The 141,298-nt window shown below is 44.2% G+C and overlaps 6 protein-coding genes across 10 annotated transcripts; 3 read left to right on the forward strand and 3 right to left on the reverse strand.

Annotated features, from left to right (window-relative positions):
- Positions 1 to 3,270: 3,270 nt before the first annotated feature.
- Positions 3,271 to 57,457, reverse strand: GSR (glutathione-disulfide reductase). Its single transcript, XM_033230206.1, has 13 exons — positions 56,994 to 57,457; positions 37,567 to 37,593; positions 35,010 to 35,098; positions 32,805 to 32,874; positions 27,277 to 27,424; positions 24,587 to 24,641; positions 23,129 to 23,228; positions 19,299 to 19,385; positions 14,805 to 14,963; positions 9,886 to 9,997; positions 7,147 to 7,278; positions 6,104 to 6,237; positions 3,271 to 4,873 (listed from the first exon to the last, which is right to left on the reverse strand). Exons 1-13 carry the CDS (start codon positions 57,297 to 57,299, stop codon positions 4,724 to 4,726), a joined length of 1,569 nt encoding a protein of 522 aa, XP_033086097.1. The 5' UTR covers positions 57,300 to 57,457; the 3' UTR covers positions 3,271 to 4,723.
- On the forward strand, positions 34,490 to 34,931 carry LOC117094515 (40S ribosomal protein S26-like). Its single transcript, XM_033230220.1, has one exon. It carries the CDS (start codon positions 34,527 to 34,529, stop codon positions 34,872 to 34,874), a length of 348 nt encoding a protein of 115 aa, XP_033086111.1. The 5' UTR covers positions 34,490 to 34,526; the 3' UTR covers positions 34,875 to 34,931.
- Positions 41,367 to 43,256, reverse strand: LOC117094518 (transcription initiation factor TFIID subunit 11-like). Its single transcript, XM_033230235.1, has 2 exons — positions 42,276 to 43,256; positions 41,367 to 41,981 (listed from the first exon to the last, which is right to left on the reverse strand). The coding sequence occupies exons 1-2, from the start codon at positions 42,576 to 42,578 to the stop codon at positions 41,655 to 41,657; spliced, it is 630 nt and encodes a 209-aa protein (XP_033086126.1). The 5' UTR covers positions 42,579 to 43,256; the 3' UTR covers positions 41,367 to 41,654.
- Positions 57,458 to 67,443: 9,986 nt separating the features above from the next.
- Positions 67,444 to 92,104, forward strand: UBXN8 (UBX domain protein 8). Of its 5 annotated transcripts, none has more exons than XM_033230281.1 (8): positions 67,444 to 68,517; positions 75,553 to 75,675; positions 77,192 to 77,262; positions 78,810 to 78,932; positions 80,595 to 80,717; positions 84,303 to 84,341; positions 86,636 to 86,710; positions 91,164 to 92,104. In XM_033230281.1, exons 1-8 carry the CDS (start codon positions 68,430 to 68,432, stop codon positions 91,329 to 91,331), a joined length of 810 nt encoding a protein of 269 aa, XP_033086172.1. In that variant the 5' UTR covers positions 67,444 to 68,429; the 3' UTR covers positions 91,332 to 92,104. The 5 variants fall into 5 exon arrangements, with proteins under 5 accessions (XP_033086172.1, XP_033086182.1, XP_033086155.1 ...); XM_033230264.1 differs by having other exon boundaries at positions 68,415 to 68,700; XM_033230299.1 differs by lacking the exon at positions 67,444 to 68,517 and adding an exon at positions 74,867 to 75,016.
- On the forward strand, positions 86,750 to 87,849 carry LOC117094521 (60S acidic ribosomal protein P0-like). Its single transcript, XM_033230250.1, has one exon. It carries the CDS (start codon positions 86,819 to 86,821, stop codon positions 87,773 to 87,775), a length of 957 nt encoding a protein of 318 aa, XP_033086141.1. The 5' UTR covers positions 86,750 to 86,818; the 3' UTR covers positions 87,776 to 87,849.
- A 19,086-nt stretch (positions 92,105 to 111,190) lies between the features above and the next one.
- On the reverse strand, positions 111,191 to 139,468 carry PPP2CB (protein phosphatase 2 catalytic subunit beta). Its single transcript, XM_033230311.1, has 7 exons — positions 138,922 to 139,468; positions 126,161 to 126,370; positions 124,195 to 124,368; positions 120,789 to 120,878; positions 120,514 to 120,675; positions 117,414 to 117,532; positions 111,191 to 111,882 (listed from the first exon to the last, which is right to left on the reverse strand). Exons 1-7 carry the CDS (start codon positions 139,021 to 139,023, stop codon positions 111,810 to 111,812), a joined length of 930 nt encoding a protein of 309 aa, XP_033086202.1. The 5' UTR covers positions 139,024 to 139,468; the 3' UTR covers positions 111,191 to 111,809.
- Between the last annotated feature and the right edge of the window lie 1,830 nt (positions 139,469 to 141,298).

Here is a 141,298-nt window from a genome sequence, read left to right on the forward strand (position 1 = left end):
CAACCTCCACTTCCCAGATTCAAGCAATTTTCCTGCCTCAACCTCCTGAGTAGCTGGTATTACAGGTGGTTGCCACCATACCTGACTAATTTTGTATATTTTTAGTAGAGCCAGGGTTTCGCCATGTCGTTCAGGTTGGTCTCAAACTCCTGACCTCAGGTGATTCGCCCGCCTCAGCCTCCCAAAGTGCTGGGATTATAGGCATGAGCCACTGCACCCAGCCAACAGGGGCGAATTCTTTACTATTCCTTTCCACCTAGAGGTGAAGTTCAATTCACTTCCTCCTGAATCTGAGCTGGCCTTAGTGACTTGCTTAACCAATATTATGTAGCAGAAGTGATGTTCTAGAACTTCCAAGCTTAGGTCATAAGGCTTGTAGCATCTGCCCGGGATTCTCAGAACACTTTGACAGCCAAAAGGTTCCACTTAAGTCCACTGCCCTGAGACCGCCATGCTGAAGAGGCAACACGTAGGCATGGCTTTCCCTCATCTCTGCCTTTGTGTCAGACATTTGAATAATTCTCTTTTGGACTCGACCAGCCCATTTGCCAGTTGAATATCACCAAATAACCCCTGCCAACACCAACAGAAGAACCAGCCACTGAGCCTAGCCCCAATTACTGATCCACAAATCATGAGATTTAAGATGGTCTCTATTATAAGATAGTTTGTTATACAGCAATTTTTTTTAAGACAGAGTTTCACTCTTGTAGCCCAGGCTGGAATGCAATGGGCCATCTCTGCTCACTGCAACCTCCACCTCCCAGATTCCAGTGATTCTCATGCCTCAGCCCCCCGAATAGCTGGGATTACAGGCACACACCACCATGCCTGGCTAATTTTTGTATTTTTAGTAGAGATGGGATTTCACCATGTTGGTCAGGCTGGTCTTGAACTCCTGACGTCAGGTGATCTGCCTGCCTCAGCCTCCCAAAGTGCTGGTACTACAGGCGTGAGCCACCATGCCCACCCAGCAATACAATCATTTATCCAATCCTTCCTTCACTGTACTTTCTACCTGCTCTGGCCTTTTCCTCTACAGCCCCCACATTTCAAATCTCACCTAACCTCCTTTGTGAACCCTTTCTCGCTTTTCCCAGCAACAGTGCACTTCTGGTCCTCTGAACCTGTATCCTTTTACCTCTCTAATAATGTGTAATGAGGGTGGCAATCTCCTATTTGTTTAGGACAGTACTAATCTGTACCAATTGTGTAAATTGTCAGTGACACCCCTTTCACTCTTGAAAGTGTGCCATTTTAGTCAATAAATCATATAGTCATCCTGTACTTAATTGCTTTATTTGTATAGAAATGCTCTCTCATTCTAGATTATAAGATTACTTGAAAGCAAGTAACATGTCTTTCCTTCGGTAAACATCTACTGTGCAACTACAATGTGGTCCATATTATACAACGTGCTGCTTTGTATTTTTTTTTTTTTTTTTTTTAAGACAGAGTCTGGCTGGAGTGCAGTAGTGCCATCTTGGCTCACTGTAACCTCCACCTTCGAGGTTCAAGTGGTTATCCTATCTCAGCCTCCCGAGTAGCTGGGTGGCACCAGCCACCACGCCTGGCTATTTTTTGTATTTTTAGTAGAGATGGGGTTTCATCATGTTGGCCAGGCTGGTCTCGAACCTGTGACCTCAGGTGATCCACCGTCTTGGCCTCCCAAAGTCCTGGGATTATAGGTATGAGCCACTGTATCTTTACATTTCTTGGCGCTTTCAGTAATAGAGGTTGTTAAGCCACAACACCTCAAGGGCTGGGCCAGTTCAAGGACCCATGAGAAAGCAGACAGGAACTCAGATAAGGGTACTGTACTTTCTTTTTGGTTTACTATGGAACCAGCACACAGGCAACAGAAAGGATAAACGTGAGATTAAGAACACATGATGTTAAAATAGAGCTGGCTACTAGGGCCTCCCATTTCCCTGACAGAGGCACATCTTAAGGTTGGGGCCTGTGCAGAGTGAGAAACCCACCAGCAGAATGGAGCCTAGAACCTTGGTCCACTGTCTTTTAGGCTAGGGGAAGAGGGGAGAAGTGGCTACATTTGTCCACGCCCAAATTTGGGGATCCTATTTTCTTATCCCACCATAAATACATATAACTTCCTTGCTAATACCGTATTTTTCTTTCATTGACATTGGGCCTACTTAAGAAGTCAGTGCAGGCTGGATGTGGTGGGTCACGCTAACAACTGTAAACTATTGCAATTAATTGAAAGGCAAATTCTTTGGAGATTCATGTTTGTATCTCCACAGTGCCTAATGTACTGCTAGATACCAGTGTTATTTAACCAAGATAAATAGGCCGGGTGCAGTGGTTCATGCCTGTAATCCCAGCACTTTGGGAGGCTGAGGTGGGCAGATCACCTAAGGTCAGGAGTTCAAGACCAGCCTGGCCAACATGGTGAAACCCCATCTCTACTAACAGTACAAAAATCAGCCAGGTGTGGTGGTGTGTGCCTGTAGTCCCAGCTACCCGGGAGGCTGAGGCAGGAGAATCGCTTGAACCTGGGAGGCGGAGGCTGCAGTGAGCCGAGATGATGCCACTGCACTCCAGCCTGGGCAACAGAGCCAGGCTTGGTCTCAAAAAAAAAAAAAAAAAGTGCAGTAACTGGCCATCACTAACCAGAAAGACAATCAGTAAAAGCTTAACAGAACACACAGTAAAGAATTCAGTGGGCCCGGCGTGGTGGCTCACACCTGTAATCGCAGCACTTTGGGAGGCCAAGGAGGGCAGAGCACAAGGTCAACAGATCAAGACCAGCCTGGCCAACATGGTGAAACCCCATCTCTACTAAAAATACAAAAATTAGCTGGGTGTGGTGGCATGCGCCTGTAGTACCAGCTACTCAGTAGACTGATGCAGGAGAACTGCTTGAACCTGGGAGATGGAGGCTGCAGTGACCTGAGATCGCACCACTACACTCCAGCCTGGCAACAAAGGGAGACCCTGTCTCAAAAAAAAAAAAAAAAAAAAGAATTCAGTAACACTGGATGACTAATGAAAATCATGGAAAAATTTAACTAGCCGGTAAAACCTAATAGAAATAAAGTGTTAAAGACCTAAATGATTTCTAGGCTTTTCTTCCAACTCAACCATTGATCTGCTAAATGTTTTGTTTATACCTTTGATCTTTATTTTTATACAAGAACTCTCTTTTCACCCCCGTAAGCACAGGCAACTGATTCTCCAATGTGAAATATCCTTAAAAAATAAACCAATTTCCTGTGTACCAGTTAAAGCTCACAGTAACAAATTTTATAAGAAGAAAAAGCTGTTAATTTTATGTTCAAATTTTTGGAAGATTTTCAGAAAAAAATGACAAGAACACATACAAATAGTGAAATTATTCATTGAACTATAAACACCGAGAGAGGAAGGGACTTTTGAAGTATTTTAATCCACCTCCTTCTGAAAGTAGGAATCACTTCTAAATGCCTCTTATATCTGTTTTCAAGGTAGGTTTTTCCAGGAGGGTCCCAGCCTCCTCAAATCTTTCCCAAGTTTGATGTACTTCATCTCATAAAAACAATGCATACTTTTTTTTTTTTTTTGAGACAGGGTCTTGCTCTGTTGTCCAAGATTGAGTGCAGTGGCATGATCAGGACTCACTGTAGCCTCACCTCACCCAAGCTCAAGTGATCCTCTCACCTCAGCCTCCCAAGTAGCTGGGACTACAGGTGCACACCACCACACTCGGGTAATTTTTTTTACTTTCTGTAGAGATGCGGTCTTGCTATGCTATGCATGCTGGCCTCAAACTCGTGGGCTCAAGTGATCCTCCTGTCTTGGCCTCCCAAAGTGCTAGAATTATAGGCCTGAGCCACTGGGCCTGACCATAAACCATTTTTAATGATTAAAAAAAAAAAAAGAAAAAAGAAAATAAGGCAGGCTGGCTTCTCACATTACATACCTTTAGAAAAAGGTCACATCCTTGAAGCAGCTTTGTTATATGCAGAGCACAGTACTGGTTTCAAAAAACATATAAAGATTCTGTGCACTGGTATTGTTTACATATGAAGAATTGCCATCAACTTCTATGAAAATTAGCAGGTCGGCACAGTGGCTCATGCCTATAATCCCAGCACCTCAGGAGGCCGAGGTGGGCAGATCACGTGAGGCCGGGAGTTCGAGACCAGCCTGACCAACATGGAGAAACCCCATCTCTACTAAAAATACAAAATTAGTCGGGCGTGATGGTGCATGCCTGTAATCCCAGCTATTCAGGAGGCTGAGGCAGGAGAATCGCTTGAACCTGGGAGGCAGAGGTTGTGGTGAGTCGAGGTAGTGCCACTGCACTCCAGCCTGGGCAATGAGAACAAAACTCTGTCTCAAAAAAAAAAAAAAAAAAAAAAAAAATTAGCAAGTTCTATTCATTCAAGTACATTAAGTTAATTGTACTTCACAAAGTTTTATATTTGGGATGAGGCTAAAACAGAAAAAAAAAAACACTAGCACAGAGCTGTTAATAAAAAAAAAAACTTGAAAATATTAATTATTGTGAGATGTGATCAAATGAAAATCAATCCTGGATAACATTATAAATCTCTAACTCCATAAATAAGTTCTACTATGTACTAAAAATTTCCACTATCAGAAGATCCTGATTAAAATAAAGAAATACATAAAACTGAAACAGTAAGTCAATGTGATTGTTTGTTTCATTTCAGAAGATCTATGGGTCCTGCTGCCAGCCACACGCGTCTCCAGGTTCTCAACGAAGTGTGACTAGCTCTTCTGAAGAGGTAGGGTGAATGGCGACTGTGTTGTCAAAGTCCGCCTTCGTTGCTCCCATCTTCACTGCAACGGCAAAACCTTGCAGCATTTCATCACATCCAAGTCCCTGCATATGGATCCCAACCACCTGGGAAAAAAAGAGAAACATCTTCTTTTCTTTTTTCTTTTTTTTTTTTTGAGACAGAGTTTCGCTCTTGTTGCCCAGGTTAGAGTGCAATGGCATGATCTCGGCTCACTGCAACCTTCACCTCCTGGGTTCAAGCGCTTCTCCTGCCTCAGCCTCCTGAGTAGCTGGGATTACAGGCATGCACCACCACACCCAGCTAATTTTGTAATTTTAGCAGAGATGGGATTTCACCATGTTGGCCAGGCTGGTCTTGAACTCCCGGGCTCAAGTGATCCACCCACCTCAGCCTCCCAAAGTGCTGGGATTACAGGCGTGAGTCACATTGTCTGACTGATATTGTGATCTTAATTGATCTTAATTGAACCTGTAAAGAGCCTCTGGTGATGGCCGGCTCTTCATATGATTCCTCTCCATATCGCAGTTCTTAGTCTTGAGAAGAATGGACTAATAATGTTTGTCAACTAAATGAATGATAACTGGTATGAAGAAATAACTAAGAAGGAGCCTTCATGATTCAATATCCAGAAATCATAGGCTACTGAGGAATGTTCATGACACCACCATGCCCAGCTAATTTTTGTATTTTTAGTAGAGACAGGGTTTCACCATGTTGCCCAGGCTAGTCTCAAACTCCTGAGCTCAGGCAATCCGCCTACCTCGGCCTCCCAAAGTGTTAGGATTACAGGCATGAACCATAGCGCCTGGTTTCTCCTCTTATTTTTTTTATTATTTTTTTTTGAGATAGAGTCTTGCTTTGTCGCCTAGGCTGGAGTGCAGTGGCATGATCTTGGCTCGCTGCAACCTCCGCCTCCCAGGTTTAAGTGATTCTCCTGCCTCAGCCTCCCGAGTAGCTGGGATTACAGGCGCCTACCACCACACCAGGCTAATTTTTCTATTTTTAGTAGAGATGAGGTTTCACCACGTTGGTCAGGCTAGTCTCAAACTCCTAGACCTCAGGTGATCCACCCACCTCGGCCTCCCAGTGTGCTGAGATTATAGGTGTGAGCCACCATGCCCAGCATCATTCTTATGTTTTAAAAGGAGTGGAACCTCCTTCTAGATGAAATATTATGAAGAACCCCAAAATACATATAAGACAGATCAAAGTGGGCCTGCCCAGTTGAATCAGAAGGCTTACCGGCTTGGTCTCCCTCCTTTCCACTCCTGCAAAATACTGCCATCCCTGTCCATTTTGCAGAGCACTATTTAGTTTGCTGGATTTTTCCTTACCTTTTCTTCCTTGTTAGCACAGACCATTTTCATCACACATTTTGTTTTCCTTTTGGTAACTGCGTGATACATCGGGGTAAAGCTGGTTGAATAGATCTTCACATTTTCTTCTCCATATTTATGAATGGCCTCATCTACAATGCACATTAAAAAAAAGCATCTATCAGAAAACTAAATAATTACGCTGAACTATCAAAGAGGGAGATGGCCAGAAATAACATAACCTGAACCAAACCACGAGGAAATATCAAACCACACCAAAATGAGAGGCATTCTACAAAATAAATGTCAGTGTCACATAAGACAAAAGAAAGGCTGAGGAATTTTGCCTCTAGATGAAAAGAAAGGCCGGGCACAGTGGTTTGTGCCTGTAATCCCTGCACTTTGAGAGACGGAGGCAGGCAGATCGCTTGAGCCTAGGAGATTGAGAACAGCCTGGGCAACACAGTGAAACCCTGTCTCTATAAAAAATTAGCCAGGCATGGTGGTGGTGCAGGTCTGGTAGTCCCAGCTATTTGGAGGCTGAGGCCAAAGAATTGCTTGCACCCAGAGGCAGAGGTTGCAGTGAGCCGAGGTGTGCCAATGCACTCCAACCTGGGTGACAGCGGGAGAGCTTGTCTCAAAAAAAGAAAAAGAAAAGAAAATGATACTCGGTTTACGTAAGGGCCAGTTCTTAGGAAAGATATATTTGTGTGTATGTGATGTGTGTGTGTGTAGAGTGAAAAAAATGAAAAAGCAAAAATATTAAGGTTAGAGAGGAGTCCTTTGTACTATTTTTAGAGCTTTCCTTTAAATTTAAAATTAGTTCAAACAAAAAAGCTAGAAAAAAAAGATCAAAGAGATAGGGTGGTGTGAAGGAAAGATACTGTACACTCGAAGTAGTAGTAGGTGAAAAAACTGGAACTATGACAAGAGAGGAACCAAAAAGCAACGTAATCTGGGACTGAGCTAGGTTTCATCAGCTGACAGAGACCTAATTTCAAGTTGGGGGCAGGGGAAAGAGGAAGGAAACTACAAATTACCTTCAGTTTTTAAATACCTACCTTCCGTGAGTCCCACTGTCCCAATAGGGGGGTGGCTGAAGACCACAGTTGGGATGTTGTTATAATCTAATTTGGAATCTTCCTTATGTTCAAAAAGTCGATGGGCAAGTTTTCGGCCAGCAGCTATTGCAACTATGGAGATATTTTAAAATCAGTGTTTATCTTACTGTCTATTTTAATATAGCTAAATTGTTCCACTAGCCATTTATCCATCTAGCTTAATGCCCTAGTTCTGACAGTTTCACGCCATTGTTCATTACACTATCTAGATTACAGTGAAGACATACATGCCTCAGCCAACAACTCAAAATGACTGGCTTATGAGAATTCTATACATTCTATTACAGGTTGAGCATCTCTAATCCAGAAATTCAAAATCCAAAATCTAAAATGTTTGAGCACCATGATGCCACAAATGGAAAATTCCACACCTGACCTCATGTGAAGGGTTGCAGTCAAAAACGCAAAATTATGTCTCATGCACACAATTATTTAAAATATCGTATAAAACTACCTTCCGACTATGCGTATAAGGTGTATGTAAAACAGATGAATTCCGTGTTTTGACTTGGGTAGCATCTGCAAAATATCTCATTATGTATATGCAAATATTCTAAAATTTGAAATTGAAAACACTTCTGGTCCCAAGCATTTCAGATAAGGGATGCTCAACCTGTCTGGCCCCACTCCCAAAAGACACATTCACAAGTTCTCACTTACCTGGCAGTGAATCTACTAATTAAGATATTAGTTTTTCAATACAATATTTATGGAACAAACTATATTAGTTTTGAGCATCTTTAGTTCTATTTTATAACCGTATTAACTTGACAGTAATTAGTTTTGTTTTGTTTTATTTGAGACGGAGTTTTGCTCTTGTTACCCAGGCTGGAGTGCAATGCCGTGATGTCGGCTCACCACAATTTCCACCTCCCAGCTTCAAGCGATTCTCCTGCCTTAGCCTCCCAAGTAGCTGGGATTACAGGCATGCACCACCACGCCCGGCTAATCTTGTATTTTTAGTAGAGACAGGGTTTCACCGTGTTAGGCAGGCTGGTCTCAAACTCCCGACCTCAGGTGATCCGCCCACCTTGGCTTCTCAAAGTGCTGGGATTACAGGTGTGAGCCACTGCACCTGGCAACAGTAATTTTCTTTTTTTACTTAAAAGTTTATTCTTGGCTGGGTGCAGTGGCTCATGCCTGTAACCCCAGCATTTTGCAGGGCTGAGGTCAGGAATTCCAAACGAGCCTGGCCAACATGGTGAAACCCCATCGCTATTAGAAATACAAAAATTATCCAGGTGTGGTGGTGTGTGCCTGTAGTCCCAGCTACTTGGGAAGCTGAGGCAGGAGAATCACTTCAACCGGGAGGCAGAGGTTGCAGTGAGCTAAGATTGCGCCATTGCACTCCCATAGTGCTGGGATTACAAGCGTGAGCCACTGTGCCTGCATCTTTTATTATTATTATTATTATTTTTAGACGGAGTCTCACTCTGTTGCCAGGCTGGAGAGCAGTGCGCCATCTTGGCTCACTGCAACCTCTGCCTCCCGGATTGAAGCAATTCTCGTGCCTCAGCCTCCTGAGTAGCTGGGACTACAGGCGTGAGCCACCACGCCCAGCTAATTTTTGTATTTTGAATAGAAAAGAGGTTTCACCATGTTGGCCAGGATGGTCTCAATCTCTTGACCTCGTGATCCGCCTGCCTCGGCCTCATGAAGTGCTGAGATTACAGGCATGAGCCACCGTACCCGGCCAAATCTTTATTTTTTTTAATAGAGACAACATCTCACTATGTTGCCCAGCCTGGTCTCAAACTACTAGACTCAAGCGATCCTCCTCCTTCAGCCTCCCAAAGTGCTGGGAGCCACCACACCCAGCCAAGAGCAAGAACTTTCTAAAGGAACTAAAAGGGTTTGAGTGTGTGACTGGCATAGGTTTCATATCCTGATATAAGGCCCTGGGACATACTGGAATCACTGATGAGGTTCCAGAAGGGTACAGATTAATAGTAGATCAAGGGGCATCATTAATGGATAGAGACGGGACAGAGCTTGAAATGGTGCTTGGAAGCGGGTTGAGGTATGGGATGCGGGAGAGAAGGAAATCAGTCTTCGTTGCATCAAGACCAGTCATACAAGAATGACAATCTAGGCTGTGTGCGGTGGCTCATGCCTGTAATCCTAACATTCTGGGAGGCTGAGGCAGGCGGACTGCTTAAGCCCAGGGGTTCAAGACAACATGGTAAAACCCTGTCTCTACAAAAAATGCGCCTGTGATCCCAGCTACTTGGGAGCCTGAGGTGGGAGGATCACCTGAGTCCAGGAAGGTTGAAACTGCAGTGAGCCCGTGATCACGCCACTGCACTCCAGCCTGGGTAACAGAGTGAGACTCTGTCTCCAAAAAAACAAGAAAAAAGGCAATCTAAATTACTTCTTCCAAATGCCACTTCCTTCCACTGCCACCAAGCACAAGTCTGCTCCTAACTTAAGAGAGTTCCGCAAAGGGTCATCATATTGTCTGCATGAAAATTTCAGTCTCTGCTAAGCATTTTAAGTCTTTTATTCAGATAATGTTAGGTATCCAACCAATATCTATTTCAACACACTGTACCATTTTGACAACGTAAAGACACTCATCCTTTTAACTTTGCTTAAGCAGACTGCAGAATTGACAGATTTGAGCTGGATGGATCAGGTAACACACAGACCCTCCCTCATCAAGAAGGCAAGAGACCTTACCTGGAGTAAGAAGAGCTTTTCCACATACATCCCCAACTGCATAGATGCCTTTTACGTTGGTATTCTGGAATTCATCTACTATGATATGACCCTTGTCATCAGTTTGAATTCCCTAAAATTACAAAGAGACATCATGTAAACACTTGGCCCACCTACAAAAACAGGTAGATCAAACCTCTGGATCTCCCTCCCTCATTTCACATGGGAACTGCAGCCAGAATCTCCAAGAAACCATGAGACTCAGCTGCAACATGGAAGGCATTTACAGCTGGCAAGTTTCAGGCGGGGTACAGTGGGCCCACACCTGTAATCCCAGCACTTTGAGAAGCTGAGGAGGGAGGATCTCTTAAGCCCAGGAGTTTGAGATCAGCTTGGGCAACATAGTGAGACCCTGCCTCTATTAAAAACTTAAAAATTAGAAAAAAAAAGTTGTCAAGTTTCATGTCTTTCTTAATGGACAAGGTAGTATTTTATCCACTTTTGAGGTGTTTTAATGGGATTTGACACTGCAATGTACAATTCAACTGGCCAGGTAGACATGAAGAGGAATCACTTAACTATCAGGTGTGCCACTTGGAATCCCTCTGGAGTCCAGCTTTTCAACTTGTCCCATGGAAGCACTGCTCCTGAGGCACACTGACTTAAGCAGTCACCAAAAGCATATTTGTATGTTTATTTAGTTTTTTTTAGAGACAGGTTCTCACTCTGTTACCCAGGCTGGAGTGCAGTGGTGTGATCATGGCTCATTGCAATCTTGACCTCCTGGGCTTAAGCAATCCTCCTGCTGCCTTAGCCTCCCGAGTAGCTAGGACTAGAGGCATGTGCCACCACCTGGATAATTTTTTAACATTTATTTATTGATTATGAGATGGAGTCTCGCTCTGTCGCCCAGGCTGGAGTGCAGTGGCACAATCTCGGCTCACTGCAAGCTCCGCCTCCCCAGTTCACGCCATTCTCCTGCCTCAGCCTCCCAAGTAGCTGGGACTACAGGTGCCCGCCACCACGCCCGGCTAATTGTTTTGCATTTTTAGTAGAGACAGGGTTTCACCATGTTAGCCAGGATGGTCTCGATCTCCTGACCTCATAATCCACCAGCCTCAACCTCCCAGAGTGCTGTGATTACAGGTGTGAGCCACCACGCCTGGTCTTTTAAACATTTTTTTATAGAATAGGTCTTGCTGTTTCCCAGGCTGACCTCAAACTTCTGGTCTCAAGTGATCCTCACGCCTAGATCTCCCAAAGCACTGGGATTACAGGTGTGAGCCACCATGCTGGGCCAAAAGCACATCTCTATGAAGCTTACCATTGTATCTTTAAAAATCCAAGCAACTTTTGCATTCTACTCTAAAACATACTGATGTTTTTTCCAGACTCCCAGAATAAAAGCAAAAACAAAACAAAACAAAAACCACATACTGATGTTTCCCTTAACCAAAAATCTTTCCCTACATGGAGTCAAATTTTTGCTTAAGAAGATGTGTAATGCTTATCATGTGGCTTTGCAAATCCTAAGCACATGTGAGAAATAGAGATATGGCAGAAGTAGGAAGTAAGTAGCCATAGAGCCTAAGAGTACAACCAGCCGGGTGCAGTGGTTCACGCCTGTAAATCTCAGCACTTTGGGAGGCCGAGGTGAGCAGATCACCTGAGGTCAGGAGTTCGAGACCAGCCTGGCCAACATGGTGAAACCCTGTCTCTACTAAAAATACAAAAAATTAGCCGGGCATGGTGGTGCATGCCCACCTACTTGGGAAGTCCCAGCTACTTGGGAAGCTGAGGCAGGAGAATCACTTGAACCCAGGAGGCAGAGACTGCAGTGAGCTGAGATGGCGCCACTGCACTCCAGCCTGGGCAACAGAACAAGACTTTGCCTAAAAAAAAAAAAAAAAAAAGTACAACCTTTGGTACAGACAGACCAAAATTCAAATCCTAGCTCTGCAACTATGAGACCTTGTATAACCTCCTGTTTATCAACAAATACTTGAGCTTCTATTACAAATGAGACTTTGACTTCATCACTGACAATACAGACATTCTCCCTACATTACAGAGTTTACAGCCCGGTCACTTATCTAGTATCTCTGTGCTCCTGGCTTCCTTATACCTTGCTGGTTGCTGGCAAGATTAAATTAGATTAGTAACATGTTGATAAGACCTAGCACATAGTAATCACTCAGTTTGCATTATATAAATATATCTTAATGTCAAATGAGACTGAACCTTTTTTTTTGCCTCATTCTTCAAAAATTTAGCAAATATAGGCTGGGTGCAACGGTTCATGCTTGTGATCCCAGCACTTTGGGAAGCCGAGGTGGGAGGATCGTTTGAGCCCAGGAGTTCAAAATTAGCCTGGGCAATACAGCGAGACCTTGTGTCTACAAAAATTTTTTTCAAAAATTAGCCAGGTGTGGTGGACGAAGGTAGAAGGATCACTTGAACCCAGGAGTTTGATGCTGCGAGGCTGCAGTGAGCCACGATGGCACCACTGTACTCCAGCCTAGGTGACAGAGCAAGACCCTGTGACAAAAAAAAAAAAAGTTAGCAAATGTAGTTGAAAACTGGACCTACCAGTGCTTATATCTGTACAATGGCAAAATGTCTCTTGAAAAGCGGAATGAGTAGTTTTTTGTTGTTGTTTTCTTTTGGTTTTTTTCTTTTTTTTTTTTTTTGAGATGGAGTTTTGCTTTTGTCGCCAGGGCTGGAGTACAATAGTGTGATCTCGGCTCACTGCAACCTCCACCTTCTGGGTTCAAGTGATTCTCCTGCCTCAGCCTCCCAAGTAGCTGGGATTACAGGCATGCATCACCATGCCTGGTTAATTTTTATATTATTAGTAGAGATGGCATTTCACTGTGTTGCCCAGGCTGGTCTTGAACTCCTGACCTCAGGTGATCCACCCATGTCAGCCTCCCAAAAAGCTGGGATTACAGGCATGAGCCACTACACCTGGCCGACGAGTTTTGTTAATATGAAAATAGGCAACTAGTTTTCCTGTCATTGAACAAGATTACAAACAATCAAAACATCTCCCTGAATATTTTCTAAGGTAACATGCAGAAAAACGACTTTTTACAGAAACAAAAAGGAATCCACATTACAACAGAAATTTAGTATTAGAACGTAAATCAAAATGGTATACACTGCTCAAGCAGCTCTATCAAATACATACACTGAGGCTGGGTGCAGTGGCTCACGCCTATAATCCCAGCACCTTGCGAGGCCACGGTGGGCATATCATCTGAGGTCAGGAGTTCGAGACTAGCCTGGCCAACATGGTGAAACCCTGTCTCTACTAAAAAAAAAACAAAATTTCAACGGGAGTGGCGATGCACGCCTGTAATCCCAGCTACTTGGGAGGCTGAGGTAGGTGAATTGCTAGAACCCAGGAGGCGGAGGTTGCAGTGAGCTGAGATCATAACACTATACTCCAGCCTCGGCAACACAGCAAGACTCTGTCTCAAAAAAATAAAACAAAACAAAATAAATATATGCACCTCAAACATAAAATATTCTATTATTACTAACAGAGTAGTATAGCATATCAGAAAAATCATCATCATTATCAACAGCAGGTGAACACTCACTGTGTTCATAACGTGAGCTAGGGTCTCAATTATAAATTGCTTTGCATGCGCTTTTTCATTGACTCTTCTCTATAAACCAGTGAGGCAAGGACTTTTTTCATTCCCATTGTGAATATGAACCACTTGAAGCACAGAAATTAAGCTGCTTGCTCAAAGCCATGCAACTGTTATGTCGCAAGAACTAAGGTTCAAATTCGGGTCAAACTCTGGGAACCACTCCCCAAGCTTCCACTCGAGATTTTACTTCAACATTTAAAAGAACAAGTAAAAATGCCAACTGTCCACAAATATAGACAGTGTGGGTAGAGCCAAGAGAGACAGTTTCGTATCTGTTACCATCCCTGTGTACAATGTACAAGATAGTTACCCACCCAGCAATCTGGATTACCTACTGCAGAGGCTAAGAGATCAGCACAGGACTTGAAAGAGACATTCACATAGCAAAAACAAAGTCTGTAAGAGGGAGGCCAGTAGGAAACTAGGTTAGAGGTGGCAGGCTGGCTGGGCATGGAGGCTCATGTTTATCATTCCAGCACTTTGGGAGGCCCAGGTGGAAGGATCACTTGAGGCCAGGAGTTGAAGAGCAGCCTGGGCAGGATAGTGAGACTCCATCTCTACAAAAAACTTAAAAATTAGGCAGGTGTGGTGGCACACTCCTGTAGCTCCAGCTACTTGGGATGCTGAGGCAGAAGGATCAGTTAATCCCAGGAGTTCAAGACTGCAGTGAGCTATGATCATGCCACTGTACACTAGCCTGGGTGACAAAGCAAGACCCTGTCTCAAAAGAAAAGAAAAGAAAACAGAAAAGAAAAAGGCCAGATGTGGCAGCACATGCCTATAGTCCCAGCACTTTGGGAGGCTGAGATGGGCGAATCGCTTGAGCCGAGGAGACCAGCCTGGGCAACATGGTAAAACCTCATCTCTAAAAAAAATAAAAAATAAATAAATTAGCTGGGCATTGTGGCACACATGTAGTCGCACCTACTCCAGAGGCTGAAGTGGCTGGATCACTTGAGCCCAGGAGGTTGAGACTGCGGTGAGCTTTGATCACACCACTGAACTCCAGCCTGGGTGACAGAGCAAGACCTTGTCTCAAAACAAAAACAAAAACAAAAAACAAAACCAGAAAAGAAAGGAAAAGGAAAGAAAAGAAAACTCTTTTTTTTTTTAATTTCAAAGGAAGAAGCAATGAAATTTGATCACAAACTGAATACATGGAAAAAAGAGAAAAGAATCCAATGGAATCCACCCAAGTTTTGGGTGTCTGGGGGGAAAATAAAACCATAGGACTCCTAGTAGATTCACGAATGTTTTGGGTAGACCAAGCCAGCTTACCAGTTTGTCTAAACTCAGGCCCTTGGAATTTGGGTTCCGCCCAATGGCCCAGAGCAGGCAGTCAACATCTGGAATCGTGGTCATGACAGGTAGGCTACCAGGAACTGCAGTAACCATGCTGACTTCCAAGCCTGATGAAGTCTTTTTAACTTCCTTGACCTATTGGCAAATAAAATGTGTTACACGTGTGTGGAGGCTGGGTGAGGACAGGGGAAGAAGGAAAGCAAATACTGAGGAAACTAGAATTTTTAGCATTAAAGAAAATTCCCACTGAATCCCACATACGAACATAGACATATACTTTTACCCAAAGACCACCAACACTAGAACTCCCTTAAACCAAGCCTGTTCCCTGGATTGACCCAAATCTTCTAGTCAGAGGTTGGGAATGTCAGGTCATGACACCATTGTAATGCCTCACTTTAAAAACAAGTATTTTAAAATGTACTTCTGGAAAACTGTAATAACATTTTTTTTTTTTTTGAGACGGAGTCTCGCTCTGTTACCCAGGCTGGAGTGCAGTGGCGCGGTCTTGGCTCACTGCAAGCTCTGCCTACCGGGTTCACACCATTCTCCTGCCTCAGCCTCCTGAGTAGCTGGGACCACAGGCGCCCGCCACCACACCCGGCTAATTTTCTCTGTTTTTAGTAGAGACGGGGTTTCACTGTGTTAGCCAGGATGGTCTCCATCTCCTGACCTCATGATCCACCCACCTCGGCCTCCCAAAGTGCTGGGATTACAGGCGTGAGCCACCGTGCCTGGCCCTGTAGTAACATTTTAAGTGGTAAACCTAAGCATAGTGCTTTGAAAGTGGGCCATTGCAGCATCACTAGGAAACTTTTCCAAACTGCACAATTAGTGCCTCTCCCTGGATATATATATATGTGTATGTATATAAAATAAATATGCATATATGCATATATAATATATATTTATAAATAAAATATACATATAAAAATATATTTCATTAAAATGTAAATATATAAATACATATTTATATATAAATAAAATATAAATATATAAATTATATATAAATAAAATATATAATGTATTTATGTATTTATTTATTTTTCTTTAAGAGACTTGCTCTGTTGCCCAGGCTGGAGTGCAGTGGCAAGATCAGCCTCCTGGGCTCAGGCTCTCCTCCCACTTCAGCCTCCTGGGTAGCTGGGACAACAGGCATGTGCTACCTCATCTGGCAAATTTTTTTTTTTTTTTTTTTTGAGATGGAGTCTCGCTCTGTCGCCCAAGCTGGAGTGCAGTGGCCGGATCTCAGCTCACTGCAAGCTCCGCCTCCCGGGTTTACGCCATTCTGCCTCAGCCTCCGCAGTAGCTGGGACTACAGGCGCCCGCCACCTCGCCCGGCTACATTTTTGTATTTTTTTAGTAGAGACGGGGTTTCACCGTGTTAGCCAGGATGGTCTCGATCTCCTGACCTCGTGATCCGCCCGTCTCGGCCTCCCAAAGTGCTGGGATTACAGGCTTGAGCCACCGCGCCCGGCCCATCTGGCTAATTTTTATAATTTTTCATAGAGATGGCCTCTTGTTATGTTGCCCAGGCTGGTCTCTAACTCATGGCCTCAACTGATTCTCCTCCTGCCTTGGCCTTGCAAGTGCTGGGATTACAGATGTGAGCCACTGTGCGCGGATCCCTATATATTCTTAAGTGGAATAAAGGGAGGTAAGACTTGGGCTGGGAGAGTGGAGAAAATAAATAGTCTACTGAAGGTCCTAAGATGGTTATGATGGTAGCCTCCACCACCAGCCCAGCATTTTTACATTCACAATTTTATTTGATGTGGTCTATACTGAAAAGGTGAGGTTGTGTGGGGGAAGGGAAGATCATTTTTAAAAGGCTAATTCTCTAGGAAAATTCTGCCTGAAATTCAAGTGATTGCTTGAGGAATAAAGCACTTTGTAATTCTATCTACAAAATTCAAAGGTTATGATTTAAAATTAGATTCCAGGCTGGGCATGGTGGCTCACACCTGTAATCCCAACACTTTGGGAGGCTGAGGCTAGAGGATCACTTGAGCTCAAGAGTTTGAGAACAGCCTGGGCAACATAGCGAGACTCCATCTCTATAATTTTTTTTTTTTAATTACCCAGGCATAGTGGCATGCACCTGTAGTCCCAGCTGCTCAGGAAGCTAGGTGGGAGGATCGCTTGAGCCCAGGAGTTAGAGACTGCAGTGAGCAATGATCGTGGAACTGCACTACAGCCTGGGCAACACAGCAAGACCTTGTGTTAAGAAAAATAATTTTAAAAATGAAAGATAGAGGCCGGGCACGGTGGCTCATGCCTGTAATCCCAGCACTTTGGGAGGCTGAGGTGGGCAGATCGCTTGAGGCCAGGAGTTCAAGACCAGCCTGCTAACATGGTGGAACCCCATCTCTACTAAAACAAAATACAAAAATTAGTTGGGCATGGTGGCAGGTGCCTGTATTCCCAGCTTAGGCAGGAGAATCACTTAAACCTGGGAGGTGGAGGTTGCAGTGAGCTGTGACTGTGCTACTGCACTCCAGCCTGGGTGACAGAGCGAGACCCTGTCTCAAAAACAAAAGAAAACAAAACAAAAAACCAAAAAAGATAGGCTGGGCAGGCCGGGCGCGGTGGCTCAAGCCTGTAATCCCAGCACTTTGGGAGGCCGAGACGGGCGAATCACGAGGTCAGGAGATCGAGACCATCCTGGCTAATACGGTGAAACCCCATCTCTACTTAAAAATACAAAAAACTAGCCGGGCGACGAGGTGGGCGCCTGTAGTCCCAGCTACTCGGGAGGCTGAGGCAGGAGAATGGCGTAAACCCGGGAGGCGGAGCTTGCAGTGAGCTGAGATCCGGCCACTGCACTCCAGTCTGGGTGGCAGAGCAAGACTCCGTCTCAAAAAAAAAAAAAAAAAAAAAAAAAGATAGGCTGGGCACAGTGGCTCACGCCTGTGCTCCCTGGGAGGCTGAGATGAGCGGATCACTTGAGGTCAGGAGTTGCAGACCAGCCTGGCCAAAATGGCGAAACCCCGTCTCTACGAAAAATACAAAAATTAGTCAGGCATGGTGGTGCATGACTGTAATCCCAGCTACTCAGGAGGCTGAGGCAGGAGAATCCCTTGAGCCTAGGAGGCAGAGGTTGCAGTGAGACGAGATGGCACCACTGCACTCCAGCCTGGGCAACAGAGTGAAATTCTATCTCAAAAAAAATAGAGAAAAATTAGATTCCATATTATTTCCTAAAAAATAAGTATAAATCTAAAAAAAATAAGGATGTATAATAAGGCATCTGAGCACAAAAATCAAAGTTTTAAAATCCAAATTTTAAAAAATCAGAGGCTTGGTGTGATGGGTCATGCCTGTAATCCTAACACTTTGGGAGGCCAAGGTGGGCAGATCGCTTCAGCTCAGGAGTTCAAGCCCAGCCTGGCCAACGTGGCAAAACCCTATCTCTACAAAAAATACAAAAAAATTAGCCAGGCGTGGTGGCATGTGCCTGTAGTCCCAGCTACTTGGTGGGGGCAGAGATGGAAGGATTGCTTGAGCCTAGGAGGTTGAGGATGCAGTGAGTTGAGATTGCACCACTGCACTCCAGCCTGGGTGACAAAGTGAGACATTGCCTCAACAACAACAACAACAACAACAAAAATCAAAGTTCATCTAAATTCAATTGCCAGGTTTCTAATATTTTACCCTTGACTTCAATGCTGTAATGTAAAATACGGTTTTTTTTTGTTTGTTTGTTTGTTTTTTGAGATGGAGTCTCACTCTTGTTGCCCAGGCTAGAGTGCAATGGGGCAATCTCAGCTCACCGCAACCTCCACCTACTGTGTTCAAGTGATGCTCCTGCCTCAGCCTCCTGAGTAGCTTGGATTACAGGCATGTGTCACCACGCCCAGCTAATTTCGTAGTTTTAGTAGAGATGGGGGTTTCTCCATGTTGGTCAGGCTGGTCTCGAACTCCTGACCTCAGGTGATCCGCCCGCCTCGGCCTCCCAAAGTGCTGGGATTACAGGTGTGAGCCAACGCACCCAGCTGGTTTATTTTGTTTTTTGTTTTTTTGACATGGAGTCTCACTGTTGTCGCCCAGGCTGCAGTGCAGTGGCACAATCTTGGCTCACTGCAACCTCTGCCTTCCGGGTTCAAGCAATTCTCCTGCCTCAGCCTCCAGAGTAGCTGCGATTACAGGTGCACAACACCATGCCCGGCTAATTTTTGTACTTTTAGTAGAGACAGGGTTTCAACATGTTGGCCAGGCTGGTCTTGAAGTCCTGACTTCAAGTGATCCGCCCACCTCAGCCTCCCAAAGTGCTGGGATTACAAGCATGAGCCACCGTGCCTGGCCAAAATACAGCTTCTTAGGAGGAAGGAAATAATCGGGAGTACTCTAGAGGGGGATATATGGACCGGGGTAGACAGAGTGTTTGTGTTTTAAACTAACTGGGCGAAGCCACAGGCAGAAAGTGTGATTGACTGGGGACCATGTGCGTGCCTGGGCTCGGCACCGTACCTGGGAGAACTTCAGCACCTCCACGCCAGCGTTCTCCAGCTCCTCCGTGCAGTTGGTGCTGATCATTGAATCAAAGCTTCTAAGTACCTGCGTATCAACATAGGGATGGGTAATGGGAGAGGAAGAAAACTTGAGCAAAGACACGACAAACTTAGCAGGGAAACTTCAGCATATCTCTCCCCTAATTATTTCCTCCTTATTTATGTCAATATTGGGAGTGGAGTATTAATAAATTCCCTACTATCCTACGTCACCACCACCATCACGCAACACATACGACTTCACGAACTCCTGTCTTACAGTTAAATGGACAGTCATTGTCCACTGTCTTCTTGCAAAGCTTGCTTCTCTTTTCCTTAAGTCCAGGGAACAGAAATTCTCTTTCCACCTTTCGTATCTCAAGGTCTGCTTTCTCTCTGATATGACTGAAGGGAAGGTTCACTAGCAAAATCTTGTCTAGCCATAAATCTCAACAGGTTGGCTTTGAAGATATATCTATGATCATCCACATGTGGAGTTCAGGTGGGAGGTCATAAGTTCTTCACAGAGTAGTTCTTTTCCTTTTCTTTTTCTTTCTTTCTTTCTTTTTTTTTTTTTTGAGAGGGAGTCTTGCTCTGCCACCCAGACTAGAATGCAGGGGTACCATCTCAGCTCACTGTAACCTCCACCTCCCGGGTTCAAGCAATTCTCCTGCTTCATCCTTCCAAGGAGCTGGGATTACAAGCGCCTGACACCATGCCTGGCTAATTTTTGTATATTTTTGGTAGAGACAGGGTTTCACCATGTTGGCCAGGTTGGCCTCAAACTCCTGACCTCAGGTGATAATGCACACCTCGGCTTCCCAAAGTGCTGGGATTATAGGCATGAGCCACCATGCCCGGCCAGAGTAGCTCTAAAATGGAGTTAACAACGGGACAGGAAAAAGGAGAATGAACTTGGTGCATGCGGGATGGGAGAGGGCAGGAAGCCCAAGTAGGATGTGGCTCTCTGCGAAGTAACCAATATGACGGATGCAGGAATTGCCCCCTCTATTGACAGAGTGCTGCAGTTTATTTACATATTTACATATAAATTCAAGCTACGGACTCCTCTGCCTTTCCCCATCCTTCTAATTTGCTGGATGTATTCTAGCAAAATAATACTTCCCTGTGAAAAAATTTTTCAGGACCTAAACCTCGTGGAGCTAATTATATAACCAGTTTCAAAGTCACAGAGAAAGTTCCTTGAAGTACATACTGCCTAGGATTCTCAGAATCCCTGTCTCCCTCCATCTGCTCACATAAGAATTAGAATCAGGCCAGGTGCCGTGACTTATGCCTGTAATCCCAGCACTTTGGGAGGCCGAGATGGGCGGATCACGAGGTGAGCATCCTGCCTTGGCCTTGCAAGTGCTGGGATTACAGGTGTGAGCCATTGTGCCTGGGATCCCTGTATATTCTTAAGTGGAATGAAGGGAGGTAAGACTTGAGTTGGGAGAGTGGAGAAAATAGTCTACTGAAGGTCCTAAGATGGTTATGATGGTAGCCTCCACCATCAGTCCAGCATTTTTACTGGTCTTGAGCTTAAAAGACCATCCTGGCTAACAGGGTGAAACCCCATCTCTACTAAAAATACAACAAATTAGCCAGGCATGGTGGCGGGTGCCTGTAGTCCCAGCTACTCAGGAGGCTAAGGCAGGAGAATGGTGTGAACCCAGGAGGCGGAGCTTGCAGTGAGCTGAGATCGCATCATTGCACTCCAGCCTGGGCAACAGAGCGAGACGCCATCTCAAAAAAAAAAAAAAGAAAAAAGAATTAGAATCATAGCATCTTGGTAGTTAGGGATCTGATAAATTCTGTCCCTGCAGAACTAGGTCCCAAAGGCATTATGTGGCTTACCTAAGTCAAGTTTGTTAGGAATAGTCAGCTGCCCAGGCTAGAGTGCAATGATCTTTGCTGACTGCAGCCTTGACCTCCTGGATTCAAGTGATTCTCCTACCTCAGCCTCCCAAGTAGCTGGAACTACAGGCGTATACCACTAAGCCTTGCTAATTTTTTAATTTTTTGTAGTAGAGATGGGGTCTCACTATGCTGCCCAGGTTGGTCTTGAACTCCTCCCTGCTACTTGGGAACCGGAGGCAGGAGGATAGCTTGAGGCCAGGAGTTCGAGACCAGCCTGGGCAACACAGTAAGACCTCATCTCTAAAAGTAGATAAAAAATTAGTCAGGTGGCACATGCCTGTAATTCCAAGCACTTTGGGAGTCCGAGGTGGGCAGATCACTTGAGCTCAGGGATCTGAGACCAGCCTGGGCAACATGGCAAAACCTTGCAGGGTGTGGTGGCATGCTCCTGTAGTCCTAGCTATTTGGGAGGCTGGGGTGGGAAGATCGCTTGAGCCCAGAAGGCTGAGGCTGCAATGAGCCATGATGCGCCACTGCACTCCAGCCTGGGCAACACAGTGAGACCCTGTCTCAAAAAAAAAAAAAAAAATTAGTCAGGGCATGTTGGCCCACACCTGTAGCCTCAGCTTCTTGGAAGGCTGAGGCAGGAAAATCCTATGAGCTCAGAAGGCTGCAGTGAGCTATGATCACGCCACTGTACTGCAGACTGGGTGACAGAGCAAGACTGTCTCTAAAAAAAAAAAAAAAAAGAAGTTCAAGTGTATGATCTACAAGATTGCCTTTAATGCAAGCTCATTCAATCTGCAGCAGCCTGCAGGCCAGAGTGTAGACCAAGATGACTCTGAATGTGGCCCAACACAAATCTGTACACTTTCTTAAACTGCTATGAGATTTTTTTTGCAGGTTTTTTTTTTTTGAGACACAGTCTTGCTCTGTTGCCCAGGTTGGAGTACAGTGGTGCGATCTCGGCTCACTCATTATAGTTACCTGCCACCTGGATAATTTTTGGATTTTTAGTAGAGATGGGGTTTCACCACGTTAGCCAGGCTGGTCTCCAACTACTGACCTCAAGTGATCCGCCTGCCTTGGCCTCCCAAAGTGCTGGAAATTAGAGGCATGAGCCACTGTGCCCAGCTTGCAATTTATTTTATTATTAGCTCATCAGCCATTGTTTGTGTCAGTATATTTTATATGTAGCCCAAGACAATTCTACTTCTTCCATTGTGGCTCAGGGAAGCTAAAAGATTGGACACCCCTGCTTTAATGCAAAGAATTTAGTAAATTGTTTGGAATGAGTGGCAACCAATCTAACATTACTTGATCATATAAAATTGATTTCCAGAAATTAATAAATTAACCTGGCAGGGCTCAGTGGCTCACGCCTGTAATCCCAGCACTTTGGGAGGCTGAGGTGAGCAGATCACGAGGTCAGGAAATTGAGACCATCCTGGTAAACACGGTGAAACTCTGTCTCTACTAAAAATACAAAAATTAGCCAGGCATGGTGGTGGACACCTGTAATCTCAGCTACTTGGGAGGCCGAGGCATGAGAATCACCTGAGCCCAGGAGGCAGAGGTTGCAGTGAGCCGAGATGGTGTCACTGTACTCCAGCCTGGGCAACAGAGTGAGACTCTAATTAATTTTAAAAAAAATTAACCTAACAGTCTGTTTAATTTAGCTAATAGTTATGTTTAGGCCCCCATGTCTCCCTATGAGGGCATCTCATGATGAAATTACCAGCCAATTTGACCAACTCAAAATTATCATCATCAACCAACAACTGGGAGAGATATTGGCCAAATTCAGGTAACTTGGATACAGCACCATGTGAAACCAACCAACTGACCCCCACCTGTTTTGCACCCTAGTATTTAATGACAACATAAGAAAAAATTCTTCATTTTTTAAATTAACATCAAGAAAAGGGAAAAGGAAAAGGTGGAATTTACCTTATCATGCCGTATCATGAGTGATGTCTTAGAACCCAGGGCTGAGAGGATCCCTGCTATCTCCACAGCAATATAACCTGCACCAACAATGACGCTGCGGCTGAGATGCAAGCACAGGGTTAGTACTTTTAAATAAACTAATTTTGGAATAATTTTACATTTACAGAAAAGTTGCAGAGATAGTGCAGAGATTTCCCTCATTATACCCCTTGATCAGTTTTCCCTAAAGTTAACATTTTACTTAACTAGGGTACCTTTGTCAAAATAAGAAACTGACATTGGTATATTACTAATGACTAAACCCTAGACTGCAGATTTTCACCACTTTTTCCCTGTTTTTTTGAGACAGGGTCTCACTCTGTCACCTAGGCTGGAGTGTAGTGGTGTGAACACAACTCACTGCAGCCTCAACCTCCAGGACTCAAGCGATCCTCCAGCCTCAGCCTCCCGAGTAGCTGGGACTACAGATATGCATTGCCACACCCAGCTAATTTATATATATATATATATTTTTTTTTTTTTTTAAATAGAGACAGAGTCTTACCATGTTGCCCAGGCTAGTCTCAGCTCCTGGGCTCAAACAATGCTCTGGCCTTGGCCTCCCAAAGTGTCGGCATTATAGGTGTAAACCACCTTGCCCAGTCCAGCTTTTCTATTAATCTCTTTTTTTCTGTTCCAAGATCCAATCCTGGATACCACCACAACTTTAAGTAGAAAATATCCCTTTGGGCCTGCCCAACATAGTGAGACCCCATCTCTACAAAAACGTAAAAGTAAGGCCAGGCACGGTGGCTCATGCCTGTAATCCTAGCACTTTGGGAGGCTGAGATGGGTGGATCACCTGGGTCAGGAGTCCGAGACCAGCCTGGCCAACATGGTGAAACCCTGTCTCTACTAAAAATATAAAACGTTAGCCAGGCACAGTGGCGGGCGCCTGTAATCCCAGCTACTTGGGAGGCTGAGGCAGGATAATCACTTGCCCTCGGGAGACAGAGGATGTAGTAAGCCAAGATTGCACCAATGCACTCCAGCTTGGGCAACAGAGCAAGGCTCTGTCTCAAAAAAAAAAAAAAAAAAACACCTTAAAAGTAAAAATAAAAATTAGCCAAGTATGAAAGTGCGTGTCTGTGGTCTCAGTTACTTGGGAGGTTGAGGCAGGAGGATAACTTGTGTCTGGGAGATGGAGGATGCCGTATCAAGCTGAAGAAAGAAGACAGTTTTAGGACTCTGTTATGCAGTCTTCAAATTACTCTGCATTTGACTTTGGCCTCTGATTGAAAGCATGAAAGATTTGAGGGATCTACTGAAGAGTTCTAGGAATGAGATATACAAGGTCATGGTAAGAGGACGGAATTCAGGAAAGGCCTACATTAAATGCTTGGGAGGAGAGGACGAAGAAAAGCCATCAGGAGACACTAAGGAAGAATGAGTCACTGAAGTCAGGTCAGGTCAGCTTACCTAGGCAATTCTTCCAGTTGAAAAAATCCATCGCTGGTTATTCCTAAGCCGGCACCTATGTAGAAAAAGGCAACATAGATCACACAAGACTGCTCTTTCTCTTGCAAAATAATCACAACATTTTATGCAAAAGCCAAACACTTTCACAGCCAACATAGTCTCCGTTTTGACAAGTTTTGTTAAAGCCTCTGCTTGGAAAGCTGCCAACCAAATCCTCCCTAAGTCAACATTTTTATTTTCTCTCTAGAAACAGAAGCCATGATGGCTAAATAACTTTTACATTTCTCTGAAGAATGAGGATCTCAGCAGTCATGAACAGACTCTGCTGGATCTGTTCACCCTCCCACCCCAAGGGTAGGAGGAACCCTGGGGCTTAGCTCATTACAGGCGTGAGCCACCGTTCCTGCCTGAAAAGACACATTTCTATGTAGTTCAAAATCTATGTGGCCTGGCCAACGTGGTGAGACCCCGTCTCTACTAAAAATACAAAAATTAAAAATTAGCTGGGCGTGGTGGCACACACCTGTAGTCCCAGCTACTCGGGAGGCTGAGGCAGGAGAATCACTTGAACCTGGGAGGCAGAGGTTGCAGTGAGCCGAGATGGTGCCACTGCACTCCAGCCTGGGAACAGGGCAAGATTTCGTCTCAAAAAAAAAAAAAAAAAAAAAAAGATGTGACCCTTTCCTCTCTCCTTATTCTTTCAAAGGTTTCAACCTATATGGTATATACATTGAATTACAAGAGGTACAACCCATATAGTGAAATAAACATGTAGTGAAAAGGAGATTGAAACCTTTGGATATAGGATAGCAGGTCCTATCTTGCAGGACTTCCAAATGCATTATTCCAGGTTTGACTTTCTTCTCAGGTTGCAGTTCCATGTTTCTAATTATCTCGCCACACAATTTTACATTGGCTTCAAACTTAGTCTATTTAGAACTGAACCTTAATTTTATTTTCCAACCTGTATCTCTCTCCAGTTTACCACTTCAGTTACCACCTGCCCCCAATAATGCAGACAAAGCCTTCAGCTGTCAACTGCTGATTCATTCTCTCAGTAGGCCCCCTACCCTCATTTCTCATCAGTTATTAAATATATTAGGCTGGGTGCAGTGGCTCACACCTGTAATCCCAGCACTTTGGGAGGCCGAGGTGGGCGGATCACTTCAGGTCACGAGTTTGAGATCAGCCTGGACAATGTGGCAAAACCCCACCTCTACTAAAAATACAAAAAAAATTAGCTGGACATGATGACACATGCCTGTAATACCAGCTACTAAGGCTGAGGCAAGAGAATCACTTAAACCCAGGAGGCAGAGGTTCCAGATGAGTGGAGATTGTGCCACTGCACTCCAGCCTGGGTGGCAGAGCTAGACTCTGTCTCAAAAAAAAAAAAAAATTCACGCTGATAATGGATCTTATGAAGCCAATCCATGGAGAACTCAAAAGATGTATAAACTATATTCACCATCCACAAAGTCCTTACAATCTAGCTGGGAAGAAAGAAAGAGATCACTTGAGCAATCTCCCATCTAAATCTCCTGGTCAAGGCCTTAGTGAGCTGTGACTGCAGCACTGCACTCCAGCCTGGACAACAGAGCAAGTAACCCTGTCTCAAAAAAACAAAGTAATATAAAATAAAATAATACGCTGGGCACAGTGGCTCACGCCTGTAATCCCAGCACTCTGGGAGGCTGAGGTGGGTGGATCACTTGAGGTCAGGAGTTTAAGACCCACATGACCAACATGGTGAAACTCTGTCTCTACTAAAATACATAAATTAGCTGGGCATGGTGGTGGATACCTGTAATCCCAGCTACTCGGGAGGCTGAGGCAGGAGAATGGCACGAACCTGGGAGGTGGAAGTTGCAGTGAGCCTAGATTGTGCCACTGCACTCCAGCCTTGGTGACAAAGCCAGGCTCTGTCTCAAAATAAATAAATAAATAAATAAATAATAAAATGCAAAAGCAGTTATGACCATCTCTGAGATTCCTTACAGCTTTAATCTTCTATCATTCCCTACTTAAAAGAGAAAATATGCATATAAAATCTTACTTAGCTACTTAAGCTACATCCTTAGAAGATTTCTCTCTCTGGAACAAAACAATAAATTATCACGTGTCTTATAAATAACAACCCATCTGACAAACTGAGGCTGGAAACAATGTATGCTAAGCTGAGAAGGAAAGAATGGGGCTTTCATTGATTTCTCTCCCTCTGTTACCTACAATATGTCTGAGCCTGGGGCCAAATGAAATCTCTTGGCCGGGCATGGCCAATCCCAGCACTTTGGGAGGCCAAGGTGGACAGATCATCTGAGGTGAGGAGTTCAAGACCAGCCTGGCCAACATGATGAAACCCCGTCTCTACTAAAAATACCAAAATTAGCCAGGTGTGGTGGTGGCGTGCCTATAGTCCCAGCTACTCGGGAGGCTGAGGCAGGAGAATCGCTTGAACCCAGGAGGTGGAGGTAGCAGTGAGCCAAGATCGTGCCACTGCACTGCAGCCTGGGTGACTGCATCATAAGCTACCACTAGGCCAACTGGAGTTAGGTTCTGCAGAGACCTTTTCCCATGGCCTGGCTCCAAAGAGAGAATTGGTTTAGGCAGATCCCCTGGCATGGCTTGTCAGGTTGAAAGCAACGGTAAACTCCTGACTGCTGTTAATGAGTACCTGCTGTATGACTCACCCGGGATCTGGCTCTCATGAGGGATGGAGGGCACACCACCTGTGGCGATCAGGATGTGAGGGGCGGTGTACTTTTTCCCACTGACCTCTATCGTGGGCTTGGGATCACTCGTGAATGCTGCATGGCCACGGATGATTTCTATATGGGACTAGAAAAGGAACCATGACATTAGCCTGTTCTTAGAATAAAAACAAAGACACCTGCTGCAACTTATAAGAACTTTCATTTATCTACTAAACATTTTGATTCTTGGTTTGCTGATGCCAACACAATTCTCCATTGTTCAAGTTTCTGTAGAACTCCTAACTGGCAACCTACACTTAGGAAAGGGGTTGCCATTAGATGCTGGAAGTATATAGTAAGATGAAATAGGATGGGCACAGTGGCTTACACCTGTAATCCTAGCACTTTGGGAGGCAGAGGTGGGTGGATAGCTTGAGCTCAGGAATTTGAGACCAGCCTGAGAAACATGTCAAAACCCAGTCTCTACTAAAAATACAAAAACTAGCCAGGCATGGTGCTGCACACCTGTAGTCCCAGCTCTTTGAGGGGCTGAGGCAGGAGGATTGCTTGCATCTGGGAGGTTGAGGCTGCAGTGAGCTGAGATGGCGCCACTGCATTCCAGCCTGGATGACAAAGTGAAAAGGAGGAGGAGGAGGAGAAGGAAGAAGAAGAAGGAAGGAGGGAAGAGGAGGAGGGGAAGGAAGAAGGAGAAGGAGGAGGAGGAAAAAGGGGAGGAGGAGAAGGAGGAGGAGGAGGAGGAAGAAAGAAGTTAGAAGAAAGAAATTAGGAGAAAGAAGGAGGAGGAAAAGAGGAAGAAAAGGAGGAGGAGGAGGAGGAGAAGTGGAGATTGAGGAGGGAGGAGGAGGAGAGGGGAAAAGGAGGGGGAGGAGGAGGAGAGGGGAAAAGGAGGGGGAGGAGGAGGAGGGAGGAAGTGAAGGGCGGAGGAGAAGAAGGAGGGGGAGGAGGAGGAGGAGGAGAAAGAAAAAAGAAGAAGAAATACAAGTGCTACCTTGGGCCGAAACCCAGACAAAAAAGTATATACGAGGCACCCCCGTAAGAAAGATGACATCTTTGCCCCCAAGAATTGAAGGTGCAAGTTCCTTATGTGCAATGTGAACACATTACAGAATGGTGTGTCTGGGCTGGGCGTGGTGGCTCACACCTGTAATTCCAGCACTTTGGGAGGCCGAGGCAGGCGGATCACCCGAGGTCGGGAGTTCAAGACCAGCCTGACCAACAAGGAGAAACCCTGTCTCTACTAAAAATATAAAAATTAGCCAGGAGTGGTGGCGAGCACCTGTAATTCCAACTGCTCAGGAGGCTGAGGCACGAGAATCCCTCGAACCTGGGAGGCAGAGGTTGCAGTGAGCCGAGATTGCGCCACTGCACTCCAGCCTGGGCGACAGAGCCAAGACTCTCTCTCAAAAAGACTGGTGTGTCTGGAGGAGAGACAGAAGGCTGAGAAAGATAACAGGATAAAGCTGAAATGAGCAGACGCAAGACCAAGACAGGAATACTCTGGCCAAGGGAGGGAAACACAATGCTTGTGCTTTCGTAAAATGGGAAAAATACCACAAAAGTACATGACACGGAAGTTCTATGCTGGAGATGGGGAGAACTCAGACTCTTACTTTTGGATGTGCTCTTACTGGAATCCTCTGCACCAAGGCCTTCACTTAGGGGGTGCTGGCATGCTTCTGCCAGCCACGATATATGCAGGGGCATGCAAACATGGTCAACTTATAAGAATAATGGAACCATGTAAGCATGATTACAAAGTGGAATGCTTTAACATTTTGGAACATGCTTGATTCTGAATTGAGTTATCTTCTCCTTTCCCTGCACCCTCCAGGCCTGTTCCTGCAGGTGCCAGGCTTAATCAAGCTGAATCAAGGTCAAAGTCAAAACCCACAGGCCTCCAGAACACCATTCCCTCAGGTCGTAATGACGTCCTCTGCAATGCTAGACAAAAAGGAGTGTGGCCCACATGGCAATAGGACAGACACTAGTTCAGAGGAAGAAGCAGTGAGATTTTTACTTTCATTTTCTAGGACATTAAATAGAAAGTTTCCTTTGCAATACAGAACTTCTGGGTCAACTGTAAGTAATTCCTTCCCCATAAGATCACCATAAGCTATAGCACACACCAAGATTTCGAAGTATTACAAAATGCTGGTTCCTGAATAATTTTCCTATCTCTTTTGCAAAAGTATTTCAGCTAGCTCCATTTAAAAAAAAAAAAAAAAAAGGTCAGATGCAGTGGTTTATGCCTATAATCCCCATACTGTGGGAGGACAAGGCAGAAGGGTTGCTTGAGACCATGAGTTCAAGATCAGTGTGGGCAACATAGCAAGACCTCACCTCTACAAAAAAAATAAAAAGTAAAAAAAATTTTTAGTGATGGGAGTCTTGCACTTTCGCCCAGCCTGGAGTGCAGTGGCACAATCTCAGCTCACTGCAAGCTCCGCCTCCAGGGTTCACGCCATTCTCCTTCCTCAGCCTTGTGAGTAGGTGGGACTACATGCCACCACACCCAGCTAATTTTTGTCTGTTTAGTAGAGATGGGGTTTCACCATGTTAGCCAGAATGGTCTCGATCTCCTGACCTCATGATCCGCTCGCCTCAGCCTCCCAAACTGCTGTGACTACAGGCGTGAGCCACCACGCCCAGCCTCTACAAAAATGTTTTAAAGTAGTAGGGTATGGTGGGACAGTGCTTATAGTCCAAGCTACTCAGGCGGCTGAGGTGGGAGGATTGCTTGAGCCTGGGAGGTTAAGGCTACAGTAAGCTGTCATCATGCCAGTGCCCTCCAGTCTGGGCAAGAGAGTGAGATCCTGACTTCAAAAAAATAATTAAAACAAAATAAAAAATTTGGGGCCGGGCGCATTGGCTCAAGCCTGTAATCCCAGCACTTTGGGAGGTTGAGACGGGCAGATCACGAGGTCAGGAGATCGAGACCATCCTGGCTAACATGGTGAAACCCCGTCTCTACTAAAAAATACAAAAAAAAAAAAAAACTAGCCGGGCGAGGTGGTGGGCGCCTATAGTCCCAGCTACTTGGGAGGCTGAGGCAGGAGAATGGCGTAAACCCGGGAGGCGGAGCTTGCAGTGAGCTGAGATCCGGCCACTGCACTCCAGCCTGGGCGACAGAGCGAGACTCCATCTCAAAAAATAAAAATAAACAAAAAATAAGTAAATAAATAAAAAATAAAAAACTTGGTGTGTTTTACTACTGCCAGTGTTACCCTATACTCAGTCTTAAAATCTCCTGTGCATAAGGACTGCAGGCCTCTAAATATTTTTCCCCCTGGATTGCGGATCAGGTTGGAAAAGATCACCCTCCAAAAAATAAACCCAATGAATAAGAATATAAAACTGCATACAGTTAGCTACCTATGAAGCTTGTCCTAAAAATTGGTTTATAAATATGCTGCTACTGAGATCACAGTGGCCCAATTATCATCAAGAATCTACTGATCTAAGCCAGGTGTAGTGGCTGATGCCTATAATCCCAGCATGTCGGAAGGCCAAGGCAGGAGGATCACTTGAGCCTGGGAGGTCCAGGCTGTAATGAGCTGAGATCATGCCACTGCACTCCAGCCTGGGCAACAGAGCAAAACTCTGTCTCAAAAAACAAAAAAAGGTTCTGATCTAAATATAACCTAAGAGGGCCAAGGCTGGTTGCTCAGCCCTGTCATCCCAGCACTTTGGGAGGCTGATGCAGGCGGATCACTCAAGGTTAGGAGTTCGAGACCAGCTGGCCAACATGGTGAAACCCTATCTCTACTAAAAATACAAAAAAAAATTAGGCAGGTATGGGGACACATGCCTGTAGTCCCAGCTACTCGGGAGGCTGAGGCACAAGAATTGCTTGAACCTGGGCGGCAGAGGTCGCAGTGAGCTGAAATCACACAACTGCATTCCAGCCTGGGGGAGAGAGCAAGATTCTGTTTCACAAACAAACAAACAAACAAACAAAACCTAAGAAATCTTAGAAACAGCAAAGTGAGACCACAAAGACAAATGAAGGGTGGTGGAAAGATACTGTCAAGAAAAAGGAGAGTTAAGTAATGCACAGGTTGTGAATGTCACCCACATGGTCCTGGTGGGAAAGGTGTCACATCCCAGCACTAGGGGGGAACCATCAGGATAGTGAAGGATGACATACAGTTGCTAGAGGCAAACACACCTCTGTCCAGTTTTCTTGATCAGATGTCATTCAAAAAAACAACCTTCTGAATCCTAATTTGGTCTCTTAAGAAGGTCTTACTCTAGGCAAATAAACAATGGCAGGTTTGGCCGGGCACAGTAGCTCATGCCTGTAACCTCAGCACTTTGGGAGGCCGAGGTGGGCAGATCACTTGAGATCAGGAGTTCGAGACCCCTGGCCAACATGATGAAATCCTGTTTCTATTAAAAATACAAAAACTAGCTAGGCGTGGTGGTGCATGCCTGTAATCCCAGCTACTTGGGAGGCTGAGGCAGGAGAATTGCTTGAACCTGGCGGGAGGCAGAGGTTGCACTGAGCTGAGATTGTGCTCTTGCATTCCAGCCTGGATGACTAGAGAAACTCTCTCAAAAAACAAACAAACAAACAAACAAAAAAACACACAATGGCAGGTTTTCAGCTAGATGGCACTCCTCTTTTTAATTAATAAACTGCCACACTGGTGCACAAAGTCTCTCGTATGTGACTTCTGAATCTAAGTGCCAGGCCAGATCTACTCAAGGTGCAGCCATTAGGTGAGGCCTGGTCTACCAGCTCTGGCACACACCACCCTCTCTCTGCAGAAGAGACTGGCCAGCTGGGTCAGAGGCTTCTGCTCTGACAGGTCAATTTCAATAAGAGAAAAAGTAAGAGGCCAGGCACAGTGGCTCATGCCTATACTCCCAACACTTTGGGAGGCTAAGGCAGGAGTTTAAAGACCAGCCTAGGCAAGATAGTAAGAAATCTCTACAAAATATTTTAAAAATTAGCCAGGTGTGGTGGTGCATGCCTATAGTCCTAGCTACTAAGGAGACGGGAGGAGCCCAGGATTTGGAGGCTGCAGTGAGCTATGATTGCACCACTGTACTCCAACCTGGGGACAGATAGAGACTTGGTCATTAAAAATAAAATAGGGCCAGGTGCGGTGGCTCACGCCTATAATCTCAGCACTTTGAGAGGACAAGGTGGGCAGATCACCTAAGGTCAGGAATTCAAGACCAGCCTGGCCAACATGATGAAACCCTGTCTCTATTAAAAAATACAAAAATTAACTGGGCATGGTGGCACACCATGTAGCCTGTAGACCCAGCTACTCAGGAGGCTGAGGCAGAAGAATTGCTTGAACTCAGGAGGCGGAGGTTGCAGTGAGCCGAGATCACGCCACTGCACTCCAGCCTGGGCAACAAAGCAAGACTCCGTCTCCAAAAAAAATAATAATAATAAAAATAAATAAACAGAGCTACAGTCTGGCAAGACTTAGCTGAGTACTCAAGAAGGGAACAGCTTTTTCTCAAAGTTAAAAACCCAGCATACACACCTTGGTGAGATTGTTTTGATAGATGGTGTTCAGGCGGCTCACATAGGCATCCCGCTTTTCCTTAATAACACTGCAATGAAACCCAAGTCAGTACTCAGAAACAGGATCTTCCCCTTCCAGTTAGTAACTAAGGCATCTGTCCCTGAACACCCGAGCAGAGAATCACTGACTGTCAACAGGAACCACAGTGAGTGAATGTCTCTGAAGACAGTCATCCCTTCCCTGTTTCATTCTGCTGCCCCATGTGTTAAAAGCCTCTGTGCCACTCAGTGGAGAACGCACTCAGCTGGCATCGTCTTTCTGCACAGAAGACAAGAAGAAATGTTTTGGCACAGTCCCTAGAACACGGTGTGCGTAGGATGTGGTGGGTACTTAATAAATACCTGTTACATAAATTTGCTAAATTTCTTCAAAACTGTTATGGCTTCAAAAGATGTACAGCAGTTCCTTAAATAGTTAACACAAAACTGCCATATGAACCAGCAATTCCACTTCTAAGTACAGACCCAAAAGAAACTGGAAGCAGAGACCCGAACAGATAGATACCTTTACAGGAATGTTCAGAGCAGCATTGTTCATAATAACCAAAAGGGAAAACAGGCTGGGCGCAGTGGCTCACGCCTGTAATCTCAGCACTTTGGGAGGCTGAGGTGGGTGGATCACGAGGTTAGGAGATCGAGACCATCCTGGCTAACACGGTGAAACCCTGTCTCTACTAAAAAAAAATACAAAAAATTAGCCGGGCATGGTGGCGGGCGCCTGTAGTCCCAGGTACTCAAGAGGCTGAGGCAGGAGAATGGCGTGAACCCGGAAGGTGGAGCTTGCAGTGCGCCGAGATTGCGCCACTGCACTCCAGCCTGGGCAACAGAGCGAGACTCCGTCTCAAAAAAAATAAAAGGTAAAAACAACCCAAAAATTCACTAACGAATGAATGGATAAACAAAATGTGGTTTTATCCATATGATGAAATCTTAATCTGCCTTTAAAAGGAATGAAGGCTGGGCACAGTGGCTCACACTTGAAATCCCAGCAAATTGGGAGGCTGAGGTGGGAGGATCACTTCAGCTCAGCAGTTCAAGACTAGCCTGGGCAACACAGTGAGACCTCATCTCTACTAAAAATAAAAATAAAAAAAAATAGGCAGGCATGGTGGCACATGCCTGTAGTTCCAGCTACTCAGGAGGCTGAAGTGGGAGGATAGCTTGAGCCCAGGAGCTCAAGATTGCAGTGAGCTATGATCGTACCATTGCATTCCAGTGTGGGCAACAGAGCAAGACCCTGTCTTAACAACAACAACAACAAAAAGCAATGAAGTTCTGATACATACGACAACAGGGACAAACCATGAAAACAAACTAGACATAAAGGAACAAATATTATATGATTCCACTTATATGAATTTCCTAGAATTGGCAAATTCATAGAGACAGAAAGCAGAATAGAGGTTCCCAGGGGCCAGCAGGAGAAGAGAATGAGGGGTTATTGTTTAATGGAATAGAGTTTCTGTTTGGGATGGCAGGAAAGTTCTGGAAGTGGTAATAGTGGTGATGACTGTACACCTATGTGAATGTGCTTAATGGCACTCAATTGTATACTTAAAAATGGCTAAACTGTAAATCTCATACTGTGAATATTTACCACAATTCCTCTTCCATCCCTAAAAAAGTTTACGGCTCACTTAGTTATGAAAGAAAACTATGGTCTTCGGTCTGTACATCCAAGATGACAAAGAAAAGAAGGAACAACGGTCATGCCAAAAAGGACCGCAGCCATGTGCAGCCTATCCGCTGCACGAACTGTGCCCGATGCGTGCCCAAGGACAAGGCCATTAAGAAATTCGTCATTCAAAACATAGTGGAGGCCGCAGCAGTCAGGGACATTTCTGAAGAGAGCATCTTCGATGCCTGTGTGCTTCCCAAGCTGTTTGTGAAGCTGCATTACTGTGTGAGTCGTGCAATTCACAGCAAAGTAGTCAGGAATCGATCTCATGAAGCCCGCAAGGACCGAACACCCCCTCCCCGATTTAGACCTGCGGGTGCTGCCCCACGTCCCCCACCAAAGCCCATGTAAGGAGCTGAGTCCTTAAAGACTGAGACAGACTATTCTCTGGAGAAAAATAAAATGGAAGTTGTACTTAAAAAAAAAAAAAAAAGAAAGAAAAATATCTATACTTGGAAACTGAACCCTCTTAATGTTGACACTTACCGCCAATTGAATTTACCCTCACAACTTGGAAAGCCATAATCAGCATGATCGTGCATGAATTCGGAGTGGACAGCTGTGTTCCACATTACCTGTAAAAAAAAAAAAAAAAAAAAAAGGATAAAAAACAGCAGTAAATGAGTCCTGAGGGAAAAAAGAAATCATGAATGAATGGTAACTAGGTAACAGCAGATAAAATACTGCCCTTTAAATTAAAAGCAAATCTGGGTAGGTGCGGTGGCTCACACCTGCAGTCCCAGCACTTTGGGGAGGCCGAGGCAGGTGGATTACTTGAGGTCAAGAGTTTGGGCCAGGCGCAGCAGCTCACGGCTATAATCCCAGCACTTTGGGAGGCCAAGGTGGGCAGATCACGAGGTCAGGAGTTCGAGACCAGCCTGGCCAACATGATGAAACCCCGTCTCAACTACAGATACAAAAAAAATTAGCCAGGCGTGGTGGCACACGCCTGTAATCCCAGCTACTCAGGAGGCTGAGGCAGGAGAATCTCTTGAACCTGGGAGGTGGAGGTTGCAGTGAGCTGAGATTGTGCCATTGCACTCCAGCCTGGGCGACAGGGCAAGACTATCTCAAAAAAAAAAAAAAAAAAAAAAGAGAGAGTTTGGGACCAGCCTGGCCAACATGGCAAAACCCCATCTCTATTAAAAATACAAAAATTAGCTGGGCATGGTGGCACACGCCTGTAGTCCCAGCTACTTGGAAGAATGAGGCAGGAGAATCGCTTGAACCACGAGGGCAGAGGTTGTAGTGAGCCAAGATCACACCACTGCACTCCAGCCTGAGTGACAGAGAGAGACTGTCTCAAAAAATAAAAAAATAAATAATAATAATAAATAAAATCTACTATACCTTGCTAACTTAAAACTTTTTTTTTTAAAGAGATAAGGGGAAAGATATTAAAAACAGACTAAAAAGAAAAAAAAACAAGGCCGGGTATAGTGGCTCATGCCTATAATCCCAACACTTTGGAAGTCTGAAGGAGGTGGATCACTCGAGGTCAGGAGTTTGAGACCATCCTGGCTAACATGGTGAAACCCCATTTCTAATAAAAATACAAAAAAAAAAAAAAAAAATTAGCCAGGCATGGTGGTGCGTGCCTGTAGTCCCAGCTACTCGTGAGGCTGAGGCAGGAGAATCACTTGAACCTGGGAGGTGGAGGTTGCAGTGAGCTGAAATCACATCACTGCATTCTGGCCTGGGCAACAGTGAGACTCCGTCTCAAAAAAAATAAAATAAACAAACAAACAAGAAGAAACAAAAACATATATAAATGAACATACATAAATGTCTACCACATGTGATAGAAGGAATAAGTAAATATGAGAATAAAACATTACAAAATCAGTTTACTGTACAGTATTAGCCTAGCGGTATATTTTTTAAAAAATAAACTTGCACCAATCAACACGAAATTTACTATCATAACTGGTTTAAACTACATAAAACCACCTTATAATGAATTTATATAATTCATACAGTCATAATTGCATGGTTCCAAGTAGAAGAGATTCCAAAATGTATGACTAATAGGAAAGGAAACAGTTAAGGGAAAACGTACCAGAGAAAAAAAGTCTTCCTAACACAGAAAGAAAACCATCACCTACACCACGGAACAGATTTCAAAAAAGCTTTTTGGAATTAAACTCAGGTGTGCATCACTGATGAGATTAAGAGATTTGCTTAATAATACCAAAAAGATGACAAGTTAAAATGGAATGCCATTAATAAAGGTGGTAAGCTTGAGATTACAACATACGTTGAAAGTTCATTCAAATGAGTGGCATTCTTTGCAAGTATAAGCAAGAGGCAGCTTTAGAAATAAGAGCTGCTGTTTTGTGCTCTTTGTCAAGGGTAAAAAAATGAAATCATTCAATGTGACCCGCACCACAGATATTAATACCAAAAAAATCACCAACACGATACAGAAAATCCATGAATCCACAGAACTTAAGAAGATTCCATTCAACAGTTTGGTTTGCTGGCTGGGTCTTCCTGCCGAGAAAAAACTACCCTGTGGTGTAGATGACCAAACTAAATTACTAGGCTGTGGCCCAGGCCTGTAATCCCAGCGTTTTGGGAGGCCACGGTGGGTGGATCACCTGAAGTCAGGAGCTCGAGATCGGCCTGGCCAACACGGTGAAACCCCATCTCTACTAAAAATACAAAAATCAGCCGAGTGCTGTGGCGCGCGCCTGTCATCCCAGCTACTTGCAAGGCTGAGGAAAGGGAATCACTTGAACTCAGGAGGCAGAGGTTGCCGTGAGCCGAGGTCGCGCCACTGTACTCCAGCCTGGGCGACAAGAGTGAAACTCCGTCTCAAAAAAATAATAATAATAAAAATAAAAAGTAATTAAAAATAAACAAAAAATTTTAAACACAAATCAAACAAAAACAATCCTATTGCTTAAGCCACTTTTAGTGGGGTCTAGGGTTTTTTTTGCAGAATGAATTTTAACGGATACATTTGGAAACATTCTTATTCAGATTATGATTTACCAAATAGAAAAAGGATTGTAAAGGGAAAGAGAAATAAAAATTCTACCTTTTTGGGTACACATCCAACATTCACCTGGAAAAAAAAAAAGAGAGACAGACTTTAACAATATTGAATTCAAACCACCAAACAAATCTGCAAGAAATGCACACTAAGCATCAAGTGAGGAGGCTTCCTTAGGTTCTAAGTCACAGTGTACTAAATTCTAGTTACTTTCTCTGTTAAAAAAAGATAAGAACATTATTTTCCTTCTGTGATGAGGGAGAGAAGTTTATTCATCAGCATTTTCTCAAGGAAAGCAGACAGAGAAAGGACAATCAGTCCATCCTGAGCATCTGTCTAAGAGGACTTCTGGGGACAGTACTGCAGAATACATGGATAAACACCCAAGATGGGCCAGGCGTGGTAGTTCACACCTGTAATTCCAGCACTTTGGGAGCTGAGGCAGTTGGATTGCTTAAGCCCATGAATTCAAGATCAGCCTGGGCAACAAGCGAGACCACATCCCTACAAAAAAAATTAGCTGAGTGTGGTGGTGCACGCCTGTGGTCCCAGCTATTCAGGAGGCTGAGGTGGGAGGACCACTTGAGCCCAGGAGGACAAGGCTGCAGTGAGCCACAATCATGATCGTGCCACTGCACTCCTGCCTAGGTGACAGTGCGAGACCCTGCCTCAAAAAAGAAATACTCACCAAAAGCACAAAAATTTAAAGTACAAGGCATGGAACTTGGGATGTTGATTAACCATTAGTAAAGAAACTTGAGAAAACCTAAATAAATATTAGATCTCATAAAATGACTTTGATTTATAACCACTTGGCATTTGGCCTAAAGAAGTAACCAAAATGTAGAAAAGTAAAATGCACAAATGCACAGATTATCATGTTATGTACAAATACGTATTTGGTTACAATCATTTCCATTTCACTGCTAGTTAATATATAGAAAAATACTTATGGAATAAAAGTAGAAAAAGCAAGACCAGAAAACTACTTTTTTTTTTTTTTTGAGACAGAGTCTCGCTTTGTTGTCTAGGCTGGAGTGCAATGGTGCGATCACAGCTCACTGCAACCTCTACCTCCCGGATTCAGGCGATTCTCCTGCCTCAGCCTCCCAAATAGCTGGGACTGTAGATGTGCACCACCACGTCCAGCTAATTTTTGTATTTCCAGTAGAGATGGGGTTTTGCCATGTTGGCCATGCTGGTCTCGAACTCCTGACCTTAGGTGATCCACCTGCCTCAGCCTCCCAAAGTGCCAGGATTACAGGCATGAGCCACTGCACCCAGTCAGAAAACTGCATTATTTTGTTTGTTTGGGTTTTTTTTGAGACTGAGTCTCACTATATGGCGCAGGCTGGAATATAGTGGCAAGATCTCAGCTTACTGCAACCTCTGCCTCCCGGGTTCAAGCGATTCTCATGCCTCAGCCTCCCGAGTAGCTGGGATTACAGGTGCCTGCCATCCTGCCTGGCTAATGTTTGTATTTTTACTAGAGATGGAGTTTCACCTTGTTGGCCAGGCTGGTCTCAAACTCCTGACCTCAAGTGATTTACCCACCGTGGCCTCCCAAAGTGCTGGGATTACAGGCATGAGCCACCACACCCAGCCGAAAGCTATATTTTTTAAAAGTAAAGATAACAGATAATTTAAATAATGAAATATTTTTCATCTGTCAGATTGGCAAAAATGTTAAAGGTTGATTATAACTAGTGTTAGCAAACACATCCTGATTGGCCCAGGATTGCCTTTCCTCAGCCTCGCAAGTAGCTGGGATGACAGGCGCGCACCACAGCACTCGGCTGATTTTTGTATTTTTAGTAGAGATGGGGTTTCACCGTGTTGGCCAGGCTGATCTCGAGCTCCTGACTTCAGGTGATCCACCCACTGTGGCCTCCCAAAACGCTGGGATTACAGGCCTGAGCCACCGAGACTGGCCACGGCCTAGTCTAAAATTCTACTTTTAGAGTAACCTAGAAAAGTAGTCACATATTATGCTCCTGTGTCCAAAGATGCATTCAGGGATATTCCCTGAAGCTTGGTGATAATGGGTAACTATAGACACATTAAATATCCATCAGCAGGGAAGTATCAAATAAATTGTTATACATTGAGTCTGTGGAATATTCTGCAGCCATTTAAAAAGGGCAAGGTAGATTTCTATGCACTATATGGAAACAGTCCTAACATATACTGTTATGCATCAAAAGAAAGTTGCCGAACAGTAGTTATGCCATGACCCAATTCGTATTTATATGTAGTATGTGTATGTGTATATATATATATATATATGGGTGTAAACACAATTTGGCTATACTCCAAGCAATCAACAGTGTTTCTCTGGAGAGGGAGAAAACTTTCACATTTTGTTCTATATTCTTTTTTTTTTTTTGAGACAGTCTTGCTCTGTCACTCAGGCTGGAGTGCAATGGCACAATCTCAGCTCACTGCAACCTCTGCTCCCCAGGATCAAACAATCCCCCCTCCTCAGCCCCCGAGTAGCTGGGACCACAGGCGTTCACCACTATGCCTGGTATGTTTAGTAGAGACAGGGTCTCACCACGTTGCCCAGGCTTGTCTTAAACTCCTGAGCTCAAGTGATCCACCCGCCTTGGCATCCCAAAGTGCTGGGATTACAGGCATGAGCCACTGTGCCTGGATATACTTAAAAAAAAAAAAAAAAAAATTTTTTCTAAAAATACAGAGACAGGGTCTCACTATGTTGCCCAAGCTGGTCTCAAACTTCTGGGTTCAAGCAATCCTCCTAACTCGTCCTCCCAAAGGGTTGAGATTACAGGTGTGAGCCACCATACATGGCCTATATATGCTTTTTATTTTATAAATAAAAATTAAAACTACTTTACAAAAATAGAGACAAGGTCTCAGTATATTGCCCAGGCTAATCTTGAACTCCCGAGATCAAGTGATTCTCCCGCGTCAGCCTTCCAAAGTGCTGGGATTATAGGCATGAGCCACCGCGCTTGGCCTGTATATGCTTTTGGAAAACAGTTTAATGATCACTCACCAAAATTCACAAGAGAATCTTAGATGTTTACAAGCAGCAATTATTCCACTATTCCTGCCAGCACCGCATCCTTCATGGCAGAGTGTCACAAGTAAAAGTTTCTGGCTGTTTCATAGAGGATCACAAGTAAAAGTTTCTGGTTGTTTCCTCTACTTAAAACCAGATATAAGAAACAACCTAAGTCTTAGCAACTTTAGGCTTCAATATAAAATCACGAAAGCTCTCGGCACTTTAGGAGGCTGAGGCAGGAGGACTGCTTGAAGCCAGGAGTTCATGACCAGCCTGGGCAACAAAGCAAGACCCCATCTCCATAAAAAATAAAAAGAAGTTGGCCGGGCGCGGTGGCTCAAGCCTGTAATCCCAGCACTTTGGGAGGCCAAGACGGGCGGATCACGAGGTCAGGAGATCGAGACCATCCTGGCTAATACGATGAAACCCTGTCTCTACTTAAAAATACAAAAAACTAGCCGGGCAACGAGGCGGGCGCCTGTAGTCCCAGCTACTCGGGAGGCTGAGGCAGGAGAATGGCGTAAACCCGGGAGGCGGAGCTTGCAGTGAGCTGAGATCAGGCCACTGCACTCCAGCCTGGGTGGCAGAGCAAGACTCTGTCTCAAAAAAAATAAAAAAATAAAAAATAAAAAAATAAAAATAAAAAGAAGTTAGTTGGGCACAGTAGTGTGCCTGTAGTCCTAGCTACTCAGGAAACTGAGGTGGGAGGGTCAAGAGTTCAAGGCTGCGGTCATGCCACTGCACTCCAGCCTGGGTGACAGAGCAAGACCCTATCTCCAAAAAAAAAAAAAAACTCTCTTGGAAAAGTTTTCTCTCTGAAAGCAGTTCCCCTGTCCAGAAGATGCTTACAGCCCACACATCATCTTCCAACTGGCCAAGACAGTTAAAAACTTCAAAATGCCCCAATAGGTCCAAAAATTTAGTCAAGGTAAGTATCAGACAGGCTACACACTTTCTAGGTGTGACAAATCTCAGAGTTTTAAGAAAGACATTAAAATCATCATGGAATCCTTGGAGGACTGAGATACTAAAGCACCAGTGCACACGGTCTTAGAGGAAGTCTGGAACCAATACTTCTTCTGTCAGTAATAGGCCTTTCTAGACTTCAATCTAGAAGAAGTTTTTTTTTGTGCTTTGAGTTAGGAATCTGTCCTTTTGATTTTAACTTTCTAACAGCTTCCCTCATATGTTTGGGTTGTAGTGGTGGCATTTCTCCCCACTTCTGACACACATCCAGTGCTTTTTCTACCACCTCCCAGACAAAAACCTTGGAAAGACCAGACACAGCAATAACAACATTCTGAGACACAGAGGTGCCACTGATGGACTGGATCAGCCTTTTGATGGCTGCCTTAGGGAACACTGAGTAGCAATACATTTCATAATGGTTCAGCTGCTCCACAGAAAAAGAAGAAACTGCTGGGCGCAGTGGCTCATGCCTGCAATCCCTGCACTTTGGGAGGCCGAGGCGGGTAGATCACGAGGTCAGGAGTTCAAGGCCAGCCTGACCAATATGGTGAAACCCCATCTCTACTAAAAATACAAAAATTGGCCAGGCATGGTGGCGGGCGCCTGTAATCCCAGCCACTCAGGAGGCTGAAGCAGGAGAATTGCTTGAACCCGGGAGGCAGAGGTTGCAGTGAGCCGAGATTATGCCACTGCACTCCAGCCTGGGTGACAGAGAAAAAAAAAAACAACAACAGAAAGAAAAAGAAAAAGAAGAAACCAGGATTTGCATCTTCTGAATCTCATCTTCATCTACTTTCTTTTCTCTGGTATCTATTTTCAGTTTTTTGGCTGCAGGAGTAAATAACGATGAGTTTTCCCTTTCAACTGTTGTTAAATTTGAGACATCCTGACTCTTGAGCTCGCTTTCCTCTTCTTTCAAGTCCGCATCTGCGTCTCCATCAGTTTCCTCTGGGATTCCACCCATGTCGGTAGCCCCCAGGTCCCCGGGAGCAGCGGCTGTCTCATCTGGCTCCCCTGTCTCTCCACCTTTGTCGGTGGATGACTCGCAGGCATTGTCCATCGCTAATAGGATTGGAGGGGAGAGGAGATCGTGGCGTTGTCAGAGGTGGGAGCTCGAAACCCCAAGCTACACAAACTCTCTATGCTTTTTATAATGGGAAATAGTCATTTGTCACTTGTGTAATTGTTTTTAGACATTTATAAACCAGAATAACAAAAAATACACTAAAATGATTTAATTTGGGAAGTGGAATTTTGGTGAGTGACTCTTCAATCCTTCATCTATAACACAATTATTCTTTTATATTAAAATGAATGCCTTCTAGACATAATTTATATTAGGGGCTTGTAGCTCTGCCAATCATGACCATAGGAAACTAGACTGGCTTTCTGTTTGCCTCAGTAATACTAGCCTAGCTCTCATAATAGAATGCTTTCTGGGTATCCTTCTATGGTGGCTCCTGAACCACATACATACTAGCCAAGGCACTTCATACAAAAAGCTAAATTCAAAGAAACTTGCCCAAAGCTCATGAAGATCACTAATGTTTGAAACAGATGGTCTTCCTGAACAGTAATCTTCTATTCCTTTAGTTGTTTCAAAATTCTAACAGCGTACCTGCTACAATTTCATTATAATCCTATTACTTGTTATTATCCTGCACTCGGTTATTATAAAGGAATGAGTGATGGCCGGGTGCAGTGGCTCATGCCTGTAATCCCAGCATTTTGGGAGGTCGAGGCGGGCGGATCACTTGAGGTCAGGAGTTCGAAACCAGCCTGGGCAACATGATGAAACCCCATCTCTATTAAAAATACAAAAATTAGCCGGGTGTGGTAGCGTACGTCTGTAGTCCCAGCTACTCAGGAGGCTGAGGCAGGAGAATCGCTTGAACCTGGGAGGTGGAGGTTGCAGTGAGCTGAGATCCGCCACTGCATCCAGCCAGGGCAACAGAGTGAGACTCCGTCTCAAAAAATAAAATAAAATAAAATAAAATAAAGGAATGAGTTATGTTTCCATACAGTCTCAAGTTATCAGTTACATGGGATTTTTTTTTTTTTCCTGGAAAGAGATAGGTCATACATTGTCAAGTTTTGGACTTGGATTTTTTTTAATGCAGTTATGCTACAATAAGAATACTAAAGGCGATAGAAACAGGAACTCATGGGATTGAGAAAAGGGTACAGAATTCAAGCCTTATAAAAGAATCAACACCTACAACAAGCGCAAGCACACTATTCAGAAAGTACTTCATACTAAAAATTAGAATAATTTATGGGCTGGGCGTGGTGGCTCACGCCTATAATCCCCATGCTTTGGGAGGCCAAAAAGAAAGATGATTGCTTGAGCCCAGGAGTTAGGGACCAGCCTGGGCAACATACTGAGACCCTGCGACCCCATCTCTGCAAAAATTAAAAAATAAAAAATTAGTTGGTCTTGGTGCATGCCTGTAGTTCCAGCTATTCAGGAGGCTGAGGCAGGAGGATCTCTTGAGCCCAGAAGTTGAAGGCTACAGTGAGCTCTAATAACACCACCACTGCACTCCAGCCTAGATAACAGAGCCAGACCCTACTTCTAAAAATAAATAATAATAATAATGATAATAATAAATGTATGGCTCTCTATCTAGATGCCCTTTCATCTGGCCAAGCTGAGGATATGCTATTTCTCAACCCCCAAGTACCTGACATTACTGGGATAAATAGAATAAGCCATTTTGAAGAAAGGAGGATGGCAGGGATTTCTTAATGGTAAGAGCAGAGAAAGGAGGTCGAAACTCTGTGGGAAGAACAACGCTGGCCCCATAATAGGAATGAGTTTCTCTTCCAACCTGCCTTTTCCAGTTATTTGGCAGGCAACGTGCTTCCCAGTGCCCTCCACCCACACCTTTATATCCTGCAGTTCACCATTTAAGTTTACTAAGTGGCTTCGACTAGGACAGACTCCAAAAGCAACTTTCCCAAAGGTAGAGATTATTTGTCTGCTAAATAAATACTGCTGGTCCTCCAGCCACTGTTTCTTGTTTCCCAAGAATCATTAAAAGCAATCCAAGGGTGTCATAAAGCACTCAATGTTCTAAACTACTCTCACATACCATCAGTTTGTTCCTCATGTATATTTGAAGCTACTTTCAAGTTATTCAAGACTTCTTTTTTTAAGTTTTTTAAAAATATGTTTTTAAAGTTTTGAAAACATATGTTTAATTTTAAAACATATTCTTTTTTTGGAATATGTTTCTTCAAAGTGCCAAGGTGGGCTTTCACTGGTGCCTGGTGTCTGTAACTCTGGTTTGTTTTTTAGACATTTCTGCCTTTTTCGCTTCTACATAGTCTTAGCTTGCAGTCATTCATTCAGAGGTACTGAGTAAGCACCCACTTGTGCCAGGCATTATGCAAGGTAAGGCACTAAACAGATACAGTCCCTGCTCTTGGGGACTGTATCAGTATCCTGGCCTATAGTGCCAGCCAGAGAGAGGCTCTGAGCCTATCCAAGATACTGACTCAAGGGGCAGCAGCAGAATCACTACATTCCCTAAAATTGAAGAGCACTGCGCCAGAAACCAGAGGAAGAGGATGGTGGAAAATTGTGGCCTTGTTGGGTCGCAGGAGCTGTGCCCCAGCACAACACTTTGGGGCCTGCGGCACTGGTTGAAAGGAAGCCTATGACCCTGAAATGGCACTGTCCTATTTTGGCAGCTCCTGTGAACAGGCCTCCAGGGATTTCCACTGCTTTTAGAGAACTATTTACATGCCAGCAACATGACATGACTTCAGCACCTCTGACTTGGAAGGAATGAAAAGCACATTTAGGCTGAGAGTGGTGGCTCATGCCTATAATTCCAGCACTTTGGGAGGCCAAGGCAGGTGGATCGCTTGAGGCCAGGAGTTCAAGATGAGCCTGGGCAACATGGTGAAACACTATCTCTAGAAAAAATACAAAAATTAGCCAGATGTGATGTGTGAGCCTGCAGTCCCAGCTACTGGGGAGGCTGAGGCAAGAGGATCACTTGAGCTTGTGGGTCAGGGCTACCGTGAGCTGAGATAGCACCACTACACTCCAGCTTGGGCAACACAGTGAGACCCTATCTCAAAAAATACACACACACACTTAGTTCCACTGAGAGCTGGGGAGGCCAGGGGTGAAAAGCTGGCATGGTCTGGCTTACCCATCTCCTCTGCTGCTCCCTTCTCTTCCCCCCCCGTTTTTTTTTTTCCAATTTCTTACAAATTAGAGAGGGAGCCTGGGCATAGTGGCTTACACCTGTAATCCCAGCACTTTGGCAGGCCGAAGCGGGCAGATCACCTGAGGTCGGGAGTTCAAGACCAGCCTGACCAACATGGAGAAACCCTGTTTCTACTAAAAATACAAAATTAGCTGGGCGTGGTAGCACATGCCTGTAATCCCAACTACTTGGGAGGCTGAGGCAGGAGAATCGCTTGAACCCGGGAGGTGGAGGTTGCCGTGAGTGGAGATCACGCCATTGCACTCCAGCCTGGGCAACAAGAGCGAAACTCCATCTCAAAAAAAAAAAAAGGGAAAAAAACAAACAAACAAATTAGGGACAGGGTCTTACTATGTTGCCCAGGCTGGTCTCAAAATCTTGGGCTCAAGCAATCCTCTTACTTTAGCCTCCCAAAGGTTGGAATTACATGCATGTGCCACTGCATTTGGCCTTCTTTCCCCTTTCTCTAGCTCAGGGGTCCCTGTCCCCCAGGTGCCTATTAGGAACCAGGTTGCACAGCAGGAGATGAGTGGCGGGCAAGTGAGCGAAGCTTCATCTGTATTTATAGCTGCTCCTCATCACTGGCATTACTGCCTGAGCGCCACCCACCTCCTTTCAGATCAGTGGCGGCATTAGATTCTCATAGGAGCATGAACCCTATTGTGAACCACGCATGCAAGGGATGTAGGTTGCACACTGCTTATGAGAATCTAATGTCTGATGATCTGTCACTGTCTCCCATCATCCCCAGATGGGACCAACTAGTTGCAGGAAAACAAGCTCAGGGCTCCCTCTGAGTGTACATTATGGTGAGTTGTATAATCATTTCATTATATATTACAACATAATAATAATAGAAATAAAGTGCACAATAAATGTGATGCAGGCTGGGCGTGGTGCCTCAAGCCTGTAATCCCAGCACTTTGGGAGGCGGAGGCGGGTAGATTACCTGAGGTCAGGAGTTCAAGACTAGCCTGGCCAACATGGTGAACTCCCATCTCTACTAAAAATACAAAAATTAACCAGGTGTGGTGGTGGGTGCCTGTAATCCCAGCTACTTGGAAGGCTGAGGCAGGAGAATCGCTTGAACCCAGGAGGCAGAGGCTGCAGTGACCCAAGATCATGCCATTGCACTCCAGTCTGGGCAAAAAGAGTGAAACTCCGTCTCAAAAAAAATAAATAAATAAATAAATGTGATTCACTTCATTCCTCAATCATCCTGAAACCATCCACCCAACCCCTGGTCTGTGGAAAAATTGTCTTCCACAAAACTGGTTCCTGGTGCCAAAAAGGTTAGGGACAGCTGCTCTAGCTGACCTGTGCATCAGGTTGTCAGAGGAAGCACAGGCCTCAAGTCAGACACATAGGAATTTGACTCTCAGCTCTCCCATTTAGTGGCTAGAGGTGGGTGAGTTTCCAAATTTCTCCTAGCCCAGTTAAGGAAATAATGCTTCCATTTGGAGAGTTTGAGCAGGTCAGGGGTAAGGTATATAAAGCATCTATTTCTAGTCTATGATAGATGTGATGGTGACTCTGACACCTCTGAATTATTTCTGTGTCTGCTGGCTCCTCACATGCACAAAAAGCACACGGAAAGCAGGAGATAAATTCCCCAGGCGCCTTCCTACCTAAAACACATCAGCTGATCACAAAGGAAGTTTGCCTCTCAGACTGGAGCATTATCCAGATAAGTTCTCAGGGCTCTGGTTGCCCAGAGTTGCACATTGCTAAGACCCTAAGCATACAACACTGGCAGATTCCCTAATTCTCCAGGTGGGCATTAATGAGGGAGAAGAAACAAATTTCTTTTATTTTCTTTTTTTCCTTGAGACAGAGTCTCGCTCTGTCGCCCAGATTGGAGTGTGCAGTGGCACAATCTCAGCTCACTGCAACTTCTGCCTCCCGGGTTCCAGTGATTCTCAACCTCCTGAGTAGCTGAGATTACAGGCACACACCACTATGCCCTGCTAAGGTTTTTTTTTTTTTTTTTCGCTTTGTTTTGAGATGGAGTCTTACTCTTGTTGCCCAGGCTGGAGTGCAGTGGCACTATCTCGGCTCATCGCAACCTCTGCCTCCTGAGTTCAACCAATTCTCAAGCCTGAGCCTCCCAAGTACCTGGGATTACAGGTGCCTGCCACCACACCCAGCTAATTTTTTTTTTTTTTTTTTTTTGAGACGGGGTCTCACTCTGTCATCAGGCTGAAGTGCAGTGGTGCGATCTCGGCTCACTGCAACCTCCGCCTCCTAGGTTCAAGCGATTCTCCTGCTTCAGCTTCCCGAGTAGCTGGGACTACAGGCGTGTGCCACCATGCCCAGATACATTTTTTATTTTTTATTTTTTTACTTTTAGTAGAGACAGAGTTTCACCGCGTTAGCCAGGATGGTCTCGATCTCCTGACCTCATGATCTGCCCACCTCAGCCTCCCAAAGTGCTGCGATTACAGGCATGAGCCACCACGCCTGGCCAGTTTTTGAATTTTTAGGAGAGATGGGGTTTCGCCATGTTGACCAGGCTGGTCTCAAACTCCTGGCCTCAAGTGATCCACCCACCTCGGCCTACCAAAGTGCTGGGATAACAGGTGTGAGCCACCACACCCAGCTAAGAAACAAATTTCACAGGCTTGTTCAGTAAACACATCATCAAGGAGACTCCTGTAACTCAGCCTCCCTTTCCAAACCGATGATCCATTCCTGAGAGCTTCCTCTTCCAACCAATCTAGTGTTCAGAATCCCAATCAGTGGGCCTGCTGGCATTACCTTACAGTGAGGACAGGGCCCCCCCTCCAAGGAGGGACTGAGCAGGTATAGAGTCTGGTGATAACAGGTGGCAAAAGTCAGAAGCTTCACCATTTTTCCTAGGGCCTGCCTGGTTACCTTCAATCCTGCCTAGCCAGGTAGAAACTTCACATTGCCCATGTTGGCAGTAAAACAAGAACTTGGTTAATTTGCAGTTGCACCTGCCAAGATAAATCATCTGTGTTCAATAGTGAACTTCCGGCTGGGTGTGGTGGCTCACGCTGTAATCCCAAAACTTTGGGAGGTGAGGCGGGAGGACTGCTTGAGCCCAGGAGTTAGAGACCAGGCTGAGAAACATAGTAAGGCCTCGTCTCCACAAATAAAAAATTTAAAAATTATCCGGGTGTGGTGTTGCACGCCTGTAGTCCCAGCTACATGGCAGGCTGAGGTGGGAGGATCGTTTGAGCACAGGAGTTTGAGGCTGCTGTGAGCTATATTGCACCACTGCACTCCAGCCTGGGTGACAGAGCAAGATCCTGTCTCAAAAAAAAAAAATTGTTAACTTTCTTCCTCTGGTTCCCCTAAACCCCCCACCACAGAATTGCCTAGTTTCCTCCCTCTGTCATCCTTCTTTTCTGCTTAAAATCTAATTCAAGACCAGAATGAGAGAACTACTTAGAAAACAGACGAGTCATAATTTCCAAAGCAAAACACTATTGATTCATCAACTCAATTCTTTCAGCAACTATATATTGAGTACTTGCTATGTGCAAAACACTGTTCTAGGGGCTTCAACTATACTGATGACTTAACCAGATAAAGATCCCTGTCTCTGTTGCATTTCATCAGCTTTACACCAACCATGACTAAATATAATGTTGTCTGGATACGGCGCTGCCCCTGGCACATATTCGCTATTCAACATCCATGTCTCCACCTTCAAAGTCTTTTTTTCATTTCAGATGAAGGTTAGTTCAGGGGGGCATCAAGCTTGAGAAAGAAAGAAAAAAGAAGAGCACTCTGTATAAAGCAGAATCTAAAGCAAGAAAATCAATGGATACATTTGCAAAAGATATTAACAAAGGCTGTTTTTGTTCAATTCTTAACTAAGTAAAACATTAGATTAACCTGAACCTTCCAGTCTCAGGAAATCACCAGATTTTTAAAAAGTGTGACTGGGTGCAGTGGCTCACACCTGTAATCCCAGCACTTTGGCGAATCAAAACTGGAGGATCCTTTGAGCCCAGGAGTTTGAGAGGAGCCTGGACAACACAGCGAGACCTAGCCACCATAAAAAATAGCCCGTAGCCTCAGCCAGTTGGGAAGCTGAGGCAGGAGGATCACCTGAGCCCAGGATATTGAGGCTGCAGTGAGCCATGATCGTGCCACTGCACTCCAGCCTGGGCAACAGAGTGAGACCCTGTCTCAAAAAACAACAAAAAAATTTTTTTAAATAAAAAGAATTGTTACTCTGGGGCATTCAGGGAGAACAATAAATAGTTTTGTGAGACAACTCTTCTGGGATGTCAGTCCCCACTATTACGTGATGCCCACCATCTCCCGTTCCCCCCAAAAGAAAAGGACCTGGGACCTCTACATCCTATTAGGCTAGTGCAAAAGTAACTGCAGTAATATTTAATGTTGCAACACCTAGTGAATAGAAGGTAATTATTTGTCACTGATTGGAATCCACTTACAAATGCCAAAGTGGGCTGGGCATGGTGGCTCAGGCCTGTAACCCCAGCACTTTGGGAGGCCGAGGCAGGCAGATCACTTGAAGTCAGGAGTTTGAGACCAGCTTGGCCAACATGGCAAAACCCTGTCTCTACTAAAAATACAAAAATTAGTCATGTGTGGTGGCACGCACCTGTAATCCCAGCTACTCAGGAGGCTGAGGCAGGAGAACCACTTGAACTCGGGAGGTAGAGGTTGCAGTGAGCCGAGATCGTGCCACTGCATTCCAGCCAGGGTGACAGGGTGAGACTTTGTGTCAAAAAAAAAAAAAAAAAGCCAAAAGGTGTCAGTATTTCCATATCATTCCTGTAGTTTCGCTCTATATAAAAATTCTTGGATTCTTGGCTAGACACGGTGGCTCATGTCTATAATCCCAGCACTTTGAGAGGCCAAGGCGAGTGGATCAGTTGAGGTCAGGAGTTCGAGACAAGCCTGGCCAACATGGTGAAACCTCATTTCTACTAAAAAAAAAAAAAGAATTAGCTGGGTGTGGTAGCGCAGGCCTGTAGTCCCAGCTACTCAGGAGGCTGGGCAGGAGAATCCCTTGAACCCGGGAGTCAGAGGTTGCAGTGAGCCGAGATGGCACCACTGCACTCCAGCCTAGGCAACAGCCAGACTCTGTCTCAAAAAAAAAGCATTCTCTGTGGTTACTTTTCAAAGTATGTTTTACAAAGAAATAGACACCCCAAAGTATTCAGAGGCAGTCTTTCTTTTCCTAGCCCTGCAGATTTAGTGGGTTTTGAGGCAGATGGCAAAGCAACAGTATACAAACACTAGTACAAAAAAACTAAGCAGCCAACAAGGTAAGTTAAAAGCCAAATTTCAACAATAGCATTTGCTTGCTTTAGCCCCACCCTTTATGGCCACTCCTTTATTTGTCACTTATGAATATGAGTGGGCCCCATTCTATGAAATTCTAAACCCAGGAGACACATTAGGGTACCTTTCTATTTTGGAGGGCTATCTGTCAATATTGCAGGAACTGATGACAGAGTTCCTTTAAACTGACCTCCTTTTAGTAAATTACATTTAATAATGCACGTTCAGGCCAGGCACGGTGGCTCATGCCTATAATCCCAGCACTTTGAGAGGGTGAGGTGGGAGGACTGCTTGAGCTCAGGAGTTCGAGACCAGCATGGGCAGCGAAGCAAGACCTTATCGCTACTGAAAATTTAAAAAATCAGCTGGGGCATGGTGGTGGCCATGTGCCTGTGGTCCTGACTACTGGGGAGGCTGAGGCGGGAGGATCACTTGAGCTTGGGAGTTCAAGGTTGCAGTGAGCTATGATCATGCCCCTGCACGCCAGCCTGGGTGACACAGGGAGACCCTGTCTCAAAAAAAAAAAAAAAAGAAAAAGGAAAAGCATGTCCAGTGTTCAGCTTTCTCAGGGTATAGACATCATAATATCAAAGTACACCACTTCCAAGTGAGGTTATGATTTACATGTTGCTGGGTAATTGTTTTCAGCCTAGATGAACAATGATTCACTGAGCAGCCTGTTGTTCACGGATCTTTCAAAGCCCCTACTTCTCTCCCCTGCAGGCCTCTCCAACTGGGGCTATGCAGCACAGTTCACTGTGACTTGGCTATCTGAACTTTTGTCACATGATCAACCCTCACTACCCAACTCTCACTGGTGAGAACTACCCGCCAAAACCACAGGAACCTGGTTATTCTTATCACAGAATCAGTACACTCAGCAGGAACCCAGGACCGCAAGCTCCCCAGGCCCTGGGGCAAAGGGAGCGGCAATTCAGAAAGAACTTTTCCTTAAGCTGACTCTCCCAACACCTGTGCAGGCAGAGAAGCGAACCACAGAGGCAAAGCTCCCAGAATGCTCTAATTCACCTTGGCTTTGGGCGATCTTTGCACTTCTCTCCAGTCTACACGTGCTCATGAGAGAAGCAATTTATTTAACCTTTTGGAGTCTTCAAATACTGAATTCAAGCAAGGCTCAGTGGTATCTACCTGCAGAACCAGCTAGTCAGGAGGCTGAGGTGGGAGGATCGCCTGAGCCCACGAGTTTGAGGCTACAGTGAGCTGAGATCACACCACTGCACTCCAGCCTGGGAAACAGAGGGAGACCCTGTCTCTTAAAAATGAAACAACACGCCAGACGCGGTGCCTCATACTTGTAATCCCAGCACTTTGGGAGGCCGAGGCAGGCGGATCACTTTAGGTCAGGAGTTCGAGACCAGCCTGGCCAACATGGTGAAACCTCATCTCTACTAAAAATACAAAAAATTAGCCAGTCATGGTGGTGTGCACCTGTAGTCCCAGCTACTCATGAGGCTGAGGCACATGAATTCCTTGAATCCAGGAGACGGAAGCTGCAGTGAGCCGAGATCACCCCACTGCACTCCAGTCTGGGTGACACAGCAACAAACACACACACACACACACACACACACACCCCCAGGCCTGCTGGGACCTAGTGCAGGAGGCTGGTCCAAAACAATGGCCTCCCATAAACTTTAACAGTTGAACAATTAAATAAAGGAACACTGATAAAACAATGAAAATCCAACCAATTTCACTACCTGTAAATGATCCCTGCTAGACACACATTCTAATTTGAACCTTCCGTGTGAGTTCATTCACCACAACTTTAAAATTTCCCCAAGCTTTAGAAATTAATGGATTTTATTTAGGAAAGAACTCACAGGAGAACCAATCTTAAACTTCTGCCGTGCACAGTGATTCACACCTGTAATCCTAATACTTTCAGAGACCAAAGCAGGAGGATTGCTTGAGTCCAGGAGTTCAATACCAGCATGCGCAACGTAGTGAGACCCTATCTCTATAAATTAAAAGAAAAAGTAAAAGAAAGACAAACTTCTATTGGGCATTGCCAAGGGTGAGATCTCAATCCTATGGCTTACTACAAAACTACTTTCACTGAGTCACTGGTTTGCTCAAACCCGCCCCCGCCCCCAGTTCACTGTGTGTCCAGAAACTCCACATTTTTCAAACCACAACCTACCTATCAGCTTCTTATCTCTTATTTCTATTAAAGAGAGCCTTTACTCCAAATCTGATTATACAACATATCCCGTTTCCATGCCTAGGCCTGGGACCCACCTTTTGAGGTTCCGAATGTCAAAGAATACTACCCAATTCCCCACCTTTTTTTTTTTCTTTTTTCTTTTTTTGAGACAGAATCTCACTCTGTTGCCCACACTGGAGTGCAGAGGCATGATCTTGGCTCACGGCAACCTCTGCCTTCTGGGCTCAAGTGATTCTCGTGTCTCAGCCTCCCAAGTACCGTGTGCCACCACACCCAGCTAATTTTTGTATTTTTAGTAGAGACGGGGTTTCACTGTGTTGGCCAGAATGGTCTCAAACTCCTAGCCTCAAGTGATTCGCCCACCTCGGCCTCCCAAAGTGCTGGGATCACAAGCGTGAGCCACTACGCCCAACCCCATCTTTAGAGGTCCCGAAAGATACCATCTCCTTCATGAAATCTTCCCATGGTGCCCACACATAAGTGACCACTTCAACTATTCTCTGGACTACCATAATTTCTTATTACTTACAGCAATTAACACAAACCACTCCCCTTCAGGGTTGACTGTCTGTATTTTGTCTTCCCTACTGCAAACCAAAGTGTGATTGAGGCAGGTCTCAATCTATAGAGATTTATTTAGCCAAGGTTGAAGATGCACGTGGGAAAAAATACAGATCACAAGAGTACCTATAACCTATGCTTTTTCCAAAGGAGGTTTTGGGAATGTTAGCATTTAAAGGGGAATGAACAAGGAGGAGGAAAAAGAAACAAGAGGAGGATAGTCAGTAACACAAATTATTGCATTTTTTTTTTTTTTTTGAGACTAAGTGTCACTCTATTGCCCAGGCTGGGGTGCAATGGCATGATCTCGGCTCACTGCAACCTCCGCCTCCCAGGTTCAAGCTATCCTCCTGCCTTAGGCTCCCAAGTAGCTGGGATTACAGGTGCCCGCACCATGCCCAGCTAATTTTTGTATTTTTAGTAGAGACGGAGTTTCACCATGTTGGCCAGGCGGGTCTCGAACTCCTGACCTCAGGTGATCTGCCCACCTGGGCCTCCCGAAGTGCTGGGATTATGGGATTGAGCCATCACGCCCAACCTAGATGGCTACATTCTTGTGAGGTTCTTATGAGGCTCAGCAAATCTACATTTTACATAAGATAAAGTGAAAACAGGGAGTAGAGGAAATGAGGCTATGACATGGGATTGTGAAATTACAGCTGTCTGTTTGGGAACAAAAGGAAAAGCAGTTTTTGCGTGATTCAGTTCCCAAACCGAACTTTCCCTATGGCATAGTTTGGGGTTCCAAGATTTTTTTCTTTCACAACCACAAAATTCCTTAAGGGAAGGGACATGTCTCACAAACGATTATATCTACCGTTTTCTCCCTACCTGTCCCCAATCCAAGCACTTAAAATACAAAAAATGGGACAGGAGTGGTGGCTGATGCCTGTAATCCCAGCATTTGGGGAGGCCAAGGCAGGCCAACTGCTTAAGCCCAGGAATAAGAGACCAGCTTAGGTAACATGGCAAAACCCTCTTTCTAAAAAGATAAAAATAATGAAAATAGGCCAAGTGCAGTGGCTCACACCTGTAATCCCAGCACTTTGGGAGGCCAAGGTGAGTGGATCACGAGGTCAGGAGTTCAAGACCAGCCTGGCCAACATGGTGAAACCCGTCTCTACTAAAAATACAAAAATTAGCTGGGTGTGGTGGTGGGCACTTGTAATAGCTACTTGAGAGGCTGAGGCAGGAGAACTGCTTGAACCCGGGAGGCGGAGTTTGCAGTGAGCCGAGATTACACCACTGCACTCCAGCCTGGGTGACAGAGCAAGACTCCATCCAAAAAAATAAAATAAAATAAATAAATAAAATTAAAAAAATAAAAAATTAGCCGGATGTGGTGGCTCATACTTGTAATCCAAGCACTTTGGGAGGCCAACGTGGGTGGATTAGCCAAGGTGAGGAGTTTGAGACCAGCCTGGCCAACATGGCGAAACCCCATCTCTATCAAAAGTACAAAAACTAGCTGGGCATGGTGGCATGCACCTACATTCCCAGCTACTCGAGAGGCTGAGACAGGAGAATTGCTTGAACCCAGGAGGTGGAGGTTGCAGCGAGCCCAGATTGCACCATTGTACTCCAGCCTGGGTGACAGAATGAGACTCCCTCTCAAAAAAAAAAAAAAATCGTAACAGGAAGGTAAAGTGGGTGAACCTCTGAAGCATATTATAACATAAGCAGAGAAAGAGGAAGAGAAAAATGTGGCAAGCAGAACCGAAGTGAGCAGTGATCAAGTACTCTCACGAGGTGTGGGAGGGGGCACTTAGTGGGACCCCACAATCTGCCTTCTGGAGAGACAGACTTCTAACCTTCAGTCTGGACTATGGTGTCAAAGTGCAAGTTGATAATTAACAGGGATTTTCCCTTCCTCTTCATCTCCATGTTCATTTTTTAAAAAGGGCACTTATCAATGAAGTCAGCCTTTTCATAATTGTCAATTTCTAGTTTCATTCATTGCACAAGTGCTTATTGAGCAAGGGATTTTAAGCTGATAAGAGACACACAAACATAGAAACCCATCCCTGTCCTTAAGAAGTTCCCAATTTGACATAATTTAAATATTAATCTCCAAAAGAATTTAGAGAACCTATCCCGAATCACAGGTTCCTCTTGGATACAGCATTTTAATCGTCAACACCCAAATCTTGTGATAGAAAAGGGTGGGCACACCAATAACTTGGAAACAACATTTATTTTTAGGATGAGTGCAGTGGCTCAGGCTTGTAATCCTAGCACTTCGGGAGGCTGAGGCGGGAAGATTGAGTCCAAGAGTTTGTAATCAGCAGGGGCAACATAGCGAGACCCCCATCTCTACAAAAAATAATAATAATTAACTGGGCGTGGTGGTTCGCCCCTTGTAGTTCCAGCTACTCAGGGGCCCGAGGCAGGAGGATCTCTAGAGTTGGGGAGATCGAGGCTGCAGTGAACTATGATGGCCACTGCACTCTAGCCTAGGTGACAGGGCAAGACCCTGTCTCAAAAAAACAAACACACACAAACAAAAACGCTTATTTTCAAAAATTATGAATTTTGTAAATCTCAGGATTTACATCCCTCTGTTTTTAGTTTTGCAATCCACATGAAACCAAGACAAAACAAAAGCTCTGAGAACTCACCTAATCAAGGTCGCCTTGGCTGCAATTCAGATCACCTGAAAATCCCAAAGCCCAGGCTACACCTCAGACCAGTTAAGTCGGGAATCCAGGTACCCTCAGGTGATTCGAATGTGCAGCCAAGGTTGACAACAACCGCTATAAATCATGCTGCCCTTGAAATGGGAGAAGCAGGATCTATATTCTTCAAGAGTACCCTCCATCACCAACGACAGCGTCACCCTCGTCCCTACACACAGGCCACCAGCAATGTTCCCAGATGCAGTTTTGTGTTTGACGCGGTCAAGCATAGAATACAATCCTCTCCCACTTGGACAAGTGAGGATGGAGGAAGGTTAATCTAACCCGCCCTGGCCATGGTCAATATCGCATCCCTGCGGAAGCAGACGCTGGCTCGGCTTTGGGGGCCGCAGAGAAGCGCCTGGACGCTTCTCTTCTCCACCTGCTGGGGTCCCGGCTTCGGAATGGGGAGCTGCGGGGATGGAAAAGAGGAAAGCGCAGCTCCGGGAGACGGGATCGCCATAGGAACGAGCACAGGCTGTCTCCCGAAAGGCCGAGACAAAGCGGCGCCCCCCGACCGAACAAATGGCGGTACTCACGCAAGTGCCACCCAGCTTGTGGCTCTCCACCACCGCTGCCCTGGCGCCCAACTCGGCAGCCCTGCGCGCGCTGGCCAGCCCCCCCGAGCCGCCCCCGATCACCAGGTAGTCATAGGAGGCCACGGCACCAGCGGCGGGCGGCGGGCCCTGCGGCTGCGGCTCCTGCCTGCAGGCCATGGCACGGGAGAGGGCGCGCGTGACGGCCGCGGGCTCAAGCAGAGGCAGCTGGAAGCCTGGGGAGGCGCGCGCCGTCCGCCGCCAGCTCGGCCCCGCGCCGGCGCTCAGGGCTCGGGTGAGCAGGGCCATGCACGCGGAAGTGGCGCGCCGAGGGGGGCGGGCGGCCCGGGGGCGGTCCCCGGGGAAGAGGAGCGCGGGCCTCCGGCAAGCGCAGCCTCACGGTGACTAAGCACGCGCCCGCCGCTAGGCGAGACCCGGGAGGGTGCCCAGAGTCGGGGCAGCCTGCCTGTTCCCCGCCCCGGTGGCGGAGCCTGAGGGGTTTCTCCGCCTCCGTCCTCACCCCGGCACCTGGATCCCGAGTGGCGCCTACAGCGTGTAGCTTTCTGAAGTCCGGTGGAGCTAGGCGGCGGACGGTGAACGTCCTCTCGTCCTCTCGTTTCAGCTGTCTTTTCCCGAGCTGGCCCCCTGGGGAGTTGCCAGTGGCACCGGCTTCTCCAGGAAGAAAAAGTTGCCTCTATTCGGGGGGTTGTTTCTCCAGGTTTGTTCCAGAGACCACTTTTGATTGTTGTTTTTTCTTTGAGACTGGGTCTTACTCTCCCCCAGGCTGGGGGGCTGTGATGTGATCTCTCCTCATTGCAGCCTCCACCTCCCGTGTTCAAGCAGCGATCCTCCCGCCTCAGCCTTCCCAGTAGCTGGGACTACAGGTGTCCGCCACAGCGCCCGGTTAATTTTTTGTTGTTGTTTTTTGTGGAGATAGGGGCTCGCTATGTTACCAGGACTTGTATGGAACTCTTGGCCTCAAGCGATTCTCTCACCTTGGTCTCCCAAAATGCTAGGATTACAGGTGCCAGACACCGTGCCCGGCCTTATTTTCCTTTTAAAGTCAGGGGTCTCGAACTCCTGTCCTAGGCTCAAGAGATCCTCTGGCCTCAGCCTCCTGAGTAGCTGGGATTACAGGCATGCATGTGCCCAGCTGGGAACTACATTTTGACCAACACTGTTTCTTGCCTTCAGGTGACTTTTAAATTTGAGAAACATTGGAATAGTGGATTAATTCGGAGTAGCGGTTTTTGTGATTCACAGATGAAGCACAGAGAAAAGGATAGAGATGGAGACACAAAAACATTGACCTCCCAAGCTGTAGAGACTGATGTCTCCTTTGGGAATATCTACAACTACCAACTGCACAACAAAGTAGTAAGTGCAGCTTCGAATTTGTCTTGTGGTAGGCCACAATCCTGTGCCCACAAGGACCATGCACAGGTCATCCGAGCACACAGCTGAGCCCAGTAGGCAAAGGAAGGAAGGTCCAGGTCACAGGGCAGCGAGGCCCAGCACAATGAGGGAGAATGGGAACATACCACACCCCAATTAGAATGGGATCCAATTCTTTTACAAAAATTTTTTTCTGATTACAAAATGGAAGAAGGGAAAATTCTTCCTTCCTACAGACTGACATGTAATACATGGAGACGGAACACAGAAAAAAAGCACCATTTTGGACTGGGTGTAGTAACTCACACCTGTAATCCCAGCACTTTGGGAGGCTGAGGCAGGAGGATCCCTTAAGCCCACGAGTTCGAGACCAACCTGGGCAACATAGGGGAGTTCCGCATCCCCACAAAAAAATTAAAAATTAGCTGGGTGTGGTGACATACATTTGTAGTCCTGACTACTCTGGAGGGTGAGGTGAAAGGATCACTTGAGCCCAGGAATTCAAGGTTACAGTGAGCTATGATTGCACCACTGCACTCCAGGTTGGGTGACAGAATGAGACACTGTCTCTTTAAAAAATTTTTTTTTCTTTCAAACACTAGAGGATGTCAGGCACAGTGGCTCATGCCTGTAATCCCAGCACTTTGGGAAGGGAAGCCACAGGAGGAGGATCGCTGGAGCCCAGGAGTTCGAGACCAGCGTAGGCAACATAGTAAGACCTGGTGTCTACAAAAAATTTAAAAATTAGTCAGGTGTGGTGGTGCACACCTGTAGTCCCAGCTACTCAGGAGGCTGAGGTAGCAGATCACTTGAACCCGGGAGGTTGAGGCTGCAGTGAAATGTGATCACACCACTGTATTCCAGCCTGGGCAACAGAGACGCTGTCTCAAAACCCCACTGGACAAACGTAGGTGATTTCTATGAAGACACCATGAAATATTTCTCAAAATAATAAGCCCATAATTAATATGTATGGAGCTAAGCACTGTGCTAAGAGCTTTATATGTTATCCTCCCTCAACCCAATAAATACTGTTATTGTCTCCATTTTATAGATGTGGACACTGAGGTCCAAAGAGGTTAAATAACTTGCACAAGATTAAACAGTTGGTGACTTGTGGATGTTTTTCTAGCATAGTCAAATAAAAATTCTGTAACGATAAAAACATTAAAAAATTAAACAACTGGTGAATGGCAGAGCAGGAATTCAAATCCTGAAGGCCTAACTCAGAAGCCTATTAACCATTATTAGAAAGAAACCATCACTGAGTATGTCTTAAGGTGAAAATAAAAGACCAGCTTGGGCAACAGAGGAAAACCCGGTCTCTGCTAAAAATACAAAAATTAGCCAGAGTGGTACCTGTAGTCCCATCCACTCAGGAGGCTGAGACATGAGACTTGAACCCAAGAGGCCATGGTTGCAGTGAGCTGAGATGGCACCACTGCACTCCAGCCTGGGCAACAGAGTGAGACTCTGTCTCAAAAAAAAAAAAGAAAAAAGGAAAAACAACGCCGAGCTTGGTGGCTCACGCCTGTAATCCCAGCACTTTGGGAGGCCAAGGTGGGTGGATGACTTGAAGTCAGGAGTTCAAAACCAGCCTGCCAAAATAGTGAAACCCCGTCTCTACTAAAAATTCAAAAATTAACCAGGTATGGTGGCGTGTGCCTGTAATCCCAGCTACTCGGGAGGCTGAGGCAGGAGAATGGATTGATCCCGGGAGGCAGAGGTTGCAGTGAGCTGAGATGACGCCACTGCACCCCAGCCTAGGGGACAGAGTGAGACTCCGTTTCAAAACAAAAAAATCCTTTCCCACTAATAGTGACTAATTCATATTACAACTCTGTGTTGAGGTTGTAGGTCAAGAGATATTGTGTCACCAGAAAGGTGGTGATGGTACTTCTATAAACAATTTGAGAAATCTATGCAGGAAATAGTGGTATAGAAATAACTTTGCAAATACAGGTTGCTCAATAAAATTTTTCATGTTCCATGTATGAAGATAATTGCAGTCACTTAGAAGGATAAAAATAACAGGAAAGGAATAATTGAGGAATATTATTCCTTTCCTGTTAGGAATATTACTCAGTTACCCAATATCAGTGTTTAATATTGAAATGAAAGATAAACACTGAAGAGGCAGAGAACAATAACTAAATATGGAATTAACAAAAAGCAAGTTATACAGTAAAGGGAAAGAAATTTTCAGAGGGACATAGCAAGTCTGCCTTGTTGAGAAAACTGGATACAACCTCAGAAGATAACATCTAAAGGGAAATGACACGTGCACTGAAGATCTCTTTCACGCTTTTGATCTGATTGTTTCAGTAACATCTTGAAAGATCATGGGGGAGATCATAAAAAGTTTTGGAAATAACACTACTATTCCTATTCTGAATATAAATATGTGGTATTTTTTCTGTAACTTTATTTTTATTTTATTTTATTTTTTTGAGACTGTTTCGCTCTTGTCTCCCAGGCTAGAGTGCAGTGGCACAATCTCAGCTCACTTCAACCTCGCCTCCTGGGCTCAAGCAATTCTCCCGCGTCAGCCTCCTGAGTAGCTGGGATATCAGGCACCCGCCATCACACCCAGATAATTTTTATATTGTTAGTAGAGACAGGGTTTTACCGTGTTGACCAGGCTAGTCTCGAACTCCTGACCTCAGGTGATCCACTCGCCTTGGCCTCTCAAAGTGTTGGAATTACAGGCATGAACCACTGTGCCCGGCCCTCTCTTTATTTTTAAATTGTATTTTGCGATATTTAAGATAAACAAAGTACCTGTGTAAAGAATAATACAATGGCACATCCACACCTCTTAGCATAAGAAATGTAGCACTACCACACTGCCTAGTTCTACATAGTTATCCCAGTTGCATCCTTCTCCCTGTCTCCCTCCCCCAAGAGGTGATCAATGTCTTAAATGTGGTGTTTTGTCATTTCCTTCATTTATCTGTTCTTGGGAATAAATGTCCATCAAAAAATAGATATTCATATAAGGGATTAATGTTCTTTTTGTTTAATTTTCATATACTTAGAAAAATAAGAAAAAATCATAATTTCACCAGTCTGACATAACCATTTTTCCTTGTTGACATATTTAAAGTTGTGTCTGTGGATTCCATCAACTCTGTCATTTCTGGGTCTTTTTCTATTGATTGATTTTTTTTCTCCTGCTTGTGTTACCTTCTGCTTTTTGGCATGATGGTGCAGTTCCAGTCCAAAGGCAATCTGTTGGGAAATCACTCTTATTCGGGGCGGCTGGTCTTTTCTATTTAGGCATTTAGCTGACTGGATGAGGCCCACACACATAATGGAGGGCAATCTGCTTACTCAGAGTTCAGTGATTTAAATGTTAATTTCATCCAAAAACACCCTCCCAGCTGACATATAAAACTAGTCATCACACACTAGTGTACAGGCTCCATGGTGTGCAAGAATCTTGTCTGTCTCATTTGTGGCTATATCTCCAGCATCTGTAACAGCACCTGGGGCATGGTAGGTGTATCATATTTATTGTTCATTGGATGAATCAAGTCTACATGAGCCCAGAAGGTCAAGGCTGCAGTGAGCCATGATCTCACCACTGCACTCCAGCCTGAGCAACAGAGCAAGACCCTGTCTCAAATGAACAAAAAAGTTAGGTATGGTAGTGCACACCTGTGGTCCCAGTTACTCAGGTGGCCGAGGTGGGAGGATCATGTGGGTCTGGGAGGTGGAGGCTGCAGTGAGCCGTGATTGTACAACTGCACTGTAGCTTGGGTAAGCTATTAGACCCTGTTAAAACAACAACCAAAACACACACACACACACACCACACACACACACACAGCCATCTTATTTTTTTAGGGGGGAAAAGAGACTACTAAAAGAATAATTTCATAAACCTAAATGTAAAAGTTAAAATACAAAGCTTTCAGAAGAAAACATAGGAAGCCCGGCACGGTGGCTCACACCTGTAATCTCAGCACTTTGGGATGCCAAGGAGGGCAGATTGCTTAAGCTTAGGAGTTCAAGACCAGCCTGAGAAACATGGTGAAACCCTATGTCTATTTTTTTAAAAAAGAAAAAAAAAATAGGAGAATCTCTCGACTTCAAGATAAGCAAAAGTTTCTTAGGACACAGAAAGCAATAATCATAAAAGAAAACTTAGATAAATTGTCATCAAAATTAAAAACTTCTACTCGTCAAAAAGTCAATAAGAGCTAGGTGCGATGACACATTCCTGTAGTGCCAGCTACTCAGGAGGCTGGGGCAGGATTGCTTGAGCCCAGGAGTTTGAGACCAGCCTGGGCAACAGAGCAACCAAGACTCTGTTTAAAAAAAAAAAAAAAAGAAAGAAAAAGAAAAAGCCAGGCATGGTGGCTCACACCTGTAATCCTAGCACTTTGGGAGGCTCAGGTGGGTGGATCACCTGAGGTCAGGAGTTTGAGACCAGCTTGACCAACATGGTGAAACCCCGTATCTACTAAAAATACAAAAAATTAGCCAGGCGTGGTGGTGGGCACCTGTAATCCCAGCTACTTGGGAGGCTGAGGCAGGAGAATCAGTTGAACCCAGGAGGCAGGGGTTACAGTGAGCTGAGATTGTGCCATTGCACTCCAGCCTGGGCAACAAGAGTGAAACTCGGTCTCAAAAAAGGCTTTTTGTTGTTGTTGCTGCTGTATGATTCATTTATGTAATATTCTTGAAATGACAAAATTGAAGAGATGGATTTTATCTGTCAATTACACCTCAATTAAGACGGAGGGGAAAAAAGGAAATGGAGACCAGATGAGTGGTTTCATGGGGGTTGATGGTGGTGAGGGTAGAAAGTGAGGTGGCTGTGGAAGAGTAGCATGAGGAACTCCTGTGATGGAACTACTCTATATCTTGACTGTAGTGCGCAGAGGAATTGACACAGGTGATAGTATTGCATAGAACTAAATCACACACACAAATGAGTATCTGTAACTGGTAAAATCTGAATGAAGCCACTGGATTATGTGAATATATATTTCCTATTTATGATATTATACTGTCCTTATGCACAATTTTAACATCGGGGGAAATGGTAAAGGATTTATGCAACCTCCATGACCTCTTACAACAGCATGTGAATCTATAATTATCTCATAAAATGTTGAAAAAAGTATGCAGTGTGAACAAAGCCTTATCGAAAGAGTACATTTTGTATAATTTACAGAAGTCCTAGAAGAGGCAAAATTAACCTACGGTGGAAAAAAGTCAGCAATGCTTGCTGTCTGTGCAATGCTTTTTGTTTTTTGTTTTGAGACAGGGTCTCTCTGTCGCCCAGGCTGGAGTGCAGTGTCACAAACACGGCTTACTGCAGCCTCCACCTCCTGGGCTCAAGTGATCCTCCTGCCTCAGCCTCTGGAGTAGCTGTGACCACAGGTGCATGCCACCACACCCAGCTAATTAAAAAATGTTTTTTTTTGCTTCTTTTTTTTGGGGGAGGGTAGAGATGGGGTCTCACCATGTTGTCCAGGCTGGTCTCAAATTCCTGGGCACCTCAGCCTCCCAAAGTGCTGGGATTACAGACATGAGCCACCATGGTCAGTCAATGCTTTGTATCTTGCTTGGGATTTAGGTTGCACTAGGCATGCATACATTGGAACTCAAGGAATGGTATGCTCATGACGTGTCCATTTCATTGTAGTTAATGATATGCATGATGAAGTATGTAGATCATATGAAGTATGTGAAGGAAACCAGAAGGTGCCACCCCAAAATATGCCTCTTTGACATAAAAAGTATTTTTTGGCCAAAGGCAATTAAGGAGCAGAAAACAGGCTGGGTGCGGTGGCTCACTCCTGTAATCCCAGCACTTTGGGAGGCCGAGGCGGGCAGATCATGAGGTCAAGAGATCGAGACCATCCTGGCCAACATGGTGAAACCCTGTTTCTACTAAAAATACAAAAATTAGCTGGGCGTGGTGGCACGTGCCTATAGTCCCAGCTACTCAGGAGGCTGAGGCAGGAGAATCTCTTGAACCTGAGAGGCAGAGGCTGCAGTGAGCCTAGATGGTGCCACCGCACTCCAGTCTGGCCACAGAGCACGACTCCGTCTCAAAAAAAAAAAGAAATAAAAATAAAAGTAAATAAATAAAGCAGCAGAAAACAGAGAAAAAGCTCTCCCTATCCTCTCACTTTTCTGCCTAAAGACAGGACATACATTCTCCTTTACTGGAGGCAGCTCAAGACTGTTACCAGCCCAAAGTGGCACCAGAAGAATCTACAAACAAAACTTATCCCATTAGTTTCCTTGCATATACAGTGCTTACCTTCCCACAGCTTCCCACCTTCTGAAGCCTAAAACCACCTTCCTTTGCCCTGTCATTTCCCCCCAAATTCACTGCTCTTTGTTAAACTCTCATAAGACAGAATTCTAAGCCATTGCTTTCAGTTACTTTTCATTGAGATTTCTCCTGTCTAATGCACACAATATGCGTTAATAAACTTGTTTTCTTCTTGTTAATCCATCTCTTATTATATGAGTCCCAACTAAGACCTAAGATGGGAAGAGGTGATCTTTAGCTTCTTCTGCGTATATACTTGTGACATAGTTAACGATATACATGTTGAAGTATTTCAGGGAAAGTCTGCTAACGTTTGCAACTTTGAAATGCATCAAAAACTAAGACTGATGAAAGGATGGAAGGATTGATAGGTATGTTATCAAATAAGGAGAATAAAATGTGAGTAAAAATATTTTCAACTGTTGGTCTGAAAATGTTTATAAAATATTGAAAAAAATAATTGACTTTTTAAATGCAAAAATTCTGTAATAGTTGGGTGTGGTGGTGCACACTTGTACTCCTAGCTACTCTGGAGGCTGAGGTGGGAGGATTGCTTGAGCCCAGGAGTTTGAGGCCAGCCTGGGGAACATGATAAGACCCTCATCTCTCTAAAAAAAATAAAATATTGTGATCTGAGAGACTAAAATAGACAATTATTTACCCCTTTATCAACTAAGATGGACCCTAAGGTTAAGGAAACAAAAAGTCAGCTACTTGTTGAGGGTTTAGGGCAGAGCTGGCAGGGCAATTTTCTAAATTCCTACAAGAAAAAAACACATATGTTCAGGTGCTGTAGCTCATGCCTGTAATCCCAACACTTTGGGAGGCCAAGGCTAGAGGATCACTTGAGACCAGGAGTTAAAGATCAGCTTGGACAATATAGTAAGACTCCATCTCTTGGAAAATAAAAGAACAAAAAATTAGCCAGTCATGGTGGCATGTGTTTGTAGTCCCAGCTACTCGGGAGGATGAGGTGGGATGATCGCTTGAGTCCAGGGGTTCCAGGCTGCAGTGAGCTATGCTTGTGCCACTGAACTCCAGCCTGTGTGACAGAGTGAGACACTGTCTCATAAACAAAAATCACCTGTGATGTCCCCTCTGAGACACTAAGATTATGTCAAAGCAATATTCTTTTTTCTTTTTTGAGACTGAGTCTCACTCTATTGCCAGGCTGGAGTACAGTGGCATGATCTCACTGCAACCTCCACCTCCTGAGTTCAGGCGATTCTGGTACCTCAGCCTCCCGAGCACCTGTTACTACAGGCGTGAGGCACCATGTCCAGCTAATTTTTGTATTTTTCGTAGAGACGGGGTTTCACCATGTTGGCCAGGATGGTCACAAACTTGACTTCAGGTGACCCACCCAGCTCAGCTTCCCAAAGTGCTGGGATTACAGGTGTGAGCCACCACGCCCGGCTGCCATATTCTTTTCTAATGCAGCAAGAAACTCAGATTTACTTAGTGACAGGTGGTCTTTGATGGGGAAAGCTGGCAGTTGCAGTGAAGAGAGTTCACAAACAACTAAGTTTGGGAAATGCTGACTTCCCACATGTTAAGACAAAGTAAATTTGGAATGGTTAGGAACTTCCTTTTGCAGCCCAGAGATTCAGTGGCGCCATCAACGTATTAAATTAGGTAATATGGAAGTCCAGGGGGGAAGAAAAAAATAAAGGAGGTGGGTGGTTAAGAACTGTAGAACTTCCTTTCCTGTCTTCCTCCTTATGCATGATGAACACAAGATACAGACAACTATGGGAACATCTGAACTAGTCAATATAATTAATTATTTTATGGTATGTCATGCTGTAATTTATATTACCTCACCCTTACTGATCTTGAGACTGTGCCCTAATATTTTGCACCTTTACTTGGAGGATAAAGTTCTTAGCCTATATACAATGGAAAGCTTCTGTGGCCCTAGCAACAATCTACCTCTAAAAGCCTTCATTCAGCTTTATTTTTAGAGACAGGGTCTCGCTATATTGCCCAGGCTGGAGTGCACTGGCATGATCTTGGCTCACTGCAGACTTGACCTCCTGGGCTCAAGGGATTCTCCCACCTCAGCCTCTTGAGTAGCTGGGACCACAGGCTACGCCACCACACGCAGCTATTTTTTTTTTTTGAGAGACAGGTTTAGCTATGTTGCCCAGAGGGGTATCGAACGCCTGAGCTCAAGCAATCTGCCTCCCTCAGCCTCCCAAAGTGCTGGGAATATAGGAGTGAGCCACCGAGTCCGGCCTCAAGCTCTAAACTGCAGCAATAATCACTGGTAGTTCCTTTGCACTCAGTTTCCTAACCTTGAAATCCCACCATTCCTGGGCACCCTTGCCAAGATTCCTAACCTTTCAACACAATGTAGGCGGGACTTCCTTTTGGAAAGCCTTCTGCAAGCCTTCCGGGGGTATGGTTCTGCAACACCCTGTGTATATCTCTATCACAGCACTCAGGCACTGCATTGTATTTATTTGCTTACAGGGCTATCTTTCCCAGTTTTTTTTTTCTTCTCCATAGAACCAAAGTCGAGTAAGTTGAGTTTCTTGAGGACAAATTCAGTAACTTGTATATATTTGAATCTCCAAGAGTTGTAGAGTACCAAACTGTGGAGCTCAGTGTCAAGATCAGCTAAACTGGAGTGAGGTGGGAGGACAGATGGATGGGTCAGGAAAAATAATTTTTCTTTTTTTCTCCCAATGTGCTGGATTACAGGTGTGAGCCACCGCGCCCGGCAAGGAAATAAAATTTTTTTCTTTTTTTGAGACAGAGTCTCATTCTGTCGCCCAGGCTGGAGTGCAGTGGCGCAAACTCGGCTCAAAGCAAACTCCGCATGTGGGTTCAAGCAATTCTCCTGCCTCAGCCTCCCGAATAGCTGGAATTACAGGTGACTGCCACCACGCCCTGCTACTTTTTGTATTTTTAGTAGAGACGGGGTTTCACCATATTGGCCAGGCTGGTCTCGAACTCCTGACCTTGTGATCCGCCCGCCTCGGCCTCCCAAAGTGCTGAGATTACAGACGTGAGCCAGGCCAAGAAAGATAATTTCTAAGTATGAAATGTAGGTTGGGAGGACCTCAGTAGGTTGGGAGAAGTGCACAGTGGTAAGTTACAGATGGCAATGAGGTCACACAACTATGAAGTCAAGGTTAACAATAACGCATACGGGAAAAACGGACAAGTGGCGCAACAAGGGGTAGCGGGTCTCCAGGACATGGCATTAGGACGTGCTTGTTGAGGGGCAGGTATTTGGAATCAGGCCCCACTTTCGAGTTGTCTTTCTGCAGGAACCAGAGAGTGCGGTCGGGAACAGGAAGCAGGAACTGTTAGGGAGATAAGGAAGGTGCTATTGCCCACATCCATCCTCTACGGCCACAAGGTCAGGGGGGCCAGGCTGCCTCCTCACAGCATCAGCTTTTTCTTCGGCTTCATTTCCCTCTGGAAAGCGCTTTCTCACCGACGCTGCAGAGACCGTAGGGGCAGCCCCTGCCGGGCTACCCTCCAAGGAGCCACCACTCTAGAGCCTACGCTCCTCTGGACATCATGTGACTTGGGGGACTACTTGCCTTTCTTCTGAAACACGGCTACAGACTATGAGTTAAAAACACTGGGCTTAGCGCGCCCTCAATAACTACGCAGCCGTGGCACACTACCCTCTCCCAGCCTGCCCGCTGCAGGAAGAGTTCCACTTCCTCCCCCAGAAAACGCGGCCGGAAGGGGCGGGCTTTCCGCTTGGACCGGGCGCTTCCGCCACCATGGCTGCACGTGGGGTTGTTGGTATTTTTTTCCTCTCTGCTGTCCCCCTTGTGTGTCTGGAGCTACGGCGTGGGGTCCCGGATATAGGTAAGTGTTGACTTTTTCCCTTCGACAGTTGCAGCTGGGTAATTTTCGCAGGAATGTTGCATAGAATGACCGCTTCGTCGACTGCGTCGCTTCGGAGCGGCTTTGACTACAACTCCCAGACTGCATCGTGCCTGCCTCCCACTTCCGGAGCCGACTTCACTTCGGGGAACTTTTTCCCTCCAAGTGTAGTGGTTTTGCGTGTAAGAGAGTAGCGACAAAGAGCACAGGGGCAATCATAGACAGTGCTTCTGTATCCTGGTGAGCATTCAAAAGGAAATCAACAGGTTGATAAGATGAAGGCCTTCTGAGAATTTAGGCTGAGAGGTTTTCTGTTTTGTTTTGTTTTTAAATTAGAGACAGGGTCTCACTATGTTGCCCAGACTGGTCTCGAACTCCTGGGTTCAAGAGATCCTCCTGCCTCGGCCTCTCAAAGTGCTGGGATTACAGGCCTGCGCCACTGCGCCTGGCCCTGAGATTTAAATAAGGGGCCACACCCGTGAAAAGCCAGTGGAGGCAGGGAAGGGGTTGGGGAGGGGAGGAGTATTCTAGGCAAAAGATTGTGACGTGTTGGAGGAAAAGGTGAAGGCCATTGTGACTGAATCAAGGAGAGCTGGGAGGAGGAGGAGGAGGAATTGGCTCAGGATAATGACTTTTATTGAACACCTATTATAAGCCAAATACCAGGTGCTGGTTATTATCTCATTTAATCTGCACTGCAGTCAGAGGCGGGTAGGCACTATTATAATCCCCATTTTACAGCTGAGGGAACTGAAATTTAGGGAGATTAAGTGACTTCTCTAAGGCTTTAAAAAGGTCACTCGATTCTGTATGGAGAATACTTTGGACGGAAGCTATGGTGGAAGCAGTGAGGCACGTCAGGCTTTGGAAGCTGACAAGTGGTGATGATGACCTGGACTAGGACAATAAAAGAGGAGATGAAGTGTAGACAGATTCGGGATATTGACGAAGTAGGATCAACCAACAGGCTTTGTTTATGGGTTGATGTTTGGGGCAAGGGAAAGGAAGGATTCGAGGACGACTGCCTCATGGGGGATTGAACAAACCTAGGTATTTGGTAGTGCTACTGGTAAAGGGAGAAATGGAAAGAAAAACAGTGGAGATGCTGAGAATCATGAGTTGATTTTTGGACATTTCAGTGATCAGTTTACATGTCTGTCTCCCTTTTTAAGGTCAATTCTAAAGTTAGAGACCATAATGAAACTTGGCTTTGTGTACTCCCTCTCTTTCTCCACCTTTTCTCCCTGCTCATAAGGAGTCAGATGCCTAGAAATGTTGCCTGCAATAAGAAATGAAAATAAAATGCTTTAAAAAAAGATGTACAAAGACTCTCCTGATGCTTCCCACTCACTCAAGCTGTGTTGGAATGTAACAAGACTTTTATCCAAAGGATCACAAATGTTGAATTCACACTCACCATTTCCAAAATTCACCTGTTTCGTTGTCTTTTCAACATCCACCCCTACTCTGCTCATTTATTTTTTTTTTTTTTTGAGACAAGGTCTTGCTCAGTCACCCAGGCTGCAGTGCAGTGGCACGGTCATGGCTTACTGGCTTACTGCAGAGCCTGGACTTCCCAGCTCAGGTGATCCTCCCACCTCAGCCTCCTGAGTAGCTAGGACTACAGGTGCCACACCACCATGCCGAGCTAATTTTTTGTATTTTTTGCAGAGAAGTGGTTTTGCCATGTTGCCCAGACTAGTCTGGAACTCCTAGGCTCAAGCAATCTGCCCACCTTGGCCACCCAGAATGCTGGGATTATAGGTGTGAGCCACCATGCCCAGCCAGAAATCTGTTTCTTGAAAGCAGAGACCAAATGGAATTTGTTTTTGTATTCCCAGCACTTACCAGTGTCTAGTTTAATAGAACTAGGGACAAGGGTTCTAGAAATTGCACCTGCGCTCCTGGCAGCATCTTTGTCTAGCTCTTGAAATTTTTATGGAATTAGCTTCTTTCTCAGAATTCTGAATGAATGATTGTTTCCTTTGGATTGTTTTCCCTGTTTAAGTTTTTTTTTTTTTAATATATTTTTTCCTTTTTTTTTTTTGTTTTTGCTACCTTTGGATTCTTGATAGTGAGCTTCCAATAATTATTTGTTAACATTATTTAAGTCTGTTTTACATATCATACTTTATACCAGCAACAGGGCTGGTTATGCCTATACTAATATTCAGACCTATATTGAAAAACTAGCCTTGTCTTTTGTTTTTTTTGAGATGGAGTCTCGCTCTGTTGCCCAGGCTGGAGTGCAGTGACACAATCTTGGCTCACTGCAAGGTCTGCCTCCTGGGTTCACGCCATTCTCCTGTCTCAGCCTCCCAAGTAGCTGGGACTACAGACGCCCACCACGATGCCCAGCTAATTTTTTGTATTTTTAGTAGAGACAGGGTTTCACTGTGTTAGCCAGGATGGTCTCGATCTCCTGACTTGGTGATCCACCCGCCTCAGCCTCTCAAAGTGCTGGGATTACAGGCATGAGCCTCTGTGCCCGGCCTGCATTGTCTTTTTCTACTGTGTAAAAAAACCTTTGTTGTCAATACATTTTACTTGTACTTAAGCTAATTTTTTTTTTTTTTTTTTTTTTAAGACGGAGTCTTACCCTGTCACCCAGGCTGGAGTGCAGTGGCGCAATCTCGGCTCACTGCAACTTCCACCTTCAGGGTTCAAGAGATTCTCCTGCCTCAGCCTTCTGAGTAGCTGGGACTACAGGCATGTGCCACCATGACTGGCTAATTTTTTTTGTAGTTGTAGTAGAGACAAGGTTTCATATGTTGTGCCAGGTTGGTCTCCTACTCCTGACCTTGTGATCCACCCGCCTTGACCTCCCAAAGTGCTGGGATTACAGGCGTGAGCCACCGTGCCTGGCCTAAGCTAAATATTTTAAGGCCAGTTCCTCACGTTTGTTATCCGTTGAAGTACACTGCTTATGGGGTCTGTAGTTTAAGTACACAAAAAAATCCCAGCACTCTGGGAGGCTGAAGTGGGCAAGTCATGAGGTCAAGAGATCAAGACCATCCTGGCCAACATGCTGGAACCCTGTCTCTACTAAAAATACAAAAATTAGCGGAGCATGGTAGCGCACGCCTGTAGTCCCAGCTACTCGGGAGGCTGAGGCAGGAGAATTGCTTAAATCTGGGAGGCGGAGGTTGCAGTGAGCTGAGATTGCACCACTGCACTCCAGCCTGGCAACAGAGTGAGACTCTGTCTCAAAAAGAAAAGCAAAAAAACAAAACAAAACAAAAACCTTAAAAATGTTTTTTTCTCAAAAGATATACACACAAATAGAGTTCTTTCATATTCCCATGTGATGTTTGCAGATTGCTTGTTAGAACAGCAGTAGTATGAAACATAAATCCCACACCTCAATGGGGTTTTTTTTTTTTTTTTTTGAGACAGAGTCTTACTCTGTTGCCCAGGCAGGAGTGCAGTGGCGCAATCTCAGCTCACTGCACTCTCCACCTCCCAGGTTCAAGCCATTCTCATGCCTCAGCCTCCCAAGTAGCTAGGATTACCAGTGTTCACCACTATGCCTGGCTGATGTTTGTATTTTTAGTAGAGATGGGGTTTCACCATGTTGCCCAGGCTGGTTATGAACTGAGTTCAAGTGATCCACCCACCTCAGCCTTTCAAAGTGCTGGGATTATAGGTGTGAGCCACTGCGCCTTGCCTCAGTGGTTTCTTTTCTTTTTTTTTTTTTGAGATGGAGTCTCGCTTTGTCGCCCAGGCTGGAGTACAGTGGCAAGATCTCGGCTCACTGCAAGCTCCGCCTCCCAGGTTCATGCTATTCTCCTGCCTCAGCCTCCAAGTAGCAGGGTCTACAGGTGCTCGCCACAATGCCCAGCTAATTTTTTGTATGTTTTAGTAGAGATGGGGTTTCACAATGTTAGGCAGGATGGTCTCTATCTCCTGACCTCGTGATTCTCCCGCCTCGGCCTCCCAAAGTGCTGGGATTGCTGGTGTGAGCCACCGCGCCCGGCCTCAGTGGTTTGTTTACATACTAATACTCTAGACATTAAACTACTTTTGTATTGGCCAGAGATAAAATAAATTAAATTATATGTCGTATTGAATAACACCTGAATCAATAGTTAATACTGTCAAGTTGGAAGAGCTATGTTTTTTTTTTTAAGTCATACTTCTTCTCTAAACAACTTTAAATTGGTAGGGTTTTTAAAAGAATAATATTAGGCCAAGTATGGTGGCTCACGCCTGTAATCCCAGCACTTTGGGAGGCCAAGAAGCGGGCATCATTTGGAAAAAAATATATATATATTATCTGATAGCCCACATCTGTGGTCCCAGCTACTTGGGAGGCTGACATGGGACCATTGCTTGAGCCCTGGAGGTCATGGCTGCAGTGAGCTGTGATCAACTGCTGCGCTCCAGCCTGGGCAAGAGAGTGAGAGTCCATCTTAAAAAAAAAAAAAAAAAGGCAAGAGTATACATCTGTTTTCAGTTTAAAATAAAACATTTAAGTCTGTATATCTTTTTCTTTTTCTTTTTTTTGAGACAGAGTTTCAGGCTGGAGTGCAATGGCCTGATCTCTGCTCACTGCATCCTTCACCTCCTGGTTCAAGCCATTCTCGTGCCTCAGCCTCCCAAGTGGCTGGGATTACAGGTACCCACCATCATGCCTGGCTAATTTTTATATTTTGGGAGAGATGGGGGTTTCACCATGTTGGCCAGGTTGGTCTTGAAGTCCTGACCTCAGGTGATAAGCCTGCCTTGGCCTCCCAAAGTGCTGGGATTACAGGCATGAGCCATCTCGCCCAGCCTATATATATGTTTTTCTAATTCCTTCTTTAAGTTTTGGTTAGTTGACTAATTACCAGCCTTGATCACATTGGATTCCTCTGTATCTCTGCCATTTATCTTTTGAGAATTAAAAACACAAAACAAGAGTAAAAATTCCGAAAGGATGGAAATCATTTTTAACCCAGCTTTGTCTCCTGTCCCTCAACATTTGCCAAATTGTATTATGCAAAGTAGGTAGTAGATTTTTGCTCAAATAATTTTCACTTTGGTTCTTAATATAAGACCAAATACTGGCTGGGTGCGGTGGCTCATGCCTGTAGTCCCAGCACTTTGGGAGGCTAAGGTAGGCAGATCACCACCCACTCCTGGTCAGGAGTTTGAGACCAGCCTGTCCAATGTGGTGAAACCCTGTCTCTACTGAAAATACAAAATTAGCCAGGCGTGGTGGTGCATGCCTGTAGTCCGAGCTACCCAGGAGGCTGAGACAGGAGAATAGCTGGAACCCGGGAGGCAGAGGTTGCAGTGAGCCAAGATTGCACCAATGCACTCCAGCCTGGGCAACAGAGTGAGGCTCCATCTGAAAAAATAAATAAATAAATAAAAAGACCAAATACTATATTTTTACTTTTTCCTCGGCAAGCATGTACATTGTAATTTTACTTACAGGTGACTAAATGTCAAGAAATACAGAAGCACACAGTTGCACAGTTGTGAGAAATAAGGATTTGGTGTTTCCGTGAGAATGTTTATCATAGAACTAGAATTTGAATTTGACAGGATGATTTCTTTTTCTTTTTTTTTTTTGAGACGGAGTCTCTCTCTGTTGCCCAGGCTGGAGTGCAGTGGTGCGATCTCTGCTCACTGCAGGCTCCACCTCCTGGGTTCATGCCATTTTCCTGCCTCAGCCTCCCAAGTAGCTGGGACTACAGGTACCCGCCACCACTCCCAGCTAATCTTTTGTATTTTTAGTAGAGACAGGGTTTCACTGTGTTAGCCAAGATGGTCTTGATCTCTTGACCTCGTGATCTGCCCACCTCAGCTTCCCAAAGTGCTGGGATTACAGGCGTGAGCCACCACACCCGACCAACACGATATTTTCACAATTTTATTTCTAGTTATGTAATTTTCTCTCTATGGGAAACTACAACTTATATATTACTGATATTCATATTTTTAGTGTAGCTGATTGCTCTAATTATAACTGTATTCCCAAGATAGTGTTTATTCTAGAATTATGCTCTGTACATTTGTTCTGGAAATGACAACCATTATGAGTTTTTTAATGCCCAAAGGAGAACACAGTAAGCCCTCTGTATCTGTCTGTATCTGTGAGTTCCACATGCGAGGATTTAAGCACCTGTGGATTGAGACGATTCAGAAAAGTCTGGGTGTTGTGTTTCACTCCTACAGTCCCAGGACCTTGGGAGGCTGAGGCGAGCAGATTGCCTGAGTTCAGGAGTTCAAGACCAGACTGGACCACATGGCGAGACCCCATCTCTACAAAAAATACAGAAATTAGCTGGGTGTGGTGGTGCATACCTGTAGTCCCAGCTACTTGGCGGGGCTGAGGCAGGTGGATCGTTTGAGCCCCAGGAGGTTGAGGCTGCAGTGAGCCGTGTTCTCACCACTGCACTCCAGCAGCCTGGGTGGCAGAGCAAGACCAAGAAGAGCAATACACTGTCTCTTAAAGAAGGAAAGAAAAGAAAATATTCAGAACAAAAATGGGGTAAATGGATGTTTGTCTGTCCCAACCATGTGCAGACTTTTTTCCCTGTCCATAAACAGTAAAGTATAGCAACTATTTATAGAGCCTTTACGCCGTATTGGGTAATATATGAGTAATCTATAGATGATTTAAAGTAAGTGGGAGCATAGACTATATGTGAACACTATGCCATTTTATATCAGGTACTTGAGCATCCGTGGATTTTGGTATACTCAGGAGTCCTGGAACTAATACCCCATGCATACTAAGGGATGACTATATATGAACAAAATCATAAGACAGTTACATAACTTTTACTATACTTTCCCAGTACAGATAATCTTCTAATGTGTTATAATTTATTAGGAGTATCAAGAAAAATGTTTTGGGTTGGGCGTGTTGGCTCACGCCTATTATCCTAGCTATCACTTTGGGAGGCCAAGACAGGAGGATCACTTGAGCTCAGGAGTTTGAGACCAGCCTAGTCAACCTAGTGAGACCTCGTCTCTTAAAACAAAAAGTTTTGAATTTTAATTTTAGTTTTTTTCCTTTGTCAGGAATCAAGGATTTTCTTTTGCTTTGTGGCCGGATTTTCTTACTGCTTGCTCTTCTTACTTTAATTATTTCTGTGACTACCTCGTGGCTTAACTCACTTAAATCTTCCCAAGTTTATCTGAAGGGTAAGTTTATTATTTATGCTACCCTTTTATGCCATTCTACTCAAATTTCTTTCCTTTTTTTATTCTAGAACTTTGCACAGTAAGAACCATTTTACTATTAATTTGTGATGTGTAGTTTCAGGGAGAGTAATCATCACAACTTGAGTCATGATTTTTTTGTGTGTGGTTTTTAAAAATTAGTAATGATTGCTTTGCATGGACTATCGCCCAACATTTTTATGAGAAATTGTACATTTTTCTTACATATGTGTTTTTAAGCTATATCATTTCTAAGTTGTTATGTGGTAAATTCCCTAGTTTTAAATTGTGTGTTTGTGTTGCTTAACTGCCATTTGATACTTACAGTTTATGAGCTCTTCTACAGAGTGAATGTATCTATCATTAATCTTTTTTTTTTTTTGGAGATGGAGACTCGCTCTGTCACCAGCTGGAGTGCAGTGGCGTGATCTTGCCTCACTGCAACCTCCACCTCCTGGGTTCAAGCGATTCTCCTGCCTCAGCCTCCTGAGTAACTGGGACTACAGGCGTGCACCACCATGCCTAGCTAAGTTTTGTATTTTTAGTAGAGATGAGGTTTCACCATGTTTGCCAGGATGGTCTTGATCTCTTGACCCCGTGATTTGCCCGCCTCAGCCTCCCGAAGTTGGGATCATAGGCATGAGACACCACGCCCTGCTGATCTACCATTCATCTTGAAAGGCTTTTCATCCTAATTTTTTGTTTCGTTCTAGCAGTTTTTACTTAGACACCTTTGTCTTTTATATGTAAATGTTTTTAATTTTAGGAAATCATGCTTGTTTTTGGTTTTTAAATTTGAGACAGAGTCTTACTCTGTCACCCAGGCTGGAATGCAGTGGCATGATCTTGGCTCACTGCAGCTTCCTCCTCCCAGGCTCAAGTGAGCCTCTCGCCTCAGCTTCCCAAGTAGTTGGGACTACAGGTGTGTACCACTGCATCTGGCTACTTTTTGTAGTTTTTGTAGAGGTGGGATTTCGCCATGTTGCCCAGGCTGGTCTCTAGCTCCTGAGCTCAAATGATCCACCTGCCTCAGTCACCCAAAATGCTGGGATTGCAGGCTTGACCCACTTTGCCCAGCCTGTTTCATTTTTGGTAAGCAAAAGTTTGTGAGTCCTAGAAGCCTTTTAAAGTAATATTGTACTTAGCCTCAGAACAGGTGAATCTTAAAACCAAAAACTACATATTATCTATGCTACTAGGAAGAAGCTTGTCATTAGTGAATTTGGTACATTGTGTTTTCACTGTTTATTTAAATGTAAGTAAATAAAAGGAAAGTGACCAGTGTTGAATGTATAGCCCTTTCAAATTAACTATGAATAAAACCATAATCCTAAAAGGTTATACTATTCAACCCAAACATAAATGACAGTGTGATATTTTAGGGTCTCCCAACCATAGACTTCAGATTTTTTTCTTTTTTTGATACATTATTTGATTGGTTATACTTCAAATGAGATATTTGGGAAGTAAAAAGCACTTTCACGTTTTGATGTCTTAGAAGAAGAAGAAAAGAATAAGAAAAGACAAAAACTTGTGAGAAAAAAGCAACAAGAGGCACAAGGAGAGAAGGTAAGCCAGAATTTTTAGAGACTTTATGCGTAGAGAAATACAAAAATCTCTGAGGCAATTAAAAGTAAGGTCTGTTGCTTCTCTGTGTGTGCTAAGATTTAAAAAAAATATATTGAGGTCAAATTCATGTGACATAAACTTGACCATTTTATGTTACTTATTTGTTTTCGAAATGGAGTCTCACTCTGTCACCTAGGCTGGAAAGCAGTGGTGAGATCCTGGCTCACTGCAGTCTCTGCCTCCCAGGTTCAAGCGATTCTCCTGCCTCAGCCTCCCAAGTAGCTGGGATTACAGGCATGCACCACCACACCCAGCTAATTTTTGTATTTTTAGTAGAGATATGGTTTCGCCATATTGGCCAGGCTGGTCTTAAACTCCTGACTTCAGGTGATCCACTTGCCTTGGCCTCCCAAAATGCTAGGATTACAGGCATGAGTCACTGTGCCCAGCCAAAATTGACCAGGCTGTTCAGTGACATTTAGTACATTCACAAGGTTGCACAACTACCACCTCTGTTCCATCTCCCATGAAGAAAACCATATACTCTTTAAACAGTCGCTCCCCACTCTCCCCTCCTCCCATCCTCTGGCAACCACCAATCTGCTTTCTATTGGTATGCATTTACCTATTGTAGATGAATAATATTCCATTGAATAGATATGCCACTGGTTTTTTTGTTTGTTTGTTTGTTTGTTTTTGAGACTGGTCCTCTCTCTGTTGCCCAGGCTGGGGTGGAGTGGTACAACCATAGCTCACTGTCACCTCAAATTCCTGGGTTCATGGGATCCTCCTGCCTCAGCTTCCCGGGTAGCTAGAACTATAGCCACACACACATCACCACGTTCAGCTAATTGTTTAAAAATTTTGGGTCAGGCATGGTGGTGCACGGCTGTAATTCCAGCACTTTGGCAGGCAGAGGCGGGTGGATCACTTGAGGTGAGGAGTTTGAGACCAGCCTGGCCAACATGATGAAACCCTGTCTCTACTAAAAATACAATAATTAGCTGGGCATGGTGATGGGCACTTGTAGTCCCAGCTACTTGGGAGACTGAGGCTGGAGAATCACTTGAACCCAGGAGCCGGAGGTTGCAGTGAGTAGAGTCTGCACCACTGCACTCCAGCCTGGGCAACAGAGTGAGACTCTGTCTCAAAACAAAAACAAAACAAAAACGAAGGATGTTGGCTTCCCTCTCCAGATTTAAGACCTGAAATTCTGAAGATGACACTTGGTTTCCCATTTGTGACAAATCCTTGGAGTTACCATACTGGCATTCGATTTGAATCAGGATATGGGATTGTTCCCAGCATGAAAACCACAACCTGGTTGATAGTTTCATAATCAGGCAGGTCAAAAACCAATGTCTGTCCAGCTTGCTGTCTACCTGTCGGCACGAGCCTGCCCGCAACCAAGCAGCCAAACAGGGAGGCAGTGGCTCTGTTCAGCCAGCAGGGCTCTTACTTGGTTCTTATTTACAACTTTATAGATAGCGTATATTTTAAGGAACATTAATGTATAGTAACAACGCCTAATTTGTTGTTTTGAACAGGCCAGCAGATACATAGAGAACGTTTTAAAACCTCACCAGGAAATGAAATTGAGAAAACTGGAGGAGCGCTTTTATCAAATGACGGGTGAAGCCTGGAAATTAAGCAGTGGTCACAAACTTGGGGTTGGAAAATATTCTCATTTTATATTTTGAATCCTCTTACTGTGTTTCCTATTACATGATTGATTTGTAATTGAAACTGATGTTAGTCTGTTTTTAGATTTTATTGATAATGATTGTATATCAGTTTTTGTTCAGCATACTTGTTTATCGCATGGTTAAGGGGTTGGTCTTTGTTTTTAAAAGATAGGGTCTCTCTCTGTTGCCCAGGCTGGGTGCAGTGGCACGATCGTAGCTCACTGCAACCTCAAACTCCAGGGCTCAAAGGATCGTCCTGCCTCAGCTTCTTAAGTTGCTAGGACTACAGGTGCATCCTACCATGGACTGCACCTGGCTGGTGAAGTGTTTTTTGGTGCCTAAAGAGCATATAACTTGGTTCCTTAAAAAGCTGTTGTGGTGGCTCACGCCTGTAATCCCAGCAATTTGGAAGGATGAGGCAGGCAGATTGCTTGAGACCAGGAGTTTGAGACCAGCCTGGGCAACATAGGAAGACCCTGTCTCTAAAAAAAAAAAAAAAAAATTAAAAATTAGCCAGACGTGATAGTATGTGGCTGTAGTTTCAGCTACTTGGGAGGTTGAGGCAGGAGGATCACTTGAGCCCAGGAGGTCAAAAGGCTGCAGTGAGCTGTGACCACCACTGCACTCCAGCCTGGGAGACAGAGCAAGACCCTTTCTCCAAAAAACAAACAAACAAAAACTGTGACATAAGATAGTCTTTAAAACTGTTGAATAAATTGCTGTTGTCTTATATGAGGGCAAGAACATTCTGATCTTTCCTCAAGTCAAGATCTCCAAGGTATTAAGCTCATGTTATATACGTTATTATATATTATATATTCTGATTTTTAAGTCAAATTAAACTTTGGTTATGTTTTCCTTCAGCACTGAGTATGAATTTTGTCAGTTTCTACAGAAGTTTACAATTTTAAGTTTTCTTTTTTTTTTGAGGTGGAGTCTCGCTCTGTTGCCCAAGCTGGAGTGCAGTGGCGCCATCTCAGCTCACTGCAACCTCTGCCTCTCAGGTTCAAGGGATTCTTCTGCCTCAGCTAATTTTTGTTTTTGAGACAGTCTCACTCCATCACCCAGGCTAGAGTGCAGTGGCATGATGTCGGCTTACTGCAACCTCCACCTCCTAGGCGCAAGCAATTTTCCTGCCTCAGTCTCCCAAGTAGCTGGGATTACAGGTGCCTGCCACCACGCCTGGCTAATTTTTGTATTTTTTTTAGTAGAGGTGGGGTTTCACCATGTTGACCAGGCTGGTCTCGAACTCCTGACCTCCAGTGATCTGCCCACCTCGGCGTCCTGAAATTCTGGGATTACAGGTCTGAGCCACCGCACCCGGGCAATTTCTGTATTCTTTTAGTAGAGACAGCGTTTCACTGTGTTAGCCAGGCTGGTCTTGAATTCCTGACTTCAGGTGATCTGCCCTCCTCAGTCTCTCAAAGTGCTGGAATTACAGGTGTGAGCCACAGCACCCTGCTCAAGCCTCGTGTTTTCTTGTTGACAGAGATTATGCTTTAATTTTTTGGGTCTCATACTGGCTTGCTGATATTTTTCTACTGACAGGCCATCAGGGTAAAAAAAAAGAAAAAGGAAAAACAATTGTGAATGTAATAAAGTTGATAGAAAACATCTCTTTAGAAATTGTCTTTTGTGTTTGACCAGGGTGATGAAGGTACAAGTCAGACATCTTTTGAAACATCAAATAGAGAAGCAGCAAAGAGCCAGAACTTGCCTAAACCTGTAACTGAATTTCCATCTCCTGCTGAACAGCCCACATGCAAGGAGGTAAAGTACTTCATGCCTGGCATTGAATTGTGTTTGTGTGCAGTAGGAGTATCAAACTCTGGGTGAGGTGGTGTACTGGGTGAAGATCAGGACTGGCCTTTTATCCAGATGGTGTCTTCCCACTACCTTACAAAGCGATCACCTTTATTAAGAATAGGCTAGGCGCCATGGCTGACACCTGTAATCCCAACACTTTGGGAGGTTGAGGCCAGGAGTTTGAGCCCAGCCTGGCCAACATGGTGAAACCCCATCTCTATTAAAAAAAAAAAAAGACTTTTCCTTGTTCAATATTAATATTAATGCTCTGAATCCAACTTGGAAGCAATAAAGACAAATGATAATAGGTTTAGAAAATACTCAATTATTGACTGGACATGGTGGCTTATGCCTGTAATCCCAGCACTTTGGGATGCCAAGGCAGGCAGATCAGCTGAGGTCAGGAGTTCAAGACCAGCCTGGCCAACATGGTAAAACCCCATCTCTACTAAAAATACAAAAATATTAGCTGGGCGTGGTGGCAGGCACCTGTAATCCCGGCTACTGAGGAGGCTGAGACAGGAGAATTGCTTGAACCCGGGAGGTGGAGGTTGCAGTGAGCCAAGATTGCACCATTGCACTCCAGCCTGGATGACAATAGTGAAACTCTGTCTCAAAAAAAAAAAAAAAAAAGGGCTGGGCGTGGTGGCTCATGCCTGTAATCCCAGCAGTTTGGGAGGCCGAGGTGGGTAGATCATGAGGTCACGAGTTCAAGACCAGCCTGGCCAAGATGGTAAAACCCTGTCTCTACTAAAAATACAAAAATTAGTGGCAGGCACCTGTAATCCCAGCTACTTGGGAGGCTGAAGCAGGATACTCTCTTGAACCCGGGGGAGGGGAGGTTGCAGTGAGCCTAGATCACGTCACTGCACTCCAGCCTGGGCAATAGAGTGAGACTGTGTCTCAGAAAAAAAAATACTCAATTCTTTTTTTTTTTTTTTTGAGACGGAGTCTCACACTGTCGCCCAGACTGGAGTGCAGTGGCGAGATCTCAGCTCACTGCAAGCTCCGCCTCCTGGGTTCACACCATTCTCCTGCCTTGGCCTCCTGAGTAGCTGGGACTACAGGCACCTGCCACTGCGGCAGGCTAATTTTTTTGTATTTTTAGTAGAGACAGGGTTTCACCGTGTTAGCCAGGATGGTCTCCATCTCCTGACCTCGTGATCCTCCCGCCTTGGCCTCCCAAAGTGCTGGGATTACAGGTGTGAGCCACTGTGCCCGGCCAAAAATACTCAATTCTTTTTAAGGAATTTGATGATGTGAAAATGAAAAATACAATGCTTAGGAAGGGAAGCATTCCTATTGACTTAAGACATTATCAAGCCCTGTCTTGTGAGTGGCTAATAGTTGTCATTAACATGAGTGTATAATTTTCCTTATCGGCCCTTCTAGGGAATAGATTAGCAATCAGTCACTTTGGATTAGTGCCCAGGTTTATTATACATGTTTTTCATTCAAATCTTCAATCCCTAACGTAATTCCGATTGGAGTTGGAAAAGATTGGAAATAAGAAATCTGTTTTTACCGGCCCTTAGGGAAAGATGGGAGGCTGTCTATTCCCTGAAAATAGTTTCTAAGATACTGCTTCTCAGTCTGAGATTTCCTGGTCCCATCGTGGAGATTAAGCAGAGGAATCAGATTATTGAACTATCACTGACATTTGAAAAAGGTCAATATGAACTAAACGGACTGATTAAAAACTCATGTTTGTGTTTTGTTAATAACACTATCTTATTGCTGATGGCAGATTTTACTTGACAGTCACATATGCTTTTGATACCAAAGGAAAACAAATGAGTTATTTAGTAAATGCAAGTAAGGTTAGATTACATGTTATAAAATATATTCTGTGGTATTAATCAATAAAGAGAGTTCCTGGAGATGACGTCATTGGTAACAAATGTTTTAATGAGAGAAAATGGTCTAAATATCTGCATTATTTTATTTTTATTTTTTTGAGACAGAGCCTCACTCTGTCACCCAGGCTGGAGTGCAGTGGCGTAGTCATGGCTCACTGCAGTCTCTGCCTCCTGGGTTCAAGAGATTCTCGTGCCTCAACCTCCTAAGTAGCTAGGATTACAGGCGTGTGCCAGCACGCCTGGCTAATTTTTGTATTTTTAGTAGAGATGGGGTATCACCATGTTGACCTTGACCAGGCTGGTCTTGAACTCCCGACCTCAGGTGATCTGCCTGCCTCAGCCCCCGAAAGTGCTGGGATTACAGGCATGAGCCACCACACCCAACCCAATATCTGGATTCTTAATAGATTAATGGAAATAGGGAAACATGAGTAAATGACAGAAGCAACCAAAGTAAATGGTTTCTGGAAGTCACCTGGGAGTGTGAGTGACGATAAGTTCATATTTATGTTAAAATTTGTATATGGGCCGGGCGCGGTGGCTCACATCTGTAATCCCAGCACTTTGGGAGGCTGAGGCGGGTGGATCACAAGGTTAGGAGATCAAGACCATCCTGGCTAACTCGGTGAAACCCCGTCTCTACTAAAAAATACAAAGAGTAAGCCAGGCATGGTGTGGGGCACCTGTAGTCCCAGCTACTTGGGAGGCTGAGACAGGAGAATGGTGTGAACCCGGGAGGTGGAGCTTGCAGTGAGCTGAGTTCACGCCACTGCACTCCAGCCTGGGCGACAGGATGAGACTCCGTCTCAGAAAAAAAATAAGTAAATAAAATAACATAAAATAAAATGTGTATATGTTTGAAGCAAAATAATTTTGGGGTCTAATTTTTTTTTTTTTTAAAAAGACGGAGGCTTGCTCTGTCACCCAGGCTGGAATGCAGTGGCACAACCTCAGCTCATTGCAACCTCTGCTTCCTGGGTTCCAAGTGATTTTCCTGCCTCAGCCTCCTGAGTAGCTGGGATTATGGGCACCTGCCATCATGCCTGGATAATTTCTGTATTTTTGTAGAGATGGGGTTTCACCATGTTAGCTACACTGATCATGAACTCTTGACCTCAAGTGATCCGCCCGCCTCAGCCTCCCAATGTGTTGGGATTACAGGCGTGAGCCATTGCGCCTGGCTGATTCATGTTAATATTTATCCTGTTCTTATGTAAATGTATGTGTATATGCATACACATCATGTTTTTTTTTTTTTTTTTTTAAGTGACAAAGTCTTGCTTTGTTGCAATGGTTAGCCTTGAACTTCTGAGCTCAAGTGATCCTCCTGCCTCAGCCTCCTGAGTTGCTGGGATTCCAGACATAAGCCACTGTATCTGGCTTTTTTAAAAAAATAGTACATTTTTATATATTAGTAATATTTTGGAACATAATAGAAGCAAAATCCTTTAAATATGTATAGCTTGGGAGCTACTATCTCAAATCCTATTTTTATGATTAATTTTAGCACCCTTGCCCAAAAATGTTTATTAATTGAGCTATTTGCATTATAAACTTTTTATGGATGTGTAAAGATTTAAGTAAGCTTAGATGTGTGTCTAAAACCTGTATTGAGAGGAACTCTTCTCGTTGACACTTTCGTTTGCTTCTTGAAAATGTTTACATTCCTCTTACCAATACTTTTCTTTAGATTCCTGATTTACCTGAAGAACCTTCTCAAACAGCAGAAGTAAGTCTGTTATTCTCTTTGAAAAGTAAACTTATTTTCTATTTTCTTTGCTTAACATCCATTAAATATGTCTTATCTAAGCTTGGGTTTAGAAAGATATGATAGTGTAAGTGTTCACGTGATATACTGTAACTAGGTCTTTTTTAGAACAGAGACAGGGTCTCACTATGTTGCCTAGGCTGGCCTTGAACTCCTGGGCTCAAGTGATCCACCTGCCTCAGCCTCCTAGTTAGTGGGTCTTATTTGGAATGCAGTGTAGTGTCAAATTCCTCAGCATGAGTCCTATTTTGCAAGCCTGCTGTGTGCTGAGTTGTCTTTTTTTTGAGATGAAGTCTCGCTCTTGTCTCCCAGGCTGGAGTGCAATGACATGATCTCAATTCACTGCAACGTCCGCTTCCCGAGTTCAAGCGATTCTCCTGCCTCAGCCTCCCAAGTAGTTGCCACCACACCGGGCTAGTTTTTGTGTTTTTAGTAGAGACGGGGTTTTACCAATTTGGCCAGGCGGGCCTGGAACTCCTGACCTCAGGTGATCTGCCTGTCTTGACCTCCCAAAGTGGTGGGATTACACCCACCCACTGCCTCAGGCATAGGATACACGTGGGCTTTTCCAGAACTTTAGGTCAGATAATGCATGGCTTACTAAAACAGAGTCAAAATAGACATATGTCCCAGCACTTTGGGAGGCCAAGATGGGAGGATTACCTCAGCTTAGCAATTCAAGACCAGCCTGGGCAACATAGTGAGACCCTGTCACTACAAAAAGGAAAAAAAACTAGGCAAATGACTTCAAATTGCAGTTCTCCTTTTCAGAGGAGAAAATGAAGAGGGCAACGACATTGTAGATGTTTTAATTTAGGAGTGGTTTGCTGTTGGGGGCTGGGCTAGGACTGATCCCCAGCTGTGTCAAGCTGCCTTCTTCCCAGTTGCTGAGTCATAGTACGTGGTGCCCTCCTGTCACTGGTCACCCTACTTATAGACACTTCCTCATGTATGGGGAGCACACACCTGTCTTGAAAGCCATTAAGTCATTTGGGCAATAAATCCAGGAGAACCCACTTCTTGGGGCTCGGCAACAGCTATACTCCTTGGAAACCTTTTTTTTTTTTTTGAGACAGGCTTTTGCTCTCTCTTTTTTTTTTTTTTTTTTTTTGCTCTGTCTCATAGGCTGGAGTGCAGTGACACGATCATAGCTCACTGCATTTTCAACCTCTCAGGCTCAGGTGATCCTTCTACCTTAGCATCCCAAGTAACTAGGACTGCAGGCACATGCCACCAGGCCTGGCTAATTTTTAAATTAAAAAAATTTTTTTTGGTAAAGATTGGGTCTCACTGTGTTGGTCCAACTCCTGGTCTCACGTGATCCTCTCACCTTGGCCTCCCCAGGTGGTGGGATTATAGATGTGAGTCACTGTGCCTGATGGGAAAGCTTTTTTTTTTTTGAGACCAAGTCTCACCGTGTTGCTCAAGCTGGAGTGCAATGGCACGATCTCAGCTCACTGAAACCTCTGCTTCCCGGGTTCAAGCCATTCTCCTGCCTCAGCCTCCTGAGTAGCTAGGACCACAGGTATGTGCCACCATGCCTGGCTAATATTTGTATTTTTAGGAGAAATGGGGTTTCACCATGTTGGCCAGGCTGGTCTCGAACTCCTGACCTCAAGTGATCTGCCCACCTTGGCCTCCCAAAGTGCTGGGATTACAGCCTGAGCCACTGCACCTGGCCTGTTGGAAATATTTCCTAACATAGCTTTCCTGAGAGGGAGGGGTGCTGCTCTAAAACTACCACTTATGCATAATATGATACCCACATAACTCCCAGCACAGTTAATGATCATGTTAGTCATAAAGGGTTTCTTGACAGTTGAAAAATAAACACTAATTTGTCATCTTCTCATTTTATAATGTCTTTTTTTAAAAAAGTCTTGCTCTGTCATCCAGGCTGGGGTGTAGTGGCGTGATCACAGCTCGCTGCTGTCTCAGATTCCCTGGGCTCAGGCAATTCTCCCACTTCAACCTCCCAAGTAGCTGGGACTAGAGGCATGCACCACCACGTCTAGCTAATTTTTCTATTTTTTGTCGGGGAGTGTGTCTCAAACTCCTGGCCTCAAGTGGTCCGCCTGTCTCAGTCTCCCAAGGTCCTAGGATTATAGGCGTGAGCCACCACCATGCCCTACCTATGTCTTAATAATTAGCAAAGCAGCATCTAAGTCCTTTTTAGCTGCTTAGCTGTTTTATAGAATGAAAGGTATTGCAAAAAGCAATGGATCGGAGTTCTTATGTGAATCTTTCTTCCTCAGGTCGTTACTGTTGCTCTCCGATGTCCCAGTGGGAATGTCCTGAGGAGAAGGTTTTTGAAGTCCTGCAGCTCACAGGTAAGTGAAGGAATTCGCATTTTGAGAAGTATCTTTCTCTCGCCAGGCGTCCTCGTGGGAGTGACATCGTCTTTAACCCTGCGTGGCAATCCCTGACGCACCGCCGTGATGCCCAGGGAAGACAGGGCGACCTGGAAGTCCAACTACTTCCTTAAGATCATCCAACTATTGGATGATTATCCAAAATGTTTCATCGTGGGAGCAGACAATGTGGGCTCCAAGCAGATGCAGCAGATCCGCATGTCCCTTCGAGGGAAGGCCGTGGTGCTGATGGGCAAGAACACCATGATGCGCAAGGCCATCCGAGGGCACCTGGAAAACAACCCAGCTCTGGAGAAACTGCTGCCTCATATCCGGGGGAATGTGGGCTTTGTGTTCACCAAGGAGGACCTCACTGAGATCAGGGACATGTTGCTGGCCAATAAGGTGCCAGCTGCTGCCCGTGCTGGTGCCATTGCTCCATGTGAAGTCACTGTGCCAGCCCAGAACACTGGCCTCGGGCCCGAAAAGACCTCCTTTTTCCAGGCTTTAGGTATCACCACTAAAATCTCCAGGGGCACCATTGAAATCCTGAGTGATGTGCAGCTGATCAAGACTGGAGACAAAGTGGGAGCCAGCGAAGCCACGCTGCTGAACATGCTCAACATCTCCCCCTTCTCCTTTGGGCTGGTCATCCAGCAGGTGTTCGACAATGGCAGCATCTACAATCCTGAAGTGCTTGACATCACAGAGGAAACTCTGCATTCTCGCTTCCTGGAGGGTGTCCGCAATATTGCCAGTGTCTGTCTGCAGATTGGCTACCCAACTGTTGCATCAGTACCCCATTCTATTATCAACGGGTACAAACGAGTCCTGGCCTTGTCTGTGGAGACGGATTACACCTTCCCACTTGCTGAAAAGGTCAAGGCCTTCTTGGCTGATCCATCTGCCTTTGTGGCTGCTGCCCCTGTGGCCGCTGCCACCACAGCTGCTCCTCCTGCTGCTGCTGCAGCCCCAGCTAAGGTTGAAGCCAAGGAAGAGTCGGAGGAGTCGGACGAGGATATGGGATTTGGTCTCTTTGACTAATCACCAAAAAGCAACCAACTTAGCCAGCTTTATTTGCAAAACAAGGAAATAAAGGCTTACTTCTTTAAAAAAAATAAAAAATAAAAAAAAAAAAAGAGAAGTATCTTTGTTGAATTTGGCAGTAGTTTATTCACATGCCGTTGGGAAGGTGTGATCACACTGTCATCCTGCACCTTCCATCAGGTATGGATAAAGGACATTTCCACGTACTCCACATTGCAGAAATTTGGCTAACTAGGCATGCATGCTGGATGTCTCTGAATTGTGATCTCTGCATTCACATTTGACTCATTCTTTCCCTTTGGTGTATTTTTCCTTTGTTGTTTGCTTTCATTACATTTTCATAATTTGATGGGCAATATGCTTTTAAATCCTTCGGAAGTAGCCACTATTAACTTTAGACTTTTTTTCTTTTAAAAACGGTACTGTGGGCTGGGTGCAGTGGCTCAGTCTGTAATCCCAACACTTTGGGAGGCCAAGGTGGGCAGATCACTTGAGGTCAGGAGTTCGAGACCAGCCTGGCCAACATGGTGAAACCCCATCTCTACTAAAAATATGAAAATTAGCCGGGCATGGTGGCAGACGCCTGTAATCTCAGCTACTTGGGAGGCTGAGGCAGGAGAATCACTCGAACCTGGGAGGCAGAGGTTTCAATGAGCTGAGATCATGCCACTGCACTCCAGCCTGGGTGACAGAGCAAAATTCTGTCTCAAAAATAATAAATAATAAAAACAATACTGTGGTTGTTAGTGATAATTTGGAAAATATGGAAAAGTAGAGAGAGAAAAAAATTTGATCTGTAGTCTCATGCCAAAACCAGTTACTAACATTTCGGTATATTTCCATCTCTAATTACATTTAAACATATAATTATGTGTGCATTAAAAATATATGTAAATAATTTTCTGTCCTGTTTGTTGTATTTAACCTTCAGTGACAAGAATGCTATAAACCGTAATGGAAAATAACTGGATTTGACTACATAAAAAAACCTGTCAGGTGCGGTGGCTCATGCCTGTAATTCCAGCACTTTGGGAGGCCAAGGCAGGCGGATCATGAGGTCAGGAGATGAAGACCATCCTAACATGGTGAAACCCCGTCTCTACTAAAAATACAAAAAAATTAGCCAGGCGTGGTGGTGGGCGCCTGTAGTCCCAGCTACTCGGGAGGCTGAGGCAAGAGAATGGCATGAACCCGGGAGGTGGAGCTTGCAGTGAGCCGAGATCGCACCACCGCACTCCAGCCTGGGTGACAGAGTGAGACTCCGTCTCAAAAAAAAAAAAAAAAAATTAAAAATTCCATAAACCATAAAGTTTAGAATTTTTTTTTTTTTTTTTTTTTTTTTGAGACAGAATCTTGCCCTGTCACCCAGGCTGGAATGGAGTGGTGCGATCATGGCTCACTGCAACCTCCATCTCCTGGCCTCAAGCAATTCTTGTGCCTCAGCCTCCTGAGTAGCTGGGACCAGAGGCACACACCACCGTTCCTGGCTAATTTTTGTATTTTTAGTAGAGATGGGGTTTTGCCATGTTGGCCAGGCTGGTCTCAAACTGGGCTCAAGTGATCCACCCACCTTGGCCTCCCCAAGTGATGGGATTATAGGCGTGAGCCACCACAACCAGCTCATTTTACTATTTATGTGTGACAGTCATTTTTTATAAGGAACTTAAATCAAGGAAAAGATAAACACCTCAGTAGACTGACAAGGAAAGAAACACATGAATATCACGTTTCCTAAAGATGACTCAGTGACAGATAAATATATGAAAAAAATGTTTGGCCTCACATAGAAGCAATGAAGTACACATAAAATGAAACCGTATTTTCTACCTAACTAGACCGTCAAAGATTAAAAAGAAATAGTACCCAGATTGGAAAACAGGGATTCTTAAAACTTTAATAGTTTTTTGGCCAGGTACGGTGGTTGACACCTGTAATCCCAACACTTTGGGAGGCTTAGGCAAGCGGATCACGAGGTCAAGAGATCGAGACCATGCTGGCCAACATGGTGAAACCTTGTTTCTACTAAAAATACAAAAATTAGCCAGGCATGGTGGTGGGCGCCTGTAGTCCCAGCTACTCGGGAGGCTGAGGCAGGAAAATCGCTTGAACCCGGGAGGCGGAGGTTGCAGTGAGCTGAGATTGTGCCACTGCACTCCAGTCTGGGAGACAGAGCAAGACTGTCTCAAAAAACAAAACAGAAAACCTTTAATATTTTTTATTTTATATTTTAAAAATAGAACAGGGTCTCACTATGCTGACCAGGTCAATCTTGAACTCCTGGGCTCAAACGAGTCTCCTGCCTCGTCCTTCCAAAGTGCTGGGATTACAGGTGTGAGCCACTGTGTCTGGCCATCATAACTTGTTAATGTGAATGTAAATAGGATCAGTGTTCCTGACAGATAATTTACAATTGTTTTTATTTATTTTTGTGAGATTGGTTCTCACTCTGTCACCAAAGCTGAAGCACAGTGGTACAATCACAGCTCACTGAAACCTTGACCTTCCCGGGCTCAGGTGATCCTTGCACCTCAGCCTCCTGAGTAGCTGGGATTATAGGCACGCACCACCGAGCCTGGCTAATTTTTGTATTTTTTGTAGAGACTGGGTTTCGCCATGTTACCCAGGCTGGTCTCAAACTTCTGTGCCATTATATGTTTGGAAAAAAATGTATACATACGTGTGTGTGTGTGTGTGTGTGTGTGTATATATATATATATATATATATAGTTTTGAGACAGAGTCTTGCTGTGTCACCCAGGCTGGAGTGCAGTGGCGGGATCTTGGCTCACTGCAACCTCCGCCTCTTGGGTTCAAATTATTCTCCCTCCCCAGCCTCCTGAGGGCCTGGGATTACAGGTGCCTGCCACCACGCCTGGCTAATTTTTGGCTCAGCGCAGTAGCTTATGGCCCTAATCCCAGCGCTTCAGGAGGCGCAGGCAGGCAGATCACTTGAGGTCAGGAGTTCAAGACCAGCCTGGCCAACATGGTGGAACCCCATCTCTACCAAAAATACAAAAATTAGTGGGCCATGGTGCCAGGCGCCTGTATAATCCAAGCTACTCTGGAGGCTGAGGCAGGAGAATCGCTTACACCCAGGAGGTGGAGGTTTCAGTGAGCCGAGATCATGCCATTGCACTCCAGCCTGAGTGACAGAGCAAGACTCCCATGTCAAAAAAAAAAAAAAGAATATTCCTATCTCAAAACTCATGGCAAGCTATTTTCCTTTAAGCTCTAGAAAGTTTCTTTGAAAGGTATGAAAATTCTGTCCCATGACTCCTAGGGATATGATTTTACATTGACAAAATTATAAAATGATATGGTGGTCTAAAGGGACACGGTGTGTAAAGTATTTGATAATGACTAAGCCAAGCTTTTTATCTTCTAGGTCTTACTTGACTGGATGATGAGAATTGGGTACCACACATCTCTATACAGCCTTTCTACTTCCTTTCCCAGACGGCCTCTGGCAGTGGAGGGGGGCCAGTCGCTGGAGGACATAGGAATAACTGTGGACACTGTGCTCATCCTGGAAGAGAAGGAGCAGACCAACTAGGAAAGAAGTTTGAGACCAGCCTGGGTAACATGGCAAAACCCAGTCTCTACATGCTCCCTGTTCTGCTTGAAGTCAGCTGTGCCATGACCTCCTGGCACAATAAAGGCTTCACGATAAAACCACACCATACCTTGATTGAGCTTATGGCAGTAAACATTGAACATTGATATCCATGGGAATAGGATTAGAGAAGGATTGCTTTCTGCATATAATAATCTGTAGACTGTGCCATTTTACAATGTACCAAATGAGAACGAGGTAAAAATGTAAATGAGGTAAAAATGTATGCAGTAAGGCACTCCGTAATTGGTATTTTTTTCCCAGCTGACATTATTTCTCAGTGTTAGAAAACAAACCCATAGAACTTTGCTTTTTGCCTCTTCAATCCGTCTTACCACACAATATTTCATGATTCAGTCAAATTTTTCAAAGTCTTATAAGCAGGAATGTTTATTCTGCTGTATTTCTGTGAAATTAAAAACTTGGAAGAGGCTTCAAAGCTCTTGGAGGCTTTCAGTTTCTTTCTGATGGGTATATATTAGTTTACTTAACTAATGTTTGCGATTTACATAATTTTGACTTGTATTAAATGTTACATTTACAAAGTTCCAAATGAATCAGTATTTTTAAAAATAAAACTATGAAAGCATTAAAATATAGGTGAATTTTAAAAAATGTATCTGATCATTTCCCTCTCCTGCTTATAAGCTTATAATGATAAAGTCATGCACTGTTCAGACTCCAAGTGTGGTTATAAAAGGCTTTTAACTTTGTTCTACTCACTCCTTTTTTCTTTTCTCGTGCTCTGTTTTAAAAGTCTGCTCAGGCCTGGTGTGGTGGCTCACACCTATAATCCTAGCACTTTGAGAGACTGAGGCGGGCGGATCATGAGGTCAAGAGATCGAGACCAGGCTGGACACAGTGGCTCATGCCCATTATCCCAGCACTATGGGAGGCTGAGGCGGGTGCATCACGAGGTCAGGAGTTCAACACCAGCCTGGCCAAGATGGTGAAACCCCATCTCTACTAAAAATACGAAATTTAGCCAGGTGCAGTGGCAGGCGCCTATAATTCCCAACTACTCGGGAGGCTGCGGCAGGAGAATTGCTTGCATCTGGCCAGCAGATGTTTCAGTGAGCTTAGATCATGGCACTGCACTCCAGACTGGGTGACAGAGTGAGACTGTGTCTCAAAAAAAAAAAAAAAAAAAGTTGAAGACCAGCCTGACCAACATGGTAAAACTCCATATCTACTAAAAGTACAAAAATTGACCGGGCATGGTGGCTCATGCCTGTAATCCCAGCACTTTGGGAGGCAGAGGTGTGCGGATCACGAGGTCAGGAGATGGAGACCATCCTGGCTAACACGGGTGAAACCCCATCTCTATTAAAAATACAAAAAATTAGCTTAGTGTGGTGGCGAACGCCTGTAGTCCCAGCTACTCAGGAGGCTGAGGCAGGAGAATTGCTTGAACCCAGGAGGCAGAGGCTGCAGTGAGCTGAGATCACGCCACTACACTCCAGCCTGGGCGACAGAGCAAGACTCTGTCTCAAAAAAAGAAATTAGCTGGGAGTGGTGGTGTGCACCTGTAATCCCAGCTGCTCAGGATGCTGAGGCAGGAGAATCGCCTAAACCCAGGAGGCAGAAGTTGCATTGAGCCTAGATCTCGCCACTGCACTCCAGCCTGGTGCCAAAGCAAGACTCCATCTAAAAAAAAAAAAAAAAAAAAATTCCCAGCACTTTGGGAGGCCGAGACGGGCGGATCACGAGGTCAGGAGATCGAGACCATCCTGGCTAACACGGTGAAACCCCGTCTCTACTAAAATATACAAAAAATTAGCCGGGCGAGATGGCGAGCGCCTGTAGTCCCAGCTACTCGGGAGGCTGAGGCGAGAGAATGGCGTAAACCCGGGAGGCGGAGCTTGCAGTGAGCTGAGATCCGGCCACTGCACTCCAGCCTGGGCGACAGAGCGAGACTCCGTCTCAAAAAAAAAAAAAAAAAGCTCATCTGGCTCTTGGGCATTCCTTTTATCCCCTTCTGTAGAATTTGGCACACTGTATTATAGCTGTGTTTTGTTTTCTGAAATAGGCACTTCCTCAAAGGCAAGGACTGTGTTTTTTTGCCCTTAGAAGTACCTACTGTATGTTAGATAATTAATACTTCTTGGAAAATAAATAGTAAGTAGTCTCAACCTTAAATTTGGGGTGGGAGGGCAGGTTGGTTCTAAAATATCTCACATTGAAAAAAATGAGGCCAGGTGCGGTGGCTCATGCCTATAATCCCAGCACTTTGGGAGGGCAAGATGGGCAGATTGCTTGAGCCCAGGAGTTCAAGACCAGCCTGGGCAACATGGTGAAACCCCATCTCTACAAAGAATACAAAATACAAAAATTACAGAATACAAAAATTAGCCAGGCATGGTGGCACGTGCCTGTAGTCCCACCTACTAGGGAGGCTGAGGTGGGAGGATCACTTGAGTCTCAAAAAAAAAAAAAAAAAGTGGTAGTACATCACTTCTGAGATTCGGTTATAATAGACCATGGCTGTCCTGGTGGTCTCTCTTGGGTCCCTCACTCTGGGGGAAGGAGTCCTGTTGTGAGGGACCCCGTGGAGAGGTCCACACAGCAAGGACAGCAAGGAACTGAAGCTTCCTGCCCACAGCAATGAGCGAAAGCTTAGAGGTGGCCCTCAGGTCCCAGCCAAGTCTTCAGAGCTGTCCGCTCCGGCCAACAGCTTGAGTATAACTGCACGCAAGCCTCAAGCTGGAACCACCGGGCTAGGATGCTCCCAGATTCTGAGCTCTGAGGATTTGTGAGGCAGCTAAGTTTTGAGTTCATTTGTAATGTATGGAGCAGTATACAACACAGCTTTGTGTATCGGTTAGCAAGGTGCTGCCATAACAAAACCCTTCAATGCAGGAGTGGCTTTGGAATCAGGCAGTGGGCTTTAAGGAGAGTGCTGCTGAAAGCCCACAGTGCTTTGAAACTGTGGATAAAAGCCTCAAAGTTGGAGGCGGGCATAGTGGTGCACACCTGTAGTCCCAGCTACTCAGGAGGCTAACACAGGAGGATTGCTTGGGTCCAGGAATTTGAGGACAGATTGGGCAACATAGCAACACCCCTATCTCTAAAAAACAGTTTTTTTATTTAGGCATGGTGACTTATGCCTGTAATCCCAGCACTTTGGGAGGCCAAGGCAGACAAATCACCTGAGGCCAGGAGTTTGAGACCAGTCTGGCCAACATGGCAAAACCCTATCTCTACTAAAAATACAAAAATTAGCTGGGTGTGGTGGCAGGTGCCTGTAGTCCCAGCTACTTGGGAGGCTGAGGCATGAGAATTGCTTGAACCTGGGAGTATTCCCGGGAGCTGGAGAAAGGGAAGTCCTGGTGAGAGGCAGTAAGTTCAGCAACGCTATCACCTGCAGTTGTGTGGAAAGTGGAAAATATAGTTAATGAGTAAGTGATCTGCTAAGTCTGTTTCCAACTAGAGTGAAAATGCCATTAGTTTCTTCCTGCCACTTGTAATAAAATAAGACAGGAATGAAATAAGCTAAACAAAGAACTGTTGAAAAAGAAACCAGGGCTCACTGGTTTACAAGATTCACAGCTTCTCCAGGTGGCAGATGATTACACTAACATTTAAAAGTGACTTCAGAGCAAAGATTAAATTCAGAACACTCAAGAAAATATGGTTTAAAGATTAAAGTGAGGGTATAACTATAAAATCCTTTGTTAAAACCGGAGAAAAGACGAAGGTGGGCCAGGCACAGTGGCTCACACCTGTAATCCTGACACTTTGTGAGGCCGAAGTGGGAGGATCGCTTGAGTGCAGGAGTTCGAGACCAGCATGGGCAGGATGTTAAGACCCCCATTTCTGCAAAATATTATTAGCCTGGCACAATGGCATGTGCCTGTAGTCCCAGCTGCTCGGGAAGCTAAGGTAGGAGTTTTGCTGGAGCTCAGAGATTGAGGCTGCAGTAAGCCAAGACCATGCCACTGCACTCCAGCCTGGGCAACAGAACGAGACATTGTCTGTAAAATAAAAAAAGAAAAATCAAAAGGTGATGCCTCAATATGATTCACAGGAGATGAAGTTTAAAAAATAATTACATCAGCAGTAACCTGGTCAACTTGAACTGAAAGACACAAAGTAAAAAAAAAACAAAACAAACAAAAAAAACCAAGCCTTGAGATTTCCAAGATTCTACAGGCGGGAAACAAGGTGAGAAAAATGCTTTGCTGTAAATCCACACCCCCTTTCATGTAGAAGTCTGACTCCTAAGATGGAATTAAGTCCTCCCAGGGCAGAGTCAACAGTCTGGAAAGTCATTTCCTGGCAGGAGTAGCACTGGGTTCCAGTGCTCGCCCAGCTGGATTTCAGAGCTGCCTATGGACCAGCAGTGTGTGTGCCTTTCATTTGCAGCCTTTCTGAACAGGAGCATCTGGGCATCATGTAACTGTCCCACCACTGCATGCTGGGTGTTCGGAGGGTGATAACATGTCTAGTTCTCAGCCTTGCAGTTCAGGAAGAACTGTCTTAGAGCTGTACCTAAGAACCACACTCTAGGGTCATCTACCCCTGCACCTAACACAGAGAAGATGAACTCTGAGCTGATGCTGTGAGCTGATGCAACTGTCTTGTTCCTTGGGAGGGGGTGAATGTACTTACATGTGGGAGGACTGTGCATTTATGGGGGCTAGAGAGCAGAATGGGAGCCAGCCTCCAAGATAGACCCCAGCGATCTCTCTCTCCTGATATTCAGACCTTATGCCGTCATCCCTTCCTGCAGTGTGCCAAGATAAATTTTTGAGATAAATCTTTAAGACCAATAGAATTGGCCAGGCGCGGTGGCTCACGCCTGTAATTCCAGCACTTTGGGAGGCCAAGGTGGGTGGATCAAGAGGTCAAGAGATTAAGACCATTCTGGCCAACGTGGTGAAACCCCATCTCTACCAAAAATACAAAAATTAGCTGGGCATGGCAGCCCACGCCTGTAGTCTCAGCTACTTGGGAGGCTGAGGCAGGAGAACCAAGGAGTCAGAGGTTGCAGTGAGCCAAGATCGCACCACTACACTCCAGCCTGGTGACAGAGCAAGACTCTGTCTCAAAAACAAAAACAAAATAATTAACCAGAAGTCATGGTATGTCTCTTCCTAGGTGAGATGATCAAGGACTGCACTTCTTTTGGTTCTCTATTCCTGTCTTTGGTCTAATCCCTTGCTCTGGCTGAAACCATGTTGGTGCACTGGGGAGGACCACATGCCAAGGAACTGGGGCCGCATTGCCAGTAGCTCCACGAGCTAGCTGGGAGTGAACCCTGCAGCCCCAGTTGTATCTTTAAAGACTGCAACCTCATGACAGACCTTGAACCAGAACCATTCAGCTGAGCTGCTCCTGGAGCCCAGACTCACAGAAACTACAGGAGAGAATGAATGATGTTTTGTCATTGCCCAGTGGCTTTCTCCCACCCTCTGCACAGACAAAAATCAATTCACTGAGGCCATGGCATTGCAGCAAAGAGAGTGTAACTGATGAGGCCAACCATGCAGAAGAGGGAGTTAGTTCTCAAGTCAGTCTCCCCGAAGGCTTGTAGGTTAGAGTTTTTAAAGGATAGTTTGGTGGGCAGAGGGCTAGGAAATAGGGAATGTTGATCGGTTGGGGATGGAATCATAGGGGTGTGGAAAACGGTCCTGGGGGCTGAGTCCCCCTCTGGGTGGGGCCACAGGACCTGTTGAGTTACAAGTTGCAAGCCCAGGTGTGGTCAGTCAGTTGCCCAAATGCAAAAGTCTGCAAAAACGTCTCAGAAGACCAATCTTAGGTTCTACAATAGTGATGTTAGTTACAGGGGCAACTGTGGAGGTTGCAAATCTTGTGACCTCAGAACAATGGCTGGTTATTTAATAACTCCATATTAGCAGAATTCAGGCCGCTCTCATAATCCTAACCTTGTGGCCTATTCATTAGTTTCATGAAGGCAGTTTAGTTTTGGGAAGGGCTAGCATCATCCTTGCTTAAATAAACTAAACTCGGCCGGGCGCAGTGGCTCAAGCCTGTAATTCCAGCACTTTGGGAGGCCGAGACGGGCGGATCACGAGGTCAGGAGATCGAGACCATCCTGGCTAACACAGTGAAACCCCGTCTCTACTAAAAATACAAAAACTAGCCGGGCGAGGTGGCGGGCGCCTGTAGTCCCAGCTACTCGGGAGGCTGAGGCAGGAGAATGGCGTAAACCCGGGAGGCGGAGCTTGCAGTGAGCTGAGATCCAGCCACTGCACTCCAGTCCGGGCGACAGAGCGAGACTCCGCTTCAAAAAAAAAAATAAATAAATAAACTAAACTCCTCCCAAGGTTAACTTGGCCTATGCCAGGAATGACCAAGGACAGCTTGGAGGTTACAAGCAAGATGAAGTCAACTATGTCAGATTTCTCTTACTGTCTTAATTTTACAAAGGAAGTTTCTCTTTAAGCTGTTATGTTTTGGGAAAATGTGTTATGTGGCAATAGATAACTATTATAGGAAGTAGTCAGGGCATTTTTCCCAACAATATGAAAAGGCCCTTAGGAATGACATTTACTTTTCTGGGTAGATGGTTTGGTTTCTCTAACTGTTGATATCTCTTAATATCTCTCTTTTTGTTTTGAGACAGGGTCTTGCTCTGTCACCTTGGCTGAAGTGCAGTGGTGTGATCACGGCTTACTCTAGCCTTGGCCTCCTGGGCTCAAATGATCCTACTGCCTTAGCCTTCCGAGTAGCTGGGACTGCAAGCACACGCCACCATGCGCAGCTAAGTTTTTAAATTTTTTGTGGAGACAGAGTTTTGCACTCTTGCCCAGGCTGCTATCAAACCACCTGTCTTGACCTCCCAAAGTGCTGGGATCATAGGTGTGAGCCACTGCACCCAGCCTATAGACTTTCATAGGCTCTATTTTCTTTTTTTTCCTTATAGATGTATTTGTCTCTCTCTCCATATATATATTTATTTATTTCAATAGGTTTGTGGTGTTTGATTATATTAATACGTTTTTTTTTGTTTGTTTTTGGTTTTTTTTTTTTTTTTTTGAGACAGAGTTTCACTCTTGTTGCCCAGGCTGGAGTGCAATGGCATGATCTCAGCTCACTGCAACCTCCGGCTCCCGGGTTCAAGCAATTCTCCCGCCTCAGCCTCCCAAGTAGCCGGGATTACAGGTATGCACCACCATGCCCGACTAATTTTTTGTATTTTTAGTAGAGACAGGGTTTCTCCATGTTGGTCAGGCTGGTCTCAAACTCCCGACCTCAGGTGATCTACCGCCTTGGCCTCCCAAAGTGCTGGGATTACAAGCATGAGCCCCCGTGCCTGGCCTCATTTTTGTTGTTGTTGTTTGTTTTTGTTTTTTTTGAGATGGAGTCTCACTCTGTCACCAGGCTAGAGTGCAGTGGCATGATCTCAGCTCACTGCAACCTCTGCTTCCTGGTTTCAAGCAATTCTCCTGTCTTAGCCTCCCAAGTAGCTGGGATTACAGGCACTGGCCACCACACCTAGCTAATTTTTGTATTTTTAGTAGAGATGGGGTTGCACCATATTGGTCAGGCTGGTCTTGAACTCCTGACCTCAGGTGATCCACTTGCCTTGGCCTCCTAAAGCGCTGGAATTACAGGCGTGAGCCGCCATGCCTGGTCAAGTTCTTTAGTGGTGGTTTCTGAGATTTTAGTGTACCCATCACCTGAGCAGTGCACACTGTACCTAATGTGTAGTCTTTTGTGTCTCACCCTCCTCCAACACTTTCCCTGGAGACCCCAAAATCCATTGTATCATTCGTACGATAGGCTCTATTTTCCATTGTCCCTCCACATCCATTTTCAAGGATTTTGAGTACAGAAAATGATTATCACTAAAAAACTGGTCTTTTATACAGCAAAACTTTCAGTAAATAACTCATGACTTGTGTGGAATAATGGTTCTCCTCTGCCCCTCCTCCCCAGTTCCTAACATAAACATCATTAGAGCCATTTCTTGACATGGTAATGCAGATACTTTTCTTCAACAGAAAGGACAAACATCAGTTGCATGCATAACTAAAGGGCTAAATATAGAGATGTTTGTTTCCTTAGTTAGAAAAGAAGCATTCTTCCTCTGTATTTAGGGAAAGGAACTATTGATCTTTAGGTTCTTGGTTAATTATACATTTTTTTTGTACTGTAGCCTTCTTGCAATGAGATGGAAAAATTAGAAACATATGATTAAAACCAGGCAAGATGGCTCACACCTGTGATCCCAACACTTTGGGAGGCTGAGGCAGAAAGATCACTTGAGCCCAGAAGATTGGGACCAGTCTGGGCTACTGTATTAGTCCATTTTCACACTGCTATAAAGATACTACCTGAGGCTGGGTAATTTACAAAAAGGTTTCATTGACTCACAGTTCTGCAGGGCTGGGGAGGCCTCAGGAAACTTACAATCATGGCAGAAGGGGCAGCAAACATGTCCTTCTTCACAGGCAGCAGGAGAGAGAAAAGTGAGGAGGGAAGGGGAAAGAGCCTCTTATAGAACCATCAGATCTTGTAAGAATTCACTATTATGAGAACAGCATGGGGGAACTGCCCCCATAGTCCAATCACCGACCTTCCTCCACACGTGGGGATTACAGTCCCTCCCTCTACACACAGGGATTACAATTCAAGATGAGATTTGGGTGGGGACACAGAGCCAAACAATATCAGCAACATAGTGAGACCCCATCTCTACAATTTTTTTTTTTTTAATTAGCCAGGCATGGTTGCCTGCACCTGTGGTTCCAGCTACTCTGGAGACTGAGGTGGGAGGATCACTGGAGCCCAACAGATTGAGGCTGTAGTGAGCCGTGATCTCTCACCTCTCTGCTCCAGCCTGGGTGACAGAGTGAGATCCTGTCTCAGTAATAATCATCACCTTCTGGGGCAGCACGTGCAGATACAGATGAATAAATATTAATGCTAAGGGATTGCCTGGGCGTGGTGGCTCACATCTGTATTCCCAACACTTTGCGAGGCTCAGGCAGGTGGATCACCTGAGGTCACGAGTTCAAGACCAGCCTGGCCAACATGGTGAAACCACATCTCTACTAAAAATACAAAAATTAGCAGGGCATGGTGGCAGACATCTGTAATCCCAGCTAGTTGGGAGGCTGAGGCAGGGGAATTGGTTGAAATTGGGAGGCGGAGGTTGCAGTGAGACGAGATCGCGCCATTGCATTCCAGCCTGGGAGACAAGAGTTAAGAGTCCATCTCAAAAAATCGAAGGGACAGGTACATGAGTATATTTTATACTTTTCTCTCTACTTCTGTATAATATTTAATGATTAAATGTTAAAAGTATCAGCAGGCTAAAGATTAGAAGGAGGCTGACTTGTAAATTTTTCAAGTGCTCTATGAGAAAGCTCTGACTCTAAAAGCTTTAGTTTTTGTTGTTTTTTTGAGACAGTGCCTGTCACCTGGGCTGAAGTGCAATGGCACAATCACAGCTCACTGCAGCTTCAACCTCCCCAGGCTCAAGCCATCCTCCCACCACAGCCTCCTAAGTAGCTGGGACTTTTACCTGATGGAGTTGTCAAGGTTCTCAGCATGCTGAACAAAGAATTGAACAAAACGCACAAAGTTAACAAAAGAACGAAGCAAGGGAAGACAAAGCGGTAGAAGAACAGACTAGGGAAAACAGACCTATTGAAGACAATTCACAGAGCAAGAGTGAGCTCGAACAAGCGGCTCAAGAGCCTCCTTAATTAAGATTTTTATCAAGCCCGAGGAACCTGGCAACACCCCTCGGTGCCCTAGAGAGGCCTCCAATTGGCAACACCCCATGAAGGATTGGCCTGCAACCAGCAGACGCTGAACTGGAGACAGCCACAGTCAATCAGAGGCTGAAGCAGCTTGTTATCATGGGAGGGAGGATGTGGCCTATATGCTGCACCTGCTGCTCTCCTGTTTATAGGAGCTGGCTGCACCTGCTGTTCTTTTGCTTATCAGAACTGGCTGCACCTGCCGAACCGCCGTTATCCTAATTCTCTATTCGCCTGCCACAGGACCACAGGTGTGTGCCATCACACCTGGCTATTTATTTTTATTTTTATGTTTTCAGATGGAGTCTCACCCTGTTGCCCAGGCTGGAGTGCAATGACATGATCTCGGCTCACTGCACCCTCTGCCTCCCGGGTTCAAGTGATTCTCCTGCCTCAGCCTCCACAACATAGTTGATTTCTCTCATGTAAAAGCTTACAGGAGCCGGGTGGTGACTCACACCTGTAATCCCCGCACTTTGGGAGGCCGAGGCGGGCAGATCACCTGAGGTCGGGAGTTTGAGACCAGGCTGGTTAACATGGGGAAACCCCCATCTCTACTGAAAAAACACAAACAGTCAGGCATGGTGGCTTGCACCTGTAATCCCAGCTACTTGGGAGGCTGAGACACTGGAATTGCTTGAATTCGGGAGGTGGAGGTTGCAGTGAGCTGACGTTGCACCACTGCACTCCAGCCTGGGTGACAGAGTGAGACTCCATCTCAAAACAAACAAAAAACAAACAAAGCTTATAGGGACATGATCTCAGTTCATGGCTTTCATCTTCCATGTCACCTGGTATTCAAAACTGGATGCTAGGATTCCAGCTATCCTGTCCACACTCCAAGAATCAGAGAAGAGGAGGCCTCTTCAGAGAGCTTCGGGAGCTTCCACTCACATCTTATTGCCAAGCTTAGTCCTGTGGCCAGCTGTCATCTTTGAAGGAGGCATATTGCCGCTCCTTGCAAAACAGGCCTTGTACCTTGATCTTAGTTTGTATCTTGATCTTAGTTAACTGGCCTCAGTTCAGACCTTGTTTCCAACATGACAAAACCCAACGGCCCAGGAGAGGTGGAGGAGGCTGAGACCAGGAGGGGAAGGGCCTTAGGACTGTGCTTCCGATGATGTTACCAGCAACCCCAGCACCCCTGCGAGGTGCGGCCCTTGGGAGTAACCCCACACTGGTGCAGGCTGCACCACCCAGGACCGTCCACTTCTACTGATCTGCCTCCCATGCCTGGCTAAGTTTTATTTTACTTATTTTTCATTTTTTATCTTTAGCTTTTTTTTTTTAATTACAAAACCTCAGAGTATCAATGCCCAACTATTTTAAAATATTTTTGTAGAGACAGGGTCTCACTATGTTGCCCAGGCTAGAATGCAGTGGCCCGATCTCGGCTCACTGGAGCCTCGACCTCCTGGGCTCAATCGATCCTCCTGCTTCAGCCTCCTGAGTATCTGAGGACTGACCACAGGTGTGTGCTACCATGCCCAGCTAATTATTTTTTATTTTTGTAGCGATCGGGGTCTCACTATGTTGCCCAGGCTGGTCTCCAACTCCTGTACTCAGGTGATCCTCCTGCCTCAGCCTCCCAAAGTGCTGAGACAACAGGTGTGGGCCACCACCCTATATGGTCTTAGAGAATTTCCCCTCATTTTATTACTCTTCATCTCTGTATTTCACTTTGTAAACTCTCTTCCTCACTATCATGGATTGACATGGGAGCTCTGCTCATTTGAGCTTAATTATACAGTAGCTATTATCACAAGACACTAATAAAGTCATTCTAGGTTGTTCTATTGTGGCAGTGACACTAAGGAGTGTTTTGTTGTGGGGATAAAAGAAAATAAAGTGACCTTTTTCTGAAGGAAAGATTTAAATTAAAACGTGTGAAATCTCCCTTTAAAGGGAGGGAACAGGCTTTAGTCAGGTAATTGCTCTGCTAGCTGAAATTGACATTCTAAAAATAACAAGCTCTAAATCATAGGGCTTATTTAGACTTCCACTTAGGACACAGAGATCTGTAAAGAATGCTGTTCTCACCCTAGCAACAAGAAACAGCTGGATCTAGCTGGGTGCATGGTGCATGCCTGTGGTCCCAGCTACTTGGGAGGTTGAGGTCGGGGGATCACTTGAGCCTAGGAGTTGAAGACTAGCCTCAGCAATATACTGAGACCTTGTCTCAAGAAAAAAAGGAAAAGAAAAAGAAACAGCTGGATGATACACAAAACCATAACATTTTTGAGCCCACAGTGAGCTGAGGCTGCAAAGCAATTATGTAAACTGAATTCCAAAAAGAGATAACCCTCTCCAAGGAGAGACGGGACACAGAAACTGTCTTCCCTTTGGCAAAACATGGGAGAAAAGGCAGCTGCTATACAAGCTAAGATTTTGATGTTTGTAAAGGTCACGCATGGGCTACTGCATCAGTTTGGAACCAGATGGGCTATTTAATTTGTGGGCCTTAGTGCAAAATGAAAATGTGGGAACCCTTACTCAAAAGTGAAGAAGTTCAAGATGGTAACAGCAATGTAGTCAACCAAACCTGAAGCCTTCTAAGTGCGGGGCCCTGCACAGGTCCCATGCCATGAAGCCAGTCCTGGCTGGGGGCTTCAGACACAAACGGAGTGCCCATTCTCTAGAAAGTTCTTCCTCATCACCCTTCAGTAGGTATTCAGGAGGAGTGAGACAGGGCAGGAGACCAGAGAAAGCCAATCTCAGAGCAAACAAGGAGGTGACTGGCGGCTGTAGTGGAACAAGCACAAAACTCCACTGACTTCCGCAGACCCTTCTCTCCTACCAAGCCAAGGCCTTTAACCTGCTGGGGAAAGTACAGCAAGTACTATAGCCTGCCAGGCACTGGCAGATCTATTGTCTCTGGAAAAGGAACAGAGGCAGACAAAACAAAACAAAACCAAAACAAAATCCATCTGCTTCTCCCAGGACTCAGGCAAAGATTACTGCTGCCAACAGAAAGTCGAGGCAAAAATTCTCTACCTTGGAGGGAAGAGTGGATACAGATATCAAACAGATGTCTACTCTTGTTAGGAATGGGGCCGAAAACTCCCAGCCTACAGCAACCACGGACACAAGGAGAAGTTTGGCGGCCACAGGTAGAAGGAGCAAGAATGCTCAGAAAACCTCACCTTGAAAACCAAAGCACAAGCTGGGTGCGGTGGCACATGCCTGTAATCCCAGCATTTCTGGGAGGTTGAGGCGGGCGGATCACCTAAGTTCAGGAGTTCGTGACCAGCCTGGCCAACATGGTGAAACCCTGTCTCTACTAAAAATACAAAAATTATCTAGGCATGGTGGTACGTGCCTGTAATCCCAGCTACTCAGGAGGCTGAGACAGGATAATCGCTTGAACCCAAGAGGCAGAGGTTGCAGTGAGCCAAGATTGCGCCATTGCACTCCAGACTGGGCAATAGAGCAAGACTCCATCTCAAAAGATAAAAAACCCCAAAAAACCAAAAAAACACAAAGCACAAACAGCCAGCTCAAGATGGAGGCTGAATTGGGACAACAGAGAACCTCACCTGCTCCCGCCATGAGCCCAGCACTGAGTGATACACAGCAGCAGTCTCCAGCTGGGGAGGGGTGAGAGCATGGAGAAGGACCTCCCTCGGATGCAGGCATGCAAGGATTGCTGAATGGGGAGCAGGAGCGCCTGAAAAAAACCCAGCACCTAAGCACAAGGTGACAGCAATCAAACTTAAATTAGTGGAATTGCAGGCTAAGGGGCTGTGATTCCTTGGGTAATGATAGAATTCTATACCTAGTAAAATAATCTTCAAAAATTTTTCTTTTTTTTTTTTGAGACAAGAGTCGCCCAGGCTGGGTGCAGTGGTGTGATCTCAGTTCACTGCAACCTCCGCCTCCTGGGTTCAAGTGATTCTTGTGCCTCAGCCTCCCAGTAGCTGGGATTACAGGCACAGGCCACCATGCCCAGCTAATTTTTATATTTTTAGTAGAGTCAGGTTTTCACCATGTTGGCCTGGCTGGTCTTGAACTCCTGGCCTCAAGTGATCTGCCTGCCTCTGCCTCCCAAGATGTTTGGATTACAGGTATGAGCCACTGCGCTCAGCCTACACCTAGTAAAATGATCTTTCCCAAATGAACATGAAAGAAATACTTTTAAAGACATACAAAAGCTGAAAAAACTCAATACCATCAAACTTGCACTACAAAAAATGTTAAAGTCTTAAGGCAGAAGGAAAATTATACCAGATGGAAATACAAAACTATACAAAGCAATGAAGAACACTAGAAATAACACAGATTTATATGAGTAAATAAACATTTTTCTTATTACTAAATCCCTTTAAGTGATATTTTAGTGATGATAATATAATAGAAATATTGCATGGGGCTTATAAAACCAACATTTGTGACAATGGCACAAAGTTAGGGATGCATATTACAAGGTTCTGATACTCTGTGTGAAGTGGTGTAATGCCACTTGATGGTAGACGGAATGAAGTCAAAGATGTATACCACAAATCCTAAAGCAGCCACTAAAGGAACAAAACAAAAAGGTACAGCTAATAAGCCACACAAAAGACATACATAGAATAAAAAATACTCAATTAATCCAAAAGAATTCAGAAAAAGAGGAAATAAATGGGACAAATAGAAAATGAATAGCAAGATGACAGACTTAAATCTAACAATATCAATAATTGTATTAAATATAAATAGTCTAAATATCCCCAAATGAAAAGTAGAGAGGATTAGCCGGGTGCGGTGGCTCACGCCTGTAATCCCAGCACTTTGGGAGGCAGGCAGATCACTTGAGGTCAGGTGTTCAAGACTAGCCTGGCCAACATGGCAAAATCCCGTCTCTACAAAAAACAAAACAAAACAAAAAAACAAAAATTAGCCGGGCTTGGTGGTGCACAACTGTAATCCCAGCTATGCGGGAGGCTGAGGCATGAGAGTCACTTGAGCCTGGGAGGCGGAGGTTGGTTGCAGTGAGCCGAGATCGCCCCCACTGCACTCCAGCCTGGGTGGCAGAGCAAGACTGTCTCAAAAACAAAAAACAACAACAAAAAAGTAGAGAATATTAGATTAGAATTAAAACAACAACAACAAAAAGTGCTGCCTACAAGAAACTGGTAAGGAATAAGTACCTCCAAAAACCCCTACCACTAACATGAAATACTAGTTGTCCTAATCAAAGCAATATGAAACATATACAAAAAGTCATAGAGATTAGAAAAGAAGAAAAAAGCTTTGTATTCACAGACTATGTGACTTTGTAATTTAAAAAAATCCAAAGTAATTTTGCTGATAAATACAGGTTGAGTATCCCTAATACAAAACTCTGAAATACAAAATCCTCCAAAATCCAAAACCTTTTGAGCAGGTACACTTGATGCTCAAAGGAAATGCACATTGGAGCATTTCAGATTTGTGGAATAGGGATGTTCAACCAGGTATCTATCTGCAAATATTCCAAAATCAGAACAAATCCTAAACCTGAAACACTTCTGGTCCCATGCATTTTGAATAAGGGATACTCAACTTATATAAGAACTAAAAGCATTTAGGATAGCTACTGGAGAGAAGAAAATATTTTGGCCAGGCGCGGTGGCTCAGGCCTGTAATCCCAGCACTTTGGGAGGCAGAGGTGGGTGGATTACCTTAGGTCAGGAATTCGAGACCAGCCTGACCAAGATGGTGAAACCCCCTCTCTACTAAAAATACCAAAAAATAGCTGGGCGTATGGTGGGTGCCTGTAATCCTGGCTATTCCAGAGGAGAATCGCTTGAACCTGGGAAGTGGAGGTTGCAGTGAGCAGAGATTGTGCCATTGCACTCCCGCATGGGCTACAGTGAGACTCTGTCTCAAAAAAAAAAAAAAAAGGAGGTTGCACTGAGCAGAGATCACGCCACTGCATTCCAGCCTGGGCGACAGAGTGACTCCATCTCAAAACAAACAAACAAACAAATAAATATTTTAAAAGATCACTTTTATTTCAATTTATCATAATTAAACAATCAGAAAATAGAAAGGTATTACCCATGACAGCATTTTAAAATCAAATGTTATGGTTAGATGGCAAGACTTTTATACCAAATATTATAATACATTGTTGAGAGAAATTGAGGATTTGATCAGAGGTATTTCATACCATCTCCATGGACTAGAAGGCTCAATAATGTAAAATAACCTATTCTTCCTAAACTGATAGAGGTTCAATACAATATAATCCCCAAATCCCAGCAGAATTTATTTTATCCCTGTGTGTGTAAATATAACAAGCCAATTCTAAATTGTGTGTTTTTTTTTTTTTTGGAGACAGACTCTTGCTCTGTCGCCCAGGCTGGAGTGCAATGGCGTGATCTTGGCTCACTGCAACCTCCGCTTCCCAGGTTCAAGCTATTCTCCTGCCTCAGCCTCCCATGTAGCTGGGATTACAGGTGTGTGCCACTATATCCAGCTAATTTTTGTATTTTTAGTAGAGACAGGGTTTCACCATGTTGGCCAGGCTGGTCTCGAACTCCTGTCTTCAGGTGATCCACCTGCCTCGGCCTCCCAAAGTGCTGGGATTACAGGTGTGAACTACCATGCCTGGCCCTAAATTGTTTATTGTGGTACTGTATATATGACATAAAATTTAATCATTTCAAAATATACAATTCAGTGCCATTAAGTGTACTCATGTTGTGTGATCTTCTCCACCATTCACTTCCAGAACTTTCTAATCATCTGACTCTCTAGCCATTAAAATGACTCCTCAATCATTTCTCCTTCCAGCCCCTGGCAATCTCTATTCTACTTTTTGTGTCTATGAATTTGTCTATATTCTAGGTACCCTCATATAAGCGAAAACATACAGTAGTTGTGTTTTTGTGTCTTGCTCATTTCACTAAGCATGCTCTGAAGGTGCTCCGTATTGCAGCCTGTGTCAGAATTTAATTCCTTTCCAATGGCTGAATAGTAGTCCATTTTATGGATATACCACACTTTTTTTTTTTTTTTTTTTGAGACAGTCTCACTTTGTCGCTCAGGCTGGAGTACAGTGGTGTGATCTCCGCTCACTGCAACCTCTGCCTCCTGGGTTCAAGCGATTCTCCTGCCTCAGCCTCCTGAGTAGGTGGGATTACAGGCATGTTCCACCACACCTGGCTAATTTTTGTCTTTTTAGTAGAGATGGGGTTTCGCCATGTTGACCAGGCTGGTCTCAAACTCCTGAACTCAAGTGATCCACCCATCCGTCTCCCAAAGTGCTGGAATTACAAGTATGAGCCACTGCACCTGGCCCACACTTTGTTTATCCATTTATCTGTTGATGGAATTTGCTTCATTTCCACCTTTTTTGGCTATGGAATGCTGCTATAAACTTTGGTACCTATTCTGATAAGATGTCAAAGTGTGACTCAATTTAATCTTAATAGTGACAGAATTAGACTATATTTGAGTCAGTTTGATAAATATTCTAGTAAATTACTTCTGTAATTTCTTGTTTTCAAATGTACTGGCAAATGCTATTCATAGTATCTTCAGTTTTTTTGTTTTTGAGACAGGGTCTCTCTCTCACCTCGGCTGGAGTGCAGTGGCAAGATCATGACTCACCACAGCAGCCTTGCCCTCCACAGGTTTAGGTGATTCTCCCCTTAACCTCCCACGTAGCTGGGACTACAAGTGTGTGCCACCACGCCTGGCTAATTTTTTGGTATTTTTTGAGATGAGGTTTTGCCATGTTGCCCCAGGTTGGCCTTGAACTTTGGGGCTCAAGTCATCCTCTTGCCTCAGCCTCCCAAAGCACTGGGATTACAGACATGACCCACTGTGCCAGCCTATCCTCAATTTTTGATCATTTTTGTTACCTTTTATTTTGCAAAATCATGCTTTTATTTGTGCCTTCTGTATGTTTTTTGTTGTTGTTTTTTGCAATTTTTATTAGTCTTTTCAAGTAACAGTTTGTGGTTTTGTCCTTCTGATTTTTGCTCTTAATCTGTTAACTTTTACATAACAAACACCTAGCTCATTACTTTTCAGCTTTTGTTCTGTTACAAGCATTTAGTTATAAATTTTCCTCTAAAGACTGCTCTGGTGGTATTGCACAAATCTTTTTTTTTTGAGGATCTTGCTCTGTTGCCCAGGCTGGAGTGCAGTGGCATGATCATAGCTCACCGTAGTCTCAAACCCCTAGTAGCTGGGACCATAGGCGTGTGCCACCATAACCAACCAACTTAATAATTATTTTTGAAATGGGGTCTCACTATGCGCCCATGCTGGTCTCAAACTCCTGGGGTCAAGTGATCCTCTTGCCTTGGCCTCCCGAAGTGCTGGGATTACAGGCATGAGCCAGCATGCCCAGCCTGTCTTTTATTTTTTTGCGACGGAGTCTGGCCCTGTCGCCCAGGCTGGAGTGCAGTGGCGTGATCTCAGCTCACTGCAAGCTCCACCTCCCGAGGAGGGTTCACACCATTCTCCTGCCTCAGCCTCCTGAGTAGCTGGGACTATAAGCGCCCACCACCACCACGCCCGGCTAATTGTTTGTGCTTTTAGTAGAGACGGGGTTTCACCGTGTTAGCCAGGATGGTCTCAATCCCCTGACCTCGTGATCCGCCCACCTTGGCCTCCCAAAGTGCTGGGATTACAGGCGTGAGCCACAGCACCCGGCCAAGCCCGTCTCTTTCTTTTTAAAGACAGCTTCACTGAGGTATATTTTACAAATCATAAAATTTTCCCATTTCAAGGGTACAATTTAAAGATTCTTGGTAAATTTACCAAATTGAGCAACCATGACAATACTTTAATAACCAAAAATTAGAAATAGCCTAAATGTTTCAAATGGACACATTAGCTGATGAACGCATAGACAGAAATGTGTTATATTCACACCATGGCAAGCTGCTTAGGAATGAAAGAATGAACTGTTAAATATGACACGGAGGAACTTCAGGACATGCTAGTGAAAAACCTGCACAAAAACCATTTATGTGATTCCACTGATATGAGCTGGCCAGAAGTAAATCTGTAGACAGAAGCAGATTAGTGGTTGCCTGGGGCTGGTTGGTGGCAATGGAAATTAACACAGGCCAAGAGAGAGACTGAAATAATGAAAATATTCTAAAACTGATTTATTGTCAAGGCTGCAGTGAGTTGTGATTGGGCCACTGCGCTCCAGCCTGGGCAACCCAAAGTGAGACCCTGTCTCAAAAAAAAAAAAAAAAAAACTGTATATATGTATATATATATAAAACATATATTTTAGTTTTTGAAAGTTTCTTCCCAGTTATATTCTAGTTTTAGTATATAATCCATGGTTGTACTTAAAAATGTGACATTAATATAAATTACCTAATAAATTTTTTAGAATGGCTTTTTTTATGGTCTAAAAGTTACCAGCTATTTGAATTTCTTCTGAAAGTCAGTCCTGTAACAAAGAATATTACAATCAAATTTCCTCAACACAACTGTTTATTTCAATTGAGAGATTAAAAAAATATTTTTAAAAAATATAGAGATGGAGTCTATGTTGCCTAGTATAAGGATCACTCAATCTCCTGAGCTCAAGCAATCCTCTTATCTCGGCCTTCCAAAGCAATGGGGTTACAGGCATGAGCCACCATGCCCAGCCTATTTTTTATTTTTTAGAGATCTTGCTATGTTGCCCAGGCTGCCCTCAAACTCCTGGGTTCAAGCAATCCTCCCACCTCAGCCTCCTGAGTAGCTGGGACTATAGCCACGTCCCACTGCCCTGCTTTGAAAGATTTTATGTTGTTTCAAGATAATGGGGCAGGTGTGATGGCACATGTTTGTAATCTCAACACTCTGGGAGGGCCACTTGAGGCCAGGAGTTCGAGACCAACCCAGGCAACATTGCAAGACCCCGTCTCTACAAAATATTTTAAAAGTTAGCTGGGGGTGGTGGTATGTTGACTGTAGTCCCAGCTACTCAGGAGGCTAAGGGAGGAGGATGGCTTGGGCTCAGGAGTTCAAGGTTGAAGTGAGCTATGATTATGCCAGTGCACTCCAGCCTGGATGACAGAGAAAGACCTGGTCTTAAAAAAAAAGTTTTCATTTAATGCACAAGACAATAAATGAGTGTTTTTGTTTAAAATGAAAAGTTTATTTGCTGAGTACACCAAATAGGATGCAAGCACTGCCATGACAAATATACAGAAATTTGCAGATCAACATAAAACAGTAATTTAGTTTAAATGAAGGGAAATCTCTTAAATGTTATGACAACATACTCCCAAGAACCTTTTCTTCAGTTAAGTTAATTACACATTTCAATAAAATAAACGGTAATGGATTAGTGGATGTTAGCTTGTGAATTTTTCTTAAAAATAAAACTCCAACTCTATTAATCCATGCCAGTTAAACACTATAACTAAAATTTCCAAGTAAGCGCAAAAGGAGATGAAGCAGTTAGTTACCTTTTTTGCTTGAACAGTCCAGAGGAAAATGGTTACTATAAATACAGCAGGCAAACTGTTAGACTGACCTATCTAGAACATAGTGTACTAAATTTCAGTCTCAAATTGTGCTAAATGCTCATCATTAGTATGGCACATTTGGTCCATGATGTGGTTTAATGCCAAGACAGATCCCAATTTGTTACAGAAACACATAGATTACTGTTGCTTTTTGTTTTTAAATACATATATTTTAAAAAGCCAGGTATACTTCCACATACAAAGGCAGGTTTCCCAGGAGAAATTTATAGGAAGTAGTCTGGGGTGCGCCGTGTAACATGAGGCTCGCCGCGACGAGGCGCTGGGTCAAACTGAAGGCTGTAAATGGCAAAAAAGGAAGCAAATAAAGGATTTGACTTTGCAAAGCAAACAAACGAATAAAGAAAAGACACTGTAGTAGAAAGAGCAGTCCTGCTTTCCCACCATGACCACATCACTTATGGCTGGAATGGCCATGGGCAAATCACTGCAGATGCTCCCATCCCAACTAACTGCTTCATAGGGCTATGGTGAAAATTTAAGAAGACAAAATGTCTGGTTTGGTGCCTGGCATAACAACTTCTAAATATTATTATTTAAAAGCTTAAACAATTAAAGATTAAGTAATATTAAGTTTAAACAATTGTTTAATATTAATATCTTTTTTTTTTTTTGAAACGGAGTCTTACTCTGTCGCCCAGGTTGGAGTGCGGTGGCACGATCTCGGTTCACTGCAAGCTCCGCCTCCCTGGTTCACTCCATTCTCCTGCCTCAGCCTACCGAGTATCCGGGACTACAGGTGCCCGCTACCATGTCTGGCCAATTTTGTTTTTGTAATTTTTTTTAGTAGAGACGGGGTTTCACCGTGTTAGCCAGGATGGTCTCGATCTTCTGATCTCATGATCCACCAGCCTCGGCCTCCCAAAGTGCTGGGATTACAGGCATGAGCCTCCGCACCCGGCCTAACGTCACTATTTTCTTGAGTGTTTCTGGTATGAAAGGCTGGTGGGGTTTTCCAGTTATTTTCGTGCCTCTATTGAGATGATCAGGTTTTTTTTTTTTTTTTTGAGACAAGAGTCTCACTCTGTCGCCCAGGCTGGAGTGCAGTGGCACAATCTCAGCTCACTGCAAGCTCCGCCTCCCGGGTTCACGCCATTCTCCTGCCTCAGCCTCCCGAGTAGCTGGGACTACAGGCGGCCGCCACCTCGCCCGGCTAGTTTTTTTTTGTATTTTTTAGTAGAGACGGGGTTTCACCGTGTTAGCCAGGATGGTCTTGATCTTCTGACCTCGTGATCCGCCCGTCTCGGCCTCCCAAAGTGCTGGGATTACAGGCTTGAGCCACCGCGCCTGGCCGAGATGATCAGGTTTTTAAGCCCTTAATATTAATATGGTTTATTATATTGATTTTCATGTTTTGAACCAACCTAGCATTCCTGGGATAAATCCCACTTGCTCATGATGTATAATCTTTTTATATATTGCTAGATCCAGGTTGCTGGTATGTATGTTGAAAAATTTTATATCTGTATTCGTAACAATGCTGGTCTGTGTTTTTTTGCCTTTGTCTACTTTTGGTATCAAGGATAATAATGCAGGTATGACAGAATGAATGGAGTAGTCCTCCTCTTCTGTTTTTTGGAAGTGTTTGTGAAGGATTGGCATTAACTCCTTTTTATTTTTGAGACAGGGTCTCACTCTGTTGCCCAGGCTGGAGTGCAGCAGTGTGATCATGGCTCACTGCAGCCTCAGCCTCCCTGGGCTCAGGTGATCCTCCCACCTCAGCTTCCTGAGTAGCTGAGACTATAGGCTGAGCCACCACACCAGGTTAATTTTTGTATTCTTTGTAGATACAGGGTTTTACCAGTTACCCAGGCTGATCTTGAATCCTGGGCTCAATCTGCCTGCCTTGGCTTCCCAAAGTGCTGGGATTACTGGTTAGAGCCATCGCACTTGGCCAATTCCTTTTTAAACATTTGGTGGACTTCATCAGTGAAGCCAATTGGGCCTGGCCTTTTATTTGTGGGGAGTTTTAATTTTTTCATTTATTTATTTATATTATTTTAAATTAAATAGGGACAAGGTCCTGCTATGTTGTCCAGGCTGTTCTCAAACTCCTAGTCTCAAGCAATCCTCTCAGCTTGGCCTCCCACAGCTGGGCTTTACAGGTGTGAGTCACCATGCTGGCTCAATATTTTCACATTTGAAAGGTCACTGAGATTTCATACTCTTTGAGTCAGTTTCAGTAGTTTCTTTCTAGGAATCTGTCCATTTTATCGAAGTAACTGAATTTGCTGGCATAAAGTTATTTATTCTATTCCCTTATAATCCTTTTTATTTAAGTAAGGTCTCTAGTGATTTGGTAATTGAGTCTTTTTCTTTTTTTCTTGCCAGTCTAGTTAAGGCTTTTCAAAGAATCAACTTTGGGTTTTGTTGATTTGTTCTGTAATGATTTTCTACTGTTTATTTCCACTCTAAACCTCGTTTCATAAGCTTACATCAGGTTTAGTTTACTCTGCTTTTTCTAGGTCCTCAAGTATAAACACAGGTTACTGATTTTAAACCTTCTTTTTTTTTCTTTTCTGAGACAGGGGTCTTGCTCTGTTGCCCAGGCTGTAGTGCAGTGCTGTGATCACAGCTCACTGCAGCCTTGATCAACTGGGCTCAAGTGATCCTCCACCTCAGCCTCCCACACAGCTGAGACTACAGGTGCTTGGCACCATACCTGGCTAATTTTTAAATTTTTTTGTAGAGACGGGGTCTCCCTATGTTGCCCAGGCTGGCCTCAAGTGATCCTCCTACTTTGGCCTCCCAAAGTGTTGGGATTATTTGCGTGAGCCACAGCATCGAGCCATGTTAATGATGTCTAATTTCATTTCCTTGTGTTTAGAGAATATACTTCTTAAGAATCCAATCTTAAATTGCCTGAGGCATGTATATACTTTTTAAGAATCCAATCTTCTTAAATTGCCTGAGGCATGTTTTATAGTCTAGCATATGACTATGTTTCATGTTTACTTGAGAGGAATGTATTCTGCTTTTGTTGGGTGTTGTTTTATAGACATTAGGTATACAGTCAGTTTATAGTGTTGCTCAAGTCTTCTACTGCCTTCATCTCCTGCCTAGTTGTTCTATCCAAGAGAAACAGTTTCTGTTGCTTAATTTTTTCTTGTGTAGAGGTCACACTCTCTTGTTCTTTCCATGTCTTATAATCTGTGGTTGAAAAATTGGACATTATAGATAATATATTGCAGTAACTCTGGAATTCATGTCCTTGGGGACTGATCTTGTGTTTTTGGTGGTTTATTATTTTTGTTTAGTGACTTAGCTGAACTAACCATAAAGTCTACTTCCCCCATAGTGTGCAGCCCCTGTGGCCCTGCTCAGATGTTTTTACTCTTTTTTTTTTTTTTTTTTTGAGACGGAGTCTTGCTCTGTCACCCAGGCTGGAGTGCAGTGGCCAGATCTCAGCTCACTGCATGCTCTGCCTCCCGGGTTTACGCCATTCTCCTGCCTCAGCCTCCCAAGTAGCTGGGACTACAGGCGCCCGCCACCTCGCCCGGCTAGTTTTTTGTATTTTTTACTAGAGACGGGGTTTCACCGTGTTAGCCAGGATAGTCTCGATCTCCTGACCTCTTGATCCGCCCGTCTCGGCCTCCCAAAGTGCTGGGATTACAGGCTTGAGCCACCGCGCCCGGCCTCTTTTTTTTTTTTGAGACGGAGTTTTGCTCTTGTTGCCCAGGCTGGAGTGCAATGGTGCGATCTCAGCTCACTGCAACTTCCAACCACCCCCTCCCAGGTTCAAGCGATTCTCCTGCCTCAGCCTCCCAAGTAGCTGGGATTACAGGCATGCGCCACCACACCCAGCTAATTTTTAGTAGAGACTGGGTTTCTCCATGTTGGTCAGGCTGGTCTCAAACTCTCGACTTCAGGTGATCTGCCCACCTTGGCCTTCCAAAGTGCTGGATAAAGGCATGAGTCACCGTGCCTGGCTGTTTTTACTTCTTTTAATCTTTCACAGCCTGGCTACTGAGAGGCTGTCTCTGGGTAGGCATAAGCCACTTACTGATCAAAGATTGGACTTAAGCCCCCTTGGCCAGTTAAGATCTTAAAGCCCACCCTAATGACCACCAGAAATGTTACGTGACTTGCAGATTGCTATCAAAGCTGAAGGAGTTTACATTTTAGCTTCCCATTCAGTCAGGGACTAATAGTTGGATCTTCATTCTCCACTCAGTCCAGAGAGGGCATGCACATATTCTGCCAGACTGTCAGGGAAGAGTGTGATTTTATTTTAAAGCCTGACTTCCTAGGAGGTGCTCCTGGGTCAGAGTAACTGAATTGATCAGTCAATGATTAGAGGTTGTGTGTTTAAGCCTCATATACCAGTGACGGTTACACCATTTGTTGATCAACCTACTTATCCGTTTTCTGGGGCTGCCGTAACAAATTACCAAACTGTACAGCTTATATAACAGGGATTTATCCTCTCAGAGTTCTGGAAGCTACACGTCTGAAACCAAGGTGCTGGCAGGACCACACTCTCTCTGAAGACTCTAGAAAAAATCCTTCCTAGCTTCTCCCTAGCTTCTGATGGCTCTGGCAATCCTTGGCTGGTAGATGAATCACTCGAATCTCTGGCTTCACACAGCATTCTCTCGTGTGTGTGTTTCTTTTCCTCTCGCTAAAATCCCGTTTGAATTGGATTTAGGCCCAACCTAATCCAATCCAATTTCATCTTTAATAATTGTATCTGCAAAGATCCTATTTCCAAATAACATCACGTTTTGAGGTTCTGGGTGGACATGAATATCTGGGGGGGGCGGGTGGGGACACTATTCAACTCAGTACAATCTATGTGTGGCCTGAAAATATTATATGAATACCCCACATCCTACTCTGACTGCTCCTGAGTGGGTATGGCTAGTGCATGTGCACAGCCTTCTTGTCCCATAGGGCTGACTGTGATCCCAGAAGGGCTCTTCTTGGCTTTTTCCCTGGTGCTATTTGTTGAACAACCTGTTGCTCTGCTCTTTTGTATGTTGCTCCTAGTATCATGGGAGCTATTACAGCCCTCTTAATTGGTCTCCATCATGACATCCACTGTTTTCCACGAAGCACTCAGATTTGGAATTCTCCATCACCTAAGTAAGGTAAGTCCACTGAGGCAGAACTGAGGAATTTCTGTGACCTGTCTTTCCTCCTGAGCAGAACTTCTGTGCCAGTGCGGGCTCAGTGATACCACCTGGTTTATAAGCAGGTCCTGGGGTAACAGCATTGGGAAACCCAGCATTCTCATCCGCCATGCACGCTTGGAGCAGAGCTGCTCTGCCCCAGGAGCTGGGACAGGGAAGGGGGCCTCAGCCTGCTTGACTGTGTCCACCAAGAGTAGAGCTTCTGTAACTCCAGACTAGGAGAGGTGAGATATGCTGGCATCTGATCTCTGTGAGTGAAACCACAGTCCCAACCCTGGGAGCTGGTAAAGAGGGGGAATCCCTTAGCCTCCTGACTGTACCAACCCAGACTACAGCGCCTGTAGTCGTTTCTGTAAGAGGGATCTGGAAGGAGTTGGAGGGAGCAAGTCATAGCTCAAATGCCACAGACAACGGCTATTATTAGTGAGATTTAGTAGGTTTTCTTGAATTAACTGTTTTTCCATCGGCTGTATGCCCTTAGGATAATTTCCAAAAGCTTTGAAAAATTATTTTTTAAAAGTAATGTTCTCCAGCTAATGGCTGTTTTTGCTGGGGAGGCGCTTTGCTATACTCCTCATCCCACCATTTCAGAAACACCAATCTTCTACTTCTATTTTTAACATTTAAAATTTTCCTTCTGAAAGTAAGTATATACAATTAAAATGTACAGTTACTCACAAGGAATATTTTAAAGTGTCATCTAATTCCATGATAGCAGCCTGGTTCCCACACCGGTAACAGTAATTGGGTGCACTGAAAATAGTAACCACATTCCGATCATGACACCAATTGTATCCCTGCAGGATAAAAACAAATTCAATATTTCATTATAATATTATGATTTTGACACAGATACATTTAAAAAAAACTAAACTCAAAAACTACAGGCACTCTCTGTGGAAATGTAGTCGTCTACATTACTTTATAAGGTCTCCATCTTTAATAGTTTGTGTACCTGTACAGAACCCTGTGCAATTCGTGGGCCTAGGATTCTGTTAAATGCAGCTCGCTAACTGTTGTTTTGCCTTATCTATGCTTGAAATCTTGGCAAGGATGTGTACTGAATTTCTCCCACAATCATAATAAATCTCTCAATTTTCCCTCATGAATTATGCCAATTATTCTTTATATATTTTGAAGCTATTACTACGTAAATACAAATTTAGAATACTTTCTTCGTGGAGAACTGGGACAGATTTCATCAATAACCTCTTTATTTCTTTTTTTTTTTTTTTTGAGACGGAGTCTCGCTGTCGCCCAGGCTGGAGTGCAGTGGCCGGATCTCAGCTCACTACAAGCTCCGCCTCCCGGGTTCACGCCATTCTCCCGCCTCAGCCTCCGAGTAGCTGGACTACAGGCGCCCGCCACCGCGCCCGGCTAGTTTTTTGTATTTTAGTAGAGACGGGGTTTCACCGTGTTAGCCAGGAGGGTCTCGATCTCCTGACCTCGTGATCCGCCCACCTCGGCCTCCCAAAGTGCTGGGATTACAGGCTTGAGCCACCGCGCCCGGCCTAACCTCTTTATTTCTAACAACACCTTTTATTAGAGCCTATCTCATTCATATTATTGGCTATAATTAGTATTATAGTGTGTGTATATATATACATGCTAATTAGTGTTATGTGTGTGTATGCGCACACACACACACACACACACACCCCTGTGTTGCTCAGGCTGGAGTGCAGTAGCGTGATCTAGGCTCACTGCAACCTCCGCCTCCTGGGTTCAAGCAATTCTCCTGCCTCAGCCCCCTGAGTAGCTGGGACAACAGGTACACACCACCATATCAGTCTAATTTTTTGTATTTTAGTAGAGATGGGATCTCACTATGTTGCCCAGGCTGGTCTTGAACTCCTGAGCTCCAGCAATCTGCCTGCCTCAGCCTCCCAAAGTTCTGGGAATACAGGCATGAGCCACCGCACCAGCCTATTAGCTATATTTTTGATATTTTGATTACTTGATATACCAATATACCATTTCCCAACTCTTACCTCTAGTTTGTAGTGTCTTTTTTTTTCCCTCTTTTTTTTGAGAGAAGGTCTCACTCTTTTGCCCAGGCTGGAGTGCAGTGGTACGATCATAGCTCACTGCAGCCTCAACCTCCTGGCCTCAAGTGATCCTCTCACCTCAGCCTCCCGAGTAGCTGGGACAATAGACATATGCCACCATGCCCCGCCAATTTTTTGACTTATTTTTTTTTTTTTATAGAGATGAGGTCTCACGACGTTGCCCAAGGTGGTCTGAAACTCCAGGACTCAAGAGATCCTCCCACCTCAGCCTCCCAAAGTGCTGGGATTACAGGCATGAGCCACTCTGTCCAGCCAGTCATTTATGTTTTAGGTATATCCCAAATAACAGCTACATTTTGATTATTTATCCAATCTAAGAGTCTCAGTCTAAAATTTTAGTCTGTTTCTTTTTTTTTTTTGAGACGGAGTCTCGCTCTGTCACCCAAGCTGGAGTGCACTGGCCAGATCTCAGCTCACTGCAAGCTCCGCCTCCTGGGTTCACGCCATTCTCCTGCCTCAGCCTCCCGAGTAGCTGGGACTACAGGCGCCCGCCACCTCGCCCGGCTAGTTTTTTGTATTTTTTAGTAGAGACGGGGTTTCACCGTGTTAGCCAGGATGGTCTCGATCTCCTGACCTTGTGATCCACCCGCCTCAGCCTCCCAAAGTGCTGGGATTACAGGCTTGAGCCACCGCGCCCGGCCTAGTCTGTTTCTTATAATCACTGATATAATTAAATTTATTTTTACTATATAAATTTGTGTTTTTTTAATCATGCTCCCTTGTCTCTACTGGGCTGGTGAAGTTTTTTCTAACATCTTGAAGCCACTCCCTACTGGTCTGGAGGGATTATGTTGTTTATATTCCCTTAGTAGTTGTAAAACAGTTAACATTATAGTGGAGAAATCTGGCAGACATCATCTTAACTAAGTGATTAAAGTTGCCTCCACCAGCATTGAGACAAGCAGATTTTAGGATCACTTGATAAAATGCACGGAGGAGGACACACCATCTTTCTATGGCATGACTGCCAAAAATGCATACAGTGACTCCCTAACTGCAAGGAAAACATCAAACCCCAACTGAGGGATATTTCTGTAAGATAAAATGCTCCTACTCTTCCAAAATGTCAAGAATGTGGAAAACAAAGAAAATCAGAGGATTTCCACATCAAAGTAGAATGAACACAACCTAATCTTTGGATTAGATTATGCACATACAGTATGCACAAAATTAAATTTTGCTATAAAAGACATTAGTGAGATAATTAGCAAAATTTGAATAAAGTGTTCATATTAAATAATAGTACTATATGAACACAAATTTCCCAACTGTGGTAACTATATGGTGGTTATGTGACAGTGTGTCCTTAATTTTACAAAATACACATAGAAAGTTGGTAGTAAAGGAGTATTTGTCTGCAATAGATATTCAAATGGTTCAGAAGAAAGTGTGGGGGGTGAAGAGGAAGGGAGACACAAAATGATAAAGCAAATATAGTAAAATATTTACAGTCAGGAATTTGAATGACTCATACAGGGAATTCTGGGGTACTATTTTTGTAACTTTTTTCTAAGTCTCAATTTCAAAAATGAGTTATAATTCTGCTCCGGTCTACTAGTGCTTTCCCTACTTGCTAAAACCAGCAAGTTTTTCCTCTTTTCACCTAGGTAATAAATGGTGAGGAATATTTCTTAGTTAAGTCAAAATGCCTTATTACAGAAGTATATGCTAATCTGAAATAAAGATCATTCTGTAAGGAAAGTACATACCTCCATTACAAGCTGGTGGGCACGAGAAACCAGTGTGAGACCATTGGCATGGTTAAAGGTTTCAGAAATGTCTTGTCCAAATGTGTAGCCAGCACCACGTGGTGAAATACCCCATCCACCACGATCATCCGGATCGGACCATAACAGATCACACATTGGGCCCTGGCCAAGAAAAATAAGTACATGTTACAAATTATTATCAGTCATACTTTATCGTCCTCAAAATGTGGTTATATTTTCTTTTCCTTTCTTCTTCTTTTTTAAACTAAGTTTACCTCATGTGGAACTTCCTGTAAACGATCCAGGGCTCTTATATGATCCAGTGTGTCTATGGATGGAGAGAGGCCACCATGGAGGCAGAATATCTGTTTATGAATTAACAAAAGAGAATGTATTTGTTTTACTAACTGCTAACAGTTAACAAAGAGTAAAAAATGGTTAAAAGTGTCAGTCCAAATAATGCCAACATTTAAACACATTTTGTTCATCTTTTTTTCTTCTTTACCCCTTCTCTGGTCAATGGTATCCCCATCCTTGGGGACCCACCATTAAATTTTTTTTTTTTTTCCCCTCCCTCCCACCCTTCCTCCCTTCCTTTTCTCTGGCCAATGGTATACCCATCCTTGGGACCTACCATTAAATTTTTTTTTTTTCCCCTCCCTTCCTTTTCTCTGGCCAATGGTATACCCATCCTTGGGACCTACCATTAAATTTCTTTTTTTTTTCTCCCTTCCTCCTTCCCTCCTTTCTTTTCTTTCTGTAGAGATGGAGTCTTGCTGTGTTGCTGAGGATGGAGTGCGGTGGCTATTCACAGACATGATCACTATGCAATGCAGCCATGAACTCCTGGGCCCAAGCAATCCTCCCACCTCAACCTCCTGAGAAGCTGCGATTACAGGTGCATGCCACTGTACCCAGTTGTCATTACAGCTTCTGTTGGTTATTGCTGATATATACAATTTTTTGTTTCTCTTACAGCAAATACTCTGATTCTTGTTACTGGCTACAATAAATTTTCAGTTCTTTCATATTTTCTAAGTACATGATCAAGTCATCTACAAAAATATTTTTGTTTTTTCTTCTCAATGTTTACACCTTTTAATTCTTTTTATTGCTTAGTGCATTGGCCAGGACTTCTAAAACAAAATGGAATAATACAAATGTTTCTGTTTTGTTTTTTGTAAACTACCTAGTTTTAAGTCCATGCTCTAGGTATTCTGAATCAGAGAGAATAATATAAGTTTTAACAAGCATTTTCTGATTTTGATTTTTTTTTTTGAGACAAGAGTTTTGCTCTTGTTGCCCAGTGCAATGGCGTGATCTTGGCTCACCGCAACCTCCACCTTCCGGGTTCAAGTGATTCTCCTGCCTGACCCTCCCGAGTAGCTGGGTTTACAGGCATGTGCCACCATGCCTGGCTAACTTTGTATTTTTCAGTAGAGACGGAGTTTCTCCATGTTGGTCAGGCTGGTCTTGAACTCCCGATCTCAGGTGATCCATCCGCTCTGGCGTCCCAAAGTGCTGGGATTACAGGCGTGAGCTACCTCGCCTGGCCTGATGAGAAGATTTCTAATGTTTAGCTGATAGTATAACCAGCATTTGTTTATCCACTTAATATTATTATTTTATAAAATAACTGAGTTTTGAATCATAAATACAGGAATTTTTTTTCCAAATGATTTTGGTTTATTTTTCTGTGCATGCCACGTCTGGTTTGGCATTGAGGTTATACTAGGCTTATGGTGTCAGTTTTGAACTCTCCGTCTTTTCCCAAGTTCTAGAACACAGAAATTATATGTTCCTTAAAGGTTTGGTAGAATTAACCTATAAAACTATTTATACCTGGCTGCTATTGGTAGTTTACTTATATTGGATGAACTTCTGCAAGCCAAGTTTAATAATTGGTATTTTAATACAGTAAGCTTCATTCAACTTTTTAAATTTAGTGCACTAAAGCTGCACCTGTTCTTGTGATACACAAGCTTCTGCACAGTTATAATTATGCCTTATTTCGTTCCTAGTGTTTTATGTGCCTTCCCTCTTTTCTTCTTGATCAGTATTGTCCACTATTATTTCTTTTCTAGTAACTTTTCAGAAAGAGAGGAAGGAAGGAGGAAGGAAAAAATATATAAAAGCTCTACTAACACACCCATTTAAAAAACCAGATACTTCATTAAAACTGATAGACTGTCTTTTAAAAATCATTCTGTCCAGCAATTTTATTGAGGACTATGTGCTTCAAAACAATTAAAAACAACTTTAATTAAAATTTAACATCTTTTAAATTCACATTTTAACAAGTCCAGGCAAAGTATTGTCCTTTCAAATTAATCATGGCAGTGTCCAAAATCACGGCTGAGAAAAACAGACTGTCAGGATTACACAGAGAAAGTTATAACCAAATTATATTCCCACAAGCAGTCTAAGAGAGAATTCATCACATTCTTGACAACTCTGGGTTTTTATAATTTAAGAATTATGGAGTTTTACTATGTTTTATATTTATATTTATTTTATTTTTTGAGATGGAGTCTCACTTTGTCACCCAAGCTGGAATGCTGTGATACGATCTCGGTTCACTGCCACCTCTGTCTCTCTCAGGTTCAAGTGATTCTCCTGCCTCAGCCTATCAAGTAGCTGGGACTACAGGCATGCACTGCCATCCCTGGCTAATTTTTGTATTTTTAGTAGAGATGGGTTTCACCATTTGACCAGAATGGTCTTGAACTCCCGACCTCAGGTGATCTACCCACCTCGACCTCCCAAAGTGCTAGGATTACAGGTATGAGCCACCTTGCCCGGCCTTTGTTTTATATTTAAATTTAAATCAGTTCATGCTTACAGTGATTATCTCTAGAAACTGCAATAGGAAATTTGCATAATTTCTTCTTATACTTTTGAATGTTTCATGATCTGTCTGCACTCCAGAAATAGCATTTGTTTCTATTTTCTTTTTCTGTTCTTTGAGATGGAGTTTTGCTGCTGCCCAGGCTGAAGCATAGTGCTGTGATCACAGCTCACTGCAGCCTTAACTTTCTGGGCTCAAGAGATCCTCTCACCTCTAGCTTCCTGAGTAGCTAGAACCACAGGCATGCGCCACTATGCCTAGCTAATTTTTAAATTTTTTTGTAGAGACAGGGTCTCACTACATTGCCCAGGCTGGTCTTGAACCCCCGAACTCAAGCGATCCTCTTGCCTTGGCATCCCAAAGTACTAGCCACTGTGCCCAGCCAAGCATTCACTTCTCAGGGAAGAAGGTGTAATACACAATATAACATTTGGAATTACCATGAAAATAGAAATGAAAAGTTATTCATGGTAACCAGCAAAAACTGTGTGTATATGCAGAGATAGTTTTAAATATCATCTTGCTTTACTAGTACTATACATCAGTGTCTTAAGCATTTATTTATAATGTTTATCGATATCTTAAAAAGCACAGCATATTCTTTGGTCAAAAGATATACATACGTATCTGAGAACAGGAAAATTTGCTGGTCCAAATGTACGTGAAACTTATCCACTTCCCTGCTTTGAAATTTTAAGTATAAGGGAAGGAGGAAAAAGTCAAGGAGATGCAGAAACACAGGTCATATGAATCTAGACCCTAGCTTACCAATAGTCAATCTTTGCCTTCATTTACCTCCTCTCCTCCCAAGATGTGAGCACACACATACATACCTGTCCATCTACTAAAGCTGTAAGTGGAAGATAATCAAAGAGATCTGTAAAATATTTCCAAACGTTGGCATTCCCATACTTTCGCAGACATTCATCATAAAAGCCATATACTTGGGTAATTTGTCGGCTTTCGTGATTTCCTCTCAATATTGTAATGCGTTCTGGATAACGCACCTGGAAGAAAAGGAGTAAAACTCATAGTAAAATCCCATTTTTACTAGTGTCACGTGAAGTACATTAGTCTCCGACCCATTGTTAAACACGGCGCTTTTGGCCACCAGCATATTAAATATTAATTTCATTTTCAAAATAAAAAACTTGCTTATTCATAACCAGGTATTACTGGTTAACATTTGACATGTTTATTATAATCATCCTTTTTCATCATGTTTTGACCACCCTCATCAGAACCTTTAACTAATACTTATATAACTATAATAAACTTGTATCTGATACTTTGTTTCTATTATCTTTTTCATCATCAAATTATTATTACTTTCCTAAATCTTTCTAGAACACTATGACTTCTTACTGTGAGTAGTGCAAATCACAGGTTTGAAGCTGAGACCAACTACTCTACAGATTAACTTCTTCCCTTTTCAATTTTTATTTCCCACAGGAAGATTGGATTTGCCAATAATAACACAAAAACAGGCCCTTGACAAAACTGGGCAAGAATTCAAATGTATTAATAGTTTCCTTTCTATTACAAAACAAAAACATAAGCGACTATTTAGTTAGCAATGTGTCTGATAAGAAATATGAAAAAGCATTGGATTCTGCAAATTAAGCAAAAAGCTGCAAGTATATAATTCAATTCATACATATTTACTAAGCATCCGTTATGTGTCTAACATAAGTTTGGTGCTATAAAGCCAGATGCCAGGTCTACACAAGTACAGTCATGTGCTGGGCAATGTTTTTGTTAACAACAGATTACATGTACGATGTTGGCTGGAGCAAGAGACTATACTACATAGCCTTCGTGTGCAGTAGGCTATACCACCTAGGTGTGTGTAAGGTCCAAAGATGACAAAATCACCTAATGGCACATTTCTCAGAATGTATGCCTGTAGTTAAGTGACCCATGACTATGTAATATATGGCTTCTGCTGTTGAGGGACTAACCTCAGTAAGGAAATATGTAAAGTAAGTAATACAAGGTAGTAAGCCACTTTTGCAGCATAAATAAGGGCTGGGAGAATAAGTTTCCTCATAGTAACTTAGAGTAGAAGGAATAAGGCTAAAATGGTTGAAGGTTACATGAAAGAAGTGAGACCTGAGCTGAGTCTTGGCAGAAAGGTAAGAAATCAGGGACAGAGTAACCTCGTGGGGGAAATCGAATATGGAAATAAACAGAGTCTAGAGCACTGATGAAGAAGAAACTTTGATTTGAGCCAGAGTTTATGCTACCAACCGCCAGCAGGCAAAAATTCAGACTAGACTATAAAAGGCCAGGCAAGGAGTTTGAGTTTGTTTCTATACGCAACAGGCAATCAACAGGAAGTAACAATAAAAAATTGTTAAATAAAAGAGATTTCATCAGCCAGCATATGCCAGGTGGATTTGGGGGGGATCAGATCTTGGAGGCAGAAATACTAGTTACCAAGCTATTGCAACCATCGAATTGTGAAGTGATAAACTGTGTGGTAAAAATAGAAAGAGACAGGAACAACAGACTTTTCAAAGCAAGGATTTAAAAAGACTTGTTTATTGAGTCAATATGACGGGTAAGTGATAAAGTCAAATATGATTCCAAGACTTCAGCTATTCAAGAGAATGATACATTTACGAGGAATATATAGAAGTTATCCTTTTCACCTCTCCTTTAAGAAGATGTAAAACCAATTATTATTTTAAGGGGCTATAAACTGAAAGACCATTAAACAGATGATATACAATACTGTCATTCTTGCTTTTTGCCTAGTTTAAATCTTGAAAAAAAAATGAATTTCAATAATCATACCTTTAATGCTACAAGAAGAGTCACAGTCTCCACTGAATAATATCCTCTGTCTACATAGTCACCCATGAATAAGTAGTTTGTATCTGGTGATTTTCCACCAATTCTAAAGAGTTCCATAAGATCATGAAATTGACCATGCACATCTCCACAGACAGTAACAGGGCAACGAACCTCTTGCACATTTGATTCTTTTGTTAAAATTTCCTTTGCCTGTTAGAAAAGTGAAATCAACAATTACAAAGTTAAAAGTATCATTTCTCATCTATTAAAAGAAAATTTTGGGGAAAAAACAGTTGAAACGTGCCTTATCAAAGCATATGTGAAAACCAAACCATGAGATAACACTTCACTAGAAAGGCTATAATAAAAAAGACAGTTACTAGTGTTGCAAACATGTGGATAAACTGGAACCCTCATACACTGCTAGTGGAAATGCAAAATGGTGCAGCTGCTGCAGAAAACTGTATAGCAGTTCCTCCAAAGTTAAACCTAAAATTACCATATAATCCAGCAGTTCCACTCCTAGGTATATACTCAAGAGAAATGAAATCCAGTTATACATGTTCATGGCAGCATTATTAATAAAAGCCAAAAAGTAGAAACCACCAGATACTGATCAACCAATGATGAACGGACATAATATATTCATATAATGGAATAGTTATTCAACCATGAAGAAATGAAGTACTGATACATGCTACAACTTTGAAGACATTATGGTAAGTGCAAGAAGTCAGTCACAAATGATCACATAATGTATAATTCCATTTAAATGAAATGTCCAGAATAGGCAAATTTCCAAGGCAGAAAGTCTGTGTTTTAAAAAGAATAATCTTATTATTCACAAGTTTAAAAAGGTCAACAAAAGTCAAAATTATGCAAATTCTTGTGTAAACAAACATTCTTACACCAATTCATAGGCCAACCTTTAATTTCTTTATTCCAATTATTCTATATTTATAGAATTAAGTTAGAACATACCATTAGGTGGTCCTGAAGTACAGAATTTATGCTTAAACACTGGCAAATGAAATGTTCTGACTAAATCAAAGTTCACTATTGGCTCGTCTATCTGGCCTCTCTGCCTAATAGCAAAAGACCCCAGAATCAGGAAGAAAAATTTAAAAGCCTCTGAAGTAACAAAGCAGACATCATAAAAATGATGTACCTCCCCAATAACCCACCAAAAGAGTCTCTCAGGCCTTATTCTGGGCCTACTATTATCTACAAAATTCCAACAAGCTATTTACCGAGTTTCCAGGTCCACAACAAAATTAGAAATAGAAAACCAAGAAAGGTAAGAGATGAGCACTGGGAATAATACAGAACGCAAACCAAGAAGAAGAAACAATCGGATGGCTGGCATAGCTAAAACACAGGGCAGCCGGGCGCGGTGGCTCATGCCTGTAATCCCAGCACTTTGGGAGTCCGAGGGGGGAGGAAAGCTTGAATCCGGGAGTTTGAGACCAGGCTGGGCAACATAGTGAGACCTCTGGTCTCTATAAAACCTTTAAAAAATAGCTAGGCATGGTAGTGTGTGCCTATAGTCCCAGCTACTTAGGAGGGTGGGGTGGGGTGGGAAGACAGCTTGAGTTGGGGAGTTCAAGGCTCTAGTGAGCCATGGTCGCACCACTTTGCAGTTAACCCTGGGTGAGAGTGAGACAAAAGAAAAAAAAGGCAACAACACAGCACAATAAAAGTCAAACACAGCTGGGTGCAGTGGCTCACGCCTGTAATCCCAGCACTTTGGGAGGCCGAGGTGGGTAGATCACAAGGTCAGGAGATCGAGACCAGCCTGGCCAACATGGTGAAACCCCATCTCTACTAAAAATACAAAAAATTAGCCGGGCATGGTGGCGGGCACCTGTAGTCCCAGCTACTTGGGAGGCTGAGGCAGGAGAATGGTGTGAACCCAGGAGGCGGAGCTTGCAGTGAGCCGAGATTGTGCCACTGTACTCCAGCCTGGGCGACAGAGCGAAACTGTCACACACACACCACACACACACACACACACAAGTCAAACAGGATGAAGTTTAAAGTAGAGTCCAGTAAGCAGATGACAGCTCAGACTGGTGGGAGAGAGCACAATTTTAGGGACAGACAATTCTCTGATAATCTGAAGAGTATTTAAAAACATGGATTTTGAGTTTCATTTTATATTCCTGCTACTCTGCATTTTTGTCAACAGACTTTTAACACTAAGTTGAGGGATACTCAACCTGTAGCGATTTTCAACACACACAATAGTTTGTATACACACTGTAGGAATCATAAAGTTATTCTAGCCCCAGATTACTTTATGCCAAATACATGTACCCAGCCTAGACTCTTAATTTGAAGGAACTCTAAACAGCAGGGACAATGGCAAGTTCTATTCCAACAGAAGTATTCTCTCCAGTGTTCTAAAACATTTCTAAGGTATGATTCTGACTGTACCTCCAACCTCCCTTAATTTCTGCAAAATGCTCATGCTTGGTTCTCCAGCTTTTCTTTTGATTCTAGGCTACCACGTATTCTTCTACGAATGCCTTTTCTGCTTATAGCCTGGTAGGATTCCCAAGAGTTATGGACAATACAGCCCATACTTTCTTCTCCTTGCCTGTAATTAATTAGAATGAGATTATATGCACTGAAGTCTTCCAGAAAACATGGGCTCTCTTTACAGTTGTAATCTAATTGTGTAATCTTAAGGCCTTTATACCCTTCAGTTTCTTTTCCTGAGATCACAAATTAAACAATAATTTTACCAGAAGCCAAGTTTATTCCACAAGACAGCTCCCAATACACCACAAACATTCTGCACTCCACATGTTTTTTGCATATGAAGAACATGGCCAAAGAGATTATATACAGAAACATAATGGTTGTCTGGGAGGTAGGAGGACAGTGGATAGGGATAATGGGTAGAGTGCATTTGCTTTCCTTCCTACCTTTCTGAGGTGCTTGCAAAAAAATTTTTTTGAGACAGGGTCTCACTCTGTTGCCCAGGCTGGAGTGCAGTGGTATGAACATGGCTCACTGCAGCCTCAAACTCCTGGCTCAACCAGTCCTCCCACCTGAGCCTCCCAAAGTGCTGAGATTACAGGTCTGAGCCACCGTGACTGGCCAATGTTCGAAATTTCAAAAAACAAATTCTATATTACTTTTTCAAACAGAAAAAACCTGGCTTCTTAAACTTCAAAACAAATTCCAGATGGTAGTAATTATAAAAACGATTACAGTGTTATATCCACACAGTGGAATTTTATTCAGCAATAAAAAGGAACAAAGTCCAGATACATGCTACAATATGGAGGCATCTTGGAAATATGCTAAAAGAAAGAAGCCAAACACACAAGACATAACTCTGGAAATGAAATTCAAATCAAAAGTACACAGAAGAACCGACTGTGGGAATGCTGACAATGCTGCTGTTGGAGAGACTCCAAATACGCAGCCAGGAACTTAGCAACATGCAGAAACTTAGTGACATAAAGAAGTGAAAATGCAAACTTATTGCATAAATGAGGAAAATGGTTTTGATGAGAGGATGAAGATATACCAGAAGAAGTGACGCTAGCAAAAATCTCTTTCTGTATTTTTCAGGAAAGATTACTTTTACTTCGGCTCCTAAATAACACTTCCTAGGACTTTATAGGTATATTTAAGATTATCTCTTGTATCTTACTAGCCTTTTTTTTTTTTTTTTTTAAAGACACGGTCTTAATCTTTTTGACAAATACAGGTATTTCATGACACTGAAAGAACAAAGGAAGCCGGCGGCAGTGGCTCACACCTGTAATCCCAGCACTTTGGGAGGCAAAGGCAGAGGATCACTTGAGCCCAGGAGTTCAAGATCACCTTGGACAACATGAGGAGACCCTGTCTCTACAAAAAAATGAAAAAAAAAAAAAAAAAAGCCAGGTGTGGTAGTGTATTCCTGTAGTCTCAGCTACTCAGGAGACTGAGGCGTGAAGATAGCTTGAGTCCAGGAGTACAAGGCTGCAGTGAGCTATGACCATGTTACTGTACTCCAGCCTAGGCGACAGGAAGATTCTGCCTTTAAGAAAAAAAAAAAAGCAGCTTCCTGGACCTGCCACAAGACAGAGTCAACCAGTCTCTGGAATGGAGTCAAGGAACCTGAATTTCTTATTTCTTTCCCAAGTGATTTTTATGTACACTTAAAGTTTAAGGAAAAGATGGACAACCAGACTATATAAAAATGCTAAAACTTGCACAGTAAAAATTACACACATGTATCACATACAAAGTAGAAAATAATAAACATTTTTAAATGGCTAACTTTTAATTTCAAAGAATTTGTACAACCAAGAAAAGACAAAATACAATTTTTTTTTTTTTTGAGACGGAGTCTTGCTGTCACCCAGGTTGGAGTGCAGTGGCGTGATCTCCATCTCTGCTCACTGCAACCTCTGCCTCCTGGGTTCAAGTGATTCCCCTGCCTTAGCCTCCTGAGTAGCTGGGATTACAGGCGCGTGCCACCATGCCCGGCTAATTTCTGTATTTTTAGTAGAGATGGGGTTTCACCATGTTGGCCAGACTGGTCTCAAACCTCTGACCCCATGATCCGCCCGCCCTGGCCTCCTAAAGTGCTGAGATTACAGGCATGAGCCACCACACCCAGCTGACAAAATATTAAATTAAAACAAAAAAGAATATGCCAACTCAACTGGAAAAATTCCTCACATTGCACACAACCCTGATAAATCTAGCCTTGTTTTCTTCATGTATTTTGGTATTGCCATTTATTTTTATTGAGGTTCTCGTCCCTTAGAATTTGCTATGGAATAAAAGTCTGCGTAGTGAAGAATTAACCTCATCCGAGGAGAGGTCTGACCTTTGTCCCTGGAATTTCCTGCTTGGTAAAGAGTACCTCTCTGCCGGCGGGGCTCTGACCTGTGGACTGTTAACAATGTGACTTATGATGCGGGCTTTGGGTGACCCCATTATGTTTGGTCTCTGAAGGACTGGAGACTACAGATGTCAGCCCCTCTTGTACTCTGCCCTTATGAGTCTTTTCCCTTGGCTTACTTTAAATTGTATTCATTCCCTGTAATAAACCATAATCATGAGTATAACAGCTTTAAGTGAGTTCTGTGAGTCATTCCTGTGAATCACTGAACCTAAGAGTGGTTTGCGGAACCCACTGAACTTGTAATTGGTGCCAGAAGTGAGGCAGTTCTGGGGAGTGTTCCCTGTAATTTATAGGTCACTAAACTTTATTTTTTATGTGTCTGCTATTCTGAAGGTACATCATGACTAAACTTTTGAAGATGGTGTCAGAGGTAAGAACAGTGTTAGGGACTGTGCCTTCTAACTCTTGCAAAATCCTTTTTTATTACAAAAGTAAATCACATTATAAATAATTTGGAAGGTTTTCTACAACCACCCTATTAAAAAAAAAAAGTGTTTTGAATTCAAGCCCATCACTGTCCCCATCTTCTGCTTTTTCTTGCCAGCAAGAATCACTGTCTGGTGTTCATTAATCGTGTTCCCTCTTCACAGCTGAATCTCTAGCACTTTGAACAGTCTGGTACATAGTGGTTCAACTAAAATCTGTTGAATGTATGGGATAAATACACAATGGCAGTATTCTGTCAACCAGTCCTCGCCTTTCTTCTTCACTGCCTACAGGAACAAGCGCCTCTTTTGCTAATCAAGCCGAGAATATACCGAACCAATTCTGAGTGCTCATCATCCAGGACATAAATATCCTGTGGAACTCTTTTAAAGGAAGATTAAACTTAATTATTTCCCTCTCTATAAAATGGGATTTTGAGCCGGGAGTGGTGGCTCACGCCTGCAATCCCAGCACTTTGGGAGGCCAAGGCGGGTGGGTCACGAGGTCAGGAGATCAAGACCATTCTGGCTCACACAGTGAAACCCTGTCACTACCGAAAATACAAAAAATTAGCTGGGCGTGGTGGCGGGCACCTGTACTCCCAGCTACTCAGGAGGCTGGGGCAGGAGAATGGCGTGAACCTGGGAGGCGGAGCTTGCAGTGAACCGAGACTGCTCTCCAGCCTGGGCGACAGAGAGAGAAAGACTCCATCTCAAAAAACAAACAAAAAAAAGGGATTTTGAGCAGAATTAAACTACAGCCTACACACTGTATCTTACACGTCAAAAAAAATCCAATTATGCTAAAAAGTTAATTCAAATAAGCTTTTTTCTAAGATTAAATAGGTGAGAACACTTAAATTCACCACTGTATCCCAGTCTCAAAATAAAAACGATTGTCTTTGTATAAAATATTCACTTAATAGACTTCCAATGGAGTTCTGCACATTTTTGGTGTAACATGATGCTATTATAACGCAAGTCAGGAATCTCAGGTTGCACCTCAGGATTGTTTTAATTCATCTGATGGCAAAAGTATCTCGGTCAAAAAACAATTTACAAGGAATGATGATAAATATTTCTAAATTACAAAGGACACAACAGCAAACCAGTTCTAAGCTTGGGTACTTGAGCTCTCCCATTCTCCAGAAAGGAAATGGAATCTGTAATACACAGAACTCCTTCCCAGGGTTAATATGATTTTTTTTTCTTTTTTTTTTTTTGAGACGGAGTCTCCCTCTGTTGCCCAGGTTGGAATGCAGTGGCGCGATCTCGGCTCACTGCAAGCTCGGCCTCCCGGGTTCACGCCATCCTCCCGCCTCAGCCTCCCGAGTAGCAGGGACTATAGGCGCCCGCCACCATACCATGCCCGAATAATTATTTTTTTTTTTGAATTTTTAGTGGAGACGGGGTTTCACCGTGTTAGCCAGGATGGTCTGGATCTCCTGACCTCGTGATCCGCCCACCTCGGCCTCCCAAAGTGCTGGAATTACAGGCGTGAACCACTGCGCCTAGCCGTTAATATGATTATTAATGAAATTTAGAGTTGAAAAGTAACATACAGGAACTATTAGATCACATTTGGTCATTAAGGAAGAAAAGATGTCTTCATGCAAGTTTCTTTAAACAATCTGGATTAGGTTTACATTTCATTACATTTACTTGAAGGAAATCAGTTCAAAACAATAAAAAATTTCTATAACACAGACTCAGATTTCTCAAACAGATTATGTCTGTAATTTTAATATCATTCTTCTAGAAAAAACTACATTCAGAAAACAATCTAGGAAAATAAATTAAGCATTAATTCCACCTTCAATTTCTGGCATTTTCGTTTCCTTTTACCAAGGAAGAGCTTCATTCACCAAGTCTTTTATAACATTTGTACTAAAGAAAAAAGACCGTGGAGAAAAAATTTCTACAAGATCTTCAAATAAGAATAAAAGGCACACACAGCAATTAAAGGTAGGCAATGAAAAGAAATTTTACATTGTAAATATCTTCACTTTATCTATTTAGGTATACAATTTGACACGTCATATATAAAGTAGAGAAATGTAACAAAGTCCACTTTCCTGCCATTAGCAATAGTTCATGCTAGTCTGGTTTGGTTTAATTTCTTTACCGGTCCACTAAGAGGCTGGCTTAGCAAGGAAAACAATGATTTGTTCAGTCACTAGAATTGGGTCTTGACCCTCTATTTCACTGTAATCATGCCATTCTTCGTTATAATAAGAAAGGAGCTATTTTATCACTGCATTTCAGATTTTATCAATGGACCACCAAAGCTGGCACTAATTTTTGCTCAAGGGAAATTAAAAATGGAAGTACCAGTTAGGCATTTTGCCTGTCAAGACCACTATTTTTATTTTTTAAGCTGTAATCAGTCACAGAAAGTAATCTAAAAATTTTTTCTCAATTCACAAAAATCACTCATTTCTACCAGGATCTAATCTTCATTAAGATGGTTTTGGGCATTAGGAACAAGCATACTATTTCATATTAGGAATGAGGTCATATCCTAAAGATATTTCTGCTTATTTTGAGGCTAACGCCATGACTCAGAAACGTTGCCATCAGTTCAATATAAAATCTACATATTTATACTTCTACACAAGCCTCAACATTTTTCTCAATAGGTACTTTATAATCACCAGAATAAAGATCTGCCAGCACACAAACTGGCTGAACTCCCCCCCTCCCCCTCCCACCTAAAGAATCATCACCAACGTTCTTCAGTTATAAAATTTATCAGATCAAAGAGCTTAAAATTTTTACTCTTTCTGAGACAAGAGTTAAATATAGTTCTAGTCACAGAGTGTCCTGAGCAGTGCCAGCCTGGCTCTCTAGGCACACAATCTTCTAAAATAACTGCATACTGCTGATGCAGGAATGAATCACAGAAGCAATTCCTCTGCACACACAAGAGGAGTCAAATTCACAATTAGCTTCAAAAGCTGGATTGCTAATTTAAGTTAGTGTTAAGAGCTAGTCTTCTCAGAAGACAGGCCTTACTATTTTATGCAAACAATTTTTCACCAGGCAGAAATTAACCTTGGAAGCCAGACACACCATATCATTCATACTCTTATTTTTTGTAGTCATTCACCCACTGGCACTAGGACAGATTTTATTTTTGCTACTACCTCGGAATAGGCCTTTACTAGTACTACCCTGGTCTTGATTTCAGTGGACTCCAGTCTTTTTTTTTTTTTTGGAGATGGGAGTCTCTCGCTCTGTCGCCCAGGCTGGAGTGCAGTGGCGATCTCAGCTCACTGCAACTTCCACCTCCTGGGTTCAAGTGATTCTCCTGCCTCAGCCTCCCAAGTAGCTGGGACTACAGGCACATGCTACCATGCCTGGCTAAGTTTTTTGTATTTTAGTAGAGATAGAGTTTTACCATGTTGCCCAGGCTGTTCTCAAACTCCTGAGCTCAGGCAATCCACCCACCTCAGCCTCCCAAAGTGCTAGGATCACAGGTGTGAGCCACCGTGCCCAGCCGACTCCTTCAGTTTTTAGGCAATCTGAATTAGAATAGAAATTTAAGGAAAAACCACCACATGATGTAACTTTCTATAGAATAGTATTTCCAATAGAATTAAAAAAACATGGTATTAAAAAAAAACCCAATAATGGAATCACAAGGAATTAAATAAAGATAATTTATATAATTAGGTTTGACTTTTATTTTTCTTATATATTCTTTCTACATGCCTGCTACTCTTGCCCTGGAAAGGAAGGGCAAGTATTAAGCAGACCAAGTCAGGAGTAAAGGTGCTTCACACAACTGCTATTAATCCCAGTACTGTGTGATCACATAACAGGGAACACTCCTTTTCAGAGTTCTATAGCCACTATATAAAAAAAATCTCCTTTGAAGTACATTTACCACAGAAAAGCCATATCGGCACATCTATTTATTTTTCATTTCTTACAAAAGAAAATGGGGTGACATTTAAGATTAAAACTTTCAGCCTTCCTTTATTTAACATTCACTGAGTGCTTACTTCTCATTAGGACTTTACATGGACAGTATTTTTGTTGTTGTTGTTGTTGAGAAAACTGCACTCTGTCACCCAGACTGGAGTGCAGTGGTATGATCACTGCTCACTGTGACCTCTGACTCCTAGGGATTCTTGTGTCTCAACCTCCCAAGTAGCTGGGAGTGCAACACTACGCCCAGCTAATTCTTGTTTGTTTTAGGAGAGGCAGGATTTTGCCATGTTGGCCAGGCTGGCCTCGAACTCCTGGCCTCAAGTTGATCTACCTGCATCAGCCTCCCAAAATGGTGGGATTACAGGCGTGACTCACTGTGCCCGGCCAATGTGTAGCATCTTAGCACTCACAACCAACCCGGGAGGATTGGGACATATCATCTCTGTCATAAGGAATCAGACGTGCGGAAAGACTGACGGCTAGCAAGCTGTGAAGCAGGACTGGAACTCAGACAGGATGAACGCTACACTTGTTATGTATCAACAAGGAGGATAGGGGTAGGGATATAAAACGGAACTAGAAACTAAGGTCAGAAAACGTATATATGTATATATACACATGCACACACAAACCACAAAACTAGGTCATAGCTGCCAGAAGAGGGCTGCAAAACTAAGCACGGCTCAAAAGAGTAGAGATATGAGTATTATCACACTTCTCCATCCCACTGGCAACTCCATCAATGGGGGTAGAGAACAAAGATGAATGAATTTCACTAACAAATTCATGTTTTGTGGGTGAGTACAAATATTCAAAGAAAAAAAATGGGCTGGGAGTGATGGCTCACTCCTGCAATCCCTGCACTTTGGGAGGCCAAGAGGGGAGGATCGCTTGAGCCTGGGAGTTCAAGGCCAGTCTGGGCAACATGGTGAGACCCCATACAAAAAAAAATTACCCCGGTGTGGTGACACATGCCTGTGGTCCCAGCTACTTGAGAGGCTGAAGTGGGAGGGTCCCTTGGGCCCCAGAGGTCGAGGCTGCAGTGAGCAGTGACTGCCCCATTGCACTCCAGCCTGACTGATACACCAAGACTGCATCTTAAAAAAAAAAAAGCTAGTAAGATACAAGAGAGAATCTTAAATATACCTGTGAAGTCCTAGGAACTGTTAGTCTGATTTATTTAGGAGCCGAAGTAAAAATAATCTCTCTCGACAAATACAGAAAGCTTCCTCAAGTGATCGTTGACACTCCGGTGTGATTATTTCAAAGTACAGCAGTGGTACAATATTCTTCTCTAGTTCACCTTAAAATTATTAGAAAGTCAATGGGGACTGTGCACGAGGCTCGTGCCTGTAATCCCAGCACTTTGGGAGGCTGAGGGATCACGTGAGGTCAGGAGTTCTAGACCAGCCTGGCCAACATAGCGAAACCCCATCTCTACTAAAAATACAAACATTAGCAGTGCTTGGCGGCGTATACCTGTAATCCCAGTTACTCAGGAAGCTGAGGCAGGATCCCTTGAACCCAGGAGGTGGAGGTTGCAGTGAGCAGAGATGGCACTACTGCACTCCAGTCTGGGCTACAGAGTGAGACTGTCTCAAAACAAAAATAAAACAACAAAAAGAGTCAATGGAAAAAACTGATTCAACTAACACTTTGCCCATAACTTCAAGTCTGTATTCTGATGCTCATAGGTTAACTGACTCAGCTCATTTCAAACCTGTACATTTCACTTCGCATTAGAGCTTGAGATGTTTAAAGCATACATTTTAAGACTCACGAAATTACAGGTTATCACAATAAAAATGAACGTCGACTGAAGCCACAAGCAAGCAGTTTGTTTCAGAAAGAGAAAAATACCACCTGCTTGGCACTTCTATATACAAAAATAAATCCTCCTGTGTTAACACTTACTTACTACACAAAGGTCCCGGCCAACATTACACCCGTTAAAAATACTATTTTAACTTAACACCATCTATTAGTGCTCCTTTCCTAAGTAAATTTCATGATTTTAAGAGTGCCCTAAAATTAGACTAGCAAAATCTTTTCTTCACCCACTTCTGCGACATCATGACTTCCAAACATTACGGTTAAGAAAATTGTATACATTACATCTTAACATCGTTACTTCTTCATGGACTGCAAGTGAGAATTTTTAACATAAAAATACACAAAAATTATTTAGTCAACCATGTAAAGGATTAATTTGGAAAACTCTAGACTTTAAAGATGGAGAGATCGAAATAATTCCAGGAGTTAAGAAAACAATGGATACAGAATTCAGAAAGTGAAGATCACACACGATGTACAAGAACGAAATTGATCACCTGCATGTATTATTATTCTTTGGAAAAGAAACTTTATATATATTAAAAACAAAAATAATTTTCTGCAAGTGTTATCGTGCATGAAAACACACATCCCACTTATTTCCAGCAAACACTGTTCCCAAACTTAAGACCAGCTCTCGTTTCTGAAAATCAACGCTTTACTTCCAAGAGCCACTCAACGCAAAGACCAGTCACCATCTGTTTCCACCAAAGTCAACCTCTATTTTAAAAATCACAGTTGGCCATCACGCCTACCTCTCCACAAACAAACGCTTGACACATTCAAGAGTCAGTTATTATTATTTTTTTTTTTTGAGACAAGGTCTCGCTCTGTCGCCCAGGCTGGAGTGCAGTGACGCGATCTCGGCTCACTGCAGCCAGCCTCCACCTCCTGGGCTCAAGGGATCCTCCCACCTCAGCCTCCCGAATAGTTCAGATTACAGGCACCCGCCGTCACGCCCTGCTAATTTTTTAAAAAACTTTTTTTGTAGAGACGGGGCCTCACTGGTCTCTAACCTCTGGGCTCCAGGCTGGTCTCTAACTCCTGGACTCAAGCAATCCTCCCGCTTCGGCCTCCCGAGTAGCTGTGACCACAGGCGCGAGCCACCGCGCCCGGCTTGAGTTAGTGATTTCTGAGGTGCCCCGTTCACCTGACAAAAATTCTACATTTATTAACAAGTTCATTAATAGGCACGACATTCTGGTTAATTTTAGGTGCATTTTCAGAAACTGGTCTGAAAATGGTCCTTTTCGGATGCCGCTCTCGTTATTCCACTAGGGAAATGCCAGAGTGGCAGGAACTCCAGTGGAGCGCAGGCGACCCCGACCAACCTCCAGCTTGGCTCCGGGGGCTATGGTTCCCCGCCCGCCCGCACTCGAGCCTCCCACGACCCGGATCTGGGCCGCCGGCCGGGGGCGTGGGGCGTGTCCCACGCAGAGGCAGAGAGGCCGGGCGAGGGCAGCCCAACGCCCCGGGGCCGGAACGGCTGGGCCGGCCGCCCGGGTGGACGCCGGAGCCGGACCCACAGCCCCGCGGGTCCCCGGTGGGCCGCGCCGGGCCAGGGGCCAGGGGGCGGACGGGCCGGGACGGGCAGGAAAGCTGCGGCCCGTCCCAGTTCCGCGCTCCCGCACTCGCCCCCGCGGCGCCCTCACCTTCTCGCACAGCGTCCGCACTTGGTTCTCGTTCAGCTGCTTACACTCGTTCAGCTGCTCGACCCACTGGTCCAGCTCCTTGGTGAACGCCTTGTCGTCCATGGCGGCCCGATCCCGATGCGGATCCCGAGCCCCGGCCCGGCCGCCGCCCTCCCCCCTCCCCACCCGCCCCCGGCCCCGGCCCGGGCGCCGCTCCCCTCTCCCTCAGCCGCCGTCGCCAGATCCCACAGGGGGAGGACCGAGCCGGGGAGGGCGGCCGCGGTCCCCGCGCCCCGCCCAAACCCAGCAGGCGGCTCCGAGCGCGAGGCCTGGAGGAGACCCCCGCCCGCCCTTCCCCGCCCGGCCGCGCGCCGCGGGAGTCGGTGAAGGACGCGGGGAGGTGCCGGAAGGGCGGCGCGGGCCCTCGGACTAGCTCTCGCCGGACGAAGGCCGCCCGCTAACCGCTTCAGGCCCGCCTGACGCCTGCTGGCCTCTCCCGGCTATCTTTCCCCTTCTCTCGCTCTTTCTCTCCCCTCCCTCCGGGTTTCCGTCATCGCTCGGGCATTTCCGCCGGGAAAAGGCGAGCAGGCGGCGCCGCCGGGACACGGCGCGCTAGGGGCAGAACAGCGCCCTCGCGTGGCTTGGCGGAGAAACGGTCCGAGGAGGCCAGGATCCCTCCTGTCCCAACCCTGCCCCAGACCAAGCTCTGCTGGTTGTCCCTTTAGATGTCCTGATCTCTGGGAACTTTGTCCTCACTTTAGTTTCCTGCAGTGCTTTTTCAGCGCTCTGAACAGGGAATTGGAAAACTTGGGCTTCCCTTAACATTGTCTCCCCAGAGTCTAGCACTTAATAGTAGGCATTCAATAATGATGGAGTAAATTAATTATTTCCAGACTCGCCTGTAGTCCTAACATCTTGAATCCTCCCTTTCAACATTAGAAAAGTGAAATGATTGTTCTGTAGGATAATCTGTGGCCCTTCTAGCTCCAGCGCTCTTGGCTGTGTTTTCTGCAATGTGTACTGAGTTGTAATGATTTGTTCATTCAACAAATATTTATTGAGTGAGACAGAGCAGCGACCCCTCTTAGGGGCCTTCTAGGCACTCCCCCCACCCGCCCCAAGCCTGGAAATAAAGGAAAATCTTGAGTTCCCTGAAGGGACATTCCAGGCACCTAACTTCCTCAATAAGTCAATGAGCAACCTGATTGGCAAGAAGGTAATAATAGCTTAAGACAGTAGCCAAGGACGTTAGATTCACAAAATGTTTGCTTCCCTATCTAAACTGGAGACAACATATGTCCCTGAGTTGTTTTTCAGAAACCTGGACCTCACCAAATGGAAAATGGTGTCCACTATCGTGGAGATCTCAAACTACCTATCTTTGTTCTAAATTTCTTCCTGAGGAGCCTGGAAGAATTCACAAAGCTTTGCCTCCTTAGCCAATTGCAAATCAGAAAATCTTTGAATCCACCTATGACCTATGGGTCCCTACTTCAGATATCCTGGCTTTTTAGATCAAACCCACGTATAGCCTCCATGTATTGATTTATGACTTTGCCTGTAACCTCTGCCTCCCTGCCTTTAAAAACCCTTACCTGTGCTGGGTGCAAGGGCTCATGCCTGTAATCCCAGCACTTTGGGAGGCCGAGGCCAGGAGTTCGAGACCAGCCTGCCAACATTGTGAAACCCCTTCTCTACTAAAAATACAAAAACTTCCTGGGCATGGTGGCGGGCGCCTGTAATCCCAGCTACTCAGGAGGCTGAGGCAGATGAATTACTTGAAATCAGGAGATGGAGGTTGCAGTGAGCTGAGATCTCACCACTGCACTCCAGCCTGGGTGACAAGAGCAAAACTCCGTTTCAAAAAAAAAAAAAAAAAAGCACACAAAAAACCTCTTACCTGTAAACCATCAGGGAGTTGGGGTCTTAAGCATGAGCTGCCTAATTCTTCTTGGTTGGTGTGATGCAATAAATGCCTCACTTTCACTGCAAACCCCAATGTCAGTGTTTGGCTTTGCTATGCTGATGGGAGGACCTAAATTCAGTTACGTAACATCAGCAACTGCTAGCTACCAGATACCTTGAATAGCAAGTGCTAAATGATCATCCTGCGTCTATTAAAGGTACATACTACTGCAGCTGAACCCAAGCGGAAGGCAACATCCTGTATCAGAAAGCAAGGGTTCTTGTGTTTGCTAACCCCCTAGCTATGTCCTTGGGCATTCATCAAACCTCCTTAAGCCTCAAATCCTTCATCTGATAAAATCAATAAAAGGCCTACCTTTGTGAAGATTAAGTTTTAAAAGTGCCTGCCCAATAGTACCATATGGGAGTGATATGTTAGTTACCTTATCCCTCCTAGGGAACAATTACAGAAAGCTTTAGAAAGGTGGTATTT

This window comes from Trachypithecus francoisi, unplaced genomic scaffold, assembly GCF_009764315.1.
Source record: "Trachypithecus francoisi isolate TF-2019V2 unplaced genomic scaffold, Tfra_2.0 Contig01440, whole genome shotgun sequence".
NCBI lineage: Eukaryota > Metazoa > Chordata > Mammalia > Primates > Cercopithecidae > Trachypithecus > Trachypithecus francoisi.

Coding starts and splice junctions, on each gene's coding strand:
- LOC117094515 (XM_033230220.1), top strand. CDS start 34,527: ATGACAAAGAAAAGAAGGAACAACGGTCATGCCAAAAAGGACCGCAGC.
- LOC117094518 (XM_033230235.1), bottom strand. CDS start 42,578: ATGGACAATGCCTGCGAGTCATCCACCGACAAAGGTGGAGAGACAGGG. Junction 41,982..42,275: donor TTCAGAAGATGCAAATCCTG/GTTTCTTCTTTT, acceptor TGCAGGCATGAG/CCACTGCGCCCAGCAGTTTC.
- GSR (XM_033230206.1), bottom strand. CDS start 57,299: ATGGCCCTGCTCACCCGAGCCCTGAGCGCCGGCGCGGGGCCGAGCTGG. Junction 27,425..32,804: donor ATCAAAACAATCTCACCAAG/GTGTGTATGCTG, acceptor TTCCTTTTCTAG/TCCCATATAGAAATCATCCG. Junction 14,964..19,298: donor AGGTGCTGAAGTTCTCCCAG/GTACGGTGCCGA, acceptor ATTTGCCAATAG/GTCAAGGAAGTTAAAAAGAC.
- UBXN8 (XM_033230264.1), top strand. CDS start 68,571: ATGTTGCATAGAATGACCGCTTCGTCGACTGCGTCGCTTCGGAGCGGC. Junction 68,701..75,552: donor GGGGAACTTTTTCCCTCCAA/GTGTAGTGGTTT, acceptor TTCCTTTGTCAG/GAATCAAGGATTTTCTTTTG. Junction 86,711..91,163: donor TGAAGTCCTGCAGCTCACAG/GTAAGTGAAGGA, acceptor TTTATCTTCTAG/GTCTTACTTGACTGGATGAT.
- LOC117094521 (XM_033230250.1), top strand. CDS start 86,819: ATGCCCAGGGAAGACAGGGCGACCTGGAAGTCCAACTACTTCCTTAAG.
- PPP2CB (XM_033230311.1), bottom strand. CDS start 139,023: ATGGACGACAAGGCGTTCACCAAGGAGCTGGACCAGTGGGTCGAGCAG. Junction 124,369..126,160: donor CTCTTCTTGTAGCATTAAAG/GTATGATTATTG, acceptor CTTTTCTTCCAG/GTGCGTTATCCAGAACGCAT. Junction 120,879..124,194: donor CAGCTTTAGTAGATGGACAG/GTATGTATGTGT, acceptor ATTCATAAACAG/ATATTCTGCCTCCATGGTGG.